The 144,179-nt window shown below is 35.3% G+C and overlaps 1 protein-coding gene across 1 annotated transcript; it reads left to right on the top strand.

Annotated features, from left to right (window-relative positions):
* The first annotated feature begins 27,719 nt into the window (after positions 1–27,719).
* ST8SIA4 (ST8 alpha-N-acetyl-neuraminide alpha-2,8-sialyltransferase 4) lies at positions 27,720–122,226 on the top strand. The gene is given in 6 exon segments (XM_003279973.3): positions 27,720–27,833; positions 27,835–28,118; positions 35,244–35,375; positions 44,409–44,666; positions 74,921–75,214; positions 121,280–122,226. Coding segments are annotated over 6 exon segments (1,365 nt in total). The 3' UTR covers positions 121,563–122,226.
* Positions 122,227–144,179: the final 21,953 nt, after the last annotated feature.

Below are 144,179 nucleotides of genomic sequence, written 5' to 3'. Positions count from 1 at the left end.
CAAAAGCCAAAATTGACAAATGGGATCTCATTAAACTAAAGAGCTTCTGCACAGCAAAAGAAACTACCATCAGAGTGAACAGGCAACCTACAGAATGGGAGAAAATTTTTGCAACCTACTCATCTGACAAAGGGCTAATGTCCAGAATCTACAATGAACTTAAACAAATTTACAAGAAAAAATCAAACAACCCCATCAAAATGGGTGAAGGATATGAACAGACACTTCTCAAAAGAAGATATTTATGCAGCCAACAGACACATGAAAAAATGCTCATCATCACTGGCCATCAGAGAAATGCAAATCAAAACCATAATGAGATACCATCTCACACCAGTTAGAATGGTGATCATTAAAAAGTCAGGAAACAACAGGTGCTGGAGAGGATGTGGAAAAACAGGAACACTTTTATACTGTTGGTGGGAGTGTAAACTAGTTCAACCATTGTGGAAGACAGTGTTGTGATTCCTCAAGGATCTAGAACTAGAAATACCATTTGACCTAGCCATCCCATTACTGAGTATATACCCAAAGGATTATAAATCATGCTGCCATAAAGACACATGCACACATATGTTTACTGCAGCACTATTCACAATAGCAAAGACTTGGAACCATCCCAAATATCCGTCAACAACAGACTGGATTAAGAAATTGTGGCACATATACACCGTGGAATACTATGCAACCATAAAAAAGGATGAGTTCATGTCCTTTGCAGGGACATGGATGAAGCTGGAAACCATCATTCTCTGCAAACTATCACAAGGATGGAAAACCAAGCACCGCATGTTCTCACTCATAGGTGGGCATTGAACACTGAGAACTCATGGACACAGGGTGGGGAATATCACACACCGGGGCCTGTTGTGGAGTGGGGGTAGGAGGGAGGGATAGCATTAGGAGATATACCTAATGTAAATGATGAGTTAATGGGTGCAGCACACCAACATGGCACATGTATACATATGTAACAAACCTACCTGTTGTGCACATGTACCCTAGAACTCAAAGTATGTTTAAAAAAAAAAAAAAGAAAAGAAAATAAGCATAAGGAAACCTGAATCAAGATCCTTACTACTCCCAGAAGTTATAGTAGAAACAGGGAGGGAAAAAGCGCCTAAAGTACTTATGAACGTGAAATCAAGAAGAAGTGAGTAACACAATGTAATTTGCAATCACTTTCTGTAATGGATAATATGATGTGCCACCCAGACTCCTCCTGCAGGACTGAGAAACTCATTCCACCATCTTCTGAAAATGTGAGCAGCTAAGTCTCTCTTTAGAACTTTCCTTTAGCTGGAAACATATGTGCTCATGTCAGGACCCCTCCCAACATTTAAACCTATTCATTGTCAGTATAAAAGTGTAAAGTCGTGGCTGCCTTGTCTCAAGGCAAGATGACTCCGAAGGGTCTTTTCGGCTCAAGCGCTTCTCCTGAAACTATTTGAGGCCATCCTTGTAACTCCCTTGAAGCTTAACTTCTTCCTCTGCCCAATTCTAGTGACTTTACATGTTTAAAATGTTGACTTTGAGGGTGCTGCCCAACACAGTCCCCACATGCAAAATCCATCTTCATTTCTTTTCAGGGAATCCTGACTTAAGACAATTGGCATCATCAAGTCTAAGTAAACATATTTTAATATGAGATATTGAAGCCTGTTCCTCTGTCAGCCAGCTGGTAAGGGCGACATCATTATTGGGAGGAGATGGAGTACTGCAATTATAGCAGTGCAATTGTTAAAACTCTCACCTTTGATAAATTGGGATGGTATACTCGTATAAGTTAATGCACTCAAAATTTCAGTATCTCGGCTTTTGAGTGGCTAAGGGAAGTGTTAGTTAGAAGGAAACTGAATTAGATGTTTTAGCTGAGTGATACTGATGCATCAGAGAGACCAATAAAATGTTGTGGGTGATTAATCACCAATGAAAGTCAACTGTAAAATTCAGAGGGCCTCCTTGGCAGGTTAAAAAGAGACTCTTATTTCCTAAAGATAGAGGGCAGGGAAAAACCTGAGAATCAGGTCCAAGAATCAATTATAGTATTATAATTATAACAGCAGCAGAGAGCTTTCCAGAAGAAGTCGAATTCAAAGCCAACAAAGGCTATGTTAAGGCCAATGACAGATTCCTGGTTGGAAAAGATTGGGACCTTCAGTATTGAGTTGGAAATATTTTTGTTGATTGATTAAAAATCATTAAACCCAAATCCCCTGAATACTCTGGGCTTGAAGAAGATGCGCATTCCTTCCTAATAAAGACTAGAGTGCCCCCATTGTCTGAAAATGATGCAGTAATTTCCACCTCACCCGGTGTCTTGAACACTCCTCAGCATCTAAACTCAACTCCTTTTTTAGCTTACAGGCTGGGAAAATGCTAGGCATGTTAAGAAAGATAAGCAACTACATCCCAAAAAGACCTGAGGACATCTCCCAACAAACTTCTAATGGGTTCAGCAGGACCTAGTCAATAAGTCAATATACAATTAGTCCTTTATATTCACAAGTTCCCCATCCACAGACTCAACTAACTGCAGATTGAAAATATGACAAAAATACAATAAAAAATAATACTGTACAAATTTTTTTAAAAAGTATGACAACTATTTACACAGTGTTTACATTGTGTTAGGTATTGTAAGTAATCTAGAAATGATATAAAGTATACAGGATTATGTCCATAGATTATATGCCAATGCTATGCCATTTTACATAAGGGACTTGAGCATCTACAGATGCTCAGGATACCAAGGATGACTGTATGCTGGAAGGAGTTAGGAGAGTGTGATTTAGTCTGTATCCAGAAGCTCTTGTATCAAAGAAGGTAGAACATGAGAATGGATAATGGCTGGCCAGTTTATTGATAAAGGAAAACTATCCCAAAAGGATTTGACACTTTGATGAAAACCTCAGAAAACAGCGTTAACATATTGATTGAGTTCTTAGAAGTTTTGAGAAAGTGATAGTTTATAGTAGGTAAAGTACAAATGCCAAAACTGCCAGACATGGCAAAAAAGAGTTTAAAATTTTACAAAAGTGGCCAAGCTACTGCATATACTATGTAAGGCCAGAAAATTCACCATTTAACCATATTCTGAAGAAGAGCCACATTTGCCAAAGCAGTATGTGATGTACTAGTGAGAGAAGTATCTTCTTGGAGAAACTCAATGTCACCTGCCCTCTACTGGGAGGACTTATGAGTAATAAATACTGTTACAGAACTTGGTTCCCTGATGACACAAAGGATAATAGAATCTTGAAAATGTGGAGGCCAAAAGGCAGTATTTAATCATCAGAAACAGGATGGAACCAGTTGCCATAACTAGTGGCAAAATCAGAATAGCCACCTATAGGCCATGACTCTCAGAGAGTTATGGAGGTAGTTAATAGATAGCAGCATCCTCAGGTGGGAAGCTGATAAAAGTTTCTCCATATGCACAATCAAAAGAAATTAAGCATAGATGGTCAGTAGACTGAGGGCAGCATCTCCAATAAAATTCCATAGTTCTTGACGCAGTTTCTGAACTTGAGCCAGTTTTCATATATGGAGCCTATTGAGATAAGGAGAGAAAGAGGAGGGGGTGGTGGAAAAGAAAAAGAGAAGCAGCATCTCCCACACTAAAGAATATTGCTATAAGCTGTTAACAAAGTGACATGCATACCTGCCATCTTTGAGTAGGTCCAGACCAGGAAAGTGTTCTACAGTAGAGAAAAGCTAGAAAAAGTAAAAGCTGTACCAACTTGGCGAATTCTCATACAGAAGTTTGGGTAATGGGTAATGATTCTTTGTTATTTATGGCATAGTGGAGAATTATGCAACGTTAAAAAAAAACCTGTTATTTGGCCCTGGTATAGAAGAAATACTTAACCATAAGAAATTAAGTGGCCATTTGCCCTGCAAATCATGAGCTGAGTTCTGTCAGACCCTTCATGTCATAAGCAAGGCAGGCCTAGTAGAAACACATTGTAACATAGAAATGATACATCTAAAATCAGGAATGTGCAGTGGTCCAGACCCTTATAACACCCACCACTGGTGTACCAGTCCCTCTATCTCTGCCTAGATTTATAACAATATAGGAATTTATCTTGTCCAACTAATGGAAGTTGAGCTTAATCAGCTGCTGTACTACAACCCTAATCAGTAGTGGTCCTGAAAGGTAATAATGATAGAAAATCTACATGATAAAGCCTCAGTCTTAAGACCACTTGCAGAAGCAGGGATGATAATTTATCCCACTTCCCTTCTTTTTGTAAGTTTATCTTGAATTATACACCAATAAGAGTCACATAAAATATGTGTGAAATTTATCATAGGGTGGAAGTGGACTAAGATAGCACAAGGGGCGAACCATAGTGGATGCTGTGGTGCACAATCCAGAGATCTCCTTCGGAACTGTCACCAGATAATGGTTCCCTGCTAATCTCTTTCCATGAATTGCCTTAAGTCAAAGAGAGCTGCCTGCTCAAGGTAATATTTCTACCCTGAAGAAACCCAATCTATGACTGATCAATAAAAGGATATCAAGACCTGATCCCTGTGCTTCGAGGTTGGATAACTCTGAAAGGCCTTCTCAGATTCAGAGTTCCTTGTGGATATGCTAAGGCTTTTGTTAAGACTGAATCACAGTTTACATTTTCTCTGCCCAAACTTCCTTCCTTCACCCCAACACAGATATTAATATCAAAGACACTGGTAAATCAACTTTCTTCATTCAAGTCTTCATCTCACAGTCTGTTTCCTGTACCAAATATAAGGCATAATCCTTACAGAAAATCAGAGTATCTTTATCAGCTAACATATTAATATAATAATTAATTTTAGTTCATTCCAATGCCTAGGCCTTAATTGGTCAACAGGATGACTCAAACTTGTTTAAATCTAGAAAAACCTGGAAATTTTTAGTACAATATTAGTAATACGGAATTGAAGCTGGAGTTCTGATCGAGAGAAAAGGCATTGTCCCTGGCAATCTCTCCTGAATATCTGGAGTACTTTATTTATGACAGAGCATGGTGATCATAATTAAACATAAAGGGAGATTTCTGGCACACTAAAATATTTGTTGGGCACTTATATTTCTCCAGAATAATGCCATTTCCCCTCACAATATAGGATATTGTGACCTATTGCTAGTCTTTCCCCCAACACCAGCCGTGCATTCATAGTTCTCTAAGAAGATGAAAATAATTTCCAGCTATCTTGATCTGTTTGTATTGCTATAGCAAAAGAACATACATCATAGGTTGGGTAGCCTAAACAACAAACATTTATTTCTCCAGTTCTGGAGGCTGAGGATTTCAATATCAAGGCACCAGTAGATTCCATGTCTGGTGAAGGCCTACTTTCTGTTTCATATATAGCTATCTTCTTGCTGTGTTCTAACATGGCAGAAAGAACTCGTGAGCTCTATGGGTCTCTTTTATAAGGGTGCTAATCCCATTCGTGTGGGCTCCACCCTTATGATCTTCCAAAGGCCCCACTTCCTAATATCATCATATAGGGGAATTAGGATTTTAGCATATGAGTTTGGGGGATGCACATGTTCAATTCATAACACCAGCTCAAAGAACTTGCCACTCTAGAATTCAGGATGCTTTTTGTTTTGTATAAAGCACATTATTCTTGGTACCTATAACTTTTATACTGTTGTATTGGACTAATCTTGGTACTATTTTTGCATTATTTCATGTTGTCTAAAAGAAAGACATTAAGATTGGACACTACTACAGCTGATGCTCTCTTGAAAGCCCACCTCCTGGCAAGAGGCCAACTAGCACAAAAAATAGTGCACTAAACAACCAAAACTAAAGACCTTCACAGAGTCCATTTCACCTCCCTGTTACTTCCACCAGAGCAAATGCTGATATTCATGGCTAAGATACCTGCAGATCATTCACATCACAAGACACTGTGCATATATCCCCCAGGACCAGCCTGGAACCGGGTAGACCGGCTGGGTGGCTAGATCCAGAAGAGAGATAACAATCACTACAGCTTGGCTCTCTGGAAGCCACATCCCTAGGAAGGGGGGGAGGGTACTACATCAAGGGAACAGCTTGTGGGACAAAAGAAACTGAACAGTGGCCTTGAGCCCTAGACCTTCCTTCTGAAATAGCTACCCAAATGAGAAGGAAACAGAAAGACAATTCTGGTAATATGACAAAATAGGGTTATTTAACACCCCCAAAAAATCACACTAGCTCACCAGCAATCGATCCAAACCAAGAAGAAATCCCTGATTTACCTGAAAAAGAATTCAGGTTAGTTATTAAACTAATCAAGGAGGTACCAGAGAAAGATGAAGCTCAATTTAAGGAAATTGAAAAAAAAAATGATAGAAGAAATGAGGGGAGAAATCTTCAATGAAATAGATAGCATAAATAGAAAATAATCACAACTTCGGGAAATAAAGGACACACTTAGAGAAATGCAAAATGTTCTGGAAAGTCTCAGCATTAGAATTGAACAAGCAGGAGAAGGAACTTCAGAGCTTGAAGACAAGGTTTTTGAATTTACCCAATCCAAAGCCAAAGAAAAAAGAATAAGAAAAAAATGAACAAAGCCTCCAAGAAGTTTGGGATTATGTTAAGTGACCAAACAAGAATAACTGGCGTCGCTGAGGAAGAAGAGAAATCCAAATGTTTGGAAAACGTATTTGGGAGAACAGCCAAGGAAAGCTTCCCCAGCCTTGCAAGAGACCTAAACATCCCAAAACAAGAAGCTCAAAGAACACCTGGGAAATTTATCACAAAAAGATTGTCAGCTAGGAACATTGTCATCAGGTTATCTAAAGTCAAGATGAAGGAAAGAATCTTAAGAGATGTGAGGCAAAAGCACCAGGTAACCTATAAAGGAAAACATATTAGATTAACAGTAGATTCAGCAGCAGAAACCCTATGACCTAAAAGGGATTGGAGCTCCATCTTCAGTCTCCTTAAACAAAACAATTTTCAGCCAAGAATTCTGTATCCAGCGAAACTAATCTTTATAAATGAAGGAAAGATACAGTCTCTTTTAGACAAACAAATGCTGAGAGAATATGCCACTACCAAGCCAGCATTATAAGAACTGCTAAAAGCAGCTCTAAATCTTGAAACAAATCCTGAAAACATATCGAAACAGAACCTCTTTAAAGCCATAAATCTCACAGGACTTATAAAATAAAAATACAAAAAAAAACACCACAAGATATACAGGCAATAAATAGCATAATGAATGGAATAGTACCTCACATCTTAATAATAATGTTGAATGTAAATGGCCTATGCTCTGCTTAAAAAATACAGAATTGCAGAATGAAAATAATTCATAAATCAACTATCTGCTTCCTTCAAGAGACTCACCTAACACATAAGAACTCACATAAACTTAAGGTAAAGTGGTGGGAAAAGATATTCCATGCAAATGGACACCAAAAGCAAGCAGGACTACCTAGTCTTATATCAGACAAAACAAACTTTAAAACAACAGCAGTTAAAAAAGACAGAGAGTCGTTATATAATGATAAAAGGTCTTGTACAAAAGGAAGATTTCACAATCCTAAATATACACGCACCTAACACTGGAGCTCTCAAATTCATAAAACACTTACTACTAGACCTAAGAAATGAGATGGAGGGCAACACAGTAATAGTGGGGGGGGCTTCAATACCCTACCTACCGCACTAGACATGTCATCAAGACAGAAAGTCAACAAAGAAACAATGAACTTAAACTATACTCTGGAACAAATAGACTTAACAGATATTTATAGAACATTCTACCTAAAAACCACAGAAAATATTAGATTCTTTTCATCAGTGCATGAACTTTTCTCCAAGATAGACCATATGATAAGCCACAAAACAAGTCTGAGTAAGTTAAGAAAATTGAAGTTATGTCAAGTACTCTCTCAGACCACAATGAAATAAAACCGGAAATCAACTCCAAAAGAAACCTTCAAAACCATGCAAATACATGGACATTAAATAACCTGCTCCTGAATGATCATTGAGTCAAGAATAAAATCAAGATGAAAATTAAAAAATTCTTCAAACTGAATGATAATAGTGACACAACCTATCAAAAACTCTGGGATACATCAAAAGCAGTGCTAAGAGAAAAGTTATAGTCCTAAATGCCTATATCAAAAAGTCTGAAAGAGCACAAATAGACAATCTAAGGTCACGCCCCAAGGAAATGGAGAAACCGGAACAAACCAAACCCAAACCCAGCAGAAGAAAGGAAATAACTAACATCAGAGCAGAACTAAATGAAATTGAAACAAAAAAAATACAAAAGATAAATGAAACAAAAAGCTGGTTCTTTGAAAAGATAAATAAAAGTGATGGACCATTAGCAAGATTAACCAAGAAAAAAAGAGAGAAAATCCAAATAAGATCAATTAGAAATGAAACAGGAGATATTAAAACTAACACCATAGAAATACAAAAGATAATTCAAAGCTACTATGAACACATTTGCACACATAAACTAGAAAACCTACAAGAGATGAATAAATTCCTGGAAAGATACAACCCTCCTAACTTAGGAAGAATTAGATACCCTGAACATACCAATAACAAGCAGTGAATTGAAAAGGTTATACAAAAATTACCAACAAAAAAAAGTTTGGGACCAGACGGATTCACAGCTGAATTCTACTGGGCATTCAAAGATGAATTGGTACCAATCCTATTGATACTATTCCACAAGATAGAGAAAGAGAGAATCCTCCCTAAATCATTCTATGAAGCTAGTATCACCCTAAGTCCAAAACCAAGAAATGACGTAATCAAAAAACAAAACAAAACAAAAAAAACTACAGACCAGTATCCCTGATCAATATAGATGCAAAAGTTCTTAACAAAATACTAGCTAACCAACTCCAAAAGCATATCAAAAAGATAATCCACTGAGATCAAGTGGGTTTCATACCAGGGATGGTTTAACATACGGAAGTCAATAAATGTGATACACCACATATACAGAATTAAAAATCACCTGATCATCTCAATAGATGCAGAAAAGCATTTGAAAAAATTGAGCATCCCTTTATGATTAAAATCCTCAGCAAAATTGCCACAGAAGGGACATACCTCAATCTAATAAAAGCCATCTATGACAAACCCACAGCCAACACAATGCTGAATGGGAAAAATGTGAAAGCATTCCCTCTGAGAACTGGAATAAGACAGGGATGCCCACTCTCACCACTTCTTTTCAGCATAGTACTAGAAATCCCAGCCAGAGCAATCAGACAAGAGAAAGAAATAAAGAGCATCCAAATCGGTAAAGAGGAAATCAAATTCTCACTATTGGCTAATGATATGATTTTATACCTAGAAAATCCTAAAGACTCATCCAAAAAGCTCCTAGAACTCATAAATGAATTCAGCAAAGTTTCAGGATAGAAAATTAGTGTACACAAATTTGTAGCTCTTCTGTACACTGACAACGACCAAGCAGATAAATAAAAAATTCAACCCCTTTTACAATAGCTGCAAAAAAAAAAATACTTAGGAATATACTTATCCAGGAAGGTGAAAGACCCCTACAAGGAAAACTACAAAACACTGCTGAAAGAAATAGACAACACAAGCGTAGAAACACATCCTATGCTTGTGCAAATGACCATACTGCCAAAAGCAATCTACAAATTTAATGCAATTCCCATCAAAATACCACCATCATTCTTCATAGAAATAGAAAGAAAAATCCTAAAATTCATATGAAACCAAAAAAGAGCCTGCATAGCCAAAGTAAGACTAAGCAAAAAGAATAAATCTGAAGGCATCACATTACCTGATTTCAAGCTATACCATAAGGCCATAGTCACCAAAACAGCATGATACTGGTATAAAAATGGGCATAAACAAATAGAACAGAATAGAGAACCCAGAAATAAACCCAAATACTTACAGCCAGTTGATCTTTGACAAAGCAAACCAAAACATAAAGTGGGAAAAGAACACCCTATTCAACAAATGGTGCTGGGATCATTGGCGAGCAACGTGTAGGAGAGTGAAACTGGATCCTTGTCTTTCACCTTATACAAAAATCAACTCAAGGTGGATCAAACACTTAAATCTAAGACCTGGAACTGTAAAAATTCTAGAAGATAACATCAAAAAAACCCTTCTAGACATTGGCTTAGGCAAGGGTTTCATGACCCAGCACCCAAAAGCAAATGCAATAAAAACAAAGATAAGTAGCTAGGACTTTTAAGCAGAAGAGCTGTTGCATGGCAAAAGGAATAGTCAGCAGAGTAAATGCACAACCCCCAGAGTGGGAAAAAATCTTCACAATCTATCCATCTGACCTGGGACTTAATTAAGCAAAAGAATTTTGCATGGCAAAAGGAACAGTCAGCAGAGTACATATACAACCTCAGAGTGGGAGAAAATCTTCACAATATATCCATCTGACAAAAGACTAATATTCAGAATCTACAATGAACTCAAACAAATTAGCAAGAAGAAAAAAAAAACGAACAATCCCATCAAAACATGGGCTAAGGACATGCATAGACAATTCTCAAAAGAAGATATACAAATGGCAAAAAAACATGAAAAAATGCTCAATATCACTAATGATTAGGGAAATGCAAATCAAAACCACAATGCTATACCACCTTACTCCTGTAAGAATGGCCATAATCAAAAAAATCAAAAAATAATAGATGTTGGCATAGATGCAGTGAACAGGGAACACTTCTACACTGCTAGTGGGAATGTAAACTAGTAAAACCACTATGGAAAACAGTGTGGAGATTCCTTAAAGAACTAAAAGTAGAACTTCCATTTGATCCAGCAATCCCACTACTGGGTATCTATCCAGAGGAAAAGGAATGATTTTATAAAAGAGATACTTGCACACAGATGTTTATAGCAGCACAATTCACAATTGTAAAAATGTGAAACCAACCCAAATGCCCATCAACCAATGAGTGGATGAAACTGTGGACAAAGAAACTAATAATTTAGATTTATTATTGAATGCAAGGTTAATGCCTTTTAAAAAGTTATATTTCTATTTAATAGCAAGAAAATTGAAAAATAACAGCTTAAAATTACCATTCAAAGTAGTATTTAAAAAATGTTTAGAAATAAATTTAACATAAAATGTGGAAGACATCTCCATTAAAAAGTTTAAAACATAGTTGAGATAAATTAAAACTTAAATAAATGGAAAAATACGCCATGTTTATGGATTAGAAAACTTGATGTTGTCAAGATGTCTTTTCTCCACAAATGGATTTATATATTCATTGTAATACCAATCAAAATAATAACAGGCTTTTTGTTTTTTTAAGAAATTGACAAACTGATTCTAAAATGTGTATGGAAATGCAAAGAACCTAGGAAAACAAACTTTTTGGAGAATAAAATAAATGGAGGATACATTCTACCGACTTTAAGACTTACTATTAAGCTACATTAATCAAAATAGTGTTATGCTTGTATAACAATTAACAGATATATCAATAAAATAAAATACAAATTCTGGAAATAGTTTTACTCATGGCCAACTGGGTTTTAATGAAAATGTCCGAACAATTGAAGGAGAACAGAATGTATTTTGCATAAATAGTGCTAAAACAACTCAATGCTTATATGGACAAAATATATCTTAACCAATAATATATAACATACAAACATTAATTTGAAAAGGATAACAGACCTTGATATTGAAGCTAAAATTCTGAAGTAGAATATGTGTGTGTGTATATATATATTTATACACACACACACAACTCTGTGGAGAGCAAGGGGGTTTTTAGACAGGACACAAAAAACACAAACCATAGAAGAAAAGCTGATAAATTGTGCTTTACCAAATTTAAAACATCTGCTCATTCTTATGCCACTCTAACGACATGAAAAGGGAAGCTTTAGATTAGGGAAAAATACTCAGAATAGGTATATGTGATGAAGTATTAAATTGGTGCAAGTTACTGCACCAATTTTTGCCATTAGAAGTAATGTCATTAAAATCACATTGCTTTTACAACCTTATATTTTGTACAGATTGTATAAAGAGCTCCTATAACTCAATAATAAAAAGAAAACAGACACAATAAAAATAGGTACATTTCTTTACAGAAATTTCAAAGATGAATATACACAAATGGCCAAGAACATAATGAGATAATATTTCACATTCAATAGAAGGTACAAAATTGGGAAAAGGACTGAAAATATCAAATGTTGGTGATAATGTGGAATAGCTAGAACTTTCATACAATGATAGGGGGAGTGAAACACACACACACACACGTATTAAATGACCAAACATCACCCCTGGAAAATAAAAATATTTTCCAAGAGAAATGATTCTCTTTTTTCCACAGAAGACTTGCAAAGAAAAGTTCTAAGTTTATCTATAAAAGCCTCAAACTGAAAATAACCCCACCTATCCATCAACAAGAAAATAAATGATCAAGCTGATGTATATTTATTCAATGGAATACCAAACAATATTTTTTTAGCAAATGAACTACTAACAAACACAGCATTGAGAACTCTCAAAACATAGGTGTGAAACAACAGATACTGCATACATCAGTTTTTATGGAGCTCAAGAACAGGTAAACATTTATGGTGAGATAAATAATAGAGAATGATTGTTTATGATAGATGGGGTTTACCAGGGAGAGGGAGAAAGGGATATTCTGGGATGATGAAAATAGTCTATGCTTTGATCAAAGTGTTAGTTATTGCTTACAGATTTTACCAAAATTATTACATTGAACACTTAAGAACGGTACATTTCACTGATTGCAAATTATTACCCACAAGTAAAAATGATTCTGGCAATGGCAGAGACACAACAAAAAAAGATAATTTTAGACCAATATCCCTGATGATGTATCTCAAAATAATAAGAGCTATTTATGACAAACCCACAGCCAATATCATACTGAATGGGTAAAAACTAGAAGCATTCCCTTTGAAAACTGGCACAAGACAGGGATGCTGTCTCTCACCACTCCTATTCAACATAATATTGGAAGTTCTGGCCAGGGCAGTCAGGCAGGAGAAAGAAATAAGGGGTATTCAATTAGGAAAAGAGGAAGCCAAATTGTCCCTGTTTGCAGATGACAGGATTGTATATTTAGAAAACCCCATCGTCTCAGCCCAAAATCTCCGTAAGCTGATAAGCAACTTCAGCAAAGTCTCAGGATACAAAATCAATGTGCAAAAATCACAAGTATTGCTATACATCAATAACAGACAAACAGAGAGCCAAATCATGAGTGAACTCCCATTCACAATTGCTTCAAAGAGAATAAAATACCTAGGAATCCAACTTACAAGGGATGTGAAGGACCTCTTCAAGGAGAACTACAAACCACTGCTCAATAAAATAAAAGAGGACAGAAGCAAATGGAAGAACATCCCATGCTCATGGATAGGAAGAATCAATATTGTGAAAATGGCCATACTGCCCAAGGTAATTTATAGATTCAATGCCATCCCTATCAAGCTGCCAATGACTTTCTCCACAGCATTGGAAAAAATTACTTTAAAGTTCATATGGAACCAAAAAGATCCTGCATTGCCAAGACAATCCTAAGCCAAAAGAACAAAGCTGGAGGCATCACGCTACCTGACTTCAAACTATACTACAAGGCTACAGTAACCAAAACAGTAAGGTACTGGTACCAACACAGAGATATAGACCAATGGAACAGAACAGAGGCCTCAGAAATAATGCCATACATTTACAACCATCTGATCTTTGACAAACCTGACAAAAACAAGAAATGGGGAAAGGATTCCCTATTTAATAAATGGTTCTGGGGAAAAAATGGCTAGCCATATGTAGAAAGCTGAAACTGGATCCCTTCCTAATACCCTATACAAAAATTAATTCAAGATGGATTAAAGTCTTAAATGTCAGACCTAAAACCATAAAAACCCTAAAAGAAAACATAGGCAATACCATTCAGGACATAGGCATGGGCAAGGACTTCATGTCTAAAACACCATAAGCAATGGCAACAAAAGCCAAAATAGACAAATGGAATCTAATTAAACTAAAGAGCTTCTGCACAGCAAAAGACTCTACCATCAGAATGAACAGTCAACCTACAGAATGGGAGAAAATTTTTGCAATCTACCCATCTGACAAAGGGCTAATATCCAGAATTGACAAAGAACTTAAACAAATTTACAAGAAAAAATCAAACAACCCCATCAAAAAGTGGGCAAAGGATATGAACAGACGCTTTTCAAAAGAAGATATTTATGCAGCCAACAGACACATGAAAAAATGCTCATCATTACTGGCCATCAGAGAAATGCAAATCAAAACCACGATGAGATACCATCTCACACCAGTTAGAATGGCCATCATTAAAAAGTCAGGAAACAACAGGTGCTGAAGAGGATGTGGAGAAATAGGAACACTTTTACACTGTTGGTGGGAGTGTAAACTAGTTCAACCATTGTGGAAGACAGTGTGGCGATTCCTCAAGGATCTAGAACTAGAAATACCATTTGACCCAGCCATCCCATTACTGGGTATATACCCAAAGAATTATAAACCATGCTACTGTAAAGACACATGCACACGTATGTTTAATGCAGCACTATTCACAATAGCAAAGACTTGGAACCAACCCAAATGTCCATCAGTGATAGACTGGATTAAGAAAATGTGGCACATATACACCATGGAATACATAGCAACCATAAAAAAGATGAGTTCATGTCCTTTGCAGGGACGTGGATGAAGCTGGAAACCATCATTCTTAGCAAACTATCACAAGGACAGAAAACCAAACACCGCATGTTCTCACTCATAAGTGGGAGTTGAACACTGAGAACACTTGGACACAGGTTGGGGAACATCACACACCAGGGCCTGTCGTGGGGTATGGGGAGGGGGGAGGGATAGCATTAGGAGATATACCTAATGCTAAATGACGAGATAATGGGTGCAGCACACCAACATGGCACATGTATACATATGTAACAAACCTGCACATTGTGCACATGTACCCTAGAACTTAAAGTATAATTAAAAAAAAAAGAAAAAAATGATTCTAGCTAAAGTCTAGAGTGGACAATGAGAAAGGATAACCAAACTCATTACCATACCTTTGTGAACACCCTTATGCTCATAGCTCATTGCTCTCTCAGTCTTTCTGCCTTGATCATTGGGACATTTTGGATTATTAATGTGATATCCAAGATTTCTTGAAGTCTGTCTCTCAAATATAAACATTATTAATTAATTGAGGTGATATAACTAAGGGGAAGTTTTCTCCAAATATAAGATTTGGGAATATGTAAATAAGATGTCAGTTCTCTGGAAGGTGAACCCTCTAAATTTTAGGAAAGGAGTGGGAATATTGGTTGCTTTTTTTCTTTTTTTTTTTTGATACGGAGTCTCACTCTGTCACCAGGCTGGAGTGCAGTGGCGCATCTCAGCTCACTGCAGCCTCTGCCTCCCAGGTTCAAGTGAGTCCCCTGCCTCAGCCTCCCAAGTAGCTGGGAGTACAGGCATGTTCCACCACGCCTGGCTAATTCTTGTTTTGTTTTGTTTTTGGTGTTTTTGTATTTTAGTAGAGACGGGGTTTTACCATATTGGCCAGGATGGCCTCGATCTTCTGACCTGGTGATCTGCCTGCCTCGGCCTCCCAAAGTGCTGGGATTACAGGCTTGGGATTACAGGCATGAGCCACTGCGCCAGGCAATAATGGTTGCTTTTTGGGGGAGAAATTTTAAAATTAAAATCAGAGATACAATGTTGTATGAGACAGGATAGCTTCATACTGTGAATACGTAAATGTAACCTGATTATAAAGATTAAGAAAGCTATAAATGAGTCAATCAGAAAGTATCAAGATTAAACCAGTAATCCTATAGAAAAGAAACTTGAAGATACAAGTTTTGGCAGCTGCTAGTTCACCACTTTTTTATGGAAAGAGAGCTTTGGCCATCAGCCTTCAAATACACTTAGACATCTGGCAGAACTATGTCCATCCTGAGATGAGTAAAACATGCCCTTTGCTTCATGGGTTTAATAATACCTGTCTGCCCTTTGATATATGAAACATTTGTGGAGTGATGATAGAATCATGTACCTTAGTCAGTAAATTTGGTGGCCAGACATCAGATCATGAAAATTTTACCATGAAAGAATTGTCACTTATGAGAATTTTAGAGATATTAATTAACTACTTTCTTTTTACAACAGTATTATTCTCATTGTTTCATTTGTTTTTATTTTCTAGACTTTTTCAGGAAAAAAGTATTCCTGACATTTATTCTTTTCTTAAATCCTCTATCCTGTTGGACCCCGAAGACATTGTCAGCATTTGGATTTTATTCATGACAGATACATGTCTCTTTAACAAGTGTGGATTTATCTCCTGAATATTAGTCTCAATGATTTATCCACCACATTTTCATAACTTGTGTGAGGGATCAGTACCACCTTCCAGTGGTAGGTCTTATTTTTGCCGCTCAATTTTTGCTCTGTTCTCTTTCTAGTAAGGGCTTTATCCTGAATCATTTATTGCCATGTGGCATATAGAGCCCTCCTTAAAGAGGTACTACATTATTGTCCCATTGATTTAGGGCCTGGCCACATTTCATGCTTTAGCCAATGGAATGTGAGGGAATATAACATGTAGAAACATCTGAGAAGAAAAAGAAAAACTTCAGAAGGCATCAAGTGTTTCTGACAGGTCTCTCTTGCTAGATGTCCCAAATAAGGACCACTTCTTGAAGAGGCTGGAATCTGGTGTGAGAAGACAAGGGGAACAGAGCCACAGAAATTGATCCACAGCCATGGATATCTGTCTGGAACAATAAATCAATGTCAGTTGTAGCCACTGTCATTTGGGGGGTTGTTTGTTATTAATAAAGCCAACTAATAAAATTCATAACTAGATTAGAAAACAATCAAGATGAAACATTTTAACAAAAAATTTGAATTGCAAATTTGAATGCATCTTAAACGATGTCAAGTAAAAAAGTTTGCTGCTTAAACAAAAATAAAAATTTTAAATTTATTAAAATTCACATTAATAAAAAAATAAGAATACTCTGCAATCTAGAGTTACTAAAAAGTATGATTTCTTTGCCTTTTGGTTTTAATAATATATGATTAAATGAACTAGTAGTCTCATCACTTAATATCACTCCTGAGCATTTGAGGAGACATCTCTCCTACTTCAGCATGACCTTACAAAGTGAAGTCTGCTTTTCTTTGACATGTCATCTAAGTCATGGCCAGGAATAGGAAAGGTATCTTTTTTGGTTCTCCATTACATACACAAAACATCTCTTCATGTCCTTTGGAGATTATATCACCAGCTGTATTTTTCTCTACTACTCCTCATGCTGTCATCTACAGATCACCTATTCTTCCCCAGAAATTAAAGTCATGCACAGCTCATGTAATCTATACTTATTATCATTCTTAGTGAGTTAAATAATTGTATTGATGAGCTCTTCAAAACCTTAGTCTCTCTCTGTCTTTTACTCCCTCCTGTCTAGCAAAATCTGGTTTCACCTTGATTTAGTCTTCTGTTCCCATGGAAACACTCTTGTACATCAGTGACTTATTTTCCCCCAGAAATCCAAGTTGTAACCATCTCACTTTCTCAGTATTACTAAATATCTCTCATCTTTTCAGCTCAACTTCTGTGGTAGTACCTCAAAATTGAGATTTCATCCCAAGGAGCTTTAGGTTTTATCTTTATGCATCATTCCCATGCTGTTTTCACTCTCCTTGTTACCCTCTTATATTTGGTGGTTCATATTTATTATCATGAGTTTTTAAGGACTTACAACTCTTGTTTTCTCTTCACTGCTTGAACTCAAGTACATACATTTTCTGTGTCTAAACTCCATACAACTGAACTCAACTGAAAATAGTCATATAACCGTATTGACAGGACTCTCTTTAAATTCATCACTGCCTAAAAATAATATTACATGTCCTAAATCGGTTTGCTTTTTTAGAATTTGGTATAGTTATTTCAGAAATTTGCTTTCAATAAATCCATCCCTATATACTATTCTATCTTTCTTAATTTATTGTGCTCAGTATAATGGCTTCCGTTGTATTCTTTATTTCCTGACATTCTGCCTAGACAATTTCCACTTCCTAATCTTTGCACTTTCTATTCTTTCAGACTATAAGGCTCTTTCCCCATTCTGTTCTTATTCTGCAGGTTTCAATTCAAATGTCACCTCCTCAGAAAGCCCTTGGATGGAAATCCTATTCAAAGAAAAGCTCCTTTATTACTCTCAGTTACATTGCCTATTGGTTCCCTCATAGCACTAATCACAATAATTACCTCCATTTTTTTCCTTTTATTATACCTTTCTACATCTAAAAATGATAGCCCTCAAGAGGAGGATGTTTTTCTGTTTTGTATTCTGCTATATCCTTGGTGTGTAGTTTAATGCCTGGCAAAGAGCATGTGCACAGGAAATATTTTTTGATTAATGAATGAATGAATACCACATGCAAATCACTTGCTAACACTAATTCAGTTTTTTATATATAAAGAGAGCAGGTAAACATACATGATTTCCAAAGTCTTCTTTGGGGTTTTAGTCTCATCTTTAACCCCTTGACTACAGATTGTGAATAACTATGCCACCTGATTGGGTGGGTAGTTGAATCAACTGTTAGTTTGAAGTGTCTATTTGGGTTGGTGCTACCATTTGTCATAGAGATTTCCTGATATGAGGCTACTTTTGATGCTTCCGATAGGTGACTACATCTTCAAAGAGACCTCAGCATCCATAAACAAGAATCATCGGCCAGGCACGGTGGCTCAAGCCTGTAATCCCAGCACTTTGGGAGGCTGAGGTGGGCACATCACGAGGTCAGGAGATAGAGACCATCCTAGCTAATATGGCAAAACCCCGTCTCTACTAAAAATACAAAAAATTAGTCGGGCATGGTGGCGGGTGCCTGTAGTTCTAGCTACTCGGGAGGCTGAGGCAGGAGAATGGTGTGAACCTGGGAGGTGGAGCTTGCAGTGAGCCAAGATCGCGCCACTGCACTCCAGCCTGGGTGACAGAGCAAGACTCCATCTCAGAAAAAAAAAAAAAAAAACAAACAAAAAAACAAGAATCATCAATTGTCCAAACCTGTCTGCTCACCTTAGTAGAGATACAGTAGCTGTCTGTAATATTAGCTACACACTTTCAAAATCTCTATAGGTTCTAGGTTAATTTTCACAAGAATTTTACACTTTAAAAAAAGTTACAATAATCAATTCATTCCTGAGAACTCACTTTAAATTTATTCATCTGCCAAAAACATAAGTGGAAAAATCCACTCTGCTACCTTCTTCATGTTCCTATGTAAGACATGTAGTCACAAAGCAAATAGCTTTACATGTAGGTCATACAAAAGTTATTAAAAATCCTGATAGTTTGGATCTTTGGTAGAGTTTAATATGTATTTCTTTGTTTTTTTCTATTGATGGGATTACAATCAGACAGCAACTAACACAGGCTGTCACAATTTGCATGAACTTTGATATTTGTAAGCATCATGTGCTTAACCACAATATCTATGCTATCCGTAGGTATTGACATAAAGTTTTCTGGTGAAATGTAGGCAATTATAATTGTGGAAATACAGAGGAGAGATCAATTATTTATATTACGTTGGGTAGGCACAGGTCAGATGTGAATAAGACTCATTATTTTTCTTGTATTCCCACAGGCTCCCTCCAATAAGTATCTATTGATTCATTCTCCCAGAGCAACTTTCTCCTGCTGATTAGGCATCTCTAGAGTTGGCATCAAACTTTAGTTCATATGAGTTTTATTTGGTTATTTCCTCAACTATTCACTTTACAAATGCTAAGATTATTGAAATTTTAATCTATTAAGTAGGTCAGTTATGAAATTTGTATGTTGTAATAGAATTATTCACTTTAAGGATTGCAAACTCAAATTCATGCAGGGTCCAAGTAAATTAAATCACTGAATAAAATTTTTGGAATAAACAAACATTTAAGATAAAGTAAGATGACACAACTGTTACTCAACTTCATCTAATTGTTACTCTTAGAGTAGGTAAGTCTGGCATTAACAAATCGCATGGTATTTCTGAAAAGCAATTTGAAGTACTGGCACTGTGTGTGTGTGTGTGTGTGTGTGTGTGTGTGTGTGTGTGTTATTTCAACCCAATTTACAAAGAAACAAAAGTCTTCTGCAGGCTATATCCATCACTTAGTCTGTCATTAATGATTTCAGTATGGTTATTTTTATAACGTTCAAACAATAAATATTAAAAGAATATTTAAAATGTCATTTCCTTTACAAAATTCAATGTACATAGAGCTGCTCCATATAATAATATGTACTTTGATGCAATATTTTTCCGTGATACTCACTGTTTTTATTAGAACTATAAAGGCAGTTATGTAGATGTGTAGATCTCAAAAGACATAGACTTAAACAAATAAATTTTTAGCCTTGCACAATATGTACCATCATTTCTCCTTTTGCTTTTGATATGAAGGGTTAAAAATAGAATAAAAGGAAGATGAGTTACTCAAATGAAGAAATTAAGTGGGTGATTGGATTGGACAATATGAGAGACAAAAGATCCTATGACAGGTGAACCAGATACAAGTGAGAATGTTTAAAAAGCCCACAGATGTGAAGAAATTACAACTCCAAACAATAAACTTCCTAGAGATAGTGACATAGAAAATTGCCTAGTAAATGATGAATTTTCAATAGGAGAGCAGGTTGGAGGGATATTTCGTTTACTGATTACTCTGTTCCTACTAGACAGTTCCTGTTATCACATTTGATCAGAAAAACACAGCAAAAAGAAAACAAAGAAAAGGAAATATATTGCTAGGTATTAAAACAGGACATCTGTGATTTCCCAAAACGTGTGCGATAGTCTATTTGTTTGTTTACAACATTTTAGGGGTCTATACAGTAGAAAATAAAACAATACTAACCTGGACTATATAACTAAAGGAGATAAATGTAGATAAACAATTAAAATGTGGACTGTGAGCAATTGAAGCCCTTATTACAAATTGGATCTATTTGACCAAAAGTAGTTAAAAGATGTCTTTCAAAGGACATTCCAAATGGATATTACAAATTGAAGACTATTTGACTAATGTTACCAAAGAATTGCCTCTTGCAAGGACATTCATGTTTAAAGAGAGATCAGAGTACTAAATGCAAAGGATAATGCTATAAGTTACATGGGTCAAACAATGAGGAGGAATTGATAAGGACAATGATGGATTTTTTTCTGTTCTTTCAGAAATTATACTAGATTCGTGATTGTGTCTTTTACCTGATGTCAAGGTCATCTTTCTATCATAAGCTTATTATATCTGGTTATTATGGATGAAAAAATGTAACAGAAGAAGAAGGTATGTGAATACACATACAGAAAAATATTAATATTTCATAGGAATTCATGTGGGTAAAAATTAATTTAGAAAAAAATACTTAAACTAGATGTCTTGTCCAGAAAGAAATGAAAGAGAAATAACTGCCCAGTGGTTAACAGCAGTTTTCTCATTTTTATGCTTTTCCTCATTCATAGGTAAAAAGCTAAGCATGAATAATCCTCACTATATCGTATAACCACAAAAAAAATTTCAACTTTTTAATTTTCTGTGTCAACTTAGCTAGGCCGTGGTACTCAGATATGTGATCAAACACCAGTCCAGATGTTGCTGTGAAAGTATTTTTTAAATAAAATTAACTTTTAAATCAGTTAAAACTATCAGTAGATTTACCGCCATAATGTGGGTGGGCCTAAATCAATCAGTTGATGGTCTTAGTTAAAAACAGATGGATGTCCCCTAAGTAAGAAGGAATTCTGCCTCTAAGACTGTCTTCAGACATGGAAGATAGCTCTTCCCTAGGTATCCGGCCTGTCAGCCTACTCTGCAGGTTTTGGAATTGCCAGCCCACACATCATGAGGTCTGTTCCTTAAAATAAATCTCATTTTCACTATCCATACAAATGTTATTGGTTCTTTTTCTCTGAAAAAAGAAACTCTGAAGTATACACTATTTAACATTTCCATTATTTAAAAAAAAAATGTCATGAGTTCCTGCAAAGGGCAATTGGAATTTGAAATGAAACACAGTGTCAGTTACATTAACTCCCCAAACAATAAAATATTCAGGTATAAAACTAATTAAATATGTATAAGATCCACGTGAGAAAAGGTAAAAAAAAAACTCTAATGAAATAAATTAAAGAACAGCTAAGTAAATGGAGAGATAGTCCATATTCGTGGCTAGAAATATTTAAACTGTCAAGATGTCATTCCTTCCCAACGTGATACATAGATTCAGTGCAAGCTCAATCAAAATCCCAATAAGATTTTTTTGGATATCAAGAAACTCATTCCAAGCCATAAAAAATGATGAGTTCATGTCCTTTGTAGGGACATGGATGAAGCTGGAAACCATCATTCTCAGCAAACTATCGCAAGGACAAAAAACCAAACACCGCATGTTCTCACTCATAGGTGGGAATTGAACAATGAGAACACATGGACACAGGAAGGGGAACATCACTCACCGGGGCCTGTTGTGGGGTTGGGGGAGGGGGGAGGGATAGCATTAGGAGATATACCTAATGTTAAATGACGAGTTAATGGGTGCAGCACACCAACATGGCACATGTATACATATGTAAGAAACCTGCACATTGTGCACATGTACCCTAAAACTTAAAGTATAATAAAGAAAGAAAGAAGGAAAGAAAGAAAGAAAGAAAGAAAAAAAAAAAGAAACTCATTCCAAAGATTACACAGAGAGGCAAAAGACCCAGAATAGCTAACACAATATTAAAGGAAAAGAATAAAGTTGGAAGACTGATATTACCCTATTTCAAGACTTAGTATAAAGCTTCAGCAGTCAAGAGAGTGTGGTATTGGTGAAAGAACAGACAAATAGATCAGTGGAAGAGAATGGAAAGCACAGGATAGACCCACCCAAATATACTTAACCTTTGTTTCTTTGACAAAGAAGCAAAGTCAATACAATGGAGAGAAGACAGCTTTTTCAACAAATGGTGCTGAAACAATTAGACGTCGACATGATAAAAAATAATAATCTAGACACAAACTTTGCATGATTCACAAAACTTAACTCAAAATAGATTATAGACCTAAACAGAAAATGGTAAAATGCCTAAAATATAACATATCTTAAAAATCTAGTTTATCTTAGGTTTGGATTTTAAATACAACATCAAAGGAATCATCAATTAAATAATTAATATGTTGGACTTCATTAAAATTAAAACCCTCTGCTCTGTGAAAGAAACTGTCAAGAGAACGAAAAGACAAGCCACAAACTGAGAGAAAATATTTTCAAAAAAGAGATGTGATAAAGAACTGCTATCCACAATATAGAAAGAACTCTTAAAACTCAAGTAAGAAAATGAACAACCTGATTAAAAACCTGAGCAAAAGTTCTGAACAGACACCTTACCATAGAAGATAAACGTGTGTAAATTGCTCAACATCATATAATACCAGGAAATTGCAAATTAAAACAACAGTAAGATACAACTACTACATGTCTAATATAATGGTCAAAATCTAAACCAATACAACAGCAAATGTTGGCAAGGATATGAAACAAGGACTCTCATTCATTGCTGATGGGAATGCAAAATGGTACAGCTGCCTTGGAAGACACTTCGGCTGTGTCTTTCAAAACTAGACATATTCTTACCATATAATCCAACAATCTTATTTCTTTCTATTTACCCAACTGGGTTGAAAGCTTTACATCTACACAGAAAACTGTACGCAGATGTTTACAGTAGCCTTATTCATAATTGCCCAAACTTGAAAGCAATGAAGATGTCCTTCAGTAAGTGAATGGATAAACTTTGATATATCCATATAATGAATTTTATTTAGTGCTGAAATAAAATGAACTTTCAAGCCATGGAAAAAAAATTGTTTTTCAAGCCATGAAAAAAATGGAGCATATTACTAAGTCAAAGAATCCAATCAGAAAAAGCTACATACTGTATGATTCCAACTATATGACACTTGAAAAGGCAAAACTGTGGAGACAGTAAAAATATTAGGGAAGTCAGAGCCTGGGGTGTGCGAGAGTGAGAAAGAAGCATGAATAATCAGATCACAGACGATTTTTAGGGCAGTGACACTAATTTGTATTATACTATAATGGTGAATATATGTTCAGTATATATTTGGCAAAACCCATAAAATGTGCAACACCAAGAATGAATCCTAATATGACCTATGTACTGTAGGTGATAATGATATGTACATGTAGGTTCATTGAATGTAAAAAAAAATGTACTGCTCTGATGAGGAATGTTGATAGGGAGACTGAGTATGGGGAGAAGGTAGAGTTATATGGGAACTCTCTATTTTCTGTTCAATTTTGCTATAAACCTAAATGTTTTCTTAAAAAAAAAATAGTCTATTAAAAATGTCATGGGTCATTAAAAACTCCACCATGAGACTGCAAGTATCTATTCATTTCTTGCCAGCTAGATTTGAGAGTACAGCCAGCAATGAAAACATGAATTTACATTAAGTCAAAGGATAAAGTATCATTTTAAAACCAGCTGCCATTACATTATTTATTTATAGGCTATTGTATAATTGCAGAATTGTGCTGAATAAAGACAAATATATTCTCTTTATTGAAGAACTTACAATCCAAAGATCAAATGAAAATTTAGAAACAACCTTATTTGCTCAGGAACATCAAACTAAGCATTCTAATAGAAGTTAATTCCAAAAGACTTTTTATCCAATATTTATATTTCTTGCACCTATTTACATATTGAGAAAAAACCATACTGTCCTCACTTTGGTCTAAGTATTGGCCTGTATGGCTTCTTTTTAATTGGCAAATTATAATGGCTATATATTTAACGAATCTAACAGTATTAAACAAATGGCATTCAATTACACTCCAAACACTAAATTGCTTTAATTTGGGAAGAAGAATTCCTGGAGTCTCGCTGAACAGTTATCAGTCATTCAGAATTGCTCACCTTAATATAAAAAGTTCTGTACTTAAAAAATTCAGAAACAGCAACATTATACAATTGCAGAGTTCACTTATATTTCTTCTGGACACTTAAATTTGCCTTATGTGTTCCTATAACTAGTTCTTGGTTGCTTTCGTTTCGCTCTTGGTTTTTGTTGTTGTTGTTGTTGTTGTTGTTTTTCCTGTTTGGGCTAGGTAAGTAGTTTCCCCTAATGTAATTTAAAGATTAATACATAAATTAAACTCACTTTCCTCTTGAAGATTTTCTTGTGGCTTTCTCATTACAGAAGACAGTTCCACACACTGGAGCCATAGAATATTATGAGTACACCGAAACTTTTGGACCAGCACTCTCCCTTACCACTTTCCCTTCTAACAGTACTGGGCCACTTCAAAGTTGCCCCAAAGCACCAGCGTTTTATTCCTCTCTGGAGTTGCACATACTCCTTTTTCCACTTGCAATGTTCTATCCTCCCTCTGCTTGGCTTACTCCCTTGTCAGCTTTGAAAACAGGAGTCTGTGTGTCCCCTTCACCGGGAAACACATCTTCTGGGCTTCAAAAGGCTTAAACACTCCATCTGCTTCAACCCAGGATCTTACTCAGATACCATATATATTTCAAATGATGTTTCTGATTCATGTTGCCATACTGTAAATTATTATTTTTAAAAGATGTCCCCCTTTGAGTGAGTAGGATTTGTGTCTGACTAGATGCTACGTTTTATTCATCTTTGTGTTCCCGTCCCCTCACACATTGCCTGCCCCATAACAATTGCTTAAGAAATGAGTTTAATGAAATGATGCATATTACTCTATCCCTGACAGAGAGTGATGTTTTACCTATAATCTAAAATATAGTTGTCTACTGTTTAAAAATCATTGTTTATCCTTGAGAACGTAGCATCCTAACCATTCATCCCTATCCTACCTGACCCCTGCCCTCAGCCCCCGATCCCTTTTAACTTAAATAAGAAGCTGTTTTATTCTGGCAGTTTTTGCCAGAAGAAAAGTGAGTCTAACAGAAGTCAATCTAACAGAAATGAATTAATGCAGGCTGGATTTGCCTAGACATCAATAAACTCGAAAGGCTCCCTGTGGGCCACTTGTAGTGTCAATAAAGGTTCGTAATTACTTGCTCCTTGGAGCATTTTTATACCTGACCCCGTTCGCTGTGCTGCAAAGAGGAAACTCAAGATCTCAGAAATTCTTAACTTCCTAAACTCTAGAGGAAGTATGGTAAACACTGGCGGGAACCTCGGGTTTTTAAGCAAAGATGCTGGCTGTTTTCGTTGCTATTTTAAGCTATCAGGCGACAAGCAACTCAGAATTCTCCTTCTTACTTACGGCGGGTGGGAAGATTGGAATTGGACCTCATCATTTCTGAGCATGAAAAACCGCTGAAGCTACTGTTCAACCTGAAGAAACAAGGAATTCAACTGGAGAGAAACTCTGGCGACCCGAGAGCTGGGGACGGGCGCATATAGATGAGGGAAATCCTGGCTCCCAGACACTGTCTCATGCTAGAGGTGCCTCCCGACCTACCAGCCCACAGTAAAGACCGGAACCAAGGCGTGGTACTAGCAGAGTAGCAAGCATCTCTCCCAATGAAGGCAAGGACCGGAGGATGGTGGAGAGGTACTCAGAGTGAATAATCGAACACAGAACTCTTGAACAGTGTCCCTGCCACCCAATACAAGTACGAAAAACCGTGGGACGGAGGAGAGGTGACAATCAGAGGCTATATATATATAATTGAGACTTTTGGAGAGGACTTTGCTCTTCATTCCTCCCCTCTCTTTTCTTTCCTTTCTTTCTTTCCTTCCTTCCTTCCTTGGTATCCAAATGTGTGTGGGTGTACTTGGGTTTAAAAGGTCCATGGTACTTGGCGTTTAAGAGGTCCATGGTAGCTGCTTTTTTTTCAGAACCCTGTTTCTCCGCAATGAAGTTTAAGTGGGATTGGAGTTTCCTTGACTTCTGCGTGAGGAGTTTCCAAATGGCAATGAAAGGAGGCGCATAAATATCCATAAAGTTCCTAATGACACCTCTATCATCACTTGTTTCCTGCAGAATCCTGAGCCAGGGTCGTCGTCCACCACCCATGCAGAGTGGGCCGATCGGCTAACAGGTTCGTGTGTGTATTTGTACTTTCCAGATTGAGTAATAAAAGTCTTCTTCCTTCCACCGCCGTCCCCACCCCCGCACCCCGTTTCACTCCACCTTCGAGGGCGTGTTTTTGCGTGTGAGGGTGTGTGTTTAGCAAAAGCGATTGAAAGAAGGTACTCCTCTTGCAATCCACCCCTAGCTCTACCTGAAGCATTCCTCGGGCGGGACGCTTTTGTAATCTGTCCCCAGGCGAGGTGCCCTCTCACCTAGATGCGGATAGACTATCTTGGAGCTCCCAGGTCCAGAGAGCTGATGCTTTGATGTCCCAAGAGAGTGTGTGTGATTCTGCGTGTACGTGTGTGTGCATATATATGTATGCGTATAGGTATGTATATGTGTATGTGCGCGAGCTCGCAGGCGCGTAGCACTGTGAGCTTCCTCTCCCGGCACAGAGCAGGCAGAGCGGGGACGTTACTCTCCAGGCAGCCTCCGCCCCCTCAGCCCGGTGATTGGCTTTCCGCAGCGTTTATCTCCTAGCAAGAGGGAAGGGCCAGTGACGCCCCCGAACCCAGCTGCAGAAAGCTGCCGCCACCTCCAATGCACAAGGTGTCTCATCTGAAAAGAAACCTGAGCCCCAGGGAGGCGGCGCGGAGCGACCCTGGCAGAGCTGGCGCGAACGGGGCGAGAGGTCGCTGGGCAGCGCTCGAGGACCAGAGGGAGCTTGGCCACAGAAGACCCCAGCGATCTGATCCTGGGATCCCGGCTCCAAGCTCTCCTCGCATTTTACAGATTTCACCCCCGCGACTATCTCCCCAAAACGGAGCCTTTATATCAAGAGAAGGTGCGGGAGCTGGGCCAACCAGGACTTTCCCGGGCACCCAAGATGCGCTCCATTAGGAAGAGGTGGACGATCTGCACAATAAGTCTGCTCCTGATCTTTTATAAGACAAAAGAAATAGCAAGAACTGAGGAGCACCAGGAGACGCAACTCATCGGGTAAATGCAAAGCTTCATTTCAGGATATAACAAAAGTCAAGCCATAAATGAAATGTGAATATAGAGGGTAGAGTGATGGTTAGGATAGCATGTGTGTTTGTTTGAGCTTGCGCGTGGTTAGTGTCATGAATTAAATAACAAAGGCTGTTGTTGAGATGTGCGTGCTTCTCTAAGCTGTTCCCAGTATGAGTTCAACTTGCTCTGTGTGGTTGTGGTGACAGTTGTGTTGGCCCTGGGTGCTCTCTCGCCAAAGGAGAAGTCACTGCAGAAGTGTCAACAAAGAACGTGTGCCCTTGTCCTTTTAATCCGTGGGCAGAACTCAAGAGAAATGTCTTTATTCACCAAACGGTTGCCTGTTTTCAATGTCCTATCACCTAAGGATAGATGATAGATGGTTTCTCGAAGGGCTGAAGTTAAAGCTTAGAAAGCAGGAAATAGGTATACTCTGTTTCTCTACTTTTTTTTTCTATTTGACGTTGGATAGATTAATGTATTGTAATTTGAATTAGAAACTCCAGTACCACTAAGGATACTTCCTTATTTGTTCTTCTACGGGTAAAACGCATGGGCGTCATGGTTACAGTTTTAGAAAGAAACTGGGTACTGTAGCTTCACACAGACTATATTTCTGCTATTTTTTTTTTAGTTTGTCTAGATGAGTTCAGACTCTCCCCCGCCCCACTAAGTTCTCTAAATATCACACTTCCTTCCACCCGCTGGCCTCTGTGTCTTTGAAGTTTACCCAGGAGGTGGTGCAACTTTGTGTTGCTGACATAGCTTGGAAGCCTTTTTCTGAGGATGTGAACCTGATTGTCAACTCTATTCAAAGTCCTGTTTCGGAAATCCTCCCTGTTCCGGTTTGGAGGCGTCCTCTATCAGAAACTACACATCAGCAGAGATGCCTGCCCAGTTTATATTTTTCTCTGACATTGATTAAAACAAAGAAAACAGCCCTTGTGTGTGTGTGTGTGTGAGAGAGAGAGAGAGAGATGGGACTGCTAACACACACACATGCTCTTAAACTTCCTGCACTCCATTTCTTAATATTCGTGCTCCCTAGGTAATAAGTATTTATTTAAGTGAGCAAGATGCAGGTTAATCCTTACAGAAGGACTTGCTATTCTGTAGAAAACCAGGATAACAGTACCACAGTCAAAGGGGACTGGAAGAGAATGAAAAAGCTAGCAAGGAATGGGCTAGAATGGTCGTTATGCATCAACAAATCTATACATGGTCTATTCTGAGGGGGTAAAAAAGACCGGTATGAGGTCGTTTACACAAGACTGGGTGGCTTGAAAATCCAATCTAGCTCGATTGTTAGAAAAGCAGGACTGTGGGCAGGGGCGTGGGCATCCCTTGCAGACCTGTGCTTGCCAGGCAGACAAAGGGGTCTTTAGAAAGGTGATGAATGGGCGCGTGGGGCTCCGATGAGAGGCAGAGGCTAGAGCTTGAGGGTCGAGGCTCTTTGTTCCCTCCAGGGCCGTGGGCTAGGAGGATAAGCCTGATTCCAGACAAAGCGGCCAAGGCTCACTAGGACTCTGAGGGTTCGGGCCCTTGGCTCGGAACCTGGAGAACAGGAGAGGGCGGAGCGAGTGAGGAGAGGGTCGCCAGATACTGCCGAGGTGTCCATCTCCGAGCCTCCCTAAACCGTGGCCAGAAAAAGGAGCGCGCCTCGAGTCCCTGCGGGGGAAGTGGAGCCGGGACACTCCACATTGCACGGGTGTCATTTCTCCTGTGGCCCTTTCCTGGACGTCGCCGGCTGGTGGGCGCAGCCCTAGGCGTTAAGGAAGAGGAGGCGGGCACGGGCGCGGCGATTAAGCTAGCCGGGCTGGGCTTTTGCCCGCATCCTTTTCAAGCTGAGGCAGTTTCCTCCCAGCTTGGCTGAGAAGGCATTGGGGCAGGCGCTTGAGTAAACCAAACAGGAAGAGAGGCGCGCACCGGGGCTATCCCGTGCTCCCAGGGCGCCGGCGGCGAGGGTGAAAGAATGAGTGAGAAGATAGGGGTAAGCCTTTATTGTAGGACTCAGGCTCCTTTCGTCCCTCCCCTCCTTCCCCCCACCCCCCCACCCACCCAAAGTCACTTTCAAAGCTCAGTCGCACATGTACCCTAAAACCTAAAGTATAATTAAAAAAAAAAAAAAAAAAAAAAAAAGCTCGGTCGGCAACTGGCTCCTCCTTCTTAATTAAAACCCGCAATTACGGTGGGGCAAGGCAGAGGGCTGGCCGCGAACATCGCGCTTACACCCGTGCCCTGTAGCGTCCTGACTGCCTTGGCTCTTCCTGAGAGACCAAGACTGTGGATAGAATTGGAGCTGCCAGGAACAATGCCAGGGCAGCTAGGCTCCCTGAGCACTTTCCTTTTTCTCCAGGATGAAAGGTTCAGTGGAAAAGCTTGTGACCTGAGCTCGTTATTTCGTTTCAACTCCCAAATAGCGCTTCTGGTGGAGGAGTTGACTCATAATACCATCTAATCATCTCATTGACTCTCTTTCTACCCAAGCCACGTGGAGAGGCCAGTTTTGAGTTTTGAGTAAACTAGAATGGAGGTTCGGCTCCAGATCCCGGTCCAGTATTCAAGTGAGGTAACCAAAGCAGTCTCTGGCCTTTGGGGGGCACTGCGAGCCTTGTGGCTTGGTAGCAGTTTCAAAGAAGGGCCTTCATAGTCCTTGAATCTTGCATCACCACCCCAGTGTCATATTTAGCTTTTCTGCTACCAATTTTGCAATACAAGGCAGTTCCTTTATCCCTTCGACCCTTCCCCCTACAACTGGAGGTCCCATCTATAGTTACTCTATTAGTATGCCACCATATTGAGCAGTCATACCACGCAGATGGAAAAATAGAGAACCAGCACAACGTTCTCACCAACCATCCACATTCTCATATCTCCAAAGGAATACCTGCGACATGTTTTTCTTTAAATATATAAGGAATTGTTCCAGCATAGGTCAAGTAATGATTATTGAATATCTAAAATTCATATTTCCTTCCATGAAAGCCTATTAGTTAATAAAGTTTAAGTCAAAGAGCAGTGAAGGCATTAAGTGGTGTGTTCTTGACTAACTTTACTTTCTTAGTAGACCTCACAGTTGGCTTATGACTTAACTAGCTCTTTGTGCACTTTTGGGTATAATTCGAAATGTGTTAATGTAAGGCTCCCACAGGTAAAATATGTAAGCATCCTCATTGAATGAGATAATATATTTGAAAGTGTAACATAAACTTTAATGTTACATAAATATTTGTTTTGTTAGTCCTTAAATCTTGCTACACACTATTTTTCTGGTTGACTACAAATGAGACTAACTTACTTTTCTTATTATCCAAAGATCTCTTTTATAATTTGAGTATGTACTTTACGTTGTATTACTAAATAATCAGCAATATTAGTTCTAAAACCTATGATAAAATTGAAAGTGGAAATAAATATTTTTACTTAGAGTATTACCATTGACAGCAAAGTTAGTCCCAGTTTGTTCTAGGATGAAACACAACCTCGTGAGTGCAGAAATCTAGAATTTGCACTTTACTTTACATTTCACATTTCACAATTCTACTAAAACTCATAAGCAATAAATTAAGGTAGAACCTATCATCTTTATTTTTAGTTGTTTGACACTTAGGTAATGAAAATACAAAATGGCCTGCTGTGTGTGTTCAGGCTTAGTTTCATGCAAGTTCTTTATTTAAATTTTTATATTAAAGAGGAAGTTTAACCTAGTTAAAAGGGAACAAATACATTCAAAAGCCAAGTCACGAAGAGCTTCAGTAGGGTGGAATACGGGGCTTTTGAGACCTAATGCCATGAAGTGAAATTAATCATATGTCTTACGTACTGCAAAACTAATAGAGTAAATTGTGGTGAAGCCTGGAAATATTTGTAGACACTAAGTTACCTAAAAAATGATTAATTCCTGACACTGGTATCACATAGATGACCATCTTAGTGAATTTTTCTTTGCTCCATATAAGCAGGGATCCTTTGTATTATATTGATTTATGTGGAGTGATTTCGTTGATGTGTTTTGCTATTTTCCTTTTAAAAGTACATATTGAATCTTCTTATAGATGATCCTATGCAATAAATGTTTTCAGTGCAGCTGTTCAAAAGTCATGTCTGATCTGGAACGAGAGATAAGTAGGGGGGTGGCAACATCCTTCAGGCTTCGCATTCATGAGAATGAAGAGCCTTTTCTGAGACAGAATGCTACCAAGGTCATGAGTGAAACATCCCATGGGACCCATTTAATTTTATACAGAGAAATTTACTCTAGAGCTTCAGATTGTACTAAGTTTGACCTTCTCCCCACATTGACTATAAACAGTGTGACTAGTTGTAGATATTTTCATTCAAAATTCTTTCCAGTGATAAAAGTCTGAAATTTGGCTTATCACCAGCTCAATGAAAGCAATTCAAACAGCAGAGTAAAATGTTAGCATTTTATTCATAGAACACTGATTTAAACTTTTTAAATCTTGCATATTCTGAAAAGGCTTGGAACAACTGAAAACATCATATCAAACATTCTGCCATGTAAAAATATATCTGTATTTCCATGTCAATGAAGCAATCATCTATAGATTATTTAATTAATTATTTAGTTTTTAGAGACAGGGACTTGTGATGTTACCCAGGCTGGTCTCTAACTCCTAGGATCAAGTAATCCCCCCACCTCAGCCTCCTGAGTAGACACTGCCAACCATACCCAGCTCTTCCACACATTTTAAAGAGTGCAAGCCCATGCATATTTTTATTTCTCCTATGAAAGTTTATTGGTGGTGAAAATAATTATTATAATGATATCAATCTGTGGTTAGAAAAAGATGACACTGATACATCAATTAATAAGGTGATGATTAGAAATATCCCTTATCCCCAGAAATAGTGATAGTTTGCACCTGAAACCATGTAGTCATATCTCCCAAAGTGTGAACATTAGCTTCTGTATATAGCCACATTTTTATTCATAAGTAGTTATTATCATTAGAAATATAATATAAAAATTGACTCTTGGGCCGATGGTCAGTAAAGCACACCCCGTGTTTTCTGGCATCCTAAATTCTCCCTGTAAAGCAATCATTATTTGCCATGCATAGGCATGCAAATGTATCATTTTCATCAGTAGGATAGTTTAAGATATTAATTTTTGTAGAATTCTGAATTTCACAGGGAGTAGCAGCCTATGATGCTTTGAGCTGCTTCAAATTTAAACTAACATGTTTAAAAAAGAATGCAAGCCAAAATACCAAACTATAAGGCTTCAATTACAGAATTCATCCAATAGCTGTTACACAGGCAATGTTTCCATTGATACTAGGAGAGGATTGCCTGCATAAAAAAAACACAGATTTAGACTTTGTTATGGAGCAAATAGTCATGTTATTTTTTAACTATATTTTTGACATTCTAAGAAGTAAAAGGTGATGTAAAGAAATAAATACAAATATTCAAAGGGCCATGGTTACTATTGGTATACCATAAGAAGTAGCTTTTTGATTTTCTGAGTCTATGTTTACATTTATAAAGTACAAGAAAATGGTCTATTGAATAATGAATTTATTCAGCTATAAATGTTCTAATGGCATGCATGCTATTGTAGGTATCTGCCGGCATCATCACTCCCACCAGCACCTCAGCTAGTACCATGCCACATGATATGCTAGCTTGACACTATTGGTTGCAGGAAGGTAGTTTTTTTAATGTAAGAGAAAATACTAGTAATAATGACTATTTAATGAGTTTTCTCTCTACTATAATCTCTGTCTCTCCACCAACTGTCAGGGAAGTGACTCATTGTTGAGATGTTTTGAAATCAATGCAATTTTTGAAAAATTACTTTTACATGCAGAGCCTTACTTGATCCTCACAAAGCCATTGTATATTACATAAAGTTACTGTAATTTTCAAAGTAAGGTAAGACCACTGTGGCTTAGAAAGAGAATAGAGTCTAGGAACTCAAGCAAGTCATAGAATCACAAACATGCCCAGATCACCTGATATTCCAAGTTATTCTTGCTTCAAAACAGAAGCCCCTTCTATTATGCATATATGCCTTCTGTAAAAATCAAATTACAATCTTAGGAATCACAATTATACAGATGGAGGAGCACTGACAAAACATTCTGTCTCTGTTGTCTAAACAGAGCTAGTGAGTGACTAGTAGGAAACAGAGCTTATTTGTTTTATCTTATTTTAGTTGCCAAACAATAATTGTATATATTTACGGGATACAATGTGAAGTTTCTACACAAGTATACACTTTGTAATGATAAGATCAGGCTAATTAGCATATCCATCACCTCAAAAACATCATTTCTTTGTAGTGTGAACACTTAAAATCTCTTGGAGCTACTTAAAAATATACAATACAATATTATTAACTATAGTCACTGTGTTGTGCAACAGAACCTATTCCTCCCATCTAAATGTGAAATTGTGTACCTATTGACTAATTTCTCCCCATTCCCTCTTCACTCCTTCTTCCCAATATTCTGTTCGCTACTTCTATGATTTCCACTGTTTTAGAATCAATATGTAAGTGAGATTATAAGGTATTTGTCTCTGTGTTTTAGACTTACTCACTTACCTTAAGGTCCTCTAGGTTCATTCATGTTAGCACAAATGGCAGGATTTTGTTCTTCTTAAGGGCTGAATAGAACTCCATTGGTATATACACCACATTTTCTTTGTCTATTCCTCTGTTAATGGACAGTTATATTATTTCTGTATGTTGGCTATTGTGAATAATGGTGCAATGAACTTGGGACTATAAGCATCTCTTTGATATACTGATTTTAATTCCTTTGGGTATATGCCCAGAGGAGAGATTGCTGAATTATGTAATTCTGTCTTTATATTTGGTGATTTTTCTCTTTAAGTATCATAGAGATCTTTTTTTTTCAGAAATTGTTTAATTTCAAAAATATTACATGTAGATTCTTGTCCTGATAGTCATATTCACTTAATCCTCATAATACCTTTCATCATGCTTGCATATTTCCTTCTAACTTGTAGGTGAAAAAGTATCTAAAATTCATCACCAGTAATTAATTCAAATTATGTACTGTGCGGTATACACAAAATATTTCTTACTTTCACAAAGCTGACAATTTTGTTTTGTTTCAGAGATGGTGAATTGTCTTTGAGTCGGTCACTTGTCAATAGCTCTGATAAAATCATTCGAAAGGCTGGCTCTTCAATCTTCCAGCACAATGTAGAAGGTTGGAAAATCAATTCCTCTTTGGTCCTAGAGATAAGGTGAGTTTCTTTACTAAGGCATAATAAATTTCACATCATGTTCTCAAATACGTTGGGCTTGGCAAACTTATATTCAACACCTGATTTATGGTTTAAGTATGAATACTTAAATAAAAGAATGAGCCAGTTCTATTTAATGTTGCTCACTGAAGAATATGAAACCATAAAACTGAAATCATTATATAGTCAGAGATTTAAGGATGAATAAGTGAGTTTTGAATATAGTGTCTTTATACTAATGGAATAAAATATTTAGCAGAGTACTAATATTTAACATACTTCACTCAATTACTCAGGATGGACATATATTTTAAGAATTATCTTTAACTTCCCTATTGAGTCTTCATTCTGCTTTTGGGTTTTCTCAACTAGCTGAAAATTAGAGCCTATTACACTCCTATTGTGCTGATGATTATAAATAAATTAGTCTTACCCTGTGAATGAGTATTTCTGTGTGGGCTCATGTTTTAAAAATTGGATAAAAATCAGAAAATAAGCTTTCTAGATTACTGACATCTTTGTAAGACTAGTCATTTTAGCTGAAACCCACTCTCGAAATCATACTCCATGCCTACGTTTATCCAGTATGTAATTTTCTTCTGATGTAAACCTGTTACTAATAAGAAAGGTAGGGTCATACCTTCTTAATTATGGAGGAAACAGGAAGATTGTTTTTTCTTTATAGTTACATTGCATTACTGTATTGGTTGGTACATTTGAATTAGAGCATTTCAGTAAACGAGAACTCACTAAAAGTGTGAAAGAATACATTCATTATATAATAAAATAATCCAAAAGTCAATGAATAGTTAACATTAACACACAGATTTTATAGGTTTAGCTTAGTGACTAAGATATAAGAGGCTGATCAATTTTCTTGAGTTTCTACCTACTCACTTCTTGGATTATACCTACCTTTAATGTAGATTATAAACAATTTGAAGGAAGAGTCTATTACACTCATCTTTAGAGCATGCATAGAAATTTCACACAATGTTTTGGAGAAAAGATAATTACAGCATGTTGAAATTTACTGGAAAGAATGTCTGGAAATTTTAAAAATATGGGCATCAGGGAGATGTAATAATAGTATTACTACTTTGGTTTAAAGGTTTGAAATTGACCGGAAAGGGGAACAGGAATCAAATCATGGCAATGTCAAGTGGTGTATGTTTGTTTGCTTTTAGTTTGGTGGGAGCTTTCTATATTCATGTGCCTCCTACAAGAATGAATAGATGAGTAGAGTCTGATGACAGAGCTCATAAATCAATGACTTCTGGGTGGAATATGGCCAGCAAGCAAAATTTATTTCAACTGGATAAAGAAAAAAGAAACCTTAAAGCCAATATTAAAAACCAGGAGGTTTTTAAATAAAAGTACAAATTTCCATAAACTCTTGAGAAATTGAAAGAGTTGACAACTCTGAATCTGTACTCTTCCTAAAATTTTGCTGGTTAAAGCTGACCTTAGTCATGGTCTCTCAAGTTTGACATTTTCATACCTGGAGTTCACATCTTTCATGATACCTGTCAAGTGCATTCTTCTCTGTCTCATATCCCCATCCTTATATTTGAATTTAGAAATCCTGTGAGAGATGAGATAATTATGAGGAAAAAGTAACAAGATGTGAGATGATGTGGGGTTAAAAACACAGATATACTTTGGTTTATAATGGAGTGAAGATTCATATTTCTTGAAGGTATATTGGAAAGAGAGAGAGATAGGTGATTAAATAGCAAAAATTTGATCTGTAAGCAGAAAAATAACTTTCAAATTGGATGGCTTAGCAAGAAAGGAGCCAATTAAGGCTGTAGAGATCTGGTAAAGAAACCTGATGGAAGAAAGTAAAATAAAATATTGTAATAGTTTAACTAGTATATCTAGCCATGCTAAATAATGTATCAGATAGCAAAAAATCTAATAAGTAAATTAAATAAGCAATTGACGCTAGTTCAAGTATTATATCTGCTCATGCCTTTCCTAATAGCTATATAAAAATCAAATACTATAAATATGCATGAGGCTATATACATTTTGCTATTAATAACATATTCAGGTGAAGGGTAGTAAACCTAAGTTGACCCAAAAGATTTACATTACAATTTTACAAATCAATGAGCATTGCATTCATGTATTTGAGGGTGATCTATTTTCAATTATAATAGCTGATAGTATGAATGAAATGTTAGTACTATTTTTGTATGGTTCTCCTTAACAGATTAAAGAAATAAACAATAAAACAATGAACAAATGTTGAATAATACATACAAAGTTGTCACTTCCTCGAAAGGAAAGGATAATTTGTAAAACCATTATTGTACAATGTGCAAAGAGTTCATAAAAATTAGAATTGGCTATAGCAGAAATGACTAATGAGTATTAGTTTGATAACTGTAATAAAAAATTTAGAATATGAAAATATCTGACTGTTGGCTTAGCTTTTGCAAATATTTTTAAAAGACATATTGGAAACTAATTATGGATCATTTATTATTGTTATTATTATTATTTTCTTTCTTCCTCACTTTTCTGGCATTTAAGAATTTCCATATCACTTTGGGTCAGTGATTGGGTGTGGGTAAATTTTATAAGTGTTTTCAAAATTCTACTTTTAAGTTTTTGTTTATTTTTATTTTTATTTATTTTGTATTTTACTTTAAGTTCCAGGATGTGTGCAGAGCATGCAGGTTTGTTACACAGGTACATATGTGCCATGGTGGTTTGCTGCACCTATCAACCCATCATCTAGGTTTTAAGCCCTGCATGCATAAAGTATTTGTCCTAATGCTCTCCCTCCCCTTGTCCATCACCTCCCAACAGGCCCAGGTGTGTGATGGTCCCCTCCCTGTGTCCATGTGTTCTCATTGTTCAACTCTCACTTATGAGTGAGAACATTAAGACATTATTTCCAACCATTTTTTTATCTTACTGATTCAACTATGATTATAAATCTTTCAATTTAAAAATCTTATTAAACTTATAATGTTCTTATTATATTCCTAATAATTGTCCACATAATAAAATGTGAAAACAGTTCCTGAGATAATTTTTTTTTACATTTGTGGATATGATTTTCAACCCTATTACTAATACCTTTGTTCCCATATGCCTTATATTATTTTCATAAGCAAACCAAGAATTGGTTCATATGTATTCATCAAACAACTGTACTTCTATGCAGTTGTCTATGAGAGATGGTTCCATGTGTTACTTCATTGTACTTTGAGGATTCAAAATTTATGGAGTTTATGCATTCTACAGCTAACTTTGCACTCAAAATAATTATCTTGGTTTTAAGCCTTGATGTTGATAAAAGTTTGTTCTTTATTATTATAAGCTAAGAAATAACACATTTAAGATGCATTAGATGTTGTGAGTAAAGCTGTGAACATTGTACTGAGACATTATGTAGTTATGTCCAATACTTGCAACTTGACTTTTTTTCCATATTTGGATTATTTATTTTCTTTTGTTGTTGTTGTTTTTTATATGTTGACTAGAAACCCCAAAAAGTGCAAACATCAATTATAGAGGTATAGAAATGTACAAATGTACACATCAGGATAGCTTTATCACATCATAATTAGAAAAAATATTTCAGCTCTTAGTGTCATGATATATCAATAATCTCAAACGCATAAAAGCTGCAGGTTAACTAAACACAATTGCAAATTTATATATGCTTAACTGACAAGAAAAATTTCCTATTGCATACATAGATTTACTTTACAAAAACTTCTACATACAATGTTTATACTATCTTCCACTTGTTTTGATCAATAAGTAACCGGTAGAGCTAATCTTGGGTCACAAAGCTTATTAGTGGTGGTGTCAAGATTCAAACCAGACCTCCTGACTGAGGAACCAGGACCTTATAAAATAATTTTTTTGTTAAGAATATATTTTAGTACCCAAATGTATATTATTAAAATTTATCATTATGGAATAAATGATTCTCTTTGCTCTAAAATAACAAAAGACATTTTTCATTCAACATTACCAAATTGTGGACCAAATATCAAATGGCACTCTAGGGTGTAAATTAAACTAAGAATGCTCTTCATCAAGTATTGTGGGACAATTTTGCCTTTTCATTTGTTGTGTTTAAGATTTTTTTTTGATACTAAGATGCCTTTCCCATAACTACTAGGACTTAGAAATCCTAAACAAGGTACAGTTAAAAGTTTTATTCTTTCAGAGCTTTAAGGCAAGTTGCCTTGCAAAAATAATCTTTTCAAACAAACAAAAAAAAAATGTGTGTTCTCTGTTTTTTTGTAGGCATAATGAAACACTTGGCATTTTTTAGTTTTACTTTTTATTTTCTTTTAGTGAACTGTATCAGTACTAACTTAATTTACAGTGATTTTTTTGTAGTCAGTGTCTAAAGTTTGCAAAAACTGATTCCTGACATATGTATCGTAGCCTAATTTGCTTCTCAACTTGTGATACATTCCACCTATAAGATTCGTCACACAGTATTTTCTGATGGAGTTAACAATGTCGTTTAAATTTTAGTTGCAACTGTGTGCTTATTATTGCCAAGAAACCTACAGAGAAGAGTGGCACTTGGTGATAGCTTAGCTATATTTAACATTTCACAAGTGAAAACTTGTTACTAAACAATGTTTAGTAAATTAATTTTCTGGGATTCTGCGGTTGCCATTTCAAGTGATAGGTGACGTTGAAAGGGAAGTTCTAGTTGAAAATTCAGTTAAAAGTTTCTGTGTAGAACTCTACTTGTTGTCAGTTCAACAGTCCAAACCAACCTTTCAGTTTAAGGCTGATATTGCCTAACAAAAAATAGTTTTTATGACTAAGATATTTAGTTTCACTGAAAATGAAACAGATTTTCAGATTCCTTCAGTTATCTTTAAGTTAAAATACTTGCTCAATGTGTTTGCTTATCTAATGAGGTTTCAAAAGTTGAATTATGATCACAAAATGACAGTTAAAGACCTGTGAAGGGTCTTTTTTTTGTTTGTTTGTTCTTTTGAGTCATGCACATAAAACACAACCCCTTGCTTTGAATATCGGATAATAACTTGGCCACGTACTAGGAAAACTTGTACTGGTAAAGCATGCATATTAAGCATTAGCTTTTGTTGATTTATGTTTCTCTAGATAGAGCGCAGATATTAAAGCCAGTTTTCTTTCTACCTCTCTCATTTCTGAAATAATTTTGTTTGACCTGCTGTTAAACAAAAATTTCTATCAATTGTCTTCTTAGCAAAAGCATGCATGTTCTCCTTGGTGACATGGTGTTGTTTCAGTTCAGTGTAAGTACAGGAGTTTTCTATGCTTCCAATGACATTTAGCTAATTATATTTGAATTTTTTTTTCATATTTATAGTCTGAACAACAACTAGACTTAGCAAATTCACAAAGCTTTTGATTCGCCATTACATCTACAATCTAAAAACTGTTTGCACTAGGAGATAAAAAATTAACCCTTTCTTACTGTTTCCAAAAATTATTAAGCACTTAGGTCGTAATACTATTCACTCATAGTAACTACTTTCAGTCTTTCTTGGATCCTATAAAAGGAATCTTAACTCAGATAATTTTCCATACGTAGAAGACCTAAAACAGAAACTAAAAGTTTGGTTCAGGAATAAGAAAAAACAAACAAACAAACCCAGAGTCACTCAAGTTTACCTCTTTTTCTTTTTACTTTGTAAAATAGCGAGTTCTGAGTTTTGCCTAAGCTTTTTGTGTTTTTATATTTTGATTAATCTATGTGAGTTGGGAGTCTTTTCTGTTTTGAAATCACTTTTACTATTTTTACTGCTTCAATTGAAAAAAATACTGCTGAGCCTGTAACAACATTGGAAAAACACATAATTACAATCTGCATTTAGTAATTATTTATCTTATTAAGCATCAGTTTCTCCTAAGAGTTAGACAATATGATGTCTTTTAAAACTGTGCTTAACTCTTATAGTTCCATTTTAAATCATTTTTCCTTAAGAGTAAATAAAATAAAGAGGTATAATTGTAATCAGGAACTTAAAAGACATGTTTTACATTATTTTTGCAACTAACTGTCTATAACACAGCAAAGGTGCTGTTATTGGAAAGTCCCTTTTGACGTTAGTTGACTAGCATGTAAGTGTTAACTTTTTTGACCAAATAAAATAGATTTTCCCTTTTGGATTTCCATTACAGAGTCTTTTTTCAAATCAGGACCACTAATCTACTCACTGCAAGCTTGTAAACATGCCACTTCTTGGGAGTGTACATCTTCAAATAGATCTACAGCAACCCATTTAAATTATATTCAAAGAAAAACGATAACACCATCTAGCTTGATGATTTAACCACATCCGTGTAGTCTCTATTTTAGAGCCAGCCTTGTCGTTTTCACAGGAAATGAGAAATTTCTGTTGAAGTAGAAGTGTCAGATATTAATTATTCACCAGACAAATAAGTGGTACTCAATATATACAAAAATTTCTGTATATTGACACTTTTGGTGCTAGTTGTTAACTTTCGTGAAAAATCATTAAGTGCTTGACATAAACACTTTTCCAGTTTCTATAATGCATAGGCCCTAGGGTTGCTTATTTAAAATATAATTATCTTCTTATATAACCTGGACTTTGTTAAGATAAACTGTTATGGTGTGTCAGTGGTATTCCTATCAATTTTTGTGATTTCATTTGTAGAGTATTTATATAGGCTTTCCTGTACAAATTCTACTGTTTTTCAACCTGATATTCAGAATATTTGGGGAAAAAGATCATAACATTATTTTTTCAACTAGCTGGTGGACATATTTCTTGTTTATAAAATCAGAGCAGAGTTTTTCAATCACTTGGTTTTCTAATTAGAACAAATATTAAACTGGAAAATATTTAGAGCAAATCAAAATAAAGACAACAAAAGAAAAGATATGAGTTACTTTCCTCCCTTCTTTGCTAATGATGCTTATGCCTTCTGAGTTAGAGAATTACTCTTTTGATGGAGTCAAGGGATAAGGTTATATTCTGCTCTCAGTAATAAAATTTACCAATTGTGATGAACTTAAAAAATAAAAGCACTAGAGGAAAAATGTTTCCATCATATCTTAAATGTTATAATAATGACATTGTTTTTATTACTTGGAAAACACAAGCTTGCACTAAGAGCACTTTAGTAAATAATATCCAATTTCCAAACTAGGTGTAGCGTTTTCTCAAATTGCTTTTTGCTGGTATTATGTTGTATATCCCCTATTATGTTGGATACCCCTAGAATCAAACAATTCCAGACTTTTGTAGGCCAGGTTCATAGTTTGAGTCAAACACAACCCCCTACTTTGAATATCAGGTAATAACTTGACCATATACTAGGAAAACTTGTACTGGTAAGGCATGCGTATTAAGCATTAGATTTTGCTGATTCATGTTTCTCTAGAGCTCATATATTAAAGCCATATATATATATATGTATTTTTTTTTCCTTAAAACCTACTAGGGTCCTGGACTCTTCCCTTCTTGTTAGTTCCAGTTGTAAATAACCTTATCCAGTGATTTCTTCTGCTCACTGTTCTTAAGCCTTCGAACTCTCCTCTAATTACTCTGACCTATCCTTTCCTCCTCTCAATTTAATGGCAGCTACCCTTAAGTCATTTTAATCTATGGATTTATATGGGAAGGCAATATCCCTGCCGAGATGGCTCCAATTTATAGTGGTATCTCTTGCTGATTGGGGTTACAGGAACATTTAAAAGGTCCCAATCAATAGACTCTCACACAGTTTAGATTACAGGCACTGCTAGATATGTATTCCCTTTCATCTCAGCATGCAAGTTAGTTGGCTATTTTGTGCCTGACTTCACCTCTTCTAGTGCCTTGCTAAAAGGAGAAACTAACATAAACCAACATACAGACACATTTTAAACAATTATTCAAGAACAACATATTTATTAGATGCATGGCACAACTTCCAAATTATTGAAGACAGCAATTATATCAGGTGCTTTTCTATATCATGCCAAGGATCATCAGTTTTCCAGCCAGCTATATATGTATATATAAAATAATCATTTTCCATCATCTACCTACTTAGCATATGCATATATTTATGTTCATGTAGCCTCTCAATCTGCTATCAATTTATATATTAGGTATGGGCTAGGCTAAGTATCGACCAAAAAAGTAACCTTAAAATTTAGTGGTCAAACAAGTAGGAAATTTCTTTATTTCTGACTTAAACTCACATGATCCACTTATATCCTATTTAATTAAGAAAACTAACTTGCATGACCCAACTGAGCTCTACTTGGGTTTTGAGACTTGCAGATATTCTAGCTGAGCATCCATGTGCCCAAGTAAAACTTAGAAGGTTCAAATATTAGAAGGAAGAAGAGAACAAAGGAAACTAAGGAACAATTAGCTACCTCTGCCACACACAGTCCAATGTTCTATCTATTCATTTTGTCTTTGATGTGTCCATCTTACTTCCAGGACTCTTGATCTTAGAGAAAAAGTTGCATATACATCTATTGCTATAGTTTTAATTCTTCTTTAGATAATTATAATATACATATATGTATATATGTGTGTAAGTTTGAGAAGTTCATTCCTTTTAATAGCATTAACTATGATACAATCAAAAACAATCTCAAATTATTTCTCTCCACCTTAACTAGATGATATTAAACAACATTTATGACTATCAAAATAGGCTGAAGCCAACAGAATAACTATTCAAAGTCCAGTCATGGCCACTGTGTTTTACTTAATAAACCAATTTTTCTATATATTTTGATAATTGGAGTGCTTTTTATAATCTACAAATAGATGTATATACTATATCTATGTATACAGTCATTAAGAATCTGTGCAAATGATTTTTAAAATTTTATTTCTTATAGAATCGACTTAATTCATTGGTTTAATCGCCACCTAAGATTCATAGCTTACCAATTTGGTAATCTAAGATTAACAGTTTGCCAATTTGTATTTTGTCTTATGTTACTTTGTAAATGACACCATCAGTTCTTGGATATGCTGACGGTAATGTAAAACTTTGCTTGTATTTCAAATACAGGAAGAACATACTTCGTTTCTTAGATGCAGAACGAGATGTCTCAGTGGTCAAGAGCAGTTTTAAGCCTGGTGATGTCATACACTATGTGCTTGACAGGCGCCGGACACTAAATATTTCTCATGATCTACATAGCCTCCTACCTGAAGTGTCACCAATGAAGAATCGCAGGTTTAAAACCTGTGCAGTTGTTGGAAATTCTGGCATTCTGCTAGACAGTGAATGTGGAAAGGAGATTGACAGTCACAATTTTGTAATAAGGTGAGTTTTCTTCTGTTTTTTGAGATTGTAAGTTTTTTAAAGATATTTTACTTGGGGATGGAAAACTGTTAGAAAATTTTAAAGTATTACTAAAAGCTCAAACAAATATTTGTCTATGATATCCTTTTCTGTGTAACATTTAAATTACATTTACCCTGGAATAGAATATTATAATTATTGCATAGTTGAAAGAAAAATTGATCTCGTCGTAGCAACAAGATTCACACAGCTTTTTTTGGTGAGAGGGGAGGCAAATGGCAATTTTATTAAATTTAATATTCCACACAAACCTTTTTCTTAGTATCTCTTCTTCATACTCATTAGTTTTGTATGATTTTATTTGTTGTATAAAGATTATGAATATTACTATGGAATGATGTAATAGATTTATGTTAATGTTACTTTTTATTAATAATTATCTAGGAGATAGTAAGAACATAGTTTAGCAAGTTTATATTTGATATCCTGAGCCATATTTCTTTAATTTCTCTTTATATGTGGTATTTGTGTATGTTAGTATATTTGAGTTTTATGTTTTTTTAACATAATTAAGTATGCATGTTTGTTTTTCATTAATGGTTAAAAGACACTTGATGAATTGTGTGTTTGATTAACCTATTAACTGAAAAAAACTCAACAGTAGAAATGGAATTATAATCACATCATAAAGATAAGCAGTTTTTAGGGATCAGTTTTTATATCTGTACAGTTTTTTTGGATTGTTTTAGTTCCTTAGAAAAATTAGCTAAATGAATGAAACATGGATATTGAAATATGAAATAGTACAATATAAAGATGGATAGAAAAGTATGCTGAATTGGCATGTTGAAAAAAACAGTCTCTTGAAGATATGCTGGAATACATTATTTTTGAATATTTTGAATATTTTTTGAATATTTTTGAAATAAAGTCTTAAAATCATAAATAGGCAACTACTTTTTAAAAAAAAGTCATGAGAAATCACACTCAAGCATTATCAAGTGGAGAAAATTCATAACAGCAAATAAAACTGCAAACATTTTACCTTATTATCTTTCCTTTTCTCTCTTGGGTGAAGGGTCAGAGATTAATGTGAAATCAATTTAGCTTTTTAAAACTTGAACTGTTAAACTAATTAGACTATAAGAGAAACCTTGTGAACAAGTAGGTACGAATAAAGACAATTGTATAGAAAGAACATGTAAAAAATTTGATGAGGGAACGGCAATGGAAGTGGAAATCAGGAGCTTCAAATGTTGAAGTCTATGCAAAGTATAGCTGTGAAAAAATGTAAGGCCTCTAGAATTTCTGATGTGACTAAATCATAAGGCAGGTAAAATAAAGAAGTAACGAAAGTCAAGGCATAATCAAAATTGTTGCAATGTAAGGATTTCAACCATCGCAATAGGGAATTTTAAAAGGTGATAATACTGGAGGAAAATAGAGTCTAAATGACTTCTTATTTCTGCGTCCCTCTAAACTTTGGCACTGGGGGCCAAGTTGTTAGATTTAGCCCCACCTGTGACTCTGAAATGAAGACTGCTTTTACATGTGGGTAATGAGAGATGCCTGATGGCAGTAGTCCTCAAAGTTTGTATCATTTCCTTATTGCTTCCTGATCCGGCTTTGTTACTCCAGTTTCTATTGACTGGGATTTTGCATTATTTCAATTCCTAAACTACTGAGTTCTTATCTCACATGGAATTGTGTGTCCAATAAGTAGGTTCCTACACTCTTTCTCTGTCTTAAGAGTGGCTGGTGGCCAACCTTGCTTTATACTACCACCTCTCATTTTCACTTTTCCTGCCTTCAATTTCTAGAAGTTATACAGCCTGCATATGTCTCACTTCCCTGCAATTGGCTATGGCAAGGCTATACGTTTCCAGATTTCTGGGATGTAGTCAAACTGTGAATAAAATTCTGATCCCAAAAAATCTTTCTGTCCATCTCTGTTATTCTAAAATTGAAGACTATTTTCTCTTTCACTGGCCAAGCAGCAATTGGCCACTTGATAGTATTGCCTTCACAGCTCTACTATGGACTACTGGGCATTTAGACCACTAGTAAGCTACTCTGGTGCTACTCCAGCAAAATGCCTAGAAGTTGATATTGTACATATACTTTCTCTTCCTTTTATGTTTTAGGCACCTAATTTCATGCCTATTTTTTAGATTTAAAATCCTAAAATCTGCCGTATATTAATGCACTCCAATTTCAATTTGGAATATTCTTTGATCATTCCTATAGTAACCCAACTCCAGTGATTTTCAGTAAACTGGTTTAACTGTTTTTACTCCATATTTTGTGGCTCCTAGATTCTTTATCTACCTTATTGCTAACTATCAGATGGATTTGAATGTCTATTCTTAGTTTCTTGTCCACTATTGTCAATCAACAGATCTAATTTTTTAGCAGAATAGCCTTAGCACTTCCTTAAGTGGTGTATTAGTCCATTTTCATGCTGCTGATAAGGGCATACCTGAGACTGGGAAGAAAAAGAGGTTTAATTGGCCTTACAGTTCCACATGGCTGGGAGGTTTCAGAATCATGGTGGGAGTTGAAAAGCACTTCTTACGTGGCAGCAGCTAGAGAAAATGAGGGAGATGCAAAAGCAGAAACCCCTGATAAAACCATCAGATCTCGTAAGACTTAATCACTACCACGAGAATAGTATAGGGGAAACTGCCCCCATGATTCAAACTATCTCCCACTGGTCCCTCCCACAACACATGGGAATTATAAGAGTACAATTTGAGATGAGATTTAGGTGAGGACACAGCCAAACCATATCATTCCACCCTGGCCCCTCCAAATATCATGTCCTCACATTTCAAAACCAGTCATGCCTTCCCAGCAGTCCCCCAAAGTCTTGACTCATTTCAGAATTAACCCAAAAGTCCACAGTCCAAAGTTCCGTCTGAGACAAGGCAAGTCCCTTCCGCCTATGAGTCCGTAAAATCAAAAGCAAGCTAGTTACTTCTTAGATACAGTGGGAGTACAGTTATTGGGTAAATACAGCCCTTCTAAATGGGGGAAATTGGCCAAAACAAAAAGGTTACAGGGCCTGTGTTAATCTAAAATCCAGTGAGGCAGTCAAATTTTAAAGCTCCAAAATGATCTCCTTTGATGCCAGGTCTCACGTGTAGGTCACGCTGATGCAAGAGGTGGGTTCCCATGGTCTTGGGCAGCTCCGCCTCTGTGGCTTTGTGGGATACAGTCTCCCATCCAGTTTCTTTCACGCGCTAGCATTGAGTGCGGCTTTTCCAGGCAAACGGTGCAAGCTGTCTGTGGATCTCCCATTCTGGGGTCTGAAGGATGGTGGCCCTCTTCTCACAGCTCCGCTAGGCGGTGCCCTAGTAGGGATTGTGGGGTGGGGTGGGGGGCTGCAACCTCACATTTCCCTTCCACACTGCCCTTGCAGAGGTTATCTGTGAGCACCCCGCCCCTGCAGCAAACTTCTGCCCAGGCCTCCAGGCATTTCCATACATCTTCAGAAGTCTAGGCAGAGGTTCCCAAACCCCACTTCTTGAGTTCTGTGCACTCACAGGCTCAACACCAAATGGGAGCTGCAAAGGCTTGGGGCTTACACCCTCTGAAGCTGCAGCCTGAGTTCTACATTGGCCCCTTTCAGCCATGGCTGGAGCAGCTGGGATGCAGTGCACCAAGTCCCTAGGCTGCACACAGGGATCCTGGGCCCAGCCTGTGAAACCATTTTCTGCTAGGTCTCCAGGTCTGTGATGGGAGGGGCTGCCATAAAGACCTCTGACATGCCTTGGAGACATTTTCCCCCATTGTCTTAGGGATTAACATTCGGCTCCTTGTTACTTATGAAAAATTCTGCAGCCAGCTTGAATTTCTCCCCAGAAAATAGGTTTTTATTTTCTATCACATTGTCAGGCTGCAAATTTTCCAAAGTTTTATTTTATTCAGTTTCCCTTCTAAAACTGAGTGCCTTTAACAGCACCCAGGTCACCTCTTGAATGCTTTACTGCTTAGAAATTTCTTCTGCCAGATACCCTAAATCATCTTTCTCAAATTCAAAGTTCCACCAATCTCTAGGACAGGGGCAAAATGCCACCAGTCTTTTTGCTAAAACATAGAAAGAGTCACCTTTGCTCCAGTTCCCAACAAGTTCCTCATCTCCATCTGAGACCACCTCAGCCTGGACCTTATTATCCATATTGCTATCAGGCTTTTGGTCAATGCCGTTCAACAAGTCTCTAGGAAGTTCCAAACTTTCCCACATTTTCCTGTCTTGTTCTGAGCCCTCCAAACTGTTCCAACCTCTGCCTGTTACACAGTTCCAAAGTCGCTTTCACATTTTTGAGTATCTTGTCAGCAACACCCTGCTCTACTGGTACTAATTTACTGTATTAGTTTGTATTCAGCTGCTGATAAAGACATGCCCGAGACTGGGGAGAGAAAGAGGTTTAAATGGACTTACAATTCCACATGGCTGGAGAGGCCTCAGAATTATGGTGGGAGGCAAAAGGCCCTTCTTACACGGTGGTGGCAAGAGAAACTGGGGAAGATGCAAAAGTGGAAACCCTAGATAAAACCATCAGATCTCATGAGACTTATTCACTACCATGAGAACACTATGGGTGAAACCACCCCCATGATTCAAATTATCTACCACCAGGGCCCTCCAACAATATGTGGGAATTATGGGAATACAATTCAAGATGAGATTTGGGTGGGGACCCAGCTAAACTATATCAAGTGAGAACCTCATTGAGTCAACAGTTGTATTTTGACCTTATACTTTTTCTGTGTGCAATGTGTGCTTTACTTTCTTTTAGATTTCATGAGTATTCTATAATATATATATATTATATATATATATATATATATACATCCAAACTTTAAAAGATAAAATTCCTTGCCTAGGTAACTAGTAATATTAAGTAGTGTGAAAAAAATACTTTTAAAGCTTTGAGAATAATGTTGACATAGTTAACAAACTAGAATTTTCTCTTATTGGTAGTTTCCAGGTGCTTTCTCTTCTCAGAGAACGGATGACCTCAGATGAACTAAAATGAGAGTTATTATATAAGAATATATGCCACACAAAATACTAACTTTCTCAATTCAAAGTAGACTTATCTCTATACTTTGTAATACAAGAGTTCTTTGACAATTCAAACAGTTTATGAACTTAAAAACAAGATAGGCTTGCTGGAGTTTTAATTTATATTTTTGACTTTGGAACATTACCGTGGATTTTTCAAATACATTTCTGTAAATCTACAACCTACTTCAGTCTACCTCCCGCTGTTGGTGAATTTCCTACATGAGTCTTACCTGCATACAAAATCAGAAATTTTAGAGTGGAGAAAGAATCTGCATCTTTGAAAAGCATATATATGGGGAGTTGACACTTAATTCACTATAATGTAGAAATTTAGTGAATGTAGATATATGTGTTTTATGTATATCTAACTCAGATAACTATGTCTTAGAGTGTCAGATTGATATACACACCCACAGGCACATACAAATATCTTATTTATTTTGTGGTAAATATGAATGAGAAAGATTGAAATTGCCATAAAAGTGCCTTGACCCCTTTTTCTTCTTAGCATTATATCACCAATTAATCAGCAAATTCTATAGATATTAGCTTCAAAAAATATCAGGAGTCAAATGATTTCTCATGACGTCCACTGCTGTCACCCTGGTAAAAGCCAACATCATCTCTTGATTAGAACTCTACAATAGTTCCTTAACTGATGTGCTGGGTTGCATTCTTGCTCCCTGTTCCCAAAGCCAAAGTCTCTCTTCATCATAAAGCAGCTTCTTACTGCACTCTATAAAATACTAATATCTTGCCAGTAACAATAAATGAGGTAATCTGAAGCTTCAGGGACAGACGATGTGCCTGCCAGTCATTTTCCCTGAAACCTTCTTACCCACATACCTATGGGTGGTTTTACCCCTTATTTGGGGGAAAGGATGAGGGTCTGTGCTTGTACAGAATATCCTCTGCAAGTCTTCTCTGACTGTAATATCAGAAACACCCCCTACCACTGTCACCATCTGTCACTATCTCTTTACCTTCCATTTATGTATTTATTTCTGCAATGTATGTTTATTTCTTTATTGTTTATCTTTACAACTAGAATATGCAAGACAAGCTTTGCCTGCATTTATCCCTTTTTTAATCTCAGACCCTAGTAAAGAGTCTGACATATTTATATATTCTATAAGTATTTGCTAGAGGTAAGCAAGAAGGCATGTAGTAAGAAAGAAAAGAAGAAAGGGAGAGAAAGAGGAAGGAAGTAAAGGAGAGAGGGAGGGAGAGGAGGGAGAAAAGTGTTCTATTATGGTCTTCCATCATCCATCTCACCTTGCATGAATGATAATCCCTTATATAAACTTCAATATTACCATAATAATGTACTTGGTTGTCTGGGATGAGTGGCTGTCACATCATTTCCTCCAAAACTACAGCTCATCCAGTCATCATCTCCTCTAAAACCTTAGGTGACCAAGTTTCAGAGCAGGATGAATTCTTCCTACAGTAAATGCAGAAGCTATCTTACTCTCTCTTTCATGGAGAAATATATATTTGGCATCTGTTGTTTGCCTTTTAGCCCACCATCTCACCAAGCAAAACATGAGGATCTCTGCTTTGCATGCCTCTTCATTTTCTCATATTAACATATTTTTAAACTTACAGTATATAGTCTATAATTCCAAATTTATAGAATGTATCTTATGAAACAATTTGCATGAAGTGGGAATTTACATAAACTCAGTGTCTTACAACCTAGAGAAATGTTGTAGGGTAGAGGCTACTTTCCATGTGCACATCTGAAATCTTTTGGTAACTAGATTTTTTTTCTAAACTATCGTCATCTCTATTATATTATTCCTTTAAAGACACAGCATCTCTATTATTTCTTTAGAGACAAAACATTCCTTTATATTATATTTAAAGATGATAATAAAATTAAAAGCAAATATATTGGGCTCTATAAATTCAAATTTTTATGAGCTTAATGTTCAAGAAAAATTTCTAAACCTTTCTCTATAAATTTGCAGTATAGAAATGAGTTGAATAGCCACAGAACTTACCGATTTGTGCTTGAAAATTTGTAAATGGCAGAGTAGAGTTAGGACTAGGAGTTTAGGAGTCTCTTAATATTTTAGCAGCTATGATTATTTAAAAAGATTACTTAATAGGAACTAAATAGTGACCAATTCAAGTTCATAATTTTATTCTGGACTTACCAAGAAGTATAGAAAGGTAAAGATAAGCATCTTAATGAAGGCACAAAAATTATAACCATGATCATTTTTGATTTGTTCCATATTTTTCCTACTTTCCAAAAATAGAAGTTAGAATGTTGTAGATTAAATTATTTGTTAGGGCTGTACTGTCTTTCATGCGGTAAGGGATTATAGATTTGGCATCTGTTGTTTGAATTTTGTCTCACCCTCTCCCCAAGCAAAACATGTGGTACTGCCTACCACATAATATAATCTACAACATTCTACAACAAAATTTCTGATTTACCACAAAAAAATCAGATTTTCTAATGAACATTTTAGAAAGTATCTACATTTTAGAAACAATATCTACAGAAAAATCATCTTTTGTTACTTAATAGCTAGTTGAGAAATTCATTCTTTTGAGTTTAATTTTATCATTTTATTATGAAATTGTATGTGATCACTTACTGTATTCTACAGTGTTTAATTGTGGAGATACTTGAAAACTTCTCTCAGTACCTATGAGCTGAAAAATATATTCCTTTATTGTAGGAAGCAATAAGGAAAACACTGACAGTTGGTTATTATTAAGTAGTTGGTGGTTGTATCAAGGTTCAATTAGCACTTAAGAGTCATCATTACAAACAAAAAAATGAGCAAAAGTAATGCCTGGGAATAAAAACTTTGCAGCCCAGCACAGTGGCTCATGCTTGTAATCCCAGCACTTTGAGAGGCTGAGGCAGGTGGATCACCTGAGGTCAGGAGTTCAAGACCAGCCTGACCAACATGGAGAAACCCCATCTCTACTGAAAATACAAAATTAGCCAGGCGTGGTGGTGCATGCCTGTAATCCTAGCTACTCAGGAAGCTGAGGCAGGAGAATCTCTTAAACCTGGGAGGCCGAGGTTGCAGTGATCAGAGATCGCTCCATTGCACTCCAGCCTAGGCAACAAGAGCGAAACTCCATTAAAAAAAAAAAAAAAACTTTGTCACTTCTGAATAAAGACTGTCACTTCTTGCGAAGAGGCATGTGACCTCATTCTTCTCATTTTATTAATTAGGCCACTCCTAAGAATATATCCTTCAAACCATCAAGCCAAAAAATGAGGTGCTATGTCTGGCAATATTAATGATGAACCAAACTCTCCCAGTGCCTAAACTCCCTATAAGTTAGATCCTTTTCAAAGGTTAATTAATAGTCATTTGAATCTCTGAAATCAAATCATTATTTGAGGGGTAGTAAAGACGGAGGAGTAAAACAGAATTGAATGCCAACCCATTTTCCCAAAGACAAAAGTTAATTTCAGCTCACAAATACCAATTTGTAATTGATAGGTGGAGAGTGTGACCATAAGTAATTTAAATATAGAGTATATGAAACAAAAATCAAAGACAATTTTGGTAATAATTTTAATAATAGAAGCTCTCCATAATCACGTGTAAGTGTTCAACCAATAGACTTTGGATTATTTCTTCTGGTACTACCTTTTCCCTTAGGATGATATCTATTTTCTATTTTGAAGGTCATATTGTGCTACCTCTTAACATTCTTAGATTTGTAACAACCCTTGAAAATACAAAATTCTAATCTGAATTATGAACATAAACAAATCAGTCACTTCATTGTGGACACGAGATCTTCAATGACCTATTGTCATACCAGACTTTCATTCTTCCTTACAACTCTCGTTCTTCTTGTTGCCTTCTGACTCATTATTTGTGTAACAAATACATTTCCTTCCTCAAGTGTATGTGTAGCCCTTTGTTATTGCAAATGTGTCTCCTCTACTTTAGAAGGTCCAGAGAATTTTTGCTTCAAATTTAACCAATCCTCATTATTCTTTCTTGAAACAGTTTCCTAGCCACATTGAACTGGTTAAAATTATTACAAAATTTCAGTAATAATTTTTAGAATCCCTAGAATTTTTTATTATCCTGGAGATGTGTATATATCTGCATAGCTGTAGATATGATTGATTCGTTGGATGGTTGGTTTTACAGTCTGAGTTTCCAGTTTTTTGTTTCTCACTTTTCATTTAACATAGTAAATTTGTTGAGAGAGAGAGGGAGAGATAAATTATACCTGGTTTACTTGCAGTGGGCACTAATTAGTACAGTAACTCCTTAAGGATAAGATTTACCCAGGTATTATACTCAAGTTGACCTCTAACTTTATAAACCAAGATACTCTCTTAGTGGCTGTTTGTATCATTCGTTAATCAATTATGTTAAATAATGGTTTTAGTGGGGTATTTCAAAAAAAGAGAGTCCTGGTCAATATCATTACATGATGCTTAAAGTTAAAAAAAAAACAGATAAAAATAGGAAAATAAATTAAAGCTCACTTTTCATTTCCTGCTGAGTGACTCAATATCAAACTGATTTCTAAAATTTAGGTCTCATGTACATATATCCCTAAATAACAGAAAAATAATCATGAGTAAAATTCTTATTTCTTAACAAAAATGTCTAAAACTCTAAGTAAGAATTTTAAATACACTGTGTTCAATGTTTTTATATGTGGAACCCTAAAAATGCCTAGTATTTTTACAGGATTCCTTAAATAGCAAATGTCATGTTTCAAGGAAAGAAGATTGGCTAAGAGAAAAACAAAGGAAGCCAGTCATTGACTAGGTTAAAGATATCTTACTTCCTGTCCTGCAGTACCCTCTGATAAGAAAGGTTTATAAAAAATGATAATGTCCTTGTAATATTAAGATTTTGTCATATGATTACAGACAAGCAAAATTTTGACAAATTTGGTTAGGCATTGATGCGCCATCTATGTACCATTTCTCACCTGCTTGAGGAGAAAAAGCAAATGGGAGCATAACAGAAAATATTGTTTTCGTATTATTCCTCAGACGTATCTCTTCAAAGATTGATAGGAATTCTGAATACTCTCGATGCGCTACCTTAAAACTGCAGAAAATGATGATTTTCCCCTATGAGATTCTGTATGAAAGAATGTTCAGTTACATATATAATTCGATCTCTCATATTCTCTTTTTCATCTCTGGGATAATTTCTTTTATCCTTCAGATAACATGTGTATTTCTGGTATTGTTAAATACAGAGGAGTATAGTTTTAGGCTTTATGTCTTTGTTTTATTAATTAATAAAAGAGAAATTCCAAATATTCAGTTGACTAATGCTACACTTCTAACATCAATAGTAATGTTGTGTGCAGAAGAAGGTAAAATATATGTGATTTTAAAATTGTAAAACACTAAAACACTACTTGATACCACTACTTTTAACATTAGTAAATTTGGGAACCTCTAGAACTAGTTCCCTAAAATTTGTCTCAATGAGAGTCCACATTAATGAAAATTCTATCAACTGAAATACATTGGTTTTATATTTTTCTTGTAAACATTTCAAGAGAAAATTAGCTGTTAAAAGATAAACAATTAAGTTTATTTTATCAAAGGCACTAACACTTGTTACATTATTTTATTTATACAAGAAACTTTCATGAGTACCAACCAAGAGCCAGTCATGAACAGTGCCCAATTACAGAAATGAACATCTACATTCATTCTTAAAGGACAACTGGTGCTGTGTGGGGTGAGGAATAATCACTACAATTCAGAGTCTCCAAAGACACATAGCACATTTAAAATATTTGTCTACGGCCAGGTTTATTATTTCCAATAATGCAGAAGGACTAATAGAATGTTTGAAAGAGAAATTAAGGTATGCTTCCAATGCTGAATGAGGTGTTCCCACTCAGAACTTTATCTGAAGTCTTTGAGATTTGTCAGGGTAACTAATTAGGTTACTAATCTTTAGATATCACACATAATAAATTTTAAGAAGATATCATTGGTCACTTTAAAGTTTTATTTAAGTGCCATAAGCTATCTAACATTCTGCTCTACACCAACCAGAACACCGCCAACATCTACACACCTTATATAATTAACTATTAACAGATTCAGTTACCATCATAAGGGGCTGAAAAATATTCAACTGACTAAAACCATGGCGGTCTCTACGATACCTGTATTGTAGAATACTTTGACCCACTTTTAGACTTTACATACAGTTCGTGGGATTGTCTAGTACCATATCTGAGCTGAATTTAACTTACATAACCCCTTTTTAATGACACATAAAATGGAATAATGATAAGAGTAGACTCTTTATTAAGTAAATAAAAGCTAGTAAGCATTAGAAAAATTGTCCGATTGATATTATTTTTTAAATTTTGCACTTGGATTGTTTGATGTGCTAAATATCATGTAAACATAGCGATAGACAGATGATAAACAGAGATGACAGATAGAAGCTGGGTACAGTGGCTCATACCTATTATCCCAGCACTTTGTGAGGCCTAGGTGGGAAGATTGCTTGATTCCAGGAGTTTGAGACAAGCCTGGGCAACATGATGAAACTCCAACTCTACAAAAATTTAAACATTAGCCAGGTTTGGGGTGGGGGGAGGGGGGAGGGATAGCATTAGGAGATATACCTAATGCCAAATGATGAGTTATGAGTTAATTGGTGCAGCACACCAACATGGCACATGTATACATATGTAACAAACCTGCACATTGTGCACATGTACCCTAAAACTTAAAGTATAATAATAATAAAATAAAAAATAAAATAAAATAAAAAAGAAATTAAGTACTGATACCTGCTACCACACAGAAAACCCTTAAAATGTTATGCTAAGTGAAAAAAAAAGTCACAAAAGACCACATATTGTGTACTTCCACTGATAGAAAACATCCAGAATGGACAAATCTGTACAATCAAAGGAGACTGGTGGTTCCCTGGAGCTGAGTAAAAAGGGGGAAACTGGTCGATGATAGCTTAGGGATGCAGAGTTTATTTTCAGGGTCATAAAAATGTTCTAAAATTGATGGTGGCCATGGTTACACAACTGTGTGACTATACTAAGAAACTGTGAATTGTACACTTTACATGGATGAACTGTATGGTTGGTGAATTATATCTTAACAAAGTTGTTTTTAAAAATTAAAAAAAAAATAGCCAGGTTTAGTGATGTGTGCCTGTAGTCCCAGCTACTCAGGAGACTGAGGTGAGGGGATCACTTGCCCCGGGAGGTTGAGGCTGCAGTGAGCCGTGATGGTATCACTAGACTTGAACCTGCATAAAAGAGCAAGAACAAGAGCAAGACCCTGTCTCAAAAAAAGGAAGAAAAAAGAGATGACAGGCAGAGAAATATAGAGAGGGGAGAGGGGAAAAGGAGAGGGAGAGAGAGGAAAAGACACAGAGAAAGGACATAAAAATATGAATCAAATGGATGCTATGCTGCACTGAAAAGCATCACTCCAGATATAGTCCAAGAGTCCAATCAGAGTTTATTGTAGGTGATATTGGATGAAGTTTTTAGCTTTTCTATATTTAGTTTTCTAATTTACAAACTGAGATTAATATATGTACTCTTTCTCTCTACCTGGAGTTTTACACCTTACCTATTATAGAGACCACAGAGTGATAGAATTGCTCCTGCAAAATCCTTGCCTCAAGTTTACCCCCACCATGTATGCTTATTTATCAAAAAGTGTGCTGTAAAATTTCAAGAATTGAGAGTTTGAAAGATTGCATATATCATTTATATATCACCATAGGTAAAGGAAAACGGGTTTAGGAAGATTCCCTCATACAATCTGTATAAAGTGTCTTTTGAAACCTTTCTTAGGTTCTTTCTCTTTGAGTACTTTTAAAATTCATGTAATAGTGTATATATTACATTAAGGAATTTAATGTGTTGGTTGTGGAAATTGTTTTGAATTTTGCAAAGCAATCCTTAAAGTGCTTTTAAATTTTTTCTGTAGTTATCTTTCAAGTTTTTACATAATCTACTCTCATGAGTATCTACAAAAAAGCATATTCTAATATTTGTGCTAGCTATACTCAATAATTTCACAACAGTGGTTTTCAATAAAAAATATTCATATATTTCCTAATAGTGATTTTGAGTGATGGCAGAGAGCAAAGTCTCATTCCATCGCTCCTAGTCTCCTCTTCCCCACCTTTGTTGGAAAAGTGGTGGTAAATTCTTTCCTTTCTCTGGGCTGGCTGGGGATTGTAGAAACTCTCAAGCAGCACTTCAGTACTGGTTCCTCATAGAAAAGAAACCATATTTCCCCATGGTAACAAGAAGATCTGGCCCTGCACTGTCTTTGGTGTTATATGGCGGACTCTGAGGGAGGCAATGATTAACAATTCCAATTGGCACCTAATATTCTTTAACCGTCAAATACCACTCCTTACTTTGTTTAAACAAAGATACTAGAGATAGTGAGTCTTCTAGAGATAGTGAGTCAGAAATCAACTAAGAGCTATAAAACTCTTTCTTTTGTCACTTTTGGCTAATTAGTTGGAATTTCTAACTTAAGTTTGTTTATTTACTTATTTCTTTCTACTTACCTTTACTCCATTCTACCTTCTCCTCATCTTCCCTCTAGCTTAAATGACTATCTTCTATTTACTCCTTTTTAATTTCTTAACCAACATCTTCAGTCCCTGCCCTGCAGCTTTTTCTCTCCTTGACTGCTTTCCTCCTAATTTCCTCTTGGTGCATATTGTTTTCCTTATAAATCAAAAACGGCAATAAGATATCGATTAAGAGGGCCACTTAAATGTGTACGTATTTATGTAAGTAAATCCTTGCTACTCAAAGTGTGGTCTTAGATGACCAGCATTATCACCTGGAAGCTTGTTAGAACTACAGAATGTCAGAACTTACACCTGGTCAGCTGAGTGAGAATGTTCATTTGATTACAGTGTCCAGGTGATTCTTATGTGCATTAAGGCTTGAGATGTGCCGGCCTAAACAATCTGCCCTAGGCACGCTGGAGCTCCCACTACGTCTGATTTTTTTTTTAGCCCATATCTTTAGGACCTAGCACCAAGACTGGTACACTGAGGTTGGTCAACAGGTACAAAATTACAGTTAAGACAGTTTAGTCCATTCTCACATTGCTAATAAATAAATATCCAAGACTGGGTAATTTATAAAGAAAAGAGGCTTGACTCACAATTCCATATGGCTGGGTAGGCCTCAGGAAACTTACAATAATGGTGGAAAGCACCTCTTCACAGGGTGGCAGGAAAGAGAATGAGTGCCCAGCAAAGGGGAAGCCCCTTATGAAACCATCAGATCTCTTGAGAAGTCACTATCACAAGAACAGGATGGAGGAAACTCCCTCCATGAATCAATTACCTCTGTCTGGTCCCTCTCATGACACTTGAGGGTTATGAGAACTACAATTCAAGATGAGATTTGGGTTGGGACGCAGCTAAATCCTATCAGACAAAAAGGATAAATTCTGGAGTCCATGACACAACAGGATGACTATAGAAAGTTACAATGTATTGTATATTTCAAGATTGGTACAAGGAAAAAATTTTCATTGTTATCACCAGAAAGAAACGAAAAAAATGTTTAAAGTGATGAATATGGTAATTACCTTGATTTGATCATTATATAATCTATACATGCTGTACCCCATAAATATATAGGATTATTATGTGTCAATTATAAACAAAAAATAATAGTGAATAAGATTTTTTTAAAAAAGAATATAACTTCCAAGAAAAACCTGATACATTGAGGTATATAGAATTTATTTATTGAATGGATAAATGAATGAGAAAATTAATGTAGGAGTTGAGAAAATTTTGGTTTGTATTCATGTATCTGCTGTCAGAATTTTTAACACCCTGAATTTCAAAATTAGTACATAAGAGAAGTCATATGTAAAGAGAATTTAAACCTTTACAAGAAAATACAGAACTATGAAGAGTGATACAGTGAGATGTTCTAAAGATTAGGGATCAGAAACCCTGGGTTCTTATTAATTACTATAAATGTAATATTAGACAACCATCACTATTTTCACTGTTCAGTGAGGTCAGTGGTAATAGGCCTATTAACAGCAGAGTGATTTTCTCACTTATCAGATGAGAACATAGTAAAGAAAAGAACAAATTGTAAAACGAAACTCATAATGAGTGATGCTAAAGGACATCTTGTTTGAGTTCATTGTCATAGGTAAAAGTTAAGATTGGCACTGCATTTTCTAACAGCCATGGCTAAAAGGGAAGCCTGTTGACTAGAGATGCAAATTATTATTGTCCGATATGAATAAGAAGAGGAACTTTCCCCAAATTTATCAAACATATGTAAAGTTGACACTCAAGAACTGGATAAAACTGACACTCAATAATATATTAGACAATGTGATGTAAAAAACAAAGCAATATCACTCAGATAGGAGTGTCTACAAAATCTGAGTATGTAAAATTAGATATAAACGTAGTGAAGAGATATGTGTCTTCAGGAAACTAAAGTAATATGGTAAAGATATATTATTTAATGATGATCTATATTCCTAAACGTAGGGGTGATATTTTTCCCAAAGAAAAAGGATGGAGGAATTGACTGGCTGGTACAATGCACTTTTATAACTCAGTCAATTTTTTATTCTCCACTGGTGGATAATTTACAGCAAGCTTTAAATCACCTTCATGACCTTCTTTGAATGCTTAACTCTTTTTAACAAAATAGACTTTTCTGGAACAGAAAAAAAAAATCTTATTTTTCTACATGTTCACAATGAATGGCCTTAAGACTTTATCCTTCTACTCTCACAGAGGATGTGTATTTCCTTAACTCAAACAGCAAATAGCAAACAACTAAGTTCATGATAGACAGCCAAGTCTAGGACACTAGAATGATTTTTTTTAAATTACTACTAAAACGAATAACTACTTATAGTTTAGGAATAGTAACATTGCTTATCTAATATTTGCTACACACATTTTCTCCAGTACTTTTGCTTAATACCTTATTCATGTTTTTGATCTGTGAAATTTTATAATTTGTATAAAACTAATTGTGATATTTGTTTATTGATTTTAAATGCAAAATTTATGTTATATGTAGACATATGATTTATATGTTGTCCTAATTATGATGTTTAAAATTTAACTTAAAACTACATATGAAATATGAAATACAAATTGTGATGAGAGGTACAGCTCTTTATTTCTAATGTCACTCCTCACACAGAAATTATTTTATCTACAAGTAAAAATTTTAAAAAATGGAAATGATGACAATAAACTATCTAAAATTTTAAAACGTTTTAAACGTTTTCACCCATTTTCTAAAACAAAGATTGTAAACAATTTTTCATCCATCAGTCTAACAAAGATTTTTAAAATGTTTACTAGTCAGTGAAAAGTTACATTAATGTTGGCACGCTCGTAAAATGCATTTGGAAATGTAAACTAATAACAGCTTTCGCAAAAATCAAGTTAATGATGTCTTCCAAAGCCTTACAAATTAAATTGAATCATTGTACACCTGAATGATTATTCAACATGTGAAGAAGAGGAATCTGAGGCAATGGGACCAGTAAGCACACAGACAAATACTTTCCATGATCTTAAGATAAGACTATTCACAATAGCAAAGACTTGGAACCAACCCAAATGTCCATCAATGATAGACTGGATTAAGAAAATGTGGCACATATACACCATGGAATACTATGCAGCCATAAAAAAGGATGAGTTCCTGTCCTTTGTAGGGACATGGATGAAGCTGGAAACCATCATTCTCAGCAAACTATCGCAAGGACAAAAAACCAAACACCACATGTTCTCACTCATAGGTGGGAATTGAACAATGAGATCACTTGGACACAGGGTGGGGAACATCACACACCAGGGCCTGTCGTGGGGTGGGGGGAGGTGGGAGAGATAGCATTAGGAGATATACCTAATATAAATGATGAGTTAATGGGTGCAGCACACCAACATGGCACATGTATACCTATGTAACAAACCTGCACGTTGTGCACATGTACTCTAGAACTTAAAGTATAATAATAATAATAAAAAGATAAGACAGAATTTGAGACCACCCTATTGTTAGGTTCGTAATAAAGAACATTCAAGGGGAAAAGCCAAGATATGCTGAATTTAAATGATGAAGGATCATGACCTCATGTTAAGAATTTGCATGGAATCTTATAGTCCAAAAGGGACACTTGGAGTTTGTTAGTATGTTGGTTTGCTTTTTTTTGTTTGTTTGAGTGTTGTTGTTATTGTTATAAACAGAAAAGAAACATACTGAGAAGTATAGAAACATGAGCATATTCGCACTTGGAAAGACCATAATAATAAACAGATAAATAAAATACGTGAAAGAGAAGGCACCCTAAATGAAGAAGATATTAGAGGAGGAAAAAAGTGATGAGATTCAGATCATAGCAGAAAGTAAGACGATAACACCTAGTGTCGATGGTGTGATTCATATTAATGTGAAGTGTTATCGTTATTATCCCTCTTTGACATGAAATGGACATTAGCAAATGGTCGGTAGATCTATCCTTCTATAGATTTTCCAAATATGGCTACAGTTTTTGGTTTAAAGTACTTGCTATTTTTCAACTATCGTATTTATCTGTAAATAAGACATAGGTAAAAAAAATGTACTCCAAAGCCAAACACAAAAACACTTGTCAGTGCCTATTGTTTCAAGTTATGTGTAATAATAACTTTCATCTTTCTTATAATTGTTCTTCACTTCTTCATTCAGTGCTTCATCAGAAAGTTCAGATACAAATATAAAGAGCAAGTTTCAACTTTTGAGGTGATCACACTCTAATGAAGGAAATAAATTGATACACTAACAGTGTCCAACTTGCCTTATTAAAGGTGCTCACAGAACTAGGCACTGATAATGAGGCAAAGGGAGGACATAAGCTCTCATTATTATGATGTGTAGCTTTACTAACTTATTAAAGATGTCAATCCCTATATAAGTAACAAAATAAGCCAGAGTTTAATATATAGTAGAATACAGATAAGAGTAAGTACTTTTTACACCAGAGCAGTGGAAACAATCAATTTTGCCTGGGAAATTATGTAAAGCATTGAAATGGATATTAATCGTTGATTTTTAAGAACAAATATGACTTTTTCAGGCTTAGGGCTAGGGTGTCTTAAGGAGAGACGCAGTTTCAGGTAGAGACATCAGCATAAATAAAGGAATACAGATAAACAAAGACATAGGTAGTCTGATAATATTTGAATCTAAGATAGGCAATAGGATGTCTAAAACAAAAATTCTGGGTAGGGGAGGGAATAGTTATGAAAGACCCAATTAGGAATCTTGACTGAAACTACTGAAGATGTTTGGTTAGGTTCATAACATGATTAAATGTACATTTTAAACAACAAAACACCATCTCTGAAACAGAATTGATAAAGTTGACTGTCCATGTGGCAAGCAACTAGTTAGAGCAGAGTCTTTTAATATCTTTTCACAAAGATGATTAGTAATAGAATAAATTTTATATCATGATTTACTCCTTGTGTTATTTCCCCGGCTACTACAAATGCACACAAATATGGAAGTCTTCAACAAATTTTCTTAAAATTATGTTCAAGGAACACTGTCATTTTCTGTTATAATCCACTCTATCCTTTTTTATTCTTTCAAAATCAATTATCAATGAGCACACAATTAATTCATGATCTACCAATGAGTCTAGTTAATTGTTTGAAAATTAATAAGGACATTATTACAATACTAGTTCAAAGAAACATGGTGGTGCCTCAGCTGAGAATGTATCAGTAAGAACATACAAGAGGAAATATATTCAGGGGAAATTCTGAGAGGAATTTTTAGGGCTTTGTAATGAATCAGATACAGAGGATAAGAACATTATGGGGATCAGGCATTACAGCTAAGTCAAAGTATGAATCTGTTAAAATAGAGCTTGAGAATGATCCCCTTAGAATAAATATGGTGTAATAAATGTGAAATTGCCTTGGCCTACTTATGATATCAGAAATTGAAACATTCATTTTTATACACTCATGATATTTTTCCCAATGCTTGATTGGTATTAGAATGCCTACAACTTTTGAGCATCAAACCAACTGTCTTTCTGGGACTCAGTATTGAATAAATAATATATACTAAGTTAAAAATCATTTTCACCCTTGGGTTATACTTTCAAAAAGATATTTCTAAGAATGACAAGTGAATATGGTATTAAGTTTTTTTGTTTATTTAAACAAAAAAGTTAAATTTCAAAGCGACATTTCTGTGGCAATTTGATGGTATAATCGCTAATAGTTAGCTATTTTTCCTACAATCCCTCTAATGTACCCATTGTACATACCTTATTAACAGCATGAGTTGCAAAGGGAACAATTACAGTTTTTCTACCTTAGTTTTCTGTCCTGGGTGATTACAGTATCTGCCATAATAAATGTTGTTTCCTTCTTTTTAGTGTACAACATAATTTTAGGACTTAAGTACTATGCTGAATCAGTTCTTTCTTCTGTTAAACAGTAGTAACTGCTCAGCAACCACAGACCAATGGAGTAGTCAGTTTCCCTGAGGATTTTGGCAAGAATGTGTCATAATACATATATCTTGAGAATTCTCACTTGGCTCCCCAATCCCTAATTTTAAATATCCCAATTACAAACTTTTACTCAAAACTTTATTTTGCAATACACAGGGAATTTTTCAACAACTCATATTTTTTCCCTGCATTCCTTCAGGCAAGTTAAAACTACACCTCTTTTTAATTACAAAGGCAGAATTTTGAGGGTATACCTAGTATTGATTCTAAATGTGCAATTTTAAGAAACATATTTATGATTCAAATATATATTAGTCGACTACCATAAATACATCCACATTCACTTTTGTGAAAAAAAGGACAACAATCACATGCTAATTCTTAATGGTCTGTGAAAAATGGTGAAATTAATATGGCATATTTAAATTACCTTGACAATTCATGTAGTGTAACAGCAAGTTCCTAACAATGCTCATGAATTTTAATGATGTATTTTTCACATCTATGTATATGTTTATTTGGCCCAGGTGTTAAAAAAAAGTTTGAGTGTAGAATCAGATGTAGATTGCTTGGTTTTGAACCCCAGCTCTAGCACTTACAAACCAATGACCTTGGGCTGGTCACCCATCCTCTGTGTTTGTGCTTCAGTTTACTAATCTGTAGAGTATATATAATTGCAGTACTACTTCATTGTGTTGTTGTGAGGCTTAAATGTTAACTTTATATATATGTGTGTGTAAACATATATATATATATTTATTGTGTGTGTGTGTGTGTGTGTGTGTGTGAATGAAATTTAGAAGAGGTCCTGGCATTCTTGAAGCCCTTTACAAGTGTTAAAATAAAAACAAAGATGTCTTTGTAACATTTCATTGAAAAAAAATTTTCACATAGTCATTATTTTTACTTATACAAACATCTTTCAGTTTACTCTTTGAAAGAAAATATGTGTGTTATATGTGATGGAAAAATGTGAACATTAAATTAAACAGTTAATCAAGATATAGCACTTTTAACTTCAAATATTTCCATTCATTTTGGCAAATATTTTACACATCGTATTTCTCCTATATTTTGGGCTTTGACTGATTGGCCCTGGAAACATAAAGAGAATATAGATATGTCTAAGGAATCCATAGTCTGGTAGAAGAAACTAACATAACTGTGTAATTAATCCACAGTGTGATAAATTCATTGAGAGACAAACAGACGCTATGTTAACATTGTGTCAATGAATACAAGACAGCACTGAGTAAAACCAGTGTTAAGGTGACATAATCTAAGGTTTGGTTCTTAATTCTGAAGGCACTGAGAATTACTATTGGCCATGCCCATGTGTCCTCAAACTTAAGGGACAAGCTTATGCTTTCTAAAGCAGACTGAGATTCCAGAACACTACATTTAAATTTCATTCACTGGAAGTCTCATCAAACAGAATTCTCATAATTAGTAAACGTGCATGGATGATTGGAGGCGTATGAGACTAAAGATTGTAAGACCATTTAAATTATAACAAAAATCTAAGCAAGGTATAACTAAAATTGGACAGTGGCAAGAAGAGTAAATAGGAAGGGTCATATTTGGGTGGTAAGAAGAGTATATATGAGGCAGAATTTGATGACCAAGAACATATGAGGAATACAATAGGGAGAAAAGTCTAAGAAGTCTCTGAGATGCTTGTATTTTGGTGACAGTAGAAGTAATAGTGACATAGTATTAGACAATAAAGAAAAAAACATGAAGTTTATGGAAGAGAGAAGAGAACACTACAGGTAATGGTTTTCAATTTGAACATGCTGATTTGAAATATCATTGGGATAGTAACTGAGGAGTTCAGTAACTGATTGAAACTCAGGTAGGAGTTAGAGTTGAAGGTAAAGATTTCCTTAACCATGCTAACTGAAGAGTTGGAGTAGTTGATCTCCTCCGAGAGGTGAGGTGTGAATTGAGAGAGCATATGGCTAGTAACAAAAATCTAGAAAATGCCAACAAGGAAAAATTAATAATAAGGAGTGATCAATTGGACTATTTTTTGCCTTTTTTAAAACTATTCAGTATCTGACAATTTCTTGTTATTTAAGGATAATCTGTAAAAATGTAGAAAGGGGCCCTGTTGTCCACTACAAAAGCAAAACTTGAGCAATATTTTCATTTCTCTCTGCCTAGCAGCAAGGGGACAGAAATGTGGTCAAAACTAGTTTAACCACATTTTCCTAATTATGACTTTGGCTAGTGAAATGTGGGGTAAGAAAACTGGGTATACTGGAAGTTCAGAGTTCCCTGATAGTGAGAAATGCTGAGGTATCCCTGACAGGGTCATAACCCATTGTTTGGGGATTATGAACTTTTTAGTGATTTCTGTGGTCCAGCCAGCTTTCCAATAAATCATTTTTTCCAAGTTAAACCAGAGTTGGTTTCTGGGAGTTGGGTATGGACAAGATAAGAACAGAAACAAAGGAAATAGACTTCACTGAAATTTAAGAAACACCATGCAAATGTCACAGGAAGTCAAATTAAATAACAAACATTATAATAATTGGTTGTTTTGTGGGATACAATTTTGAAAATATAGTATTCGGTTATGTGTATGTTATGTCTCACGGAAATTGCTATGTGCTTTGTACTGAAATTAATAAATGAGAGAACTTTGCAAAATGATTACTGAACACCTACTATGAGATACTTTGGCAGTGGGAATACGTAATGAACGAGACAAGATAGCTCCCCACATTAGTAGAACCTGAAGTTTGTTGCCATTTCAGAATTTGCTGTTGGCTTTTATAAATATATTGTGAAGTCCCAGATAAAGAACAGCAGTTAATGCTTTACCCTCCATATTGCTTATTACGAGCAACTGTGCATTGACAACCAGATGCTGTTAGACTTTCTTTTTAATTGATAAAAGTATTTACAAATTGTTGTCTTTGTGATGTCTTATCATTTTAATTTATTCATTTTTTTGGTTCCTTTTACACTATGCTCTATTTTTTTATCCTTTCTTGAAAAAACAAGTGCTAACTTGTAAGTAGTCATACCCTTCAAGTCTCCAAGGAGAAAGCTGATAAATGTGAAGTTTTAGTTTGATTTAAAATGTGGATTCACCAGGAAGCACTCTGAGTAAAAGCACCTTTCCTGATTTTACAGATTCTTTTCTGTTGATATGCTGAAGTTAACAAAGACAGTGTAAGACAGAGCTGTTCTTACGGCTTGTCCGTAGCTGAAGTTCTGGGATAACTCTCTAATTTTAGGTCTTATTTTAATCCATTGCTTTATATCAGAGAAGATGACTGTATTTTATATTACATTTAAATAAATGAAAGATACTAATAGCATTTTAGTGACCTCATAATATTTTGAGATAACGCTTTCAGTATCCTCTTATTATTTATTTCAAGACTTGAGTTCCAATGCTAAAGATGATTTTTTTATTTCAGCAATAACATTTGTTTATGTGTAGTTGTTCATACTGGGTACATTTCTTACATGATATAAATCTCTTGAAGAGAAAGAAGATAACAATTTATACATTTCAATATATTTATTTTAAAATTAAACTCAATGAGTAGATTTTACTTCTCATTTTCACCTAGAACAACTTTTTATTTTAGGAAAGAGAATATAGGCCACTGGTTTTATTGTAAAGAGTCTTGATTTGAATTCATGTGTTCTGAATTTTAGTACTGTACTTTTAAATGGCATCTCAGAAGTGGGTCATTTTTCTTCTTCCTTGCTTCTTTCTTCCCTCCCTCCTTCAGTGTGTGTGCATCTACTATTAATTACCTAAACTTTTTCCCACACTTCCATAGTAGGAAATCACAGAATCAACCTTTTATTTTCCTTCACATTCTTTCCTTGTCTGTTTTCTTTGGTGGCTTTTCAGAGGAGCACAATCTTCTGTATATTCCTGCCTGGGAGTGACTTTCTGCATGCTGGGATTATCCACCCAAGACCCTACCTTTGGGGAGGAGGATTTACAGAAGACTGAGAAAAGATGAAACCTTCACTTTAGCCAATCAGACTTTCAGACCAAACATGAGGTTCAACAAGGTGATAGAAGTCACAGCCATATCACCTTCACATATGCAACTGAACTTGTGACCAAGTTCTTTGTATTTATTTTTTGCTTCCTTTCCATTCTTAGGGATTAAGTGGTACACCATACTTAAGAGCATGAGCTTAAAATCTGCCTCTACTACTTATAAACTATGTAATCTTGGACAAATTTCTTGCAACTGAGTTTCCTCATCATTGGAAAACTGCAATAGTGACTGTCTTATCGGCTTATTGTGAGAATCACATATATTACATACAAAGCACAGAGAATGCTCCCTGGCACATCACAAACGTTCAATAAAAGGTATTCGGCCGGGCACGGTGGCTCATGCCTGTAATCCCAGCTACTTGGGAGGCAGAGGCGGGTGGATCACCTGAAGACAGGAGTTTAAGACGAGCATGACAAACATAGTGAAACCCCATCTCTACTAAAAATACAAAAAAAAAAAAAAAAATAGCTGGGCGTGGTGATGGGTGCCTGTAATCCCAGCTACTTAGGAGGCTGAGGCAGGAGAATCAATTGAACCCAGGAGGCAGAGGTTGCAGTGAGCCAGTATCACGCCACTGCACTCCAGCCAGGGCGACAGTGCGAGACTCCATCTCAAAATAAATAAAGAAATAAAGAAATAAATATTTAAAAAACTTAAGTATTCTTCTTAGAGCAATAATAAAAGATTTTTGTTACCTCTTATGTGAATTATGTTATTATGAAATTCTAACTGGGAGGCCTTATTCTCCTGAACACTTGAGTCATATTCCTCTTTTTAAGTACAATTGACCATGTCTATGAGTTTTAAAGTTTCCCCACTGTCTATGGAGTCAAATTTGTTTCATCTAATATTTAAAATGTTTGCAGTCTGGCCCCATCAGTCATTCAAGTCTCAAATCCTAGGGGATCAAAAGTAGATTTCAGCCAAAATGGCTTACTAAATGTGTTATAAATAAAGTTTGGGCTGCCTTACACTGTTGCTCAGAGAGATCTTATTTGACATGCCTTTAACTTACCTGCGTGCATTTCAAAAGATTTATTATCATAAGAGATTGTAAAAGGAAAGAGCATGTAAAAGGAATTAGCATAATCTAATATGTTTTATCCACCCAGGGCAAGGAATTTTGAGAGGCATTCCAAATATTTTGTTTGATTTAATTTTCCCAGTACAGTTCCCATCAGTGTTAGCCTGATTTATAGAAAAATTTGAATCTCTGAAATATTTTTATTTGTCACTTATACTTCAATAAAGGAAGAAGTAAAAAAAGAGTTATAAGCTTAGAGAAGTTAAGTAACTTGACTGATGTGAACTCCATTGCCCACATGGTTACTGATGATCAGATAGCTGAGAATAGAAATGAAGCTAAATATCTTTTATTTCTTAAAGCTTAAGCCAAATTTGGATAAATATGAAGTATATATTTAACATTTTTATTTAAAATTAAACAATATATTTTTCCTTGGCATGCCTCCCCTTTTTGTCCCCTCCAAAATCTAAGCTATTCTATAATATTTGTGCAGTTATAGCAAATTTGACCGATGATTCCATTTTTGTTTTCACAGAAGTATCGGAATGACACAGTCTAACATATTTCCTGGTATTCAGATCTTTGTTTGCTAGAAGGAGTTTGATTATATTTTCATTCTGTGAATTTCTCTAGAAATTATGACACTGTTCTTCCCACCCTTGCCAGTAATGTTAACGAACCTGGGTTTGTGAAAAATTTCCTCTTCTGTTTAGTCATTTCATTATTTTCATGATGTGTGTTGTTTGTATTTCTATCAAGTTGAGAATTTCATCAATTGGTATTGTTAAAAGCATAAAATGTGTGTGTGTATGTGTGTATTTTGTGTGCCTATTCAGCATACTGAACATGCAAACGTTCAATGTGATATTTCAACTTTATTTCTTTTTTTTGTTTACTACATTATGGTATACCACATGAAAGTCAATTTTAATCCTATGGTTAATATTTAAAAAGTCTTATGAATTAGTTATTTAATACTTTCTAGTAACATTTTGAAATCCTGTCTATCAAGAGATCTGAGGTATAGATATTGTGTTTATGTTTTAGATGTTTAAAACCTTTTGTTTAATAACTGCTCAAAATTTGGGAAAGGTCATGGCTGAATGGCCTTAAATAACATACCTGAGTCTTAGGAATCTGAGATGAAAAGCTAGGGCTAAATGATAAAACAGTCTTTCTTCTACAGGAAGGTTTGTGTGAAGAATGAATTTATAGACATTTATCATATTTCTGAATGAAATCATATATATATAATAGTGTCAGTTAAAACTCCAGTCCTGGAATGATTCCAGACTAGATGGTGCTTTTCCTTTGTAAACTATATGCCCTTGGACATGTTTCTCAACCATTTTAACCTTAGTTTCTCATCTAAAAGTGAAGTTAATACTACTTTTTACCTCAAAGCAAAATGAATGGTTTCAGGTCTATGTGGAGCCCACAACCTTCATGACAGGAAAGTCAGAGAGACTGGCAGGTTGCATGTGCCAACTTTCCCTAGAAATTTTGAGAAAGTAGTCAGGAAGTCTAAGAAAAGATAGCTAACAGATTTTTTTGTTCCATTTGCTCCTCAAGTTGAGAAACAAGATGGGAGCAAACAGGATCAACAAGCTTCCTTTAGGGGCAGAAAAGAGAAGACATTGGTTCTTTTGGTGGATTGACAAAGGTGTTTCCGTGGGTAATAATGTTTTGGCTGAGAGATGTCAGTTAGCACAGGAAGCAACACAGTGGGATTGGCCAAAAAAGAAAAAGGATGAAATAATTATGTATTTGGAATTTGTCTGAATACTAACAAAGGCGGGGAAAATTTGGTCTATAATACACCTAGAATTGTTTTCTTCTTATTTAACCTGTTGTGTGTAAAAGGATGTAAGTGACAACCTCCAATTATTACAGAACACCATGTTTTACACCATATTTACTCCAGTTTTGGATGATGAGTTCTATACCTAGCACAGATACATACAACACGTTGTAGAATTTAAAAATATTTTGCTAAATGAATGAGAATTAACTTATTGATACTACTACTAATATCTGTCAAGAATATATTTTGGATAGTTTATGTCATTGTTAAATAACATAAATAACTAAATAGCTAGAAAAAAGTCTGAGCTTCTAGAGTAGTGTTTGCAAAACAAACGCTCAATAAATGCCTGTTGAATAAATGCAAGTGGGATCTCCTAGTTGCATATATTGTTGAACTATCATTTAACTGCAGAGAATAATGGCCAATCCAAGAGAGATTTTTTGCTAGGGAATTCTGTAATCTTGAGGTGCTCATACATGAAATAAACATTTATTCCCTATGAATTCTAAAATAAATATTTTATGTAACTTTTAAATTAACATGAAAGTACCTTCAATTCTGCATATAGGGATGAGAAGCCATCATATGCAGTGTGAAATCATGGAAGAAAATTCAGAGGCTTAGAATACAGTGGAGTTAGCTGCATTCCTGTAGGTGTTTAATCAATATTGGAGAATAAACACAAATAAATTGAGAACTGGGAAGTTTAGAGTAAATAAAGAGTATTGTTAATACAGCTAATTCCGTGTATATGTTTTCAACATGTCAAATATAAAATGGGCACCAAAATTTAATTTGGCTAAAGATAATATTGTTTCACTCTATTAAATGTTTATATGCACTCAACAATTTTGACTCACCAAAGTCCATCATTTTAAAATTGGCTACTCCTCTATTTTATGAGATTAAGAGTAACATGAGAATCATGTATTATTCATAAATGCTTGAAACACATTCTGGCTAATTTTGAATATTATAGCCTCTAAGGAATTTTTTAAAAAGAAAAATGAAAATTGTGATGGCAAATATATTCATAATCCTGCTCAATCAGCAGTTTTGCTGCTAGTAATGTTTGGATGCTCACAACAAGTCTACTGAATTGCTGGAGTGCAACACAGCTCGTTGGCTATTTTTGATTTTTTTAATGTTTTCTTTTAAATATGTGGCATTCAGCTAATTATATGACTAAAAATCTGACTCAACCACAGAGTTGTTAATTTACCAGCAACATGCGGACATTGTATTACTCTATTTTCCAGGGAAAATGTATGTGTATTCTTCCCCAGGAAAATGAACAAGCTGGACTCCTAAATCCACAAAGGGTTGTATTTTATGAAGTGTCTTCTGTCTTATTTTCTTTACCTCAGTTACTATCCTTGACAAAGTCTGACTGGGCTCTGCTCGGATCCTCAAGACTCTGCATGTGGATTTGTTACTCTTTGATCTCCAGTTGCTCTTTTAGTTAGCACCATACTCATTTAGCATTCATTAATTAAATCAAATGTTGGCTTGTTTCCTAAATTAATCTGTTCTCCATAAATATTCTTATTCCGTTAGCTTCTTTTTGCTTTCAAAGTGGAAAGCATTTATCTTTCAGCCTTCAGCTTTAATTGATGAGCATCTTACCACCTCTTGAGAAGTTCATGTCCAGAAAATCAAGAGTGGGTATTGGCAAATGTGGATAGGGGGGTGGGATGTTTGTTTAAAGATGTGGCAAGAAAAAGTATACAGTAATTGAGTGATTTTTTTTCCTGAAGGTATAATTCAGCAGAATGTATCATTTTTATTCTATTTAATTGGGTTGGTTTTTACTAGTTTTACTATTATAGTGAAAATAAAGTATAAATACAATCAGAATCCTCTAAAAAGAAATTACTGAGGGTTTGTTGTAGTGGAAAAATATGTCTGAAGCCACTTCCCCAACAGGAACATGTTAACTGTAATGTTACATGTATTCTCCCTATTTTACCTAAAGAAGTGTCAGCAATAATGATGTCCAGAATATACTTTTCCCCGTAGTATCCAAATTCATGTGATAACTAGATTCATTAGGAGTTTAGATTACTTTTAATATTTCTGTAGAGCACATTTTAGGACTTTAAAATGATCAAGTCCTTGATCTTCCTTGAGTTCCACAAGAAGGTGTTCACTTTGACAAGTATTCACATGCAGCAAATATTTTTCTAGATAGTCCTGTTTGTAATATTCTTACCATAATGAGAATGAATAATATCTAATCATAATTAGTGGTATGAATCATGAGTAGAAACAAATACATACTCTGTCATATAATATAGTGGGTGTAATTAAAGATACCTAAATTGAAAAGATAATAATCTTTATACTTTCTAAATAATATTGTGTTAATATTTTTCCCTCAGTAGCTAACCCTAAATAACATAGAATTTGAGAAGAAATATATTTGTTGTTGTAGCTAAATATTGTCAGAGATCTAGGAAGTAACAAGATATATTAATTAAGAGAGATAAGGAATGATATATAAGAGTAATTTTAGTATCAGAACACATACTTGTTAATTAAAATGTTTAATAATTCGATTAATGTGACAAAATACACAAGGAAGAGAAATGTAAGGAACTTTCATAATGTAGCCAAACATGCAAACATGCAGAAAAAGAAAATCCCTTCCCTTGAAAGGCTGATAAAAGTATTAAAAATAGTTTCATATTTTCATGAAGGGTTTGATTGAATCGATTCAAACAACTTTTTCCCAATACAGTAAACTCTTGTTTATCAAAATCTAACTTTTATCAACTAAAACCTACCTTTTTAAAAGCAAGTTAAAAATAGTTTTTTTAAAAAAAAAATAAGCTATTTTTAAAATCAAGTATAAAAAGGTCTATGTGACCGATCAAAGAGCATCAGAAATTGGTTAAAGGCCAAATTCAAGGTGCTTTTCAAAGCTTTCTTCTAATATAAGAATGTTATATTAGATTATATAAATATAAATAACAGGTTATATAAATAACATCAGTCCCAAGCTCTTCAAAACCTTATGGCTCTAGTGGAGAAAACAGTACAACATATTCTGTTCTTTCCCTACATATGCATTCCCCAGGGATGCGTACGTCCAAAAAGGGAAAACAGATATTTTGAGGATGGCCTAAAATAACAGGAAGGCTGATATTTGATCTTATAGTAAGAGCTTTTCTGTATTACTTAAAACCCCAGAAAGTCATATTAAATATATCTCCACTTTTCTTATTTTTCTTCCCCATTTATACCTATAGAAAACAATTGTAAATATGTTTCTGTAAAACACTATAAGGAATTCCACTTTTCCCATAACCTCAGCGTGTAAGTAAAGTCAACTTTATTTCCTTACATTTACAAAGTTGTTGAAATGACTTAAGCTTTACAAGTGGTGCAGATTAGAATGTCAAGTCCAGTGTGTTTTATTTACTTGTAGAGCAGCATGTGGTTTAAATTGACTACTGAATGGCCAAAGAACACTTGTGAATTTACCATCATAAATTCTCTGATTACAAATTCAAATTGTGTGGTTTTATGAGATAATAGCAAAGGGTACTCTTAGACAACAGGTTGAATTCATGTAAGTGGCATTTTGAGCCCTGTACTGGGAGTGTATATTTTTATTGCAGGCAGTATTCCTGCACGTGCAGAGACTTACTGAAAATTTAATCTTACCAAGTAGATGATCTTTTGGTTTTCTTTTCACATGGTTAAAAAAATGCTCATTTCCCATTCTTCTTTTCATGAACACCATTTTACCAGTGAATATTTCTTTTTTTTTTCATTTGTCCCATTAATTTTTTCCTCTTCAGGTGTAATCTAGCTCCTGTGGTGGAGTTTGCTGCAGATGTGGGAACTAAATCAGATTTTATTACCATGAATCCATCAGTTGTACAAAGAGCATTTGGAGGCTTTCGAAATGAGAGTGACAGAGAAAAATTTGTGCATAGACTTTCCATGCTGAATGACAGTGTCCTTTGGATTCCTGCTTTCATGGTCAAAGGAGGAGAGAAGCACGTGGAGTGGGTTAATGCATTAATCCTTAAGAATAAACTGAAAGTGCGAACTGCCTATCCATCACTGAGACTTATTCATGCTGTCAGAGGGTAAGTGACTGGAAAGGACCAGTTTGTCCTTGGCACAGTGGAACACATATAACTGAACATTTTCCCTAGATAAGAATAAGCTTCAGTAAAATCTCCAAATGGATATATGTTTCCGTTATTTTATAATGGTTACTCTATTTACAAACTTGAAGTTTGTTTAGGTATGATGTGATTTTAACTCACCCTCTTTTTTGAAAAAGCAAATTGTTGAACCTGGCACTTATTTATGTCTGTTCATGAACAAAGTACTAATTTTTATATTTTTGCACTAAAAAGTAATAAGAATTCATAGTAAAATTAATGAGTTTTGGGTAAGGAAACTACAACAGAAGTGCTGAATGGCTAGTGGGCAATATTATGTAAGCATAAATGTTAGATATATTTAAGGAGCAATTAAGTCCCATCTGTAGCCAAGAGGCCTGCTAGTGAGAAAGGAGGCTGGCTGCGATAAAATGCCTTAATGCTTCCCCTCAAAGTCACAGATGCTCTTTTAATGAATTAAGCCAACATTTCCCTTTTATTAACACAAGTTCAGAAAAAAGCATTAAAATATAAACTCTTGCTTAAAAGTGGCAAATGTCCAAAAGACCAAATTCACGCATGCACACATGTAAGTATGTAAAGTAGATAAACCACAGATGAGAAGTTATGTGTTTTTACTGGAAGTGTACTGAGTGTCAGATACTGTAGCTTCAAAAATGAAGAACTGATCACTGCCTTTAAAAAATGCATAGGCTTTATGGTACAGACAGAGGCATATACAATTCACTAGTGGCCTAAAAGGGGAATATATTGTCAGAGGTGTATAATTTGTCCCTCGGGTTCACAAAGACACTTGGAAAGTGAACCAAGCATTTGAACTGGACTTTAGAAACAGAATAGCAATTGCCAGAGGGATAAAAGAAACAGAATAAGAAAACCAAACAGAAGGAAATGCTGTTGCATTATTAGAGGGTACCAGGTCAAGCAAATGATGAAGTGCACAGTAAACGTATGGAATAATGGAGTCTGTTGTGGAACACTGGAATACAAAGTTGGAAAAGTAACTTGGGGTGTGGTTGAGAAGGGAATTGAGTTTATGCTACATGAAGCACAGTTAGATGTCTGAATTTAAGAAGAAATCTTGTAACTGCAGACATTTATTTGATAAGGACAAGAAAAATGCCAGAGGCATAAAAACCAATTAGGCTTTTGATTAATTTACTCATAAGATAATAAGGATGTAAGACAGAAGCAGTGGACTTGGGAAGGAAGGGCAAGTTCAGGGGGCCAATTAAATACAATGGATACAAGTCCTGAAAAAAACAGGTTTCCAAGCCCAGATTTAAAAATAGTTTCTTATACTGTAATAGGAACTGGGCTAAGGTATTTTTGTTTTGTTCCTGAGATAATTTCCTGCAAGGATTTACCATTTCCTGTTTAAATCTCTAGATAGTTTCTTGTATTGTATTATTCTGTACACAAATCATATTCTTTTTTTTTTTTTGGTTTTGTTTCGTTTTGTTTTTTGAGACAGAGTCTTGCTCTGTCGCCCAGGCTGGAGTGCAGTGGTGCGATCTCGGCTCACTGCAAGCTCTGCCTCCAAGGTTTGCGCCATTCTCCTGCCTCAGCCTCCCGAGTAGCTGGGACTACAGGCGCCTGCCACCACACCCAGCTAATTTTTTGTATTCTTAGTAGAGACGGGGTTTCACCGTGTTAGCCAGGATGGTCTCTATCTCCTGACCTCGTGATCCGCCCGCCTTGGCCTCCCAAAGTGCTGGGATTACAGGCATGAGCCACTGCGCCTCGCCTAAATTGCATTCTTGTAATTAGATCATGGTTACTCAACAAACATTCTCTTGGTGTTTGACAGGAAGTTTCAACAAAATAAAATAAAAATACATGCATTTGGAGAATAAGTCACTGCTTTTTTTTTTTAATTACAAATATCCCTGGTAATTACAATTTGACTCTTAAAAAAATGTACATCTTAAGAAACTGTAACATTACAGTGCATTGTGTTAAGAACATGTCTGTTTTTGTCTGTTTGGGTATCATGTTATTCTGAAAAACACCTTAAAAAGATAACTTTTCCATCTTAAACACACACACACACACACACACACAAACAGATTCCAGTGATAGCAGATTAAGTTTTAGAAAGAAATAATCTGAAGTAAGTCCTCCCTGACTATGGAAAACTAATGAGAAAACTTAAGATTACTCTAAATTAGTACCTTTGTTTCCTAGATTTTGGTTTATATTTCTCAATCCAATACCAAAACCAAAGCATGAAATAAGAGGAGTGACTGCAGTAGTGCATTTTCAGTAAGTTAGAATCCAGATAGTGTTATATATGATTAACAGTGAATACACATGGGTTTTTACAGATATTTTAAACATAAACTTTGCAGATTCTTCTAGTAATTTAACAAGACTCCTATGTTTTGTCCTATTCACTTTTATAACCATTATAAATATAAACTACTTCACTAATTCCTAACCATTTTATTCCAAAGAGCAACACGGCGAAACTTCTGACCACTGGTGAAAGGAATGGTATGCTTTTTTTTGGTTACTGTGAATTAGATATATTTTCTAAACTGATTCTGTAGAAATAGCTTCTCTCTCCACCTTCCTGTTCACAAGTCTACATATACTCTCTTAAAGTGTCAAGGTATTGAGTTCTAAACTGTGGCCAAGAATAATAAAAGTAGCTCTAGAGAGGCTTGTGACTTTTCAAATAGAATGGAAATTTGTACACGTGGTGTACGTGTGAAAGGCAACTTCATTTATGGATTTTATTGAAACTAATACATTGATGTATGTAAGATAGCATTTTGATATAATGTGTGTACTTGCTACTGGAACTGTAAACGAAAATAAGGAAGTGTGAGCGCTGATGAAACAAAAATGATTTATGTGATATGAAAGCAAAGGCAAACTCCCCAAAGAACTATTCTTTAAGTAACTGTTTTACATCTCCTTTGACTTACCTCTCTGAAACCCTGTGGTTAATACAGTTCAGCAAAGTAAGAGGTTTCATATCCTCTGTTGATTACTGGAGTTGGTTGCCTTTCATGAGCAATTAAGGCACCCAAGACACAGAATTTAGGGTGTGTATTATCATAATGTTAAAATGTGAAGGCTCTTCCAAGTACTGCAATTAAAATAAAAAGTTTAAGTGATTTGTAAAACAAGATTCCTGAACACAATGAGGATCATTTAGATAGTTTTCATACGGTCAGACATCATTACTTAAACATTTTGCCCTCTAAAAACTGTGATTCCCTACTAACTTTAAAAACCTATTTAATTTTAGATTTTTCTAAAAGCTCTAAAGATGAAACCATCAGTCACAAAATTCAGATACTCTTACGTATTGTTTTAATGTATTGTCATTCTTCTGAAACCATATTCAGTAAAACAGAAGGAAAAGATATATAGGTAGATTCATATTTAAAAAGAATCTTGAAAAATAGTAAGAGAGTAATCTAATGGGGACAAATCAGTATATAAATTACAAGTGTAAGAGAATGTATGAAAGCATAAAATTGGTGTGGGATTCCCACTTTTTTATTGGTATTTCTTCAGAAGCCCCACATGGGCTGCATTTTTCAAATTAACATTTTGTATTTTTTTTTTTTTATAAACAATGGAGCAATTCTGGGCCCAGTGCAGTGGCTCATGTCAGTGATCCCAAAAGTTTGGGAGGCTAAGGTGGGTGGATTTCCTGAGGTCAGGAGCTCGAGACGAGCCTGGCCAACATGGCGAAACCCCGCCTCTACTAAAAATACAAAAAAGAGCCAGATGTGGTGGCACACACCTGTAGTCCCCGCTACTTGGCAGGCTGAGGCGGGAGAATCTCTTGAACCCAGGGAGGCAGAGGTTGCAGTGAGCCAAGCTCATGCTACTGCACTCCAGCCTGGATGACACAGTGATACTCCTTCTCAAAAAAAAAAAAAAAAAAAAAATGAGTGCAGCAAATACGATAGTAAGCATGAAGAGGGGATTTGGGGACTTCAAAGTCATTGAAAAATTTGATTACAAAATGTAAAATAAAAGCTTCTTATTTATACAGTTCTAAGAAAATTATTAATATACAACTTAACATCTTAATAACCTGTTTAAATTAGTGACAGTTTTATATAATATTTTAAATTATTATCTAAGACATAGCTCAAAATACATTTTTATAAAATACTTAGAGTTAGGTAAAAATTCTTATTTTACAGTTACTTTAATTTGACTAGTAATAACCAAGTGTTGTTTTTACTTTGGTGGGATGATTATACTTAATTTTCTTACTTTCAATATGGGAAAAAAACAAACATTAAGAAAGTATATCCTCAGTTTCACTATTGAACTATGACAGATAATTTCTTAAGAATCCTTCCAAAAAACCTATAGATAGATAGAGAAGCATATTTTAAAATTATGTTTTATATGCACAAACCTAAATATGTATTTATTGTGGTAGCTCTACAACTCGAATCATATGTACTCTTTTGCACTTTATTTTTTTGAGACGGAGTCTTGCTCTGTCGCTATTTTTTAAATTAACATGACATTTTCTCAACAACACATAAATACAGCTTGTTTTTTTTAATAGGAAAGTATATTCCATTATATACTTTTCTATAATGTATTTAACCAATCTTGTTTGATGGACATTTGTATTACTTCTCATCTGTTCTTGTTGTATATAATTTTATTTTGTTATTAAAAATATTTTAAATTATAGGAAAAAGGAGAAGTAGGGAAAGGAAAGTAAATATACAATTCTGATTAGCTGATTTTATAAACTAATAGTATATTTTAAAATATAAAATTAATATATGCTTACAACAGGCCAGGCACAGTGGTTCATGCCTGTAATCCCATCACTTTGGGAGACCGAGGCGGGTGGATCACTTGAGATCAGGAGTTTCAGACCAGCCTGGCCAACATGGCGAAACCCTGTCTCTAATAAAAAATACAAAAATTAGCCAGGCATGGTGGCGCATGCCTGTAATCCCAGCTACTAGGGAAGCTGAGGCAGGAAAATCACTTAAGCCCAGGAGGCAGAAGTTGCAATGAGTTGAGATCATGCCACTGCACTCCACCCTGGGCAACAGTGTGAGATTCCATCTCAAAAAAAAAAAGTATGCTTACAATAATAATTCTGAACAAATAATTATATATAAACTAGTCTTATGTTACCTTTTCAATTACAGTATCCGGAAGTAACAAGTTAATATTTGCTCTTATTCATCTATCCTTTTCGTCTGTTTTTATATATATATATATATATATATGATTACTTTTGCACCAGCCTAATACTTTTGGTTTTTGTTATTTATCTTTTAGTGGAGAATACATAAGATACCTGTATACTTAAAAAAACAGAGTCTTTTGTAGTGATTGCAAAGGACGAGTATGTGTAAGATAAATGGGCTACATAAACTGCCTTAGATTTGCCTGGAATTAAGAATTTTTGTTTTTATTAGAAATAGTTGGTAAACATCTCATGCCCTACAACAGTGTTTTTTTGTTTGTTTTTTGTTTATTTTTTTGGGGGGGGTTTCTTTTTTAAGACAGAGCCTTGCTCTGACGCGCAGGCTAGAATGCAGTGGTGCAATATCGGCTCACTGCAACCTCCGCCTCCTGAGTTCAAGCGATTGATTCTTCTGCCTCAGCCTCCCCAGTAGCTGCGACTACAGGAATGAGGCACCACGCCCGGCTAATTTTTTTTTTCTCTGTTTTTAGTAGGGATGGGGTTTCACCATGTTGGCCAGGCTGCTCTCGAACTGCTAACCTCAGGTGATCCATCCGCCTTGGCCTCCCAAAGTGCAGGGATTACAGGCGTGAGCCACGGCACTCAGCCAGCAGTGTTTCTTAAATTCAAGCTCACATATGTATTTTGGAGGTTCTGCGAAAATTTTCTTGATTTTAAAGAGGATTTGAACAATTCTAAGAACACTGACGCAGAGAATTTTGAAGAATTACGCAGAAATTTGATTTCCAAGGAAGACGAAAACAAACCTTTCCTATTCTGACTTTAGACAAGACTGTTTAAGTCCTTGAGTGTCAGATTTATAACCATTAAAATATAGGCATTGATGTATATAATCCTATAGATTCCTCTGGGCTCTAAGAATCACTGGTTCTGAGCTTTGTCCGTACACATGGGAATATTCAAACTGTCACAAAAAAAACTCTTGTCCTTAATTAAACATCCTCAGGAATGTATTCTCTGTAACTTCCTAAAGAGGTTCATTAAGTTTTTGGTAATCATGATAATAAAGATAGCTTTCTGGCTGGGTGTGGTGGCTCACGCCTGTAATCCCAGCACTTTGGGAGGCCGAGGCGGGTGGATCACGAGGTCAGGAGATCGAGACCATCCTGGCTAACATGGTGAAACCCTGTCTCTACTAAAAATACAAAAAACTAGCCGGGCGTGGAGGCGGGCGCCTGTAGTCCCAGCTACTCGGGAGGCTGAGGCAGGAGAATGGCGTCAACCTGGGAGGCGGAGCTTGCAGTGGGCCGAGATTGTGCCACTGCACTCCAGCCTAGGTGACAGAGCAAGACTCCGTCTCAAAAAAAAAAAAAAAAAAGATAGCTTTCTAAAGTATTTCTTCTTTAAAGTCATTTTCTCTTGATATTTATTCTTTACATGTTTCAACACCACAATTAAGTTAACCCACCATCATCTAAATGTTTACTTGACAGCAGAAGAGATATATATAAGAAATATATATATTTGAAATATATAAGAAATATATATGCACACATAGACACACATAGTTACACATTCATATATATAAGCATGTATATATACGTAGGTAAATATTATATAAAAAGAATAGACAGACATGTTTGTTGCTGAATTTGCCCTTTCTTTGATTTCTGCAATTATTAATTTTTTAAAAAATGCATAACTTCTTTGATAAACGTCAACTGTGGAAAACCTATATCTGAAGTAGTATTTATTTGTTATATATATGAAAAATAAAATTAGTATACATACATATTTAGTATTATATATACACACACACTGTACAGACTTTATATATATAGTCTATATATACTCTCGATATACTTTCTTTGTAAACATACACAAAACATATATATTAATATATTATATATAATTCTATATATTCTCTCGCTGTTTCTGTCTCTATATATACTATACAGAGTATATGTACTCTGTGTGTGTATATGTGTATATTCTTTATATATATACACACACGGCACATATATATAGATATACTGCAAATAATTTACACATACCAACAAAGTATAAAATATACAAATATATATTTTATATAATTATATAATATGTAATAGTATACTCATAGTATATGTTTATTATTCTCTACAAGTTACTTTGTTAGACATTTTGTATGTCAAACATAGTGCCAATAATATATTGATTTTCTTGTAATAATGGTACATTACTGAATCTTATTCAACTGTGGTCACTTAAGATTTTCAGAAATCAGTTTTTCCATGCTTAACATATAGTAAATATCCCCCCTTTTATATTTCTGTTGTTGGTGTTTGACATGCCATCTTGAATTTATTTCTAGTAATTTAATCTTTTGTTTTTAAGTAGGTATTGTTTTACATTATTACTTTAAGTGACTAAATAACTTTTGAATTATTTCCTCATTCAGAATATAAGATAATAGTCTAATTGATTTACATACTTTATATGCAGTATCTTTTTTGCTTCATTATTTTTATTAAATAAAATTACGGTGAACAAGAGGATATCACTTAATGTACCCGCCCAGGATTCCCAGAGTTTGGCTAGAACATTGATATTTTATTTTGGCATACCTTCCTAAACTACCTGTGCCCGTACTTTACACCACAATGATCAATACCATAATTCCTAGCTAAATGTAAGAGAGAAAAATTACATCTTACAGATATCAAGTGATATATCTAGCTAACTTCCCATCTGGGTAGTTTTCACTCTGTTGAAAAATATTTAATGGTTATTAAAAGAATGCAAGCACACATTAGTTGCTTTGGTAGAATATTTTTTATGGTTTCTAACAAATAACCATTATATTTTCACACATCATCAACTTTTTTTCAGCATTAAGACTAACAAAAATATCGTTTCTCAAATGTTAGTTGCTGCACTCATCTTTCAGATGTAAAAAATCATTTTAAATGAATGTAAAGGTTAAAGTCTATATAAAATGAAGATGATCTTCTGCAGGATAACTTCATGTGAATGTCATGGGTTTGCAGAAGAATTTGAATGAGACCAGGCTCCCAATAGTCTTTAGCAAAACTATAGGCTAAAATACATCATCAATAGACCTCAGGAAATCAAGTTTATTAGTCATTCTAATGGATTGTTTTGGAGTATTCAATCAACTCAAGGCACATAAGGAAAAGCAATTTTAAAAAAACAACTTTGAAAAGAGAATATTCACTCCAAGTGCTTTCTGAAAATGGCTTACTTGTTTTAAAATTAGTCTTATGCTAAAAATATTTCCATATGGTTTCTATTTTGACCTATGAGCAACACAGCTGTAATATTTCTTTATAAAACATGTGTCCTAGTTTAATGTTTTTGAGTAGATAGATGCTGCTTATTAGGTATTTTAAACCAAAGGAGATTTCCATGAAAGGATATTTCTTTCCTTACTGGTGGACTCTGATATGCACATTTCCGGAACTTCAGTGTTTCCTGATATTTTAACCTGGTTACCCCTCAGTCACAATGTTATTTCCTAGCAGATCCCGTTATTCATGTTGCATTGTGTAATGTGGAACTATAAATAGTTTATGTCTGAGAAGATATTCCCAAGTGTGTGGCTCAAACTGGAACCTATGGAAAACAGCTTTCATTCTGCCCCTGACCAATATGCTTCCCAGTTCTGGTTATCTCTCATTTAGACTAAAAGGCTTTGAGAAATATCTAGAATTTCTTTGGAAGAGTAGTTAAGCTTTCATAGCACCCCTGTAACATTGCCAAATTTGGGCTTTCCTTCTTGGTATGTATTTTTCTGTCTTCTTCACATAGATCATTTTTTATTCCTTCAAGTGTCAATTTAAAGGTAGGTTTCAATTGGGCATCGTTTTTCACTCTTGTTCCTTTTGGTGAGATTGACCTGGCTTTCTGCTCTCTGTATTCTCTTCTCAAAGGATGTATTTCCCTTTTGGAACATTCTTTGAAATGTATGACTATTGTTTATTTTCAACTCTGTAGGTTTATTTTAAATTTTTTCATAGCGAAGATTGACTTATTCATCTCTACAACTAATAAGAAGCATAAATTCCCAGTATATGTTACGGTGGAGGTTGAGGCACATGTGCAAAGGGGCGGGGAATAAAAATGGGCAAAGTTGTGCTGAAGTTAGACATTGCAGTTTGGTTCAGTTAGTTCTCTACAGCAATTCAAACAAGCAGGGAACCAAGCAGAATTGAGGAAGACGTTTTTTTCATCAATCTGGGTAGCACTAGAAATTATTTTCACTAGGCAGTATTATGGTGAAGAAGAGGGAAACTTTCAAGAAGGAAGGCTTGAATTCTAAATAGTGAGGATGTAATCTGGATAGTTTGTTTTCCTGCAATTTATTATTAATCAAACTATGTATCAACTTGTGCCCTGAATCTACTAAATTATGAAATTAATGCTTACTAAATTTTGCCTGCCTGTGGTGTTGCTAGGGTAAAAATAAAAGAGCAAGTTCTGATAAGAAAAGTAGATGAATCATAATAATGAGGCATGACGCATGGGAGCATCCAGGCTGATCATCTATAAATTCATCCTGGCCACCTGAGAAAAGTACTCTAGATCTATAATTTAGTAACAGTTTTCTCTTGGGTGTTATCTTTCAAAATCTGCATAAAGAAATCAATCCATTAATTTTTAATATTAATTTATCATGTTGCTCAATAGAGGAAAAATGTTTACTAAAAACATTTTAGCTGGGGAAATAAATTAATTGTCATTATTTTATAAATTCTAAGACTGAAATTTCATAATCAGAACAAAGCGCTATACTGCTATATTAACGAACTACAGGGAAAGCTCAGTAATTTGTTCTATTACCTTTTACTTTCAAGGCTCAATCTTTTAATGAGTGATAGAAGGTGCACAAGTAACTTCAGAAATTCCCTTGTTTCTTTGACTTTTCAGAAGAAAAGAACATTGATCAGTATGCAAAATTGATACTGAGTTAATTTGCATTAAGCTATTCTAATTTAAGTCAAGATGACTGGTGAATTACTGCATTCAGAGATTTCTTATGTATAGTAAAATAATATATTTTAACTAATTATTAAATATTAAATAGTTGGGAATTTACAGTTAAATGCAAATATAAATTTTTAGACAATGAACATGACTAGCTACTTCCTGAGTTTGTGGAGAAAAGTTATTTAATCAAGTTTCCCATAAATCTTTGAAAACGTTACAGGTCTTTATCTTCTTCAAATGATAGAAGTGTACTTTAGCTTGAGTGTAATAGTTTAGATTAGGTCTTTTGTTTCTATGAGATTGATCATGGTCAGTTAACTAACTCTAGTGTCTCATGTGGTTGATCATATAATCACAGCCTCAGGCCACAACTTCCAAATTATGGCTATCGCCATTTATCAAGCCAGCTCAACATACAAGAAGTAAGTTAGAGAATAAGGCAGAAGACTGGGGGCTTGACGACTAGAATTGCCATGTAGGAAACAAGATACTGATACATGCTGCCAACTTTTTCAGAGACTAGTGTGCCACATCAGATTCCTATTGGTAAGAGATCAAAGAAAGAGTCATTTCTGTTTCTTTTTCTCTTTGCTCTAAAGCCTTACCCCCCAAATCATTTAAAAACCTGGATGAGTAAATACATTGTAGCAGAATAAGTTTAAAGACTTTAACTATAAACTTATTTTTAAAGTGGCTTTAACAATCTTTTTCAGTTATTTGATTACATAAAGCCAAGTATTGGAGTCACATTCACCAGAGGCAAGCTGGAAGTTTTGTTTTTTACAGTTTCCAGTTTGAGCCTAACACCTATGACTGACTTCTTAGAAATAAGCCATTTACTTTTTCACATTTCATCGATAAAATAAATCAAAAAGAATATTCAGACCTACAAGAGAAGAATCACAAAATAGAGCCCTAGTGAAGACCAGTATCCAGTGCAGGAAGTAAAATCAAAATGCAGTGGCCTGATTCTGATACATCTGGCAGCCTCCCCTCATCAATGTGTGTCCCAAATAGCCAGGGTTATTCTGTGTTCCCCACTACTCTGCTGGATGAGATTTCTTGTTTATGTGTTAGTAGGTGAATGTACTCTCCCTTCAAGATAGTACATTTATGATTGAGTGTGGTTTTCTGAAGATTATATTTAAACATAATACATGGTGGTTGATATATGTGGGAAATATTGTTCAACAGTTTCTTTTGAGATCAAATCACATTATATACGATGCAAATTTTTACACAACTGTTTCCTCCAGATGATTTTATGCTGGGGCTGTCACCTGAGGAGCATAAGTGAAAGCAAAATTATAAAGAATTTGCTCAGTTCTTAAGGAAGGATGCTTGCCATCATATCTTAGGAACTCTGGCCCTCTAGTGTAACATTGTGCCTATTTGTTGGCAAATTAGGGAGCCATCCAGATGGTACCATTTTTGTACATTCCATGAAGAATTTCTGGCCCTCTTAAGACCTTGCTTCAATATAACTTGAAAGGCTTTACGTCTCAGTGAGCACCACCTAAACTTCAAATATTGGAGAGAGATAATAAAATGCTTAAATACCAAGTAAGCTGTAAATAACTGATAGCTAATTCATTCTTAGGGGCAAATAAGTTGTTGAGATTAAAAGAAGGGATTTATAAGGGCCCTATGAACATACTTTGGGAATTTGCAGAGCAAGAAGTGGAAAATATGTTGGAGCAACAGTATGGCTGACTTCCATTCCTCATGATAACGCATACATTGCATCTTCATTCAGATGGATCATGGTTAGGCATCATAGTTAAGCTCAGTAACAAAAAATTGTAGGTGACAAATCATTGCTCTGTATTGTGTAAATGCCTGCTGCTTTTTTTATTTTTACATGAGTTTTCAACACCAGACTTCATTTCTTCAGCAATGATATTGTTTAGCTATATCCTCTGGTTAAGTTTTCCTGGTGAGAATACAAGTCAAATGCTAGCATCTTAAGAACTCAATTATAAACACTCAGTTCTTACCTGCTTCCACTTTTATCCTCCAAACCATCTTCCAGTGACCATGTTGATAGTTGAATGGAATATGTTGCAGAGGGAGATTGTGCTGGCAGTTGCTACCTTATTTCTAACTCAGAATAAACTGATTTTGTTTCAGACAGTATAAACTTTTATTGTCAACATCAAATTGTTTTCATAGTGAAAGTATGGTCTATATTGCTTTTCCCATTCTCTGATTAGTCATTTAAAGTACACTCCTAAAGAAAATATTGCCTTTCGATGTCACTCTAGAGATAGTAAAATCAGTGGAAAACTATCTTTCTTTAAAAAATAAACAAAATAATAAAGTGACGATATAATAAAGTAATTAGGAATTCTTAGGTAAATAGCTTATATGGATTTCCCTTAATAAATTATTGGCCTTTATAATAGGAGCTTCCTTGGCCTTTATACAAATTTCGGCAAACTTTGCCAGTGTTCATTAAGCTATAGCATCAGGGAACTGAGTTCAACTTTAAAGCTTCCTTGTTTTAGATACTCAACAATATTTGCACCAGTTACAAACTTGGATGAAATTAAATAGCTAAAAGAATCATGTGACTGAATGTATGATAACATAATCTAGCATGGCACAGATAACTACTTTACACTATTAATGTATTTGATAATTTGATCTAAGAGAAACTAACTTTTTTTTCTTTTCACTGGTTAATCTTAATTAAAGTAAAATCATTACTTGCAGCTAAAGTTCTGATTCTGCATTTTATTCAAATTATGATCATATTCCTCTCAATAGAATTCAGTGAGCTTTTTGCAAAAACTATTTTATAGGCACACATAAATTACAATATGCAACTAATATACAAATATATGTTTCAATACTGCTTGAAAGAAATGTACAGTCATTATAAATGTAATAGCCTATCTGAGAATAATAAAAATTGGGGATAGTGTTGGGGTGGGATGTGAGCACTTTATCAAAATTTTCAGCTTTGTTTTTGCTTCTTAATAGTCAACTTTTTTTTTTTTTTTTTAAAAAGGAACTTGATACTTTGTGGCATCCACCTGTGCTATAATCAAATAATCCATCAGCAGGTATCCATTAATAAACATCACTACCAGGAAGAATCAATGCTGCTAAAATTTTGTTCTTTGCTCAGCTCACAATTATTTCCTCTCTTTCTGTTTTCTCTGGAACAGATGCATACACCAGAATTGCTGTCAGTTTCAAAATTAGTAAGCTAATTATTTTATGAGAAATAACAGAATATATAAATACAAATATTTTAGTAATTTACAAATTGCCAATTCCTATCAGACTGAATAAAAGTGAAATACAGATATTTTTCATTAAAAAATTCTATTGAAGCAGTAAAATATTTGAAATCACATAATTCCACAACATTTTGAAAATATGGATAGAAGTGTTCCTGCTATATCACGTTCATTCCTTCTATAAACATGTATAGAGTGCTATACTGGTCTAGGTCTGAAGCTGCAAAGAAGAAAACGAAGCAGGGGCTTCCTCAAGCAACAAAACCACCTTGGTAGCCAACAAGATTACATAGGGAAGTGACATGATAGTTTTGGAATGCTAGATCAAGGGATTTGGCAAATGCTTGTAACACCTCTGGGGGATGGGACATGTAATTTGTCACTGATTAGAGATTCACAGAAGAGATTCCAAACAGTATTAAAGATCAGCTAAAAGTATAAGACTAAGAATTTACAGTAATGCCTATCCACAAATTGTGTCAGAACTATGTTACCAGTGGAGGGTGTCTAGGTTTTGGGTGTCTTGAAGAAATAATTGGACAAAACACACAAACAAAGCAAGGAATGAATGAAGCAACAAAAGCAGTGAATTATTGAAAATGAAAGTGCACCCCACAGGATGGGAGGGGGCCCAAGCATAGGAGCTCAATAACTGAGTTACAAAATTTTCTAGTGTTTAAATACCCTCTAGAGGTTTCCATTGGTTACTTGGTGTATGCCCTATGTAAATGGAGAGGATATTTTTTGTCATAGCTGAAGTGTTTCCATTTGATTTAGTTCTAAGAAGTCAGTGTGAATTGGCCTTATGGTCCCTGCCTCCAGACCCTATCCTCCTGCCTCAGCAATATACTGCAAAATTGACCTCCTTTAAAAGAAATAAGCATAATGACTCCAATACCTATGGCTTGAATAAAAATTTGTATTGATCCCAATTTACACAAGTCCCAGTTTACAAAAAGCATCAGGTTCCCAACCATAATTTTACATACTCAACTTTATTCTAGAAGGGCATGGAAGGCAATAAGAGTAAACAGCTATGAAACTATTGAAATCAGTAACCTGTTTAGAAATTACCAACATGACAACAAAAATACGTTCCAAATAGATTTATGAACCTCTCTTTCTTTATCATGATGTACAGTAGGTTTTGCATTTCCCTTATTTTGGCTTTCTCGTTTAACTTGGTGTGCACCGGAAATAAGTTTTTGGATGTCTTACTGTGACACTGAGTGTGGTAATGAGGAGGCATACTGTGATTGCAAATGGATTAGGTGGGGGCCAGGGAAAGGGGTACTTACTAGAGAATAAAACACACAGAAACAATTTTTTTGGAAAAAACAAACTATCTTCATTTGTTTTTATTGTTTGTAATATATGTAATAAGAAAACTTTGGGGACTTTTTTTTTTCTTATATTCTTAGGTAACCTAGAGACAAGAATGTTATAAGAGAGAATGTAGGCTGACTGGAAAAGATACTCTATGGAAGACAAAAAGCTCCAAAAATGTTATGCTGCCCAAGCTAGTCAGGAGATAATACAGGCATTCATCTTCCTCTCCAGTAACTTGTGTGTTAAGAAATGACTTTGCCTTATTCAAGCATTGTGAGTCATGATGAAATGAATTGCTTGGGGGAATTTTGCAACTCGCTCAATGGTCTGACCCTTTTAATATTTAGGTATGATTGGGGATTTTCTAACCAAGCTGATGATGATATTAGGGAACATTTTCATAGCTTGTTTTTTAGTCCATTAGAGCAACACATTGAAAACTAGTTTCATAGTCTCCTTGAAAATTCCCCAACTTGTACCCTAAAAAAAACCTCTAAAATTGCCATGTGCATATGTATATACATGCACATATAAATAGACAGACACACACACAAATATTTCATCAAACAACTGTATGTATTGTCTGCTTTGGATTTCTTTAAAATAGCACTACAATCTTCCTTAAAATAAGTAGAAAATACTCTAAAATGTTAAAAGAAAAGGGTGAAAGGAAATTTATAAGGACTTGGAGAAATCTAAACACATTTGAAAATTCTCATTTCAGGTATTAGACAATGTTGCTGTGTCTCACTGAGAAGACTAAATAAGATATGACATGATATAAAAGTTTGGGATCAGGAATAGTTTTAAAAAGACTGTATGAATTGAAAATATTAAAAGTATATATTTTTATTTAAATATATGTATATATTATATGTAGCAATGCCTACATATGGAAAATATTTTCATGATTTTTTGACATAATCCACTTAAATTCCTTATTTTATAAAGGAGACTTTTGCAGCCCAGAGCCTCATTTGCTCAAAAATAGACACTCAGTTAGTGGCACAGTTAGAGTTGCTGATTCCAGGAGCAGCTCTCTTTCGACCAATCTCGCTATAGAACAGTGTATCTTTATAATAGCATGGCAATATTTGTGCCATTTTATCGTTTCTTTTTGATGTATGATTTTTCAATATAATAAAACCTATTGACTTAGAGACCCTTGTATGTATTGCCAAAATAATATTCAGAAAGTGAGTGCTTTCTATTTATATAAGTTATCACAGATCTTGAGCTGTTTCTGTCTTGTGTTTCCTGGCCAGAGATAAAGAGAAGATTATTTTTCACAGACAAGAAGAAGAAACAACTAAATTAACTGCCTTTGTAGCTAAGGATTTATAGTTCAAACTTTGGACCCAAGTTTTTAAATAATTCTAAAATAGAATTTCAATGGTTATTTTTTCAATTTAACAAAGAGAGCATAAATTCTATAGCTGAGTTCTGAAGCATTTCATTAAATTTAAGTTCATTTATCTGCTCAGGCTTTCAGCTGACATCTGCAGAGCAAAATCAAGATCTTTTCTGGCAAATTGATTGATGGTGTGCCATATTATTTATAAGGCTCAAACTATGTACCTTTGAAATATTTTAGTTTAAATGAAATTTGAAACAAGATATGAAATCTTGCAACATGTATTTACCCAGAAAACAAGTGAAATTCATATCATAATTAAATATAATTTTTTTGCATATTCTGAGTTGGCGAAAGGTTATGGAAAAATTTTTAAAAGGGTGGGTGTGGTGGCTCATGCCTGTAATTCCAACTTTTTGGGAGGCCAAGGTAGGAGGATTGCTTGAGGCCAGGAGTTTGAAATCAGGCTTTTCAACATAGCAAGCCCTCATCTCTACAAAAAAGAAAATAATTAATGTTCTCTTTTAAGTGCAAGTTTTGTCACTATGGCTTAAATCATGTTGCTAGGAAGTTTATAATGTGGAAGTCATAGTGTTGGAAACTGAATGCCACCATTTTATAATTTGCTGAATGCCACCATTTTATAATTACCCAGTAGCAATTTTATTTTCTATTGTACATATTTGCTAGTCTATTCAAAGCAAATATTCATGAAGCTATAGCAAAAGAAACTGCCAGAGAATAGCTTCTAAGCCTCTACAGTGTTGATGACTTACAGTGAGTCTCTGGAATTCACAGAAACGTTTTCATTATAAATTCAGATTAAATTAATTATATTCTTATAGATAAATAAGTAAATACTTGTAATACAGTGACTTTTAATTTGATATTTAATTTAACAGGTGTTTTTTTTTTCTCTAGTGCTCCAAATTTAATCAGTTACTAATGTTTTGACTGGAATGAAAAAAGTATATAATTTACATATTACTTCTGGCCAAGATGTATTTTGGTTATGTTATTTGATGTGTATTTGTTAGCAGTCTAAGTAATATAACATCGGTCTTCATTAAAAACTCTGATTTCTTTCATGTATCTTACAGAAACACCAGACTATAATTTCTGTTCCTTCTTCTGGTTGTAGAAGAGAGGTAGCAGACTCATGACTCACAGTTTGACTTGGCCTACTGACCTGCTTAATAACACAGATATTTAAAAATGAAATTAACTGTCAACATCTAAGTATCATGAGATTTTTCAACAGACATTTCAATATCTGGTGATTCTTTTAAAAATCAGAATATCTGGCAGTCCTAGATCTCTATTTCTTCATGATTATGGTGAGGAAGAGCTAAATTGTGCTGTCTTCTACACTCTAAGCACTGATATCCTGTCCTTCACAGTCCCATGTACCGCTTTGTCTCATTCATCCTGATAACAAACCTGATTCATTCATCCTACTTTCTGGTTTTATCCAGCTCTCTAAACATTTGTTTTATTATTCTGCCTTATGGGAGTAGAATGAAGTATAAACATATATGGTAATTGATTCAGACACTCTTAGAAATGGAGAAGACTGCATATTTTCCAATGAATATCTCATTTAAAAATAATGACATTAAGACATTCTTGGGCAGATTGACTTACTAAGACAACATATACAATACCTAGGTCTCAAATATACATCTTTCGGCATGAGTTTAAGAAACCAAATTTGAAATAGTTGCAAAAAAGTAGGCAACATTTCACCAGTAGAGATTCCTTTCAGGCAGTGTGTGCTAGTATATGTTTAACAACTAACTCTCTGGGAAAACAAAGTGGATTTATAGCATTTGCTGATTTTCATAACGTAAATACTCCCACCATGCCCAATTTCAAACTAATGAGGAGATGACAAACAGCTCACAAAATTCCAAAAAAAAAAATTCACTGTGGCTCTGTGAATCAGTAAAGGCCAGTTCTAGCACACCAGAATAGACATATGGTTCAAGGAGATTCTTGTGTAAATTGGGTGAAGAAAATTGCAGCTATTAACATTCAGCCTTATTAAATGAAATCATTTCTATCACATGGCACCTCTATCAGAAATGTCTATCTCATGTATTAGAATATTTCTTTAAATTTTATCTGTCATCATAGTTTAGATTGGCCAATGCAGTTGCACTGGCAACAGTGATATCTGTAAACACAAAGTCAATAGCTTTTATAGACTTCATCACTTCTGGTTTATTATACTAATCAAACATCAACATGTGTAATGGATACTTTATATAATAATCCCTAAAGTGGAGTCTCTAAATGTTTTGGACAAAGAAAAAGTATTTAAATTAATTCTTCATCTTGCTATTGAGTTTGGACTGGCTAAATGCTTTTGAATAGCATTCAGATTTTATGGTGTGTGTCAGAAATGGGTATTTACCCTAAATCTATTATTATTTTTCTAAATTTTCATCCTTTGTCTAAAACGTAAAAAATTCTAATAGTAATGACATGGCACAGTATATATATTCTAATTTCTCTATTATATATGCTTAAAAGCATTGACATTATTTAAATGTTTTCATTTTATTCTAGAAACTTGGTAGTTGTGACATTGATTCTCACAGGTAAGAAATATGTTTACTTACATGATTGGAAAAAATTGATTTCTTAACTACTTAGCCTGAAAACGAGATGATATTAGTGATTACTGCTTATCTGAGAAAGTAAAATTATATAATTTCCTTTAGAATTTGTGATATAAGTTTTATACAAGAAACAGAAATAAGATTTAATTCTTGATAATACAGGATTAAAATATGGCAAATATTACATATACATGTATATATATACATTTGAGTGTGTGTGTGTCTATATATGTATGTGTATATTTGTGTGTGTATACATATTCCAGTTAGTATGTGTATTCAGGTTATTATGCATTCAATTCTATTCCTAATTCCAGAACTGTAATGCAGGATTTTATTAAACTAATTATTAATACAGATTATGATTAATTTTTAAATAGAAATAAGGTATTTGTGTGTAATGTATGCTCAACTTTTTAGGGGGAAAAACTCCTTTGACCTATGATGTTTTACTGTACCTCTCAGTGATTGACTGATAGAGCTTTTAAGTTAAGAACTGAAATATCATTTCTCCCTCATTCCATAAAAAAAGGAATCTCACCACTAAAGAGAATTACAACCATATATTTTGCAACAGTACTTAAGAATATATGGGTTATCTTAATTTCTAGCATTTTTAATTTAATATTGAGCATAATGGTTTTCTCAAAAGAGTATGATTTTGTGGCACTATACAAGCAAAATAAAATAGCAGATGTTTAATTTAAAACCTCTTAAATTCATTCTTATGGTTGAATGTCATTCTATTGCAAGCACTGCATCTAAAATATTTCACCCTTTTTGGTGGAAGGAGACTTGCCCAGTGCTACACAACTATTAAATGTTACAGATAGAGAATCTGCATCATTTGTTTCCATTAACTGTCCTGTCTGGATGAAATAAACAATCCATAAAATGACAGATAAATGTAACATTTGACTTAAAGAAAGCAAATAAAGATAAAATTTGCTGAAAAATATTCAAATAGTATTAAATACTAGTAAAAGATTTCTGCTGCTCACAGAACTTATGCACCCCAATGGTTTTACTTACTGTCTATGAGAAGACTGGCAAAATGGATAAGTGTGTGTGTGTGTGTGTGTGTGTGTGTGTGTGTTAGGAAATTCACTTGGAATAGTTGTTGAAATCTGTCCTCCGCTGTTTATAGTTCCTCACCTATAACGTAAAGGAAATCATCCTTTTGCCCAATGATTTGGAGAGGGGACTTTGAATTTGAAGTGGACAGTGTATGAAAATTGAAAAGGGCATAAGAGAAAAGTAAAATAGTCTGTGCTCAAGTATTCTAGAATTATTCTTGAGAAAGAATTTGGAGCGGAAATGGTGACATGATACTGAGATTTAAAATGTCTTATTATTTTCTTATATGTTCTTTCACAAATTTAATGAGAGAGTATGGGTATGGAAGATAAAGCTGCAGTAGACAATCAATTCTAGATCTATTATTTAGCTATCTACCCATCTATCTACTATCTATTCTCTCTCTCTCTCCCTCTCTCCTGTCTCTCTCTCTCTCTCTCCTCTCTCTCTCTGTCTCAGAAACCTGTTCAACACTGGCTCCCTAAAGCACTTCTGACACTTATTGATGACTCAGGTTTTGCAAGTGGAAAGTAGAGCTAATGATCAGAATGGCATCTTATTTTCCTCAGGTATTACGGGGGTGTGTGTGTGTGTGTGTGTGTGTGTGTGTTTTAGCACTAATGAGAAAATTCCCTAGACTTCCTTTAGAGTTCCTATGAGTAAAGTCAATAGTGATAAGTGATGTGGGAGTATTTTAACCTGGAAATTGGAAAGTAAGTCTCCAAAGTATTACATTTTAATGTCAGTATGGAACAGTAGCAATTTTCTCTGATGGATTTTATTTTTTTCCAAGTTTCAGTCAGTGTTTTCTACCAAATCTAAGTAAAAAATTGAATCTGGAAATGATGCTTTTAGAATTTAAAAAATTATGAATAATTCAAGTTGATTGTTTAAATTTCATTTTCTTTAAAAAAATTATTTGTCCACCTGGGAGTTATGAAATGATATCTTTAATTTGCCAAGTTGGAGAAGTCAACGTGGGATTTAACATTTGCTGTAGAAAAGTGAGTTATTTATTTCTAGGTTATACTTAGTAAGGAGTACCATATATTTAGCTGAAAAAGCATGTGAACCTTCCTTTCTACATTCAATTTTAGGTTTCTTCTTTTCTATGTATTTTTATCCATTAGTAGTCTATCATACCTAATGACAAATCTCAGAACAATGCAAAAAAAAAAATGAATGCAGCATTCGACCCTCTATCACATCTTATGTTTTTAACAATTTAATTTTAAAATTCGAAATTAATGTAATCCGTGTAAAAACGGCATGGCCAAATTAATAGTAATACTAGAGATCCAGCTCAACATGGTCATTAGGGGCACAGACTCTGGAGCCAGATTACTTTGTAATTCCCAGTTCCACATTTTACTAACTCCATGACTTTGTGCCAGTTAGTTATTATCATTCCTCATCTGTAAAATAAGATTATTAAGAGTGCCTACTCATAGGGCTCTGAGAAATCATTTGAGTTATATGCAAAGCGTTTAGAACAGTGCCTGGCACATTATAAGTACTAAACAAGGCTGATCTCTAATTAATACATCACTGAAAAATAGATTCAGTAAATTCTCCTTTGGGTAATTAAGCAAAGCTCATTTCTCTCTCAAGGTATTTCTCTCTTTCCAGACAACTCTTCCCTTTCTGCAGGTTTATTTAAATTAATCACAGTTGTTCTAATAAAGTGTCTTGAAATACATGAATGAATTTTGGTTAGAAAAACAAATAGGAGGCCTAGTGATCACATCTTATTATGCCTTATCTTGATTTCAGAAAGTACTCTACTCAAAATAGCTGAGTTTATCTTCCTTTTTACTTCTATATCTCTCTCGATTTAGATTGAAGTCAACTGATGGTTATCTTTCTATTCTGGTGAATATTAATGGTGAATGAATATGTCCAATGTATCGCCCAAAGTGGGGATAGGTCCGTTCCAAACTTGGCAGTTTAAATAGCTGTACATTAATTGTTGGTAAATATCTATGGACTTCACTATGTTATTTCTGAAACAATAATTGGTAACCACAGCATCTATAATGACGTTTTTATATTTAAACTTCATCTTAAGCTTTTCACAGGAGTGACAAGTACAATCTCAGATGAAAAATTTGGTATGAATGAATATGAATTAGTGGAGAACCTTATTTTAGCCACCAGTAATAGCAATACTGTAAGAAGTTAACTTTCCAATGTTTATCTTTAATAGCATTGCACATTTTCAAATTTCAAGTAGCCACATTTACTTTGGCTGAAAAAAAAAGATTTTTAAAAATTTAGTGGCTTTTCCCATGCATTTTCCTACTCATTTACCTACCTTCATGTGAGTATAACTTAATTTGTTTATGTTGGAAAAAATGACAACCTCTTTCAAAATAAGTAGAGAATCATTCCTGGCTGTCAGAATATCTCACAATTCAATGAAAAATTGATTAATTCTCCATATGATAATTCAAGGGAGAAGTGTCACTGTATAGCTAATCATGTTCCATTTACTAATAGATATGAACTTATGGGTGGCTTTAGCATTTGTGATTGAAAATTCTGTGTACAAACAGAAAAAGAACAAATTAATATATTTTCTGGAATATACAAATGCTACATCTATAATAACAAGAATGTAAATTGGAAGACATCTCGGCCCTAGTTCCTTGTTTGTTTTTCATTTCACCCATGTTTTACATTTTGAAAAAAACAATAATCCAAGAAGGCCGGATGTGTTAGGCCATTTTTATGTTGCTATAAAGAGATATCTGAGGCTGGGTAATTTATAAATAAAAGGGATTTAATTGGTTCACGGTTCTGCAGGCTGTATAAGAACCATGGCACCAGCATCTGCTTGGCTTCTGGGGAGGCGTCAGCAAGCTTACAATCATGACAAAAGGCAAAGTGGGGCAGGCTCTCACATGGCGAGAGCAGGGTCAAGAGAAAGAGCTTGGAGATGTTACACACTTTTAAACAATCATATCTGGTGAGAACCCACTCACTATCGCGAGGACAGCACCAAGCCATAAGGGATCCACCCACATGATCCAATCACCTCTCACAAGGCCCCACATCCAATGTTGAGGATGACATCTCAACATGATATTTCCCAGGGACATAGATCCAAACTGTATCACTGAATCAATTTGATCAGTAGTGACAACTTAAGAAAGAGAAAAAATAGTAAACAATAAGAAGAGAAACAATATTAAAGCTTTAGAAACTCAAAACTGTCAACATAAAATAAATACCATAATAATACCTTTTAGCAATTATATTTTAATGTCCCCATTTGATACCAAATTATAGGCATTTTCATAGATAAAAGCATTTCTTTTTAATGTGAGTTAAATAGTTATGAGATAACTGTGCTTAATATTTAAAGTTTTAGTAAATGCTAATTTCTAATTTCTAAGCATTCTGCTCTCTATGCCCTACAACTAACAGTTGCTCCTTTTGTCATTAGAGCGTTCTATGTTTTATTATTCTTTTATTCTTCTACCTAATTCTATTAAAAATGGACCTCAGTAGTACATATCCATATACATTATATGTGTGTGTATATATAAGTGCATGTACATTTAGATGAAATTTTATAGAAATAATCTTTTGACTATTATATTAGCATTCATTTGATTAAGATGATATCCTAATTTCTTCAATATCTTTTAATTCTTTCATTCACTTATTCAACAAATATTTATTGAACATATTCTAGGTGCCAGGCATTTTGCTATATCTGGGATGCACATTTGGATTAAATAGATACAGTTCTTACCTCACTTGGATAATTATATCTTTATTAGGAAATTATGGTACAGTATGATAAGTGCAAGATGAATGAGGAGTGGATGCTCTTGGAGAATCCCTTCTAGCAAAACTGAGTTACGGGACCGATTAAAAGAAAAAGGCCTGCTGATGAAATTGATATTCTAGTTAATGCCAAGAATAGGGAAATATGTTTCAGGCAGAGAAAATTACATGTGTAAAACCAGAGACCTTTTTGTTGTATAATATTAGTTAACACCCATGTAACACTATGTGCCAATCATTATTACAAGTGATTTTCACACTATGTAAACAACTCTTTTGACATAGGTTTGTTATTACTCCTATTTTCCCCTTGAGAAAACTGAGGAATGAATTAGTTAAGTAACTTGCCCAAGTTAACGTAACCAGTAAAATTCAAGGCTGGGATCCAAGTAGCTTGGTTCCATCATCTGTACGTTTCCTACTTCCTCTCAATTGCACACTGCCTTTTACAATAAAAATGCACAGAAGATTTAATTTATTATGCTATGTATTCATTTTGCAGCCCAATCAATTGAGTAAAATAATTTTAGAGACCAACTTACAAACAAACATTGAAATAATACAAAAACCCTGTGCGTCATCAATCATGAATTTGAACTCAGCAAGAAGGCTAGGAATTTACTTCACTTTAACAAAGATTTATTGTCTTCGTCTACATGCAAGACTCTGTGCTAGGTACCAGGGACGTAAAGATCAGTTAGTTTAATCTCTGCTCTCAAAGAGTTCACAATTTTTCCTGCAAAATAATATGTTAACCAATAAGAATTTATAAAACTTATGACAAATACAACCAAGCAGACACCTACATGTGATATGAGGGTACAGAGTTTGCCTGATTCACCTTTGAATTCATAGCACAATGTATATTACCTGACTGAAGATAGAATGAATGAATGAACACAACAACATGCTATAAAGGGAAGAATTACTTTCCTCGGAATAAATCATGAGATACTTCATTAAAAGGAGGCATTTAGGGCCTGTAAGAGTGGATTGGATTTTCTTAATGGAAGGTGGTAGAGTAGTAAGGTAGATGAAACTTGACACATAGAGGGGAACAGGAGCAAAAGCAACAGAATAGAAAAGTTAGAACTGAATAAGAACAATGAGAGAATGTCCTGCAGAGTTGGGTTGGTGTAAGTTTCTAGATGGTCTCGAATGATGTAACAGGAGCCTATAAGAACATTTTAGAGGTTAATTTGTAACCCTTTGTGCCAATTAATGGTGATCTAAGGCAGACTAATAAAAAAAAGCAGAGAAGGAAAGAGATCTATGTGGAAGTTAGCTAGGGATGTATTAAGATTATGTTTTTAGAATGCTGCAATACATTTTAGTGCAGTAACCTACATTAACTGAAAAAGGGAGAGTCATACTTTGAAAATAAGAACAATCTCCTTCATTTCATTTATGGGCATAGCAAATTTCTCTTGTTATCATTGCAGTTTCTGTGGTCCAAAGCATGTTTGAAAATGAAACATCTGTGATGCTGAAATATCTTCAATAACAAAACATCTGCGATATGAAAATATCTTCATTTTTTTTTAGAAATTGAGAAGGCTTCCCTCAGGCATATGTCCCAGATATACAGCATCACATCTTAGTTATAATTGCAAACACTGTGGTGCCCCAATAGAGCCTCCAAAAGAAAAACTAACCCATATGGATTTAACTAAAATAAATATAAGTAAGTAATTAAATAAAACCTAAAGTGTGAACTGATTTGTATCAAAGCTTCTGCTTTAAGTGCCAATGAGCAGAACACACTTAATCCATCCAAATATGAAGTGTTTGTTATTGATATTTAGTATCTATGTAGAGAAAGATTAAAATAGCATTTAAACTAAACTAGATTCTCTTTAGAATTCATAGGTAAGTTCCTTCCTTCTAAATATTTCATAGAACCAATATTTTAAATAAAGTTATGGTTCTAGATTCTGGGAGTATACTCAAGTATTTTTGACTTGCATACAATATGTAGATTCCCATCATTTATCAATTCCTGTGTCACCTTTCCAGCCCCTCTCCCTGTAACACAAACCAACTGTAGAAAACTTAGTTCAAGAGTTGAAGAAAATTTTTAAAAAATATATATATTCTGAGCCCCTGACCCTCAGAGATAATCAGACCCAACTCATATAGGGGCATTTTAGCTCGATGCATTGGGCCTGATGGACAGTAATTTCAGTGGAGCAGAGATAGTGGAGAATGAAATAAAAATGAATTTCAGGAAACACAATGGAGATGAGAAAATGTGCTGAAGAAGAGTTGTGTCTCTGCATGAAAGAAAAACAATGGTAGTAATAATAATTCCATTTATTGAACATTTATTTTATCACTGAATCATCGTAAGTAGGTTTTTTGTCTTTTTTTAAGATGAAAAGAATTGTGCCTCAAAAAGAATAAAAAAAAATCTTGTCAAGAATCCAGGTGGGAAGTTTTAGAACTGATAAATGTTTTATGTCTCAAGGTATAATTTTAGTATTTTTTATAGTTACATTTTGGAGATTGTCTTGATGTGGCACCTGCAAGGCATTTTATACAGTCCTTTTGTGGTCCAGTAAACAGCTCCCTGGGCCTTAGTTATGGGATAGAGACTGTCAGTCACCCCAGGGTAAGGACTATGTCTTTTCTCATCTGGGCTTGTTCACCAGCCAAGTACCTGGAGAACAGTAGTTCCTCAAAATTACGTGGTCAATGGAAAACAGAAGCAATAATGAAAAAAGAAATCATTCAAAAAGTTAATTAGGTAGATAAATATAATTATATAATGTAACTAATTACCTCTGGCAAACCAGCTATTTCAATTTCAATTAATACTATTGAAGACAGTTGTCACTGGACATTTATTATAAGTCCTATATGTATGTGTAATAGGGTTTATTTTGAGAAGCTATAGGTCTAATTTTAAGAATGCATTGGTTATACTGCGCTTTACCAATTCTAAGTAAACATAATAAAACATAATACTTACATTTGAAGTCATACGCAAGTATAGTTACATAAATAGATATGATTACTGAATCTCCTGTAGAAATTATTTGCTTGTATCCTTTAAAAATTAATTTCAGTTGTACTTGCACACATATATTTCTTGCATATTTGTACATTTATGCACACACATACATGCACACACATAGACAAATATAATGCAACCATTTGAAAGAATATCTTTGTCTAAGTTATACAATAATCAGTTGCCATACCATTCTTGATGATGTGTGTCCTTGACTGCTTGCTTGAACTCATGAAGTTATTACAATATATTACCATCCAGAAATATTATAAAGACATAAGTCTGTCGAGGGTTTATAGAGGTATCTTGAATTCAGAAGAATAAAATATTTGATGTATACAGATATTTGCTGCATATGGCAGTTTCTAACTTAGAAATGGATTGGGCTTTAAAAATTTGAACTCCAGATAGGAAACTACTGGCTGTTTTATTCAACAATAAATACTACAGTACTAATTATGTGCTAGGCATTACTTAAGCACTTTACAAATTTTACTTTATTTGGTCTCCATAACAACTCTATAAGGTAAATAATATTCCCATTTTATGGGAATATTTTATGATGAAATAAAGCACAATGAAGTCAAATATACCAGCTCACATAGTAAGTGGTAGCACTAGGCTTTGAAACTCATCAGTCTGGCTCCAGAGTCTGCACCCATAATTATTGGACAGAATGTCTTGTAAGCTCTATTCCCTTTCACTTACTTGCCCCTTGTAACAGATCTTCAACAGTTTTGCAAACGATTGCTAAAGTCTTAGAGTGAGCCACATAAGTATTTTATCTTCAGTGTGACACATTTATGACCAAAGATTGCAAAAATAACATGAGTATACTCTTAAAAATGAAACATAATAATAAAGACTTCTTATCTTTTTTTTTTTTTTTTTTTTTTGAGACGGAGTCTTGCTCTGTTGCCCAGGCTGGAGTGCAGTGGCGCGATCTCGGCTCACTGCAAGCTCCGCCTCCCGGGTTCACGCCATTCTCCTGCCTCAGCCTCTCCGAGTAGCTGGGACTACAGGCGCCCGCCACCACGCCCGGCTAATTTTTTTGTATTTTTAGTAGAGACGGGGTTTCACCGTGGTCTCGATCTCCTGACCTTGTGATCCGCCCGCCTCGGCCTCCCAAAGTGCTGGGATTACAAGCGTGAGCCACTGCGCCCGGCCCGACTTCTTATCTCTTTATGTTGTTTAATTGTGCTTTGGAGAGATCATTTTTCCTTACAGAAGAATATGTTGCTAGATAGAAATGTAGTAATTCTAAAGGATCTGAATGTGTTCGAGAATTTTAGAGGTTATACACAACAAGTAATTTTTTATGTCTACTGTAACTTATGACTTTCCTTTCCCCTATTATAGATATATCACTGTCAATATCCTATTTTTTCAATCTTTATTACTCTAAAATAGAATTCAGGCAAAGGAAAAAAGTTCAAGTAAATGAAAAGATTTATTAAAGCATTTAGGTAATAGTTGGGAGGAGTGAAGGGAAAAAATAGATCAAATAATCTATAGGTGCTTGTATGTGAAAAAGGGTTGAGTTTAAATTTCTAATCCATGAGAGACCAAAAGACAAAGAATCTTTAGTGATCAAACCAATAGATAACTATTTTGAAGGGAGAGAGAGACAGTGCCGGGGAAGACTGCGTGGCTCACACAGCTCTGTAGGGGCTCACTGGGTACTGTTCGCTGGGATTCTCTTGGCAATTAGCCCAAGAGAGCAGAGCATGGCAGTGAGGTGAGAGCAAGTGTGAATACACACTGATGCTCCTATGTGCAGAATATTCGCAGTTTATAGGTAAAGATATGTGACTTGCGAATATTCCTACATCTACAAAGAACTATTCCCACACTGTTTTTATAGGTCACTGGGCTGTGTTTTGAGCTCAAATATTGCCTGCATCAGAATTCATAGTTATTTCATAGTGAGTCATTTGACAAGTCTTTGTTCTTTTCCTGGCTGCAATAATTAAGCTAATGAAAATTCTTCTCAGTCTCAGACCTGCTAAGAAAATTTCCCAGGAACATGGGCCTTTGAGAAAAAACAGAACTCTTCCCTTGCTTACTTAAAAATAGTGTTAAAAAAATAGTAGTTTACCTCTTTTGACTTGAACCAATGCTTGTTCAAGACTAAGGATCTTCCACATCCCACACAGTCTTCTGATCCTCTTCTAGAATTCTAAGGCCTTTCTACCTAAATTTCTAGAGGCAAAGGGCAGGTTTAGGCAAGGGAAATAGCCCTAGAGATGTCTATGGGGTCCCATGAGTGAGGAAATCAAGGGCAAAATCAACTTTTGACCTGAGAGGAGCCTTTTAGCAAAGACGTGATTAGAAATCTTAAATCCAACCTATGTTTCCATCTAACAGAAAAGCTTTTGATCCATAATGAGCCACTTTCAGGAATTTTCAAAGAGGTATTGCTTTTTGAGGTCTCAGAGAAGGAAAAGTGGAGCTTGGAGCCTGCAAAAAGCACACTGACCCTAAGGAGGACCGGAAAGTTGCTTTCTCAGGGTGCTATGAGTGAATGTTTTGGAAAGCTGCTTGCCTGGCACAAAAGAGGAACTCTGAAAGGCTGACAGAAATGTTCCTCATTTCAGCATGTATCAATTTATTACTCATCAGCTCATTAGGGTTTTACACGGTGGTTGGTTTATGCGGGCCCCAGTGTGTAATGGACCCAAGAAGTGAAAACTTCCCCAGAACCCCAGGCTCTCCCAGGACAGGTAATTTACTTTCCAGTGAATGGTAGTGGACTCATGTTTTGTAGTTGCAATCACAGGTTTGCTCTGATTAGTGAGATGTCCCAGAACTGTAAATGAGAGTGTTTTATTTTTGCTTCAGTATATACATTCTGTATATGCATAGCTAAGTGGATATAGAAATAGATTTCAGTTTGAAATTTGAATTACTTAACCAGTGTTTATCAACAGTGTACAGTACTGATGTTGCACATGGCATCAGGGAAAAGTGCTACAATAAAACATAGGAAATCTGTGATCTTAAAATGCACTTTGCCCTGTTCTTGTAGAGCCGCGGATTGTTGCTGTGAATGTCAGTGCTATTTAGGGAGGAACTAGAGTGACAAAGATACATCCTTGATTTCTTAGAGTTCCCTGTGGCCACACGTGCAGCTTGTCTCTGAAGCCAGGGAGGGCCTGATTAAATACAGGGCCCACCCACTGTGAGAAAACACTCTGGCATCCCAGCTGCCATTCATAATGTGAAATCCAGGATATGACCTGTCAAGATGAGCCACTTCAGCATATTGTGGCAATGCAGCTGTCACTGAGATACATAAGTCTCCAGAGGAAAGCATTCAAACTGTTTCCATGGTGGAATGAATACAAATGCACAGCAGCTCTAGTCATATTTGAATGTGAGTTTTTTTCAGCAGGATGGTCCATATTAAATATGCAGATGTGTGCCAATGACCCCAGTACCTCTTCTCATCTCTGATTGCTGAGCATTTTCTGAAGACATAATTCTCTTAGTTTGTATCTGAGATGGGCAGGGAACATTTGTAAGCCATACAGAGTTAAGATACCCAGTTGTTGTCCTTTTTCCTCAATGAAGACAAAATTGTTATAGATTATCCATGACACATCTGAAAAAGAGATGTTTTCACAACGCAGATTTAAGTTATTTTATATTTATTTCTTGATATTGAACTTATTCTCTTCAACATTCTTACAAATGTATAGTGCTAGCAACACATTTATAATAGAACTTCAAAACTTCTAAATTGTACCATTAGTATCAGGAGAAGCCCAGTGAATATAATTAGTGATTTTATAAGTGTTTTTCTAATAAGGAATTAACATATATCACCTTACAAGTGTGCCCAAATAAATGGTAACAAAAACTTGGGGAGGAAATTTCCTTCCTATGGGATGTGTGTGTGTGTGTATACACACATATCTGAATAGAAAACTGAATATATAAATTTACATATGTGTTATATACATTTACAGATAGGATTTGATGTGTTAATGTATTATATATCTGTTTATATAAATATAATATACAACATATAACTATATATGTTATATAACTATTCTGAATAGGACACTCATTGGGTATTTACTTTATTAATTAGAATGAAATGATATATTACCTAATGATACCCCGTAACAATTCGTTTCACTTGCTTTTCTCAGAAACTCTTGATTTTAATAATTCATTAATTTAACAAGTATATTCAAGCTTGCTATGTGAAAATGTTAAGTATATAAGTGTTTCTAGTTTGTTCATGTATAAATTTAGAACTTGCATATCTCCAAATACCTGTAGTTCAGGATAACCTTCAGACCTTTACACTTGTCACTTCTTCATTGCACTGTGATTTTTGTTTTTATATTTTTTGGGGGGCCCCAAGTACCTGTCATATTCCCCAGATGGCTTAGCCATCATCACTGGCAGATTATGAATAGTGTTTTACATTGAACAGATGTAAGCAATTTGTAATTTTTCCCCTTTCTGAACCAGCTTTGTTTTGATGAATCAACTGGAAATTGAAACTTAAGTAGAACTTCTGTTTGAAAAGGAGCAATGTTTTCCCACATTGGCATATGTAGTCAGCTCTTAAATATAGAGAAGAAACAACGAATAGGGGAACTGGCCAGGGTGTGTGGCAAGAAATACTGGAAGATCATTACTTAGCATTGCCATATAGTTCCAATTTCTTTATTCTATAGAACCACATAATAAAAAAAAAAAATTTAAGTTGCTCCAAACCAACCAAAAGTTCATCAGGTTGCCTATGTTTCTATCCAGTAAGAATATTATTCAAAAGAACCAGAATTCTGCAAATACAGTAAGAGCTGGGTGGAAAATGTTTAAACAGGAGATGAAAGAAATGACTTATAAATCGCCCTGATCCAGCTACTCGAGAGCTGAGCAGGAATGCGTAACTGGGGCGGAGCTTGTGAGCAAGATCAGCCACTGCATTCAGCCTGGCGAGAGCGAGACTCTGCTCAAAAAAAAAAAAAAAAAAAAAAAAAAATATCCCCTTGACAAGGATGTGTTTGCTCTGCTGAATTGTATTTTATGTAATTATATAAATTATAATTGTATTTTTTGACCCTAATAAAGGCAAGTCAAATTAAGCATTACTGGCAATTCAGGGTTAGGATAAGCTCTCTACAAGCTACAAATTAGGTGAATAATCTCTCTACAAGATACAAGTTAGGTAAATAATGACAAAAATATCTACCTAAGACAGACCTTAATTATATGGCTAGAAAAGGTACATTTATTTATACATTGATATCCTATTCGTAAATAATATATATTTTCCTTACAATAGCCAGTGGCCAGACCTAAAACGCCACTTAATGTCCAGAGTTCAGTCATGGTCCTGCACTTTCAGAGCCTGTTTCTGACCTGATAATTCTTGCAGTGGAAAGAGCAATCAAACTGAGTATCCTTCGTTTTCTTTAAAGTCTATGAGAACAATCTAATTGGCAGTTGGTCTGGAATAAATCTTAATTATTGAACACTTGCAAATTTGAAAACTTCATATGCTACAGACAGAATTTGATAACAAAAATGTCAGCTATCCAACACAGACACTAATGCACTTCTTATTTCTGTGCTCATTACTTAATTTCAACATCACTGATATAGAAAGTTTAATGTTGGCCAGGTGCGGTGGCTCACGCTTGTAATCCCAGCACTTTGGGAGGCCGAGGCGGGCGGATCACGAGGTCAGGAGATGGAGACCATCCTGGCTAACACGGTGAAACCCCGTCTCTACTAAAAATACAAAAAATTAGCCGGGCATGGTGGCGGGTGCCCGTAGTCCCAGCTACTCGGAGAGGCTGAGGCAGGAGAATGGCGTGAACCTGAGAGGCGGAGCTTGCAGTGAGCCGAGATCGCGCCACTGCACTCCAGCCTGGGTGACAGAGCGAGACTCTGTCTCAAAAAAAAAAAAAAAAAAGAAAGTTTAATGTTAATATATAAAATATAATTCAGTAGAATCATAGACCATCCTCAAAGTTTCTTTAACCCTTGCTTCCAAAAAATAAATAATTAAATAAATAAATAAATACACATGAAATCTCATGTCTATCTTTAGTAATATTTGGAATTGCAAAATAAATTAAATAATATGATTTGAACCCAATCAAAACAACTGTATTTATTATACTTCTTCTACTTATATCCCACTCTAGGAATCTATGTTTCTGTGACAGTGAATAATCATTGGTTCTAATAATCTGGTAAAATCTCTTATTTTTATTACTTTTTTAGAGACAGAGTCTCATACTGTCACCCAGGCTGGAGTGCAGTGGCATGGTAATAGCTCACTGTAACCCCAAATTCCTGGGCTCAAGTTGTCCTCCCACCTCTGCCTCTCCAATAACTAAGACTACAGGTTTATGCCACTACTGCTGGCTATTTTTTTTTTTTAAAGACAGGGTCTTGCTATGTTGCCCAGGCTGGTCTCACACCTTTGGCCTCCAGGACCCTCCCACCTCAGCCTCCCAAAGTGATGAGATTGCAGGCATGAGCCACTGTGCCTGACCTAAGGATCTTGTTAACTAAGTCTTTTGTATAGGCAGCCATTGGAGGAACTCATTAGGTGTATTTTCTTATTTGATTAAGGAACTGAATGGGATGGCTTACCTTGCCCCCCACCCCCTGTTTTTTTAGATACTGTAATTTAAAATTCCTTAGATATATAACAGAGTTCCTTAGTTCCTGAGTTTGCTTTGATACACAATTGTTCGACCAAAAATAAAAAGCCTTTTTTTTTTATGAATGTTCAAAATGTAGGATCCTCTGGATATCCCTTAAAGAGTTCTCATAAATTTTATGGATTCGTAGCCTTCTTCCAAAGAATGAATTAAGAAAGCAACTGAGCTATTTCAGTTTTCTTTTAGTTAAGTAACCCCATTAGAGATACAATGTGAGGTTTCTTAATATTTTAAACTTAATATTTCCCCAATATTTTAATGCAGTTTATACTCTAGCACTCTATACTTCCTTTTTGAACCTGTATATACCCTAGATTCTTCTCTTGCTTTCTGCATTCTACAGGTATTACATGCATTTTAGCAGTTTATACATGAAATTTGAGTCATCCTACAAAACAATATTACATGAATGTACTAAAAGAGAAACAGATGGTCAAGAATACTGTACATTTCTTCGTAAACCAACTCCCACAGATTGCCTTTCTTCAGATTTTTTGCCCAAGTAGAACCAATCATCGAACAAGTGATTTGAGAGGCTTTATTATGGAAATATTCCTCTTGAACAATAACAACAACAAAAAGCCATTTCGATCACATTTTCATTTTAAAGAAAGTTATATTTCACCCTCTTTATTGTTATAAAGTCTGAGTTAATTATCCCTATCAACTTATATTCTTATTCAAAGTGTCAGTAAAAAAAGTTTGTGACTCTCATTCTTGAATTTCTATTACACATGTGTAACAGAAAGAAAACAAATTGTATGGAATAAATGTTTGTCTTAGGCAGTGCCTCTAAATTTAAGTGAATTTCATGATTGCTATATTGAGTTGAATTGTATAGTCCACATTCTAGATAGATACCACATGATCAGTTTTCACTGCTTTCTAAAATGTATCAAGTCCAAAAAAAGTAACTATTGGAGTTTTTTGTTTCTTTATTTGTTTTGTTTGGTTTTACCGGATAATTTTCAAGTCCTGGTTGTATAATTCAGGCACTAGTTCGTTAAATTATTTAAACAAAAATAAGAGTTAAATGAAACTGAACTTCAATTTGTTAGTTGAGTGTTATATGAGCTTGTATTACTGGAAAGGAGACCCCATCTAGACCCCAAGAGTGGGTTTTTGGATCTCACATAAGAAAGAATTCACGGCAAGTCCGCAAAGTGAAAGCAAGTTTATTAAGAAAGTAAGGGAATGTAAGAATGGCTACTTCATAGACAGAGCAGCCCCAAGGGCTGCTGGTTGCCCTTTTTTATGTTTATTTCTTGATTATATGTTAAACAAGGGGTGGATTATTCATACCTTCCCTTTTTAGACCATGTAAGACCATATAGGGTAACTTCCTGACATTGCCATGGCATTTGTAAACTGCCATGGCCCTTGTGGGAGTGTAGCAGTGAGAATGACCAGAGGTCACTCTCATCACCATCTTGGTTTTGGTGGGTTTTTTTATTTGTTTGTTTGTTTTTGAGACGGAGTCTCGCCCTATCTCCCAGGCTGGAGTGTAGTGGCGCGATCTCAGCTCACTGCAACCTCTGCCTCTCGGGTTCACGCCATTGTCCCGCCTCAGCCCCCTAGTAGCTGGGACGACAGGCGCCCACCACCACGCCCGGCTACTTTTTTGTGTTTTTAGTAGAGACGGGGTTTCACCGTGTTAGCCAGGATGGTCTCTATCTCCTGACCTCGTGATCCGCCCGCCTCAGCCTCCCAAAGTGCTGGGATTACAGGTTTTGGTGGGTTTTGCTTGGTTTCTTTACTGCAAACTGTTTTATCAGCAAGGTCTTTATGATCTGTGTCTTCTGTTGACTTTCTGTCTCATCCTGTGACTTAGAATGCCTAATCGTCTGGGAATGTAGCCCAGTAGGTCTCAGTTTTATTTTACCCAGCCCCATTCAAGATGGAGTTGCTCTGTTTCAAATGCCTCTGACACATGTACATAGGTATTGTGACCTGACTTTGTTAATGTGATTGCTTCGACATAATTTATTAAATTTCCTTTACATATCGATTAGTAATTTACAGTGAACTATTATTTGTATGTTATCATTCAATTCTTTTAGCATTCCTAAAGGGAAGATGTTTTTACCCAAATTTATAGATCAGGAATCTGAAACACAGACATTGCAAGGACTAGCCAAGGCTTAGAGCTTACACTCTGACGGCTGACTCCATTCTAAGTCCTAGTATTTTTCACTGTACCGAAGTTGTTCAATAGGAACATTAACGTTATTTTAGAAACTTTCTCTACATTAATGTTCTTGATTCGGCAACCATTTTATAAATGCAGTTTATAAATTAAGTGATTCTGCCTAAAATGTGTTGAAGGTATCACCGTTGATTCAAACAAAAAGTAAAGGGAGGAAAATTAGCAATGGTTTGAATAGACTGACATTTCACCAAATAGAGATTGACATGTGGAGGGAAAAAACAATCCAGGTATTTATTAATATTTGACTAATGAAAAATATTTCATAGCATCTTGTAGCCCTTTAAAGTTTCAGGGCTAAAAGTTTAAAGTTTTTCTCTAATTTTGTGGAGCAGAATTTAAACAGTGGCTTTGTCATATAATTCAAAACCCAAAGCCTGCCACCTTGACATTGTCTTAACATTATTCCTTCATGGAGGTTTTCCTCAGCTGGGAAGTTCTCTTTCGTATATGCTCATGGAAAGCCCTTTTCTGAGTGTTCAATTTATGCCAGGGACAAGGAAATTGTCTAAATGGGCAGTTCCTACAGTATCTGCCCTTTATGGCAGGAATAAAAATAGAGAATAAAGATTTATATTTGTCTAACCCCCAAATGCTATTAGTTTGATACTTGCTGGGAATGCTTTTAGGAACCACTTAGAATTTGCTTATGGCTATCTTAATTCTACTCATTTGCTGGGATTTGAGAACTCTGATCTTCGACTGATGTTTAGTTAGTGTACTTTGATAGCAAGAATGTTACATTATTCAATGGAATATAGATCACATTTGTTGGTCCTTACTTTTCTTGAAATTGATTTTAGCATAACTATCTGGGACATTAATGTAACCTGACTTATTGATGTAAACTGAGCATATCCATTTGTAAATAGTCCCGATCAAGCTAAAATAAGATCATCAGACCATTAGAAGAGTTGTTTATATTTTGTTGTCATAGTAAAATTAACTTTTATTGGGAAACGAACCTCATATAGGCTGGGGAATATGGAAGTATATTCTCTAAGTGCCCCCTTGGACTGTATGTTAATGTAAAGAAAAAATTTGCATGGATAAACACCTAGATCATTATCGCCTTCCCTATCTAACCCATTTTTACTGAGCTTTAGGATTACCTACACCACTACCACCCCTTGTATTTTAATGCTTTTTTTTCTTTGTAACACTCCATGTCCTGTGATAAATGATTGCACTGTTTCCTTTCCGTCTTAGTAAGAAAAATGTAGTTTCCATGGCTTTTGATTTTCAAAAAGTAATCTGATCTCATAAGAGCACTTAAATGTTAACCTAATTTAACTCCTTCATCATGCTTCAGAAGACCATCTCTTTTCTATTTTTCTAGTATTTCACTTTTTGTATGTCACCACTTCTTCATTCTGCAAGTTTAGATTATGAGTTTCAGTTTTTACTCAGAAGGATTCAAAGTGAAGGTCATTAAAATAGTAATGGATTAAAAGAAAAGGTCATTAACATCTGTGGTTTGACATCTGTTTCATATTTTACTCTACCTCCAATTTGCCAGCTCAAGATTTTAAGCATTATCTTTGACAACTCCCAAAAGATATTTTACTAAATGCAGTTATAATCCATCTATTATATGATGCTTATTTTTAAAATTCTTCTTCACCAAAATCTAGCCCACATATGATTATTTAAATCACTCATGTAGTTTGGGAGTCATCTATTTTAATTCCATTCAACAATCTGACATGGTAAATAAAGTCTAGAGTATTCTCTCTGGTTATTTTTGTTTAATTTTTCTCAGTTTTCAGCAAGATTCCATTTTCCTGTGACTTCATTCTCTTACATTAGCTTTAGCTTTGAAATTGTAAGGGGTCATTTTATAACTTTCAGATAATCAAACATTATCAAAACATCATGTTTTATATGATATATACAATTTTATATGCCAATTAAAATGAATAAATCTGAAAAAATACATTAATTATGAATTTGTTAGGAGAAAAGATGATATGACCCCTAGTTACAAGTATTACAGGAAAGTGGAAATTATACTGTAATTTTTTCAGTAGGGATGATCTTATCAAATAGCTCTATAATGCGATTGAAGAGAAATGCTGCATGTTATGTCAGATAAAGTAGGGGTAGTTAGTATCTGCCAGCAAGATGTAAAGATTAGACTACTGCTGTAGTTGGATGAACTCCCATGTTCCTTATTGTGAATTCATGCTGCTTTTGACCATATAGAAGTGAATGTTTTAGACATAGTGAAACCATTATTAAGATCCTCATTTTGTTGGTGAGTAAACTGGGTCCTAATATGTTTAAATGGTTTGACCAAGATCACATCATTAACAAAGGTAAATCAAGGCCAGGCTTCAGTTTTTCCAATACTTTCCCACTATTGAATATTGTAACTCAGGGATTAGCAAGTCATGAGAATGCTCTGTTTTATTAACACTACAAATCTCTAAAATACCAGCAAGAATAAATTAAATAAGCATGCGTTAAGTACCTACTGTGTATCCAGCATTGTGTTGAATATGAGTGAAAAATAAGAACCTCATTTATCTCTTCTGTTTCTATTTTTATTAGAAAATGTTAAACATTTATATTAATATGTAATGAAGCTATCTTTACAAAGATATCTTTGTAAAGATAGCTTCCTTACTCCACTTTTTCTCTTTATAAATGGTTTACTCCATTTTGTCTCTTCACAAACGGAATAAACAACTAATACCTGGAAATGTTTCTCAGCAATTTTTTAAATTGAATTTTCTTGATCAAAACTCATGAAGCTACAGGCCAGGAGGAATATTTTCTGTCTCTTCTGCAGTCTGCAGCGTACTGGAGCTTGCTTGTACTGGCTTGCAAGATCTCATTGCACCATCTCTTCCCAATTCAGTGTTTACTGATGTCAGGTTGGTAGCTTGAAATCAGCCATGATGGTAATATTTACCTTTTTTTGAGTGTTCAATTTATGCCAGGGACAAGGCAATTGTCTAAATGGGCAGTTCCTACAGTATCTGCCCTTTATGGCAGGAATAAAAATAGAGAATAAAGATTTATATTTGACTAACCTTCCCAAATGCTATCAGTTTGATACTTGCTGGGAATGCTTTTAGGAACCACTTAGAATTTCCACAGAAATTGACAAATGCTATATATCATTGAACTGTCTCCTGACACCCAGTGTCTGCTTTTAACATTCACCAACATACCAATGTACAGCTTGTTGACTGAGCAAAACTGGATAAGCTATTTTACTTCTTGAGCCACAACTGCATCCTCTATGAAGTAGGGATGATAATATATTCTATTGCGTATATTGTAATATTTTATGAGGATCATGTGAAAGTGGTTTGGAACTATATGGAGTAAAATTACTAATATCACAATAATGAGAGTTATGTATTCACTAAATATGAGACAGTTGGCAAAACCAACATAATATAGGTAGATCTAGAATTTCTTAACATTGTATCCATACTTGATGTGACAATGTGCATAGACAGATAAAAAGAAGAGGGGTGAAATTCAGAGCTAAGGGCAAAGCCTTGTTTCTCTGATAGACGTCAGATAACATACATCGGTACTGAATAGAATTTAGTGATCACTGAACATAAAGTAGTGTCTCCATTCCTTTCTTCATGCCATGAGTCCTTTATGCCTCTGATGAATTAAGCTTATAAAGTTTGATAAAGTATTGTCTGTACGTATACTATGAAGATCTTCTGCAGAAAAGATTTTCTACTTTCTTTTTCTCAGCTACTTGACACAGACCTCTGAATACAAAGGGCACATAGAAAAAAAAATTAACAATTGACCTCTTAAAGTTACAGACTTCTGCTTTCATTTTAATAATACTTCAAAATACCTTCAGAGGCATCATGCAATTCTGCATGGAAATTCTTACCCTTTGGTACAATGTCATTGCCTTTGTCATTTGCAATGTGGTTAAGTAAAATATATAGTGAAAGTACAAAATTGTCTTCTGACTTCAAGCACTTTTGAGAGTGTACATGGGAAAAGTGGGTCCTTTATACTAGTCCTCTCTTATTTACCTTTGAAAAAAATTCCCAAAAAGCTTCACACATAGAAAAAAATCCCTATTGATACTGGCCTGTTAATCACTATAACACCATACAGATCATTATTTATTTTTTCCACCAATTAACTCCATGTTGGAAATGATCCTAAGGACTTGCTATTCCAAGCTGAATGTGCTTAAGTAGCTAAAGAATACAATTTTTTAAAGTTAAAATTAAAATAGTTATAGCCAGATATATGTGAGCTTAACTCTTGGTCCTGTCACCTACAATTTCTGTGACCTTCAACTGATTATTTATCCTTTCTTGCCCATCACCACCAAACCTCAGTGTCCTCATCTATGACATAACATCTACTCATAGGTTTTTGGTAGGATTAAATGAAAAAGCACCATATATAGAGCTCTTTACACTGTCTCTGGCCCATTATATACTCTCAATAAATTATTCTTATTGCTACCTCTTAGTAATTGCTTATCTTTTTATCCCTAGGTTTACTCTTAGCTTGCCAAATCTTGTTAAATATGTCTGTCTGTCCCTTTATTTATACACATTAGAAGAAGATTTAAGATCTATCACTTATCGTCTGTCTGGCATACTATAAGGATTATTTCATGGCAGAGTGAATTATTCTCAGCAAGTTCAGTGCTGGAAGTTCCACTTTTATTTAAGAAATTTACTATCATCCCTGCTTTATCTGACAAACACAAGCCATCTCATAATCTTAAAAGGTATCATGAACTGTACCAAAATAATTTCAAAATAAAATTAACTTGTTTGTGCTTTATGTAATATACTGCAGACTAGAATACAATGAAAGGACTATTTTAACAGTAGGGAAGAAAACAGCAGATACTCCATTTCAATATGTCCAGGGATGACTGCTCTAAGTTTCATGTTATGTAGCTGACACACATACACTCCTCATAAGAATGAATGGACATACTGACAAATGTGAATGATGGAATCTCAGAAAACATACATTTATTTACTGCTCCATACTGTGATTTTTTATGGGAAAAATAATATCATCATAAATGGTCTCTGTTAGCTTTCCGGGGTGACTCTAGGGTTGAGTGTGCAGATATGTCCTGCAAAGATTGCTAATAGAAAGCCAATTATTTGGCCGGGCGCAGTGGTTCTTGCCTGTAATCCCAGCACTTTGGGATGCAGAGGCGGGCAGATCACAAGATCAGGAATTTGAGACCAGCCTGGCCAACATGATGAAACCCAATCTCTACTAAAACTACAAAAAAAAAAAAAAAGTACAAAAAAAAAATTAGCTGGGCATTGTAGTGGGCACCCGTAATCCCAGATACTTGGGAGGCTAAAGCAGGAGAATAGTTTCAACCTGGGAGGCAGAGATTGCAGTGAGCCAAGATTGCACCATTGCACTCCAGCCTGGGTGACAGAGCGAGACTCCGTCTCAAAAAAAAAAAAAAAAAAGCCAATTATTTTATAATATCTCAAATTACTGTAGACTGGAAGAACCAAAAGACATTTTTTTAACCCTTGACATAGTCTTCCAGTGGAATGAAACACAAATCTCAGTTACTGGAAGATAAATATGAGAGGAGAAATAGAGGAGACTCCTTAATTAAGAATATAAAGGTATATTTTGTTATACACTTCATCTCACATTCCAGATAGAAGAATTTCTGGGCTTATTAGTGGAAACTTTGCTTCTAATATAACCTTAAATTACAACTGTTGGCACAGTGAGATTCCATCCTTGATATTCAAATTCTTCTAGAAATTGTCACATTTGATTTTTGGAAGAGGAATAACATTTTAAGAGAAAAAACTATTATTATTAGGTTGGTATAAAATTAATTGCAGTTTTTGTCATTACCTTCAATAGCAAAAACTGCAATTACTTTTGCACCAATGTAATACTTCTAAACTTTTAGACTTCTTTATTTAAATATAAACACAAACTAATATTCCTTGTTTGTCAATATATTGAATGTGAGCTCTCCTTAGTATCAATGTTGTTAAATATAACATTTTTGTTCTAAAACTGTGGTTGCTTGAGATAATCAGGTATTTTGACTTATCATGTGATTATTATCTGCTTTTATTGTGAGATAAAATCTAAAATATTACAGGATTTAAAATCAGTAAGCATTTATTAGGTACCTTCATTTCTTCGCAATGTATTACAACCTGAAGGAAGGAAAGGGAACAAAATGGTGAGGAGGAAGGAGACAAGGAATAAGAGTGTTTCACACAATTTCACGGAGAGAGAAGATTTGAAACTGCAATCGAATTTTATAGAGGAAACCCCAAAGCCATAGAATTAAATGTTTGTTTCAGAATTAAGGAAACATGTCCATTGAGGTTAAACGACATTACCACAATTGTCCAGCCAATAAGTAGTCACAGAAGGTTCCAAGAGAGAAGTGGGATTTGTGAGCAGGACTGAAGAATGATTGTTTTGGGATATGTTGAGAGCCAAGCAGTATTGCTTATTATATGTCAAGCGTTATGTTCTTTTACATTTACTCTCTCTTTTACAGCATTACAACCTTTCATGTTAAATATTGTTAACTGGGCTCCAAGGAAGTGAAGCAGCTTTCTCAAGTACTTACAAACATATCACAGATTCAAAGCTGTGTCTTCTGACTATAAATATAGCCTTCTATAGCACACTGATTTGGTGGGTAGAGACATTCCAAATTTTCAGTTTGTTTGAAGTAAGAAATTGAACTAATATGTTGGAGCAAGAGTATATAAGAGACCTCACTTAGCCAAAACAGAGCTTTCATGCTCTGTTTTGTATGTGAGAGAGTAATGAGATCTACAGAGGCTATCAAATTTATTAAAAAGTTATAAATTTTCTATTTACACATAAAGTCCAGAGTGAATGTTTCATACAACAGAAGAAAGTATAATAATAAAACAAAAGGGAAGGAAAGAAGGAAGGAAGGAAAGAAGGAAGAAAGGAAGGATGAAAGGAAATTAATAATATTAAAAATAAAACATACCCTCTCTGATGAAAAATAATTTGTATATGTCTATGTGTGAATGTAACATATATTAAGATCCAAATCAACCAGAGAAGCAAAAGGATGTTGCATGTTATAGCAGTAATTATCCTTATGTGGATGGATTATAGGTAATGTTTTTCTTACTCAGATTTTTTTTCCTTCAAATTTTCTACAAGGAGCTTACATGGATTTGGTAACTCAAAAAAATCAATTTACATAGAAAGAAATACATGTACACAAACTAAATTATTGTTTGAATTTAAAATTTTGCTAAATTTTAAACCATAACATGTACAGTTGGGATAAAAACTAGAACATGTTATACTGAAACAGTGTGAATATTCCATTATTTTATCAATGCATTATTTTCAATTTAATATTTTTCCTAATGAGGTTGAAACACGTTAATATTCTATTTTTGATAGACTCCATAAAAATTTGCAGTTTTCAAATATCAAATTGTGTATAGGTAGATACATTCAGGTATGGATTTCAAAATTGTAGTCTGGGCCCCAGCTTTTTTTTTTGAGACGGAGTCTCGCTCTGTCGCCCAGCCTGGAGTGCAGTGGCGCAATCTCAGCTCACTGCAAGCTCCGCCTCCCAGGTTTACGCCATTCTCCTGCCTCAGCCTCTCAGAGTAGCTGGGACTACAGGCGCCCGCCACCACGCCCGGCTAATTTTTTGTATTTTTAGTAGAGACGGGGTTTCACCGTGGTCTCGATCTCCTGCCCTCGTGATCCGCCCGCCTCGGCCTCCCAAAGTGCTGGGATTACAAGCATGAGCCACCGTGCCCGGCTGGGCTCCAGCTTTTAATGCTAATAAATATTATCTAAACAATTATGCTAACAGAATTAAAAAGAATATCTATTCTTGTCCTTTTCACATGTGGAATTTGTTACTGGTTTAATACTGAATTGCAATAATTTAGATTGGCCTATAAAATTTCAAACACAACATTAGGTTGATAATAAACACAAAATACAGTCTTATTGACTGTATTTGATCAGTTCTGTGTTTTTAAATTTTTAGAAAGTTATTACTTATTGCCTGACTTAGTGACCTGATTTAAGGTATTTTTCAACTTATCTGTTACATATTGATGCCATTTATTAAGGTGTATCTTTCTGTGACACTTTTTAGAAATCAATAGGATAAGTGGCATTTATTTTGTGTTGTCTCTTCAAAAATGTCCTGAAATATTGATGGTATATTTTTCTTTGAAATTATTCAAACTGTTGCAAATCAAATATCACAAAATTTATTTTTCTGTTAGCATTTCTAAAGCTAAATTGAGTCAGTATTTTAACTGCATAGATTGATTTATTTAGAACAAGACCACAAAAAGTTTTTAAAGTCACTGTACTCATTATTTTCAAATAAGATGCTTTGCAATCACAGTTTCATTTTCAAGACACTTCAGTGATATTCTATTTGTGGTATCTCATGAGATGTCCGGTATCAAAAAAGTTGGAGTGACTGCACGTCTCTGACACCATTTTAAAGCCAATAATTTTGCCTTCAGCATTTCTAACATTGTAGTTACTTATTTGTATTGCATGTAGAAATTGCTTTAGTATTTGTCAGTGAGCAACCATAGTTACATGAACCTCGAGGAAATCTCTCCAGAATTAGGAAATGGAAAGCATTTATTGATAATAAGAAGTTTGGAGTTTCATACAAGTAATATAGCAGCATTTTTCTCACTTTAGAAATAATTCAGCATGACCTTCATACTGCCAAATTATTCCTAATCATTGACTTTGCCTAATGGAAATATTCTTTTCTTTTTGGCTGATTTTGAATTTGCTTGGCTTACTTTAAAAATTTATAAATAGATAGATTTTTTTTTTAACTAACCAACTCTATCACCTAACCTCTGTAACCATACATATTCACAATACTTTCACATAAATCACATTCACAATACTTTCTTATAATCATTATTTCATGTTAAAAAACACTTGTTTTCTCAGAGCCCAGAGAGCTTTAGGCCACATCATAGTTTCTTCAAAGCCTTCAAAGAAGTTTGACTGTGCTCCTTGCATTAGAATCACTGTCTATGGTTTCTTCATTATGTTTATAGTGTATAAATTATGGTTTTGCTCATTCAGTTACTTTGAGTTATGAGAAAATTCCTAGATGTTCTTCTCTGAAAATTTCTTATAAAATCTTCTTTACTAAGAACAGACGTTCTCAAAACAATTGTGATAATAAAGGGTTCATAACACATTTCATAAGCTCAAAATACTTAGCCCACAGCCTTCACTAAATGAGAAAAAATAGAATATGTGTGAGGCCAATCCTCATTCAGAGAAGGGAGAAAATGAAAGACAAAATATAGAATTATGATGGCCCGGTATATTTTCCCTGTTTTGGATGTTTCCAGTGAAGTTTGAAAGAATAAATTTATTTAAGGAAGTGAAGTAACATATCACTTTAAGGTTTTTTCATAATCAGTACTCTAGATGTATTTTATCTCCCCTGGAAAGTTTTACAAAGGTTTTAGAGAAAAAGAAAATAATATGTGAAATCTAAAGCAAGTTTTTAAAATACAGCAACAAACAGGATCTAACATAATATTCCCCTTATGTTTGGAGGGCAGAGTACGTATCTCTCCAAATAGAAGACAATAGCAAAAACAAAATAATTTTTAAACTTATTAAGTTTTTGTGTTTATAATTGGACAACTTTGAAAGTAAGAGAAAAATCCACATTCTTTCAGCTGTTTTCAAAAAAGATCATTGTCCTTAAGGAAATGAATATGCCAAGAAATATTGGAAGTCTCCTTCCTTCCAGAGATGAGAGTTTGCGTGCTTTTCACACCAATGTTTGACAGTAATGATGGATTTAAACATTTTGAAGTACTTTATTGCCTATAAAGTACTTATCAGCATTGAAATATATTTTGTCTATCTCACAAAATGTTAAATTGCATAACTGGAAAACTATCAATTATTCTACAACTTTTTTTGATTGTTGTTCTTATGCGAGTGGAAATAAGGCTTCTAATTTGCTTTAGTAAACTGTGACTTGGAAAATTGGAGCTGAATAAATGAGTTGATATAACATAGATAAAGCATTTATTTCTTTGGATTTTTAATTGCAATATCTTACATTTTGAAAATCTATAGGCGTAGTTTCAAACTTTTTTTTCCAGGAGGATTACTTAATCTCTACCCAATTACCATGACTTCTGCAGTCATATTTAATCCTTTTTGAGAAGATTTTGCTCTGCATGTTATATAAATGTTTGCTATTATTCATTTCAAAGGTAAGATTCTACAGTAATATTCACCTACATTCCAGGTCCCCTGGGTATTTATATGACCTCAAGAATAAGAAAGAAAATAAAGGATAAAGAAGAAATAAAATAAAAGCATCAAATTTTCTAAATGCTTGAAAATATTTCTTCAGTAATTCTTTAAAATATTATTCATAAAGATACCTTTTAAGTTTTCTGCATTATATACTTGCTATAGGATATGCTCTCTGTTTCTCTAAATTCTTCCCTTCTTGATTTTGTTTTTTGTTTTTCCAGTTACTGGCTGACCAACAAAGTTCCTATCAAAAGACCCAGCACAGGTCTCCTCATGTATACACTTGCCACAAGATTCTGTGATGAAATTCACCTGTATGGATTCTGGCCATTCCCTAAGGATTTAAATGGAAAAGCAGTCAAATATCATTATTATGATGACTTAAAATATAGGTACTTTTCCAATGCAAGCCCTCACAGAATGCCATTAGAATTCAAAACATTAAATGTGCTACATAATAGAGGAGCTCTAAAACTGACAACAGGAAAGTGTGTAAAGCAATAAAGCACATTTTGAAACAAACAATATGCACTTCTTTTCTGAAGATGCTTCCGAAGATTTGAAAATAGGATCCAAAACACGGCTGGGTTTCAGCATCCACCAATGAACTGAAAGGTGAATAAAGGACGTTCATGAGAAATCGACTACCAGCTGATGAAATACCTGCAAAGTGCTCTAAAAACTAAATATTTTGACTTCAAGGGTCCTAGTAAGTGCCACTTCCACTAAGAATACAGTTTGAATGTATAATCAGTAGTGTTTACAAGATCCAACAGTGCACTCATCATTAGTTAACAAAGCAAATGTGTTCGTCACTGTCAGGCTGCCCACAGCAACACCAAGCACGTTAGAAGAGGAACCCCAGGAACACAACTCAGACCTTGGGAAATTAAACCATCCTTGTCAGCAGAAGCCAAGATGGAAGCAGTTTGAGCAATGAAATCCGTAAGATTAAACAACTCAAGTAAATGCCTTCAGTCAGGACTCTGAGTCTGATCATGAATTTTATGTTTTAATTTATGTTTTTGTTTGTCTTCTGGAATCTCTTTTGGTTTGGATATTGGGATGCTTAGAAATCCTTTCTGAGATACATATGAATGAGGAAATAAACTTTAAGTAATTATTTTTAAAGTTCTTATACTTTTTAAAAGCTATCACACAAAGACTTTTTTTTTTTTTTTGTCTTGCTCTGTTGCCCAGGCTGGAGTGCAGTGGCGCGATCTCAGCTCACTGCAAGCTCCGCCTCCCGAGTTCACACCATTCTCCTGCCTCAGCCTCCCAAGTAGCTGGGACTGCAGGCGCATGCCACCACACCCGGCCAATTTTTTGTATTTTTAGTGGAGACAGAGTTTCACCGTATTAGCCAGGATAGTCTCAATCTCCTGACCTCGTGGTCTGCCCTCCTCGGCCTCCCAAAGTGCTGGGATTACAGGCATGAGCCACTGTGCCCAGCTGACTTTTTAAAAAAAGTTCTATTTTGCACAGCTCTAAACCTCCATATTATGTTCCAGTGGTGTAGAAGGTACCAGCTAAAGTGAACCACTATGTAATATTAGGCCATTCTAAAGAAAAGATGTTCCATGTCGTCAGAGATGGTAAAATAGGCAGGAAAAAAAAAAAAAAACTTTGGTACCAAAGATTACACTTGTGTTTCTACACAGCAAACCATTTTTCTTTCATGAAAATAATATATTATTAACATGAATATATTATTTTGCTATTAATGTGAAAGTTGTCTCTAAATATTTTTAAATTTTCAAACTCATACTTTATTTTCATTTGAAATGTTTTTCACACCTTTTGCATTACATAATAATTTTGTGGAAGCATTTTGCCCTTTAGAATAAATATTAGATTGATATAGCTGAAATGTGACTTCCAGTTCTTTGATATTCCCCTTGTTATTCAAATAGAAATACGGAAATGCTTTATATATTACTGTTAAATTTCTTAGTGCCGAAATAACATTATTAATAGAGTATTGTTTTCAAAACAGATGATTAATTTCAAGAGGTTTAACAGTGAAATTGTGTCAATATTTTGCTTTTAAAATGAATTTAATTGACCAATAGTTTCTGTAGTTAAATTTAGTCACAATATCACATGTGTTCTTCAAGAAACACATGAAATTATTAGTAAAGTAATTTTAAAAATTTTAATGTATAACAGAATTGACCAATAGGCCAGTTTTCTGGTAACTTACGATAGTAGATGGTTTCTTTAGAAACTGGGCAGAAGCACTGCATTCTCACTTCTACTTTGATTTCTTATTTCTTGGGGAGGCAATTTGAGGAAAGAAGAAATGGCACAGGGAATATACATGTTTTGTTTCTTAGGGAAAATAGTCTGAGAAATGAATAAAAAGCATGAAGTATGTGTGCGTGTGTGTTACCATGGAAAAGGATATTCACAGTAGTACAGTTCTCAATATTTTTAATTAGATGTCATATTTTTTTAATATAGTAAAACCTTGGGATATAGAATATTACATCTTTTGAGAATGTATGTGTCTCTAAGTAAGTAAAATCTAATGCATATAGGAGACTGATAGCTAAAAATGAATGGAACATTAATGTCCTTTTATAATTAAACCTCTTATCTATTGGAAATTGTAAGAGAATAGATACATGTTTTGAATGTAAAGTTGAAAAGTCTGGTTTACTTAACAAATTGAAAGTGATTTATAAAATCTAAATTTGGACTACTTGCAAATTATAAGCTATTCTAGTAGCCTTTAATTTAAATCTAACAGAAATCTAGAAGTCACAGGCAAATATCTTATAGGTAAAATCCATCTGGGCACTCATTTAAAGTGTGTCTTTAAAAAGCAGCAGCAAGGTACCTTGCCATTTTTAGTGTATTTTCTTCCTTTTTTTTTTTTCTTTTTTTTTTTTTTTTTTTGAGATGGAGTCTCACTCTGTCACACAGGCTGGAATGCAGTGATGCCATCTCAGCTCACTGCAACCTCTACCTCCTGGGTTCAAGTGATTCTCGTGCCTCAGCCTCCCGAGTAGCTGGGATTACAGGCGCCCACCACCACACTTGGCTAATTTTGTGTTTTTAGTAGAGACGAAGTTTCACCATGTTGGCCAGGCTGGTCTTGAACTCCTGACCTCAGGTTATCCACCCACCTCAGCCTCCCAAAGTGCTGGGATTACAGGTGTGAGCCACCACAGCTGGACCATATTTAGTATATTTTCAATATATACATTTAAACAATGTTAAGGCCACAGCACACATATCTCAGCCATTCATTGTTCTGTGCATTGATGTTTATCTCATAGATGCATTGAGTAGTGCCTTTTTAGCTTTTTCACATTGCTTTGTCACCATATCCTTTGTGTTCTCTAAATACATTGCCCACTTCCAAAAATGTTCAGCATGAAACAAAGGGCTTCAGTATCGACTGAGACTGCTTTTGTTCATCTCAGGGAACTTTCAATAGTCAAGAATGAATTCAGTTAAAGGTATTTAGGGTTCAAAGAAGACAAACTGTACAAGCCCAATTCATTCCTTGTTGTATACCTTTCCATCTGCCCTCCCATTTTAACTGTCTACTGTGTCCTTTTTATAGGAACAGAGCAAGATCAATGAAGGCTAATGGCAAGAATAAGAAAAAGAGTTGAGATTTAACCAATAGCAGAGCATAAAGGATCATGACAAAATCAAATTATAAAAGCATACTTGAAATAGGTGGAGTTTTTTTCTTTTGGAAATATATATTCACAATTTTAATATTTTAATTTATTTTTTACTATTTAACCCTGTACCTGGCAATGCTCAGGCAGCTGATTGTGAAATATTCCTGTCCTTTACAGAACATGGTTGTTATTGTGCTGTTGACATGAATAGACCATGGAAACATTTTCATCATTATTATTCAGCCTGTGCTGTAATTAATGTTAACTTGCTGAAATAAAAAGTGAGCAAGTAATAGATTTTCTGGGCAAATCTAATGACTCAGCCCACAGGACTGTTGAAACTACTGCGGAAGCTTTTCTATCTGAAAGAAGGTGCTGGGCATTCAAATGTCTTCATGTATTGTATATCATATGAATTGTATATCAATTACTAATGGGAATTTCTACATATATGCTTACAAAAACAATTTATTTAAGTAATGCTAGGGGTAGTGTACATACCAATTAGTTATTCAGCTACTATACAGAAAAAGGATGAACAAATTAATTTATTTCTAATTGAGCCAGTTAGACATAATGCATATAACAGGATATTTGGTTCATAAAAGAGTTGTTTTCATGTGCTTATTATAGGGAGTATATATAATTGTGGAAGGGGTATGGGAAGAGTTGTGTATAGTTAGTTGTTATCTCTACAAGTTTGAAAGTTTTCCCATCAAACATTATCAATATACCAATGTTTTAAAAATTGAGTGACGGTTATTATTTGTATTTGATGAAAGAAAATCCAAATAAAGCCCACCTAGAAATAGATATTTTATTATATATGTGCTATAGATATACCTATATAGTACAAATAGACATGTGTGATGCATATATACAATGTTATATATGTGTATATGTGTGTATACACACTGAGTCTGTAATATGTACACACTAGATTTGTGTTATGCTAACATCTTCAGGGTCTGCACTGTGAACTCCCCTGGAGATAAGTAAGTCCACTTTAGAATAAAGAAGTTCTTTTGAGACTTCAGTTACTAACCTGCTTTAAGAGGTATCTACTTTATAACTGAATTCTATGTCGTTCATACGTAGAGTTACAGTAAGGGTCTAGTATGTCCAAATCTTAAAAATAATAATAAAGAAGAAAAGTAAAGCCTTCAAGCTAGCAATGTATTCAAATTACAGTTTCCAGATTGTGGCTCCAGGCCTTGTGTTTCTCATTTAAGTAGCACCTTTTAATAAAAACGGTTTCTTTGTGTAGGCAAAAGCACAAGTGTTTCAAATGTAAATAGCAGGAAAAAAAAAAGAGTTTACAGAGATAGCATTGCTGCACAGAATAATTGCTACTGAGTATTTCTTATAGAATTTGTGAAATTGAAAGATGAGGTTTATTCTGTCAAGTTCAAGTTCATTCTGTTCAACACTTTTCTTATTGTTTGTGTATAGCAACTGGGTATTATTGTTTTATCATTTGTAAAATTGTAAAATAAATTAAATCCCTTTTTTTCACTGTTTCTCTTATCTCATATATCCAAGCCCTTGGTTATACTTTGTATGTCAATGTCAGGTGATCATTTTTAACAAGCTTTGGCTAGTGCTTTGCCTTTCCACTCCCCTTAGCCCTAGTGGTTGGCAATTAGGCAAACCATTTATTTTTAAGTGTATACATGGGAATATGAACAATGTCAAAAACCCCATGAATATTAGGAAATCCTTAACGATATTTTGTGTAGTACATTCTGTTTGTGGTTGAGGGAATAAAGTATTTCACAAGTGACAGTCATTTATATCCAATTTATACTCCCACTGACTAATGTTAGTGGGTTGTTTTAGCTACAATGGCTTCATACACACTGCACATTCTATGGCAGATTTTTGATTTAGTAATTCGACTGCTATTTGATCCACTTAATACTGTTTGCGATTTGCCTTCCAGGAGATGATTCTGAAAAACTACATGCTTAAATCTTCTTCCATGGCTTTCTGTAAGTTGCAAGTCTGTTTTCAGACTGTGTATTGATTTCTGCAGAAATGTTTAACTGTAATTTTAAGAAGCCACTGTAGCATTCTGCAATTTTGAAACATTTACTGGAGACCAACGATGAAGCACTGACAATAATTAATACATATAGATGTTATTTATATTTGCATAATTACCTTTTTTTCAAAGATTCATATACAACAGGTTATTCTTAGCTACTTTGGGGGGTATAATCAGATCTCATCATGTGGAACTCCATTTTTGATGTTATGGAAGAGGTTTCAGGATTGTAATATGAGTTTTGATGCCTGAAATAATTTTTTAAAAGGCAGTATTTACAAATAATTTATTCCTACTGTCAAATATTATTTTAAATGCTTATTATTTAAAAATAGGTTTAGGTATGGTTTTGCCTGAAATGGTGGACAGATTTGCTATAATCCTTCTCTTCACTCTTATTATTTTATATTACAGCCTAGTCCTTTTCAAAATGTATTCTGGGAAACATTGCTGTTCAACATGCTCTGCAAAGGAATGATATATTCTCACGTAATTCCACAATGGTCACAGGAATTAATAAGAGATGGTAGCGTATTACAAACCAAGAAGTCTCCAAACAAAGAAAATGGTTTAAATTTTCCTAACCAAGAATATCAAAATGCATCAAATTTTTGCATATTTAATACTTTAAGAAATTCCAAAATACACTATTTTTTACAAACCTTTTCCCAGAATTAAAAACTGGGCATACATTATTATTTGCCTTATAATTAATTATCTATAATGTTCTACACAATTTATGATATATAGATTGCCTTATTCACACCTTTCCTTATATTACATGCTACAATTTAAAATACAAGTGTCAAGATTAACCTCATTTTGATTACGTATGGCCTTTCCATATAGTTTATTAAAATGTACATTCCTCCAAGTTTTTGAACAAGCTTTATTAGCTATGGATTACTGAATCAAATCAATCCAATTCACCAGGGCCTATAATGTTAGTGTAAAATGGACTGAGTATGCACTCATAGTAACCCAAAAATGTATCATCAGCCATTTGAATCTCCCCTTTCATATGTTATCAAGACTTAAATTGTCCTTATTCTGGGCCAAACATGGTTTTTAATACTTTATGTGTATTAACTGATTTAATCCTAATAACAAGTCTATGAAATGGATTCTGCAAATATTATAATTTCATAGATAAGATTAAGGGAGAGGTCATGTGATGTGCTCAAGATTACATAGCTCAAAAATGAGAGAACAAGGACTTGAAACCACTGACTTCAATGTCCACCTCCCTAACCATCACATTTTGATGCTGCCTTTTCTTAGCTGCCAAGAAGTTCTTTGGGAAACAGTTTGCAAAATAGATGACTATTTAATGAGTACAGATCAAAAATATAGGTGAGTATATAGAAATAATATATAATTTAGACTTTGAGATGGTCTAATTACTGATTCCTGCCCCCAAATAGGACAATCATTTCTAATAATAAGAATGTCTTGATTTCCAGGTCAGTGTCTTTCCCCTGGATGGTGCTGGATAAAAACTGCAAATTCTTGCTTCTGACTCTTCTTGTTATATTTTTTTCATGCAAGCTGGATTACCTTTATGTTCAAATCTGATTTTATGTATCACAGAATTTATTACATTACAGTGATTTTAAAGTCTAAATATGAACTTCGTATGTAAACATTTTGATTGAATTTAAATGTTTTATTCATCTCCATTCGCAACTGTTTATAGAAATCTCTTAAAGTTGAACTTCTGCAGATAGCTAAACTCACCTATTTGATGTTGTTTTTGTTTTGTTTTGTTTTGTTTACTAATTTATCTCTCTTCCTGGGGAGTAACTTAATCTCCAAATTAAGGTGGCAGCTTAATTACTTGCTCTATAAACTAGCTTCATTGTGCATGAGCCCATGAGAAGAAAAAAATATATATCAGATATAAGAATAAAACTAGTGGCTAGGCGTGGTGGCTCACGCCTGTAATCCCAGCACTTTGGGAGGCCGAGGAGGGCAGATCACAAGGTCAGGAGACTGAGACCATCCTGGCTAACATGGTGAAACCCCGTCTCTACTAAACAATACAAAAAAAAAAAAAAAAAAAAAGCAAATTAGCCAGGCGTGGTGCCAGGCACCTGTAGTCCCAGCTATTCGGGAGGCTGAGGCAGGAGAATGGCGTGAACCCGGGAGGCAGAGCTTGCAGTGAGCCGAGATTGCGCCACTGCACTCCAGCCTGGGCAACAGAGCAAGACTCCATCTCAAAAAAAAAAAAAGAACAAAACTAGTTTAACCCATTTTTAAAAGATAAAATATTTCAGTCACTTAGTTGCTTAATTTCTAGAATCTCAATAAAGAAATTATGTAAAAAATGAATACCAATATGAAAATAACTATTTATTTACTTTTTGCTTCCAGATTGCTGATTTCAGATTCAATTACCAAAGTAGAATTACTCAAGTAAACACAAAAGAATTTTAGTCCAGAATGTGTTCCACAAAAATATGTTCAGTAAAAGACAACTCCATAGATTCCCTACTTGGAGATTGAGAAAATAAATTAACATCATAAAAGTGCTGAGAACCTGCAATATAGAAATTCTATTGTTCTAAAAGCCATATATCCTTTTATAAGTACTTCTATTCGCTATGAAATTATTTTCTGAAGAATATACTTTGGATAACACTTCAGAATGTAACAAATGGTAACAAATGTAATAAATAATACAAGGAGAACAAATAAGAGTTTCACATGTAAAAGCTCATACTTATTCAGTGTTTTCCCACCTACTATATATTTTTAATATTTTCAAATATGAAAAATGTTTAAATTGATATATTTATTCTCTAAACATTTCTTAAATTATTTTTCACAGAAATTATTACTCTCTTTTCTAAAATGTTGATCACACACCTACATGATTACATTCCTAAGAGCAGTTGGACAACTAAAAGCTGTTTCTCATTCTAGGCCATACGTACAAATCAGTTAACTTTCAGGCCTTTTTTGTAGCACAGGAAGAAACAAAGTGCTATGAGGCACTAATTTGCATTTTTTAGAACAAGTCAGGATATTATAGTAAGCTTGTTCTCTGCTGTCTGTCCAGCCCAGCTTCCTTGGCTCCAGCCTCTGGGCACCACACAGATGGGCTGACTACGAGCACATCTGCCAATGCTGCCAAAATGTCAACACACTCAGCTGGCAGCAGATGTTTTCCAGGAAAGATCACTACCACTGGAGTTGTTCTGCTTTGGATTCTGTTAGCTGATCTTTATGGTTGGATATAAGGCTATTCTGTTCAAATAGATCATTTGTCTCCCAGGTATAGAGCAATAACGCAGTAGATTAAGGCTCAACTGTTTTATATTTACCATGTTCATATATGTAGAAGTGTTGTTAAAGGCTTTCCTAATGGGTCAAGATTTTTCTTCTTATATAAATGGGACTTATTTTACTTTAATATCTCATTTACTGAGCTCTTCAACTGTAAAATATAAAGTTTATGAGAAAGAAAAATAAGCATCCTTTCTGCTTTTCTATGATCATTGGTATAATTTAATTTAGTGTTCTCTTGTGATGTTCTAATCATTGTCTGCATTAATAGCTCTAGTCCTGCTTTTTTATTGAAATACTCAGCATTCAATTATGGTAAATTTTATTTAATACTGTAGATCTTGAAAGTACATTTTTATATGAGTTTATAAACTCATTTAATATGTATGCATTTGTAAATCTTGATGGCATGTAAAAATCTCAAAATACTTCATCGTATAAAATGGTTACATTTATTCGGCATTTATAAAGTAATAGTAACTACTTGTCACTCTTAAACATGGAGGAATACCTTTCTCCGTGGTTATCAAGATTTAAATAGAATCAGCATAGAAGAAAATAAATGGTATCATTTGTTGTCAAGTACTCTACTCATAGTGTGCCCAAAGAGTTAGGGGTGCCTCAAGGAGGTTTGTGGATGAGGGACATTGATCTTGGCCTATAGAAATGGATCATCAAGAAAGCATCTTCTGACCAGTGGCTATTAAACTGAGTGTTAAAGAACTTCTTTAATTCAGTTTGACAACCGTTATTCAGTGTTGACAATGTGCACCTATGAAGAGCTAGCAATTTTTACATCTGTGCAGCTTTATTTCAGTTATTTGAATGACAAGTCATATGGCTTGGCTGTGTCCCCACCCAAATCTCATCTTGAATTGTAGTTCCAAAAATCCCCCTGTGTCGTGGGAGGGACCTGGTTGGAGATAATTGAATCATGGGGGTGGTTTTCCCCATGCCCTTCTCATGATAGTGATTAAGTTCTCACAAGTTATGATGCTTTTATAAGAAACTTCCCCCTTTGCTCAGCTCCCATATTTCTCCTTGCTGCTGCCATGTGAAGAAGGACATGTCTGCTTCCCCTTCCACCAATGACTATAAGTTTCCTGAGGCCTCCCCCTCCGTGGCCATGCTGAACCATGAATCAAATCTCTCTCCTTTAAAAGTTACCCAGTCTCAGGTATGTCCTTATAGCAGTATGAGAACACACTAATACAACAAGCAACACAGGAACTCTGATCATCTACGAGTGCAGCAGTTGATTAGGCAGGACACGGAGCAGAAGAATTTCAGAAAAGAACGGAGCCTGGTGGAAGAACACCACTCTTTTTAAATAAATTGCCCTTGCACATCCTCTGCAAACTTGAAATGTCCTGAGCAGGGGACATGGGCGAAGTTGGACATGGTCTGTAGTAAGTGGTAAAATCAAGACAAGGGAGATTTAATTAATAAGATAAACAATATTCGTTTAAGACAGAAAACCAAAATAACAAAAGGCAGCTGTTTTTCTTGTTTGCTTGTTTTTAGTAATCTAAACAATAGTTTGACAGAAGCTAACTGTTGTCCTAGAAAATTGAAATACCTAACAATACCTGCATATGGAAGTTATAAAATTCTCTGAGCTCCCCACAGCCTGATCGTAATTCTCCAGGTTAACTGTTGAACTACAAGTTTAAATAAAACTGAAGCATACCAAAAAGCATGCACTTACTACCAATACCAAGTAACTGCAGACTTTCTGAAATTATTTATTTTATGAAACCCTTCACTTGCAAATATCACTCTCAATATTTTTTCTGTGTTTGCAGCTTGAATGAATGCATCATAAAAGGAAATGTCTCAGACTTGATTCCAAATAATGAATTAAAATGATTTTAGTTACTTTAATATATGTTGTCAAATTATCCTAATTTTAAAGTTTGATTTTTGAGTGATCCCAGGATCTGAAAATCTACCTGCCAAAATTTTCATGATATACGGTTTGAAACTTCTAATATTACTTTTCACTCAATGGCTTGTCCTCTCTGCTCCATAGCCTCCTCTATTATGTCCTCCTGTAAAATATTGTCTTTTGGGGAAGATATTTTAGTCTTGTTTTTAAAGCTCCACACCTCTAGAGATCTAATCTATTCTGATGCTTTTGAAAGATGTAGGGACACCCTGGAGATAATAATAAAAACAAGGAATCTAGTCATAGAACAATGTGCATATGCACGTCTTAGTCTAGGTCCCCTTAAAACATGGCTCAAGGGAATTTTCATGCAAATAGTTTATTGGGCAAATGTTCCTAGGAAGCAGAAGTGAAGAATCAAGAAAAGTATGACAGAAAAGGAGTGAAAGCCTATATAAAGATATGTTTCAAACTGGCCATTTCTGTGAATAATGGGAGCTCAATCCCACTTGGACTATCTGAGGGGCCTTAAGATAAAGGTCTCAGGATTCAAGAGATGAAAGAAAGAAGTAATTGTCCATCAGACCCCATCCCCTATGCAGAGTTTCCCTAAGTCATTAAGTCCCTGAAATTCTGGGTTGTGCTCGTGAATTCTAAGCTAGTTCCCACAAGTTACTCATAGCATATGCCAGAAAAGCACTTGCAGTATCAAGAGAGGTAGTGCTTAACATGAGGCACTGTATGCAAAATATTGTTTGCTGAATGAGTGACTGGAATCATGGGTGAAGCAGAGAGGAAGTCAGATAGTGTATTAGATGTTTAACAGTCTTTCTAGTGTGTCACTTGCATAGGCTCATGCACTCCATTAATTCCAGTGCATAGCCAACTCTCCAAATTGTTAGAAGGCTGCCAAATTTATGGAAGACTGTATATAAGAGGGTTAGTTTGGAAACTATAGCCCCTCTATCTGTAAATCATTCCAGGATGATTGATATTTATCAACACCTCCCATTACTCATTTTAGGGCCCCCTCACTTCAGCTAATGTGGGTTTGTTAACTAAGAGATGACCCAAACTTTTACTCCAAGGAGTCTGAGCACTTAATTGACTTTTATATGGTGAACTTGATTGCTGAAATTGTCCATTCAGATTTATTTCTGGGCACTGAAGCACCAAAAGACACTTGATGACTCTTCTGGGTCCCAAACTTACTCTCCTTTACCTGTGGTGTATAGCATAAACTCTAACTCTTTGTCATAACCAATGTCAATCACTCCTGCCAGCATCGTAACTCTTTTCCTTGCCTATTGGTTCACTGTGATGAAGAGCCCAATTTAATAAAGTAGTTGTTTTGGCTTCAAGTTGAGTTTCCTGGAAGAAACATTCCTCCATTAGAAACCAGGACTTCTGATGTACCACATCCTGAATTATGAATACAGGAATTTCAAAGTTCCAAACTGGATTAACAGGAGTAATTGTACTTTTACCTCTTGGTTATGGAACTGGGATTCTAGAAATTGGGGACACAGCATCATGTATTAGCCATTAGTTTAATGTCTATAGCCCATTTTAAAGGACAGCCTCCCAAACCTGCATGGTGTCTTGCCCTTGACCTGTCATTGTGCAAAACAGTTAACAGGTCATTCCATTGTATTATGTTGGCGCTTTGTGGTAATAAGCTATGTACTGAGAGAAGTGGATTCTATGGTAATGCACTTAATGCCTCATCTTGTTTGCTAGGAAATTGTTAGTCTGAAAAAAAAAAAAAACATTGTTCAGCATCCCATTCCAATGAATTAGTGACTTTGTAGGAGCCTGGATGACAAGGTTGGCAGAAGTACTGTATATAAGAAAGCAAATCCATATCCAGACTTAATTATATCAATTTGATAAGATTAAATTACTGCCTTCTCCAGGGTTTAAAGAGTCCAATAGAATTGCACCTGTCTCATTTCAGCATGCCCCCAAATTATTCAAGTTGAGTTAATAACATTTTAGGGGTCCACACTGGTTACTCTCTTTGATATTTTGTCCAATTAGCAATGGCAGTAGCTAATCAGCCTTAGTGAGAAGGAACTCGTACTGTTGGGCCCCTACCTAGTTCCATTTCTGCTACGATAAATGGCCCATTGTACAAACACCATGGCAGCTGGGAAACAAGCCAAGTGACGTCGGCAGGACAAGCCATCCTATTCGCATACTGGTTGAGATTCTCCTCTGTGATAGAGGCTTTTAGACATCAATGAAACACACAGTAATTCCCAAACTTTAAACCCTGTCCCCCATAATCAACTGCTTATAATATTCCCAACTTTCTTTTATTCCCAGTTTTTGTCTGTTTAGGTCCCAATTCAGCTAGTAGAAATCATTTGCCATTTTGATACCAAAGTGAATTATCGAAGATATTACTCCTAACTCTGCTCCCTGGGAGGATAGCTCCTCAACGCTGTCCTATAGGAACACACCTGGGATGGGCTTAAGTACAGCAGCAGTACGTATTTAGGTCACATCATCTACTGAGGTGACACATCTGAGAACTATACCCAAATTTTCCATCTCTACCACTTGGTCATAGGGAGCTCCCTAGAAGGCCATAGAAGTGAACTAAGAGATACACAATGGTTCACTAGAAGTAGTTTACATGGGATTCTAGGCCACCTATTTGTGTAACTTAGGTATATACCTAGATGAAATAAGGTCCTGCTATAGTCTGAGTATTTGTGTTCCTCAAAAATCATAGTTTAAAATTCTAACCTTTCAGGTGATGTTATTATGAGGTGGGCTATTTTGGAAGTATTTGGGTTATGAGGGCAATGCCCATGAGTGGGATCAGTGCCCTTAAAAAAGAGGCCAAAGAGGGTTTGTTCACTTCTTATGAGTACATAGCAAAAAGAGGCTGTCCATGAACCAGTAAGTGGGCCCCTACCACACCAATTTTACTAGCACCTTAATCTTGGACTTCCGAGCCTCAGAACTGTGAGAAATAAATTTCTCTTTTTCATAAGCCACCAAGTTTATGGCATTTTGTTACAACAGCCCAAATGGACTAACAGGGGTTCTATCCTGGTTTTCATCCTACATATGGTTGCAGTTGTATAATCTTATTGCTCAAAATATCTTGATAGTCCCCAGCTCAAGGTGGGCAGTGTTAGCTGCATAATCCCTTAAAGTCCCAAGCACAGCCATTCAGTCTTTACCAGAGTCCATTAGTATTCCCAGAACTGCTTCTCAAACTGCGAGTAATTATCTCCCCAAGGAGACATGACTCTGACTCCAAAACACTAGGGATTTATGATGTGACATTCCAACTGCAGTATTCCAGAAAATCGACACAGAAAACTTAGTTACTACAAAAATGTCAAGCATCATCTTATCTGATCATAAGGCCAAAGTGGTAGGATCAGCTTCTACTGCAGCCTAGACCTGCCACAGAATCCACTGTCTTCTGTCATATGAGTCAGAGTAATTTTTCCAAGTCCATTGTATGCTGCCTTCAAAATCCAGTGTCCCTCTGAGTAATATGCCTCTTTCTATGTCTGAGGAAACAGACAATGAAAATAAACATAATCGACGACGAACTCTATACATTCTAGAGTCCCTGCCCCAATGCTTACGGGGCTGTCTGAGGGTCTGCAGTAGAGTTTGACTTTTTCCTTTGCCAAAACATTATTTCTGTCTCCCTAGTTCACAGATATTCATACCTGATAAATACATAACTTATAAAACTCCATCTCAATGTCTGCTCCATGAGAGTTCAAACTGTGACAATTGGTGTTAGAGGTGGCAGAGAAATCAAGCAATAAGATGCCACCTAGTTGAAAATTAGGAATTTATTTCATCACTGTTGGTAGGTAGAGCACAGGTATCTACTTGCATGCATTGATGTTTAATTGTTACAACTCTAATTTAGACGTTATAGTGGTGTCATATAACAGGTACGGGAAAATAGTGATTATAAGAACAATAGGATTGAATGACTCTTGTTAAGCACAATAATTGGTGCTCTAGGAAAAGATACTTCCAATTAATAGGCATTTTAAAAGTCATAGGAACGATAAAGGGATTCTTTGAGAGCTCACACAAACACATTCTTCTTCTGCAGTGGGAAGGCATAGACAGCTGAGGACCAGGACCAAAACCTAATTATAAGAATGACAGAGTAGCCCACCTCCAAAGAAGGTAAAACTCTTAACCAAGGGAGCTTGTTATGTCAAAATCAGGACCCTGGTTGGGAACAAATATGAGTCTGACACATGAGCTGATGCTTCTCAGCTTATTGAATTCCTGGATTCTCCTGAGCCACAATTAATGTGTTCAAGAGCAACATAGGACTAATGACTATTGACTTGGACAGGACAGCCCAAAACATTCCTTCTTTGATAAATTGTGGAGGGACCTTCACAGTCAACAATCAGGTTACATCTATACAGGAAAGAGCCCCAGGGCTACAGGCCTGGTCTGGTCCTAGCTCCTTTACTCATTTGCTGAGAAATTTCTGATTTTCGTCATCTGTTAACTGGAGAGAGTAATAATACCCTCATAGAGTCTGACACTTAGGTATGATAAGATGCCATGATTAATAGAAAATAATCTTAGCAGTGAGAAGAATTGTGTGATGTGCTGCGTGTACTAGATACTGGGAATACTGTAAAAGAACTAGTTTCTCATAACAAATAGAATACAGAAAACTTAACATACACATTAACATTTATTCATAGCAAAATAGAACACAGAATCCTTGGTTTTCTGTAATAATTTTACCACGTTCACATTATTAAATAATATGTAGTTCATTTTGCATGGCTTTAAGCTCAATAAAAATGGAAGTTTGCAGGGCATATTGATGTTGACACATGTAGCACTATTTGATACATTTTCACTACTATTTTCATTGCATTTTATGAATATAAATTTTAAAATTATTTTGGTCGGGATACTCAAATGAAAGAATCATTCGATAATATCCTGCCCTCAGCTTTCCAGATGTAAAGCCAGTTTCTCTGCATGTGTCAAGATGCCTTCCATGTGCACACCTGTATGTCTCAAGTCAAAAAGTTCTGTTAATTACAGGTTGATTCTCTAGGTAAACATTTTCTCTCACCACAAACACATAATTCCATTTTCTCCAAAGGAAGCAAGGTACCTCAAGGAGAAGATGCACTCAGGGTGATTTGGACTATTAGCGTATTAAATGATAGCTTTTATGGATCTAAATGTACTTTTCTGTTAATCTTTGCTGATCAACCCTTCAAGAACTTCTTTTTTGTGTGTCTCTTTAATCGCATTTCTTGATGCTTAAACTTCAAAGGCCGTAGGGAAAATAAATAATTATTTTTCTCACCTATTATTAGGTCATGGCTGAGACCCCTTTAACAAAAGACAGATAAATAAGAGAAAAGCATATTAATTTCTTTAATATATGTTTCACATGACATAGGAGGCTTCATAAGAAAATGAAGCCAGAAAGAAACAGGGAAACCTGTGTGTTTTTATGCTTAGGTTTGATAAAGAGTGGGCAGTGATGGGGAAGCATGATTGAACAAATGGGGCATGAACCAATAGTGTTAAACTGGGGGAATCTTAGAAAGGCCTGTTTGGATCCTTATCTGTGTTTTTCTGTGTCTTCAGAGATAAGAATGTTCCTGGGGGGTGGAGCCAAGATGGCCGAATAGGAACAGCTCCGGTCTACAGCTCCCAGCGTGAGCGGCACAGAAGACAGGTGATTTCTGCATTTCCGTTTGAGGTACCGGGTTCATCTCACTAGGGAGTGCCAAACAGTGGGTGCAGGACAGTTGGTGCAGCGCACTGTGCGCGAGCCGAAGCAGGGCAAGGCATTGCCTCACTCAGGAAGTGCAAGGGGTCAGGGAGTTCCCTTTCCTAGTCAAAGAAAGGGGTAACAGACGGCACCTGGAAAATCGGGTCAGTCCCACCCTAATACTGCTCTTTTCCAATGGGCCTGGAAAACGGCACACCAAGAGATTGTGTCCCGCACCTGGCTTGGAGGGTCCTATGCCCACGGAGTCTCGCTGATTGCTAGCACAGCAGTCTGAGATCAAACTGCGAGGCGGCAGCGAGGCTGGGGGAGGGGAGCCCACCATTGCCACAGCTTGCTTAGGTAAACAAAGCAGCCAGGAAGCTCCAACTGGGTGGAGCCCACCACAGCTCAAGGATGCCCGCCTGCATCTGTAGGCTCCACCTTTGGGGGCAGGGCACAGACAAACAAAAATTCAGCAGGAACCTCTGCAGACTTAAATGTCCCTGTCTGACAGCTTTGAAGAGAGTAGTGGTTCTCCCAGCATGCAGCTGGATATCTGAGAACGGACAGACTGCCTCCTAAAGTGGGTCCCTGACCCCCAAGCAGCCTAACTGGGAGGCATCCCCCAGTAGGGGCAGACTGACACCCCACTCGGCCAGGTACTCCTCTGAGACAAAACTTCCAGAGGAGCTATCAGACAGCTGAATTTGTGGTCTCACGAAAATCCACTGTTCTGCAGCCACTGCTGCTGACACTCAGCAAACTCCAACAGACCTGCAGCTGAGGGTCCTGCCTGGTAGAAGGAAAACTAACAAACAGAAAGGACATCCACACCAAAAACCCATCTGTACATCACCATCATCAAAGACCAACAGTAGATAAAACCACAAAGATGGGGAAAAAACAGAGCAGAAAAACTGGAAACTCTAAAAAGCAGGGCACCTCTCCTCCTCCAAAGGAACGCAGTTCCTCACCAGCAACAGAACAAAGCTGGATGGAGAATGACTTTGATGAGTTGAGAGGAGGCTTCAGACGATCCAACTACTCCGAGCTATGGGAGGAAATTCAAAACAATAGCAAAGAACTTAAAAACTTTGAAAAAAAATTTGACGAATGGATAACTAGAATAACCACTGGAGAGAAGGGCTTAAAGGAGCTGATGGAGCTCAAAGCCAAGTTTCGAGAACTACACGAAGATTGCAGAAGCCTCGGGAGCCGACGCGATCAACTGGAAGAAAGGGTATCAGTGATGCAAGATAAAATGAACGAAATGAAGCGAGAAGGCAAGTTTAGAGAAAAAAGAATAAAAAGAAACGAATGAAGCATCCAAGAAATTTGGGACTATGTGAAAAGACCAAATCTACGTCCAATTGCTGTACCTGAAAATGACGGAGAGAATGGAACCAAGTTGGAAAACACTCTCCAAGATATTATACAGGAGAAGTTCCCCAATCTAGCAAGGTAGGCCAACATTCAGATTCAGGAAATACAGAGAATGCCACAAAAATACTCCTCGAGGAGAGCAACTCCAAGACACATAATTGTCAGATTCACCAAAGTTGAAATGAAGGAAAAAATGTTAAGGGCAGCCAGAGAGAAAGGTCGGGTTACCCACAAAGGGAAGCCCATCAGACTAAAAGCTGATCTCTCAGCAGAAACTCTACAAGCCAGAAGAGAGTGGGGGCTGATATTCAACATTCTTAAAGAAAAGAATTTTCAACCCAGAATTTCCTATCCAGCCAAACTAAGCTTCATAAGTGAAGGAGAAATAAAATACTTTACAGACAAGCAAATGCTGAGTGATTTTGTCACCACCAGGCCTGCCCTAAAAGAGCTCCTGAAGGAAGCACTAAATATGGAAAGGAACAACTGGTACCAGCCACTGCAAAAACATGCCAAATTGTAAAGACCATCGAGGCTAGGAAGAAACTGCATCAACTAATGAGCAAGATAACCAACTAACATCATAATGACAGGATCAAATTCACACATAACGATATTAACTTTAAATGTAAATGGAATAAATTCTCCAATTAAAAGACATGGACTGGCAAACTGGATAAGGATTCAAGACCCATCAGTGTGCTGTATTCAGGAAACCCATCTCACGTGCAGAGACACACACACACTCAAAATAAAGGGATGGAGGAAGATCTATCAAGCAACTGGAAAACAAAAAATGGCAGGGGTTGCAATCCTAGTCTCTGATAAAATAGACTTTAAACCAACACAGATCAAAAGACACAAAGAAGGCCATTACATAATGGTAAAGGGATCAATTCAACAAGAAGAGCTAACTATTCTAAATATATATGCACCCAACACAGGAGCACCCAGATTCATAAAGCAAGTCCTGAGTGACCTACAAAGTGACTTAAACTCCCACACAATAATAATGGGAGATTTTAACACCCCACTGTCAACATTAGACAGATCAATGAGACAGAAAGTTAACAAGGATATCCAGGAACTGAACTCAGCTCTGCACAAAATGGACCTAATAGACATCTACAGAACTCTCCACCCCAAATCAACAGAATATACATGTTTTTCAGCACCACACCATACCTATTCCAAAATTGACCACATAGATTGAAGTAAAGGTCTCCTCAGCAAATGTAAAAGAATAGAAATTATAACAAACTGTCTCTCAGACCACAGTGCAATCAAACTAGAACTCAAGATTAAGAAACTCACTCAAAACCACTCAACTACATGGAAACCGAACAACCTGCTCCTGAATGACTACTGGGTACATAATGAAATGAAGGCAGAAATAAAGAGGTTCTTTGAAACCAACGAGAACAAAGACACAACATACCAGAATCTCTGGGACACATTCAAAGCAGTGTGTAGAGGGAAATTTATAGCACTAAATGCCCACAAGAGAAAGCAGGAAAGATCCAAAGTTGACACCCTAACATCACAATTAAAAGAACTAGGAAAGCAAGAGCAAACACATTCAAAAGCTAGTAGAAGTCTAGAAATAACTAAAATCAGAGCAGAACTGAAGGAAATAGAGACACAAAAACCCTTCAAAAAATTAATGAATCCAGGAGCTGGTTTTTTGAAAAGATCAACAAAATTGATAGACCGCTAGCAAGACTAATAAAGAAGAAAAGAGAGAAGAATCAAATAAATGCAATAGAAAATGAAAAAGGGGATATCACCACTGATCCCACAGAAATACAATCTACCATCAGAGAATACTACAAACACCTCTACGCAAATAAACTAGAAAATCTAGAAGAAATGGATAAATTCCGGGACACATACACCCTCCCAAGACTAAACCAGGAAGAAGTTGAATCTCTGAATAGACCAATAACAGGCTCTGAAATTGTGTCAATAATCAATAGCTTACCAACCAAAAAGAGTCCAGGACCTGATGGATTCACAGCTGAATTCTACCAGAGGTACAAGGAGGAACTGGTACCATTCCTTCTGAAACTATTCCAATCGATAGAAAAAGAAGGAATCCTCCCTAACACATTTTATGAGGCCAGCATCGTCCTGATACCAAAGCCTGGCAGAGACAAAACCAAAAAAGAGAATTTCAGACCAATATCCTTGATGAACATTGATGCAAAAATCTTCAATAAAATACTGGCAAACTGAATCCAGCAGCACATCAAAAAGCTTATACATCATGATCAAGTGGGCTTCATCCCTGGGATGCAAGGCTGGTTCAACATACACAAATCAATAAATGTAATCCAGCATATAAACAGAACCAAAGACAAAAACCACATGATTATCTCAATAGATGCAGAAAAGGCCTTTGACAAAATTCAACAACCCTTCATGCTAAAAACCCTCAATAAATTAGGTATTGATGGGACGTATCTCAAAATAATAAGAGCCATCTATGACAAACCCACAGCCAATATCATACTGAATGGGCAAAAACTGGAAGCATTCCCTTTGAAAACTGGCACAAGACAGGGATGCCCTCTCTCACCACTCCTGTTCAACATAGTGCTGGAAGTTCTGGCCAGGGCAATCAGGCAGGAGAAGGAAATAAAGGGTATTCAATTAGGAAAAGAGGAAGTCAAATTGTCCCTGTTTGCAGATGACATGATTGTATATCTAGAAAACCCCATTGTCTCAGCCCAAAATCTCCTTAAGCTGATTAGCAACTTCAGCAAAGTCTCAGGATACAAAATCAATGTACAAAAATCACAAGCATTCTTGTACACCAATAACAGACAAACAGAGAGCCAAATCATGAGTGAACTCCCATTCACAATTGCTTCAAAGAGAATAAAATACCTAGGAATCCAACTTACAAGGGATGTGAAGGACCTCTTCAAGGAGAACTACAAACCACTGCTCAATGAAATAAAAGAGGATACAAACAAATGGAAGAACATTCCATGCTCATGGGTAGGAAGAATCAATATCGTGAAAATGGCCACACTGTCCAAGGTAATTTATAGATTCAATGCCATCCCCATCAAGCTACCAATGACTTTCTTCACAGAATTGGAAAAAACTACTTTAAAGTTCATATGGAACCAAAAAAGAGCCCGCATCGCCAAGTCAATCCTAAGCCAAAAGAACAAAGCTGGAGGCATCACGCTACCTGACTTCAAACTATACTACAAGGCTACAGTAACCAAAACAGCATGGTACTGGTACCACAACAGAGACATAGATCAATGGAACAGAACAGAGCCCTCAGAAATAATGCTGCATATCTACAACTATCTGATCTTTGACAAACCTGACAAAAAAAAGCAATAGGGAAAGGATTCCCTATTTAATAAATGGTGCTGGGAAAACTGGCTAGCCATATGTAGAAAGCTGAAACTGGATCCCTTCCTTACACCTTATACAAAAATTAATTCAAGATGGATTAAAGACTTACATGTTAGACCTAAAACCATAAAAACCCTAGAAGAAAGCCTAGGCAATACCATTCAGGACACAGGCATGGACAAGGACTTAATGTCTAAAACACCAAAAGCAATGGCAACAAAAGCCAAAATTGACAAATGGGATCTAATTAAACTAAAGAGCTTCTGCACAGCAAAGAAACTACCATCAGAGTGAACAGGCAACCTACAGAATGGGAGAAAATTTTCACAACCTACTCATCTGACAAAGGGCTAATATCCAGAATCTACAATGAACTCAAACAAATTTACAAGAAAAAAACAAACAACCCCATCAAAAAGTGGGCAAAGGACATGAACAGACACTTCTCAAAAGAAGACATTTATGCAGCCAAGAAACATATGAAAAAATGCTCATCATCACTGGCCATCAGAGAAATGCAAATCAAAACCACAATGAGATACCATCTCACACCAGTTAGAATGGCCATCATTAAAAAGTCAGGAAACAACAGGTGCTGGAGAGGATGTGGAGAAATACAAATACTTTTCCACTGTTGGTGGGACTGTAAACTAGTTCAACCATTGTGGAAGTCAGTGTGGTGATTCCTCAGGGATCTAGAACTAGAAATACCATTTGACCCAGCCATCCCATTACTGGGTATATACCCAAGGGACTATAAATCATGCTGCTATAAAGACACATGCACACGTATGTTTGTTGCGGCACTATTCACAATAGCAAAGACTTGGAACCAACCCAAATGTCCAATAACGATAGACTGGATTAAGAAAATGTGGCACATATACACCATGGAATACTATCCAGCCATAAGAAATGATGAGTTCATGTCGTTTGTAGGGACATGGATGAAACTGGAAAACATCATTCTCAGTAAACTATCGCAAGGACAAAAAACCAAACACCACATGTTCTCACTCATAGGTGGGAACTGAACAATGAGAACTCATGGACACAGGAAGCGGAACATCATGCTCCAGGGACTGTTATGGGTTGGGGGAAGTGGGGAGGGACAGCATTAGGAGATATACCTAATGTTAAATGACAAGTTAATGGGTGCAGCAAACCCACACAGCACATGGATACATATGTAACAAACATGCACATTGTGCACATGTATTCTAAAACCTAAAGTATAAAAAAAAAAAAAAGAATGTTCCTTATTTCTAGGTATAGGAGGATACCTTTTAAATAAGGGTTTTATAACCTGCCACAGGGGAAATGGTAAGAGAAAGTCAGAGAATGGCCTTCCCAGATTTTGTGGTCAGCTTCAGGGAAGAAATTCAAGGGTAAGGTGAGAGTGACCTTCCTTCTGCTTCTATATTGTCAGTTACCAATATATCATATTTTGGGGTAGCACTTCCTGGGCCCCATCAGGGCCAAACAGTATAGTCTAGCCATACCATATTTTGTTAGTTTCCTATGTGCATTGTCATCTTTCTATTATCTCTGGTTTATTTCTTTCAGTTAGAGTATATGATACCCCATTTTCACTACATATTATCTGGTTAGTATCTACATCACTTGGGTCTTAGTTCAATCATCATTCTACATTCCCCCATCACAGCACCATCCAAATTTTATTATTATTACTTGTCTATTGATTTCATAAAACTATCAAAATAATAGAGACAGATTTTAT

Source organism: Nomascus leucogenys, chromosome 2 (assembly GCF_006542625.1).
Source record: "Nomascus leucogenys isolate Asia chromosome 2, Asia_NLE_v1, whole genome shotgun sequence".
Classification (NCBI taxonomy): Eukaryota; Metazoa; Chordata; class Mammalia; order Primates; family Hylobatidae; genus Nomascus; species Nomascus leucogenys.
Note: the sequence above shows the minus strand (reverse complement) of the source record. Positions and strands in the feature narration are given on the sequence as shown.